The sequence below is a fragment of the Sorex fumeus genome, unplaced genomic scaffold, assembly GCF_029834395.1.
Source record: "Sorex fumeus unplaced genomic scaffold, SorFum_2.1 ptg000072l, whole genome shotgun sequence".
Lineage (NCBI taxonomy): Eukaryota > Metazoa > Chordata > Mammalia > Eulipotyphla > Soricidae > Sorex > Sorex fumeus.
The window spans coordinates 40,999,801-41,142,599 of record NW_026606129.1 but is presented as its reverse complement, the minus strand read 5'-3'; the positions used below and the strand labels follow the sequence as shown (position 1 = coordinate 41,142,599).

At 51.6% G+C, this 142,799-nt stretch overlaps 1 protein-coding gene across 2 annotated transcripts; it reads left to right on the top strand.

Moving 5' to 3' along the window:
• The first annotated feature begins 30,857 nt into the window (after positions 1 to 30,857).
• SCN5A (sodium voltage-gated channel alpha subunit 5) lies at positions 30,858 to 141,140 on the top strand. 2 transcript variants are annotated; one of them, XM_056129063.1, is made up of 28 exons: positions 30,858 to 30,990; positions 48,720 to 49,034; positions 51,395 to 51,513; positions 58,615 to 58,704; positions 59,907 to 60,035; positions 66,361 to 66,452; positions 69,872 to 70,102; positions 71,325 to 71,388; positions 72,671 to 72,812; positions 73,382 to 73,579; positions 74,738 to 74,917; positions 75,411 to 75,782; positions 79,304 to 79,436; positions 80,191 to 80,429; positions 97,059 to 97,232; positions 98,556 to 98,915; positions 102,228 to 102,668; positions 103,957 to 104,115; positions 106,892 to 107,012; positions 107,691 to 107,845; positions 118,468 to 118,641; positions 122,294 to 122,416; positions 124,387 to 124,668; positions 127,792 to 127,845; positions 128,676 to 128,817; positions 129,345 to 129,445; positions 130,606 to 130,876; positions 139,893 to 141,140. In XM_056129063.1, exons 2-28 carry the CDS (start codon positions 48,762 to 48,764, stop codon positions 141,131 to 141,133), a joined length of 6,060 nt encoding a protein of 2,019 aa, XP_055985038.1. In that variant the 5' UTR covers positions 30,858 to 30,990; positions 48,720 to 48,761; the 3' UTR covers positions 141,134 to 141,140. The 2 variants fall into 2 exon arrangements, with proteins under 2 accessions (XP_055985038.1, XP_055985037.1); XM_056129062.1 differs by lacking the exons at positions 30,858 to 30,990; positions 48,720 to 49,034; positions 51,395 to 51,513; ... (1 more) ...; positions 59,907 to 60,035; positions 66,361 to 66,452 and adding an exon at positions 66,068 to 66,214.
• The last annotated feature ends 1,659 nt before the right edge of the window (positions 141,141 to 142,799 follow it).

Sequence of the window (142,799 nt, the reverse complement as noted above, 5' to 3'; positions counted from 1 at the left end):
TTTTAAGGTCACTGTGGATTTGTCAAAAGCCAAGGAGGGTTTGAAGATGCTTGTTGGGGCTTACCAGCACCAACAGTGTAGGTTAATAAGACGACGACAGGTTAGCTAAGGACACTGGTTATCCCAGTACAAAGTAGATGCTTTCTAAAAGCCTGGTTCGTATCTAAAAGATGAGGTCAGCGAGATTCTTTTCATCCTAGTTTTAGGGAATTGAAAGCACAGATATTGATGGTGTCACTCCTTGAACATCTAAGTCCCTTGCAGTTAGAGAAATTGCTGAGAGGATGCCAGCCTGTTTGTTTTATAGAAAAACAGAGTAGACACAGAGTTTGGAGTCTAGTTTGCTTTCACAGTGTTATGCAAGAGATATTAATGTACTCAACTACCAGACTAATTCCATTAAGTAGATGATATTATCAAAGATAATCTTACCCTTTTTGCCCCATATTGGGAATTGGGTTTTTGCCCCTCCAAAATAAATGTTAAAGTCCAATTCCATGGCATCTGTGAATCTTACTGGCAAATTTAATGAAGACGTGGTACTGTTAAGATGAGCTCTAAACCCAGTGACTGAGGTCCTTGGTTGCAAGGAAAAGCTGATCATAGACACCTGAGAGAACTCTATGTGAAGATCTACATGTTCTCACACATGTGTGACAGCTGTGTGAAGGCAGAGAGAGGCATAAAGTAGAGTAATTCAAATACAAGCCAAAAAATGCCAAGAATTGCTCTAAACCATCAGAAACTAGAAGACAAGGTAGAATTCTCCTCTAGATTCATAAGGGAAAGCCCAGCCCTGCTGATATTGAGTTCAGAGCTGTGAGGATGTAAATATCTGTTTTAAGGGATCTCAAAGTAACTTCCAAGTACCAGCTAGGTTGTGGGACTTTGCTATTGCAGAACTAAATGACTAACAAACTCCACATTTTCTTTTTTTTAATAATGTAGGAGTACTGCTATTTGTTTACACCCCACATTTCCTTACATACAAAAGTACTTTATTGTGTATTCAAATATATTAAAATAAATACATATGTCCAGATTATCACTGGGACCATTGGAAAAGTGATATAATATATGAATACATAAAACACTGAGTTTTCAGAAATTTATCTGAGATTAAAAAGTATCCTTTGAAAATTTTACTAAGACCTAGTTTCAAAATTAACCCAAGTTTCAAAATTCTAGCACGAAGTTAAACTTGGTGTGGCACAAATCTGAGAGTCTCAGGACAGTTGAAGAATAAGAGTTACCTTCTCCACCTCACCCTCAGAATTTCTGGTCTCAAGTATGAGAGGATATCTTACTGCTAAGGGAAGCAAGAGACAGAACAGTGGTGTAGACTGAATGAATATCTGGAAGCAGCAGATGCTTGAAAATAGGCCTCCACCATAAACAATAGCCCAACTTTGCAATTGTTAAACTGCACAGACATATATGGCCAATAACATTCAGGAACATTCAGCCCACACAGATGGAAAGATATAGACAGAGCTTTAGTGTGCTAAAGCATTTGCCTTAAGACAAAGTTGAAGTGTCTTTCCTAAGTGCTGAGGATATAAAATTAATAAGACAGATCCTCAGCCTGGAGCAGAACACTGGCTGAAAGTATTTTTAAAATGCAGTTTCAAGATTTGCAGTAGAGACAGGCAAGGTTATTGCAATCATCCCTCCTATTGAAAACAATGAAACTGCTGGATAGATACTAGACAATAAATAACATGTAAGTTGGGAGGATGAAAGTAGAATAAGGGTTCTAAAGCTTAATCTTTATCCATAGGAAAGCAAATTATTTTATATTTATTAGTTTGAGGTAAGATAAGAGTGCATGGCTTAATTAGTAGGATTGCCTTGAACAGAAAAGGAACAGTATATGTATTTTTTAAAAATTAGGGGGAATATGTTTTAAAATGATTAATCATTCAAAAAGCAAGATAAGAGAGGGGATGAACCAGAAATATAGAACAAAAGAAGCAAGGAGAAAGGACAGTTATGTTGCATATTTGAACACAAACATTTTAGTAATTATATAAGTATAAACTAACTGAACAATCCAAAAATAAAGATTATCAGGGCAGAATTTTTAGAGTTCAGATAAATGATGTTTACAGAGAGACACCTCTACAATTTAAGATTACCAAACAAAAGTAAAAAATAGGAAAAAAAATATGTCATAGAAAAAGAAACCAAGCATCTGAAAAATACAAGTTCTTGTATTCTTTACTTATGAAACAGTAACAAAATAGTCCATAAAGATCCAAATGTTTTCACTGGCTAGTAATATGGCTCAAAGGGGTGGATTATATGACTAGCATGAGTGAGGCTCCGAGTCTGACCACTAGCCATTATAGGGTACCCCAAAACATCAGGGTTGTAGCCAGGGTGGCTCCCAGCATAGCCAAACTCTATCACTGAGCTGTTGCTGGTAATGGTCCCTATAACAAATGTTTTCGGAGGCTGGGGACATGACTCATGGTAGAGTCATGGGTACCATCCCAGCTGCAATTCTGTAACAGAAAGAAGCTTAGTGAAGCAGCCACAGACACTTCTTAGGTAACCTAGGTGCAGAGCAGAGCACTGGAAAGATGATATTACAAATAATACTAGGGGGGAATTGCATCTTTATAAGAAAAAGAAAATGGGACCGCCCTCCTCAACCATACTTTAAAATCAATTCCAGGCACAAAAGGCAATTCTAAATCTTAAAGACAAATCAATAAAGCTTTTAGAAGGCAATTGAGGAAACGATCTCCATGACCATAGCATGAACAAAGTACTGATAAATTTGACTATATAAAAATTCAGCACATCACTTCATTGAAACACATCATCAAAAGAATGAAGTGTCCAACTAGTGAATGAAAGCACATATCTAAAGCACTTGTAGCCAATAACCATCAAATATTCCATAGAGATATTTATAAATGTCTACAAATCAATACAAAACAGGCAACACAGTAGAAAAACGGTCAGTGATTTGAGATGCAATTTAGGAAAGGGGAAATGTGGTGCATAAACCTAACTAGTAATCAGGGAGACACGAATCAGCCTGAGTGAGAGGCCACCACACATCTAGCAAGTTTCAAAATTTTTTAAGTCTAACAAACATCAAATGCTGGCAAAGCAAAGAGCATCAGGAACTCTGCCTTGCTGGAGTGTTCAGATTGGCACAAACACTTTGGAAAATATTTGAAGTTGGCTTAAAAAGGTAAAGACATACACTCCCATAACTCAGATTTTTCCACTCTTACAAATAGTTTTTTGTTTTTTTTTTCTTTTTGGGTCACACCCAGTGATGTACAGGGGTTACTCCTGGCTTATGCACTCAGGAATTACTCCTGGCGGTGCTCAGGGGACCACATGTGATGACAGGAATTGAACCCGGGTCAGTCAAATGCAAGGCAAACTCCCTACCCGCTGTGCTATCACTCCAGACCCCAGATTTTCCACTCTTAGCTTTGAAACCCAGAGGCATCCATGGTAAGATGTCTTAGCAATTTTCTTAATAATGGATCAAAACTAGAGGCAACCTCCATAAAAATGGGGGATGGGGGGGAGAATAAGAGGCAAGCTAATGACCATCAGCAGAATAATGTAATAAATTGTGCTAACTCATTTTTTATTAAAAAAATTAATTGTGAGACATCATGAGGTACAGTTGCAGACTTACACATTTTCGTGCTTGGGTTTCAATTATACAATGATCAAATACCCATCCCTCCACCAGTGCCCATTTCCCACCGCCACGGATCCCAGTATCCCTCCCATCTCCCATTCCCCCCATCCCACCCTGCCTCTGTGGCAGGGCATTCCTTTTTGTTCTCTCTCTCTCTCTCTCTCTCTCTCTCTCTCTCTCTCTCTCTCTCTCTCTCTCTTATTGGGTGTTGTGGTTTGCAAAAGAGGCAATGGGTGACAATCATGTTTGGTCTATAGTCTACTTTCAGCATGCTTCTCCCATCCTGGGAGGATCCTCCCAACACCTTTATTTGGTGTTCCCTTTTTTATCTGAGCTCCCTTTTCCCCTAGTATGTGTGGCTGGCCTCCAAGCCATGGAGTAAAATTCCTGGTACTAATCTCGGTCATTCTTGGGTGTTAGTCTCCTATTTTGTTACTTTATGTTCCCCAGATGAATGCAATCTTTCTATGTCTATCCCTTTCTTTCTGAGTCATTTCGCTTAACATGGTACTTTCCATGTAGTACCACTTGTATGTAAATTTTGTGGCTTCGTCTTTTCTAACAGCTACATAGTACTCCATTGTGTAAATGTACCAAAGTTTCTTTAACCAGTCATCTGCTCTCGGGCACTCAGGTTTTTTCCAGATTCTGGCTATTGTAAAGAGTGCTGCAATGAACAGACAATTGCAGATGTCACTTCGACTATACTTTTTTAAGTCTTTTATTAGAGCGCCATAATTTGCAAAGATTATTCAGAGTTGTGTTTTAGGCACACAGGGTTCCACTGCCATTGCCAACTTCCCTCCATTGTTGTCTCCAGGTCCCCTTCCACCCTCCAGCCTTGACAGGCACAATTTCAAGTTTGGTTGTAGCTTGAATCTCCTGCTTTCAGTATTGTTGACTCTGAGGGTTATACATATACATGTACCACACCGCTACCCCACCAATGTGTCCAAATGCTGTATCTTAACATAACTGTATGCAGTAATGGGTATGAACAAGTTCATAAATGAAACTTAGAAGCATTATCTTTAGGAAAAAACTCAGATATTAAACGGTATATTTTTTTTAATTTTTATTAGTGAGACACCATGAGGTACAGTTGTAGACTTACAAATTTTTGTGCTTGGGTTTCAGTTATACAACATTTTAAGCAGGCAAAATTCAATTTATAGGTATATGTAAAGAAAGGTTTGCATTGTTTATGGTAAAATTTGAGTAGAAGTTGCTATTAGGAGAAAGGAGGACCTGTGGTGTCAAAGTCTATTGCTGTTTCTAATTTCTCCCATAAAGGTGCTATTTCTTGGAGTGGAGGAATACACCCAGCAGTGCTTGGGGGGCATCAGGGACACACCAAGGCAGCAATCTTTATGGGTGTTATCTTTATAACTATTTTTAATTATTTAAAAATTTAAAAATTAAATAATTAAATAATTATTCCCCTGACCCTGAAAGAGCCCCCAGTGTGCCACGGGGCTACACTAGTACTCAACAGGGACGAATGGAGTCGTTACTGGCTCCCGCTCAAGCAAATCGATGATCAACGGGATGATAAGTGACAATTAAATAACCATGACTGTGGAGTTCATGCACAATTTAATCAGCTAATCAGCGGCTGAATAAATAGTACTCCTACATAAAAAATAAATAAATAACCATGGTTTACAAAGTCTTTGATAGTTGAGTTTTAGGCATATAATATTTCAACACCAGTCCCACCCAACTTCCCTCCACCACTGTTCCCATACTCCATCCACTCTCCCCAGCCCCTTCCACCTTGACAGACACATTACAAAGTTCAGTGGCTATTAACTCTTCAGCTCAATATATGTATGAAATTTACTTTCTGTGTATTTTATCTCAGAATATTGGGGGTATTTTGATGGGGGTGCATCTACACCCAACAGTGCTCAGGGCTTATTCGTGGCTCTGCACTCGGGAATCACTGCTCGCAGGCTCAGAGATTATATGTGATGCCAGGGATTAACCCATGTTGGTAGCTTGCAAGGTAAACGCCCTACCCACTGTACTATAGTTCTGGCCCCTCACAACATTTTTTAAGGGCTTATCTTTGACTCTCCACAGAAATGATTATTGTCTGTGACTCTAAATTGTGACATTTATAAGTTGGATTTAGATTATCTGAGCTGAGTTGTAAAAGGAAGAGTGGGAGTCCAATGAGGGGTAATTGAAAAAGAAATTCTAAAGAAAGGAAACAGCAATTGTAGAAGACAATGAGATAGATAAGTAGGTGAAGAGTTTTGCAGAAGAACCAAACAATTGTGAATGGAGCCTGACAGAGAATGTGGGAATGAAAATATGGGAATTAAAACATGATGGCAAAGGAGACAATGTTTGCTTACTGCCTTGAGTTCTTTGGGAAGGAACTTTGGGGTATATTGAAACACTGAACAAAATGATTGAAACTGACTCCAAACAGGATTGCCATGTTATAAAATCAGGCTTCTGGAAGCATCCCTATGCCAGGTACTAATCTTTCAGTTATTGGCTCATGGAGAAATCTAGAGGGAGATCCCAAGAGAGAGAGACCAGGACAGGGGTGCACATAAAGCGGTTATTTACTAGTGAGTACAAATATATTTCATTATTCCGTGGATTCGGTCCCCATTACTGCATGGTTCTTGAATACCTTATATTGAACTGCCCAATAGAAAACTACTAGTGAAGGTCTGAGTCCTCCTAAGCAGTTCTTGGAAGACACCAGAAAGCAAAACAAAAGAAAAATAAGAATAAAACTGCTGGGGTGGGAGAGATAGTACAGCAGGTAGAGTACTCATCTCGCATGCATCCAACCTGGGTTCAATCCCTGGTAACCAATACGGTCCTCTGAGTCCACCAAGAGTGATACTCAAGCCCACCTCAGTGTAAAGCCAGGAGTAACCCATGAGCTTTACTGTGTATGATCCCCAAATAAATGAACAGCAACAGCAAAATACTTTTCCTTCAGGAGGCAGTTGGTCTGAGTTTCAAGATATAATAATCTACAACTAAAAGCGTAAAAGAAATTTCAGATTCCAATCTGGGACGAAAGAATCACAGTGTCCGACCCCACCTCAACTTGACCAGTGCCATACCTCAGGGTCTATTTATAGTAACAGCCATCACTTGATATCAATTTCCATGTTTCTATGCCAATGAGAGTTATTTGGTTACAAGCAACAGAAACCAATTCCAGCATAAAAAGAGAATTTACTGGAAGGCTCTGGGGAAGTTCAAAATGAAAGTAAATGCTGAGTAATCTCAGAAACCAGCAGCAATGTCAGATAGATTCCTTCTGAGCGTCTCTTCAAGATCCAAATTCCTAGAAGAGAGCATTTGACAGAACCAATTCCAACAAAATAAAATAAGGGGATAGAGGGGGATTTAATTTATAGTTCCAACAAAATTCCCATCAGTTTCCTCTATCCACCCCTTACACACAGACACACACACACACACACACACGCACGCACACACATACGCATGCACACACACACGCATGCATGCACGCATGCACACAAGTGCACACGCGCACACACACCTCAGTTAAAACACACTTACCAGAAAGAAGGAAGCTAGGTGAGTGAAAATGCCAAATGAGTGATATAAGTTATATGTACTGTTTCTGGCCCAGTGACAAATTATAGATATGTTCAAGTTTTTTTTGTTTTGGTTTGGTTTGATTTTTGGCTTTTGGGGTCACACCCAGCGATGTTCAGGGATTACTCCTGGATCTGCACTCAGAAATTACTCCTAGTGGTACTTGGGGGACCATATGGAATGCTGGGAATTAAACCTGGGTCAGTCATGTGCAAGGTAAATGCTTTACCCACTGAGATGCTCAAGTTTGGAACAGAAAGATTAAGGAGTAGGTTGCATCAAATGGGGACCTGAAGTGTGGATTTTTAAGTCTGTCAAGCAACTGACTATAAATCTTCTCAGAAAGAACCCTCAGAATGTAGAATGGGGTGCCAGCTTTCATCTGCTCTTCAGTTTCACAGCCAAGTCCTTTTTCTCCTGAGAAATGCTCTTTTGGACTCAAATATCTGCTATGTATTCCCGGAGGTAGAAATACATTTGAAGAGTGTTCTTTTCAGAAGCCCCAGATGAATCATCACCCAAGTGAGTCCAGGCAGAGAAAGGCAGGATTTGCCTGTGGGCATTGAGTCTCTATTAAGAAAGTTCATGTCTGCTGTTGACCCCTTTAAAACAACAATTCTTACAGTGAAAACCAACCATGCCATCAAAACTTGGTTGTTATGATTCATTGCACAAAGAGAAACAATGCTAAGAGGTATGCATGAAGATGATAAATTTATTTTTCCTGATGAGAATGAAACTAATTGACTAGTAGAAATGTGGGTTGCCTCCTGCTTACAGGTTTCATCATATTATAAAACAACATAAAGGCATGTCCATGTGTGCCTGTTGAACAATGAGGCATCTTGTAGTTAGAAGAGAGAGCCCCAGATTTCCTTGGAAACTGAACATGTCTGAAAATGACCCGCACAGAAATACTCAACAATCTGACTAAGCTATATGATGTGCTGAATCACAGAGCTCTGGATCTAGGGCAGAAGTGTTCAGTCAGATCCACAACTTCTCTGAACAATTTTCTTCATCTGCACAAAGGAAGCACAGAATTCCCTGCCAAACCCACTATAGAGGGTCACTGAAGATTTAAAAACAAACAAACAGACAAACAAACAACCTTTGTTAAGATTAAATAAGAAAAGGAGATTTGTGAGTAATTATATATTGGGATTACTATAAATTTTACTGCAGATTTGGGATGGGTGAATGGCTGCTCACCTCCCAGAGCTTCCTCCTAATGGAGATCAAAAGCAGAACCTCTGGAACACCAGACACTCCCTGCAGGACAGGCAGAAAGGAGAGAGCTCCTCTTTACAATGCTCTGAAAACACTGCTTTCTATATGTCCTTTCCTTCTCTTTCTCTGAGCATTTCCTTCTCTGGCGAGTGCTTCTTTAGAGTTCAAAGTTACCCTCACTGAGAGAGAACAAAAGGGAATGCCCTGCCACAGAGGTGGGGTGGAATGGGAGGATGGGGGTGGGAGGGATACTGGGGGCATTGGAGGTGGAGAATGAGCACTGGTGGAGGGATGGGTACTCCATCATTGTATAACTGAAACCCAAGCACAAAAATTTATAAATCTACAACTCATGGTGTTTCACTAATAAATTTGTAAATCTACAACCTCATGGTGTTTCACTAATAATTTTGTTTAAAGTTACCCTCACTAATCAAATCTGAATACATCTTCCCGGATACCCCCAAGTCAGTCTTGATTTCCCTTTACTTTACCCATGTTCCAGTACTTCCTGCTCCTATTCAGATTTTTTTATTCTCCTTGCAGTCCACCCTGTTTGTATACCCGAAGTCACCCTTAAGCACTGCCTTTCTACTTATAAAATCCATTGCTAGGCTTTGTGAATTATTTTTGTTCAGTTTTGTTGAGGTTTAATTAATATACACCCAAAATACACATTTAGTATATGTGTATATGTGATTTTTTCTTACATGGTAGCATAGTATGTATGTCTTGATGAGTTTAGACCTATGCATGCACCTGTAACACTGTTGCTGCATCTCAGATTTGAGGCTGCAGAGAATCCAGGCGAATTCCTACTTAACATGGGATTTACTCTGACAGTACCTGAAAGTTTCTCTCAGACCATACTGAGGTGAGCTTGATTTCCGCAACCTGGGAATGAATCCCTGCCACTATAGTCTCAGAGACCTACAGAACCTAGGCTAGGATAAGATTTAACTCCTTCAGGTCCAAAAGAGAAAAGTAAGAGTGACCTTAAGCTAAATGCTATATTCTTATCTTCATCCATCATCATCATCTTCATCATCATCATCATCATCATCATTCATCATCATCCAAAGACAAGAAAGAGTATAGATAAAAACAGAAGGATTCAAGCAAAGCACACACCTGAGGAATGAGTGCAAGCACTCTTGAGGCACAGTTTAGGTTTTGAATGTTAAAAGAGTTTACCAAAACATACATTTTTAATTCTTTTGATTAAATATTGAGCACCATGACTGGACCATGACAAAGTAAAAGTATGTTTAGTTTACCACCAAACTATCTTCAACGTGGTGGTACCGTTTCTTTTTTCTTTTTTTTTTAATTACCATTGAATAATATGGCGTTCGCCTTACAAGCGGCCAACATGGCCGACCCGAGTTCGATTCCCCCGCCCCTCTCGGAGAGCCCGGCAAGCTACCGAGAGTATTCGATATGCCAGACACAGTAACAACAAAGTCTCCAATGGAGACGTTACTGGGCCCGCTCGAGCAAATCGACGATCAACGGGAGGGCCTTTACCTTTACCTTTTTACCTTTTATTATTGAGACACCATGAGGTACAGTTTCTTTTTTCCATCAGCAATTAATGAGAGTTCCTGCTTCTCCACCTCTGTTGATGTGTCATTTGGTTTTCCAGTAGTACATATTTCTGTCATTTAAAGAGTATATCAGCATCTCAATGCTATTCTTATTTTCTTTTTAACTATTCCCAGAGGCACTTCGGGCTTACTCCTAGCTCGATGCTCAAGGATAACTTCTGGCGGTGCTTGGGGGATCATATGGGGTGCCAGGTCATATGTGTACAAGGAAAGTGCTCTGCCTGTTTACTATCTTCCAGCCCTCTCAATGATTTTTCAATGATTTTTAAATGGTGCCTTAGAAAGTGTTTATGCAATTACTTGCTATCTAATTTTTTGGGTGAGGTGTCATAATCTTTGAACTAACTTTCAATTGGGTTGCCTGTTTTCTTATTGTTGAATTTTAAGACTTATTCCTATATTTTGAAGAGTTTTCCTTTATCACACATGCCTTTGGCAAATATTTTCCCCCAGTCTGTCATTTCACTTCCATTCTCTTGACATTATCTTTTATAAAGGAAAAAAATCACTTTAGTGAAGTCCAACTAATCAATTATTTATCACATGAATCATGCCTTTAATATCGAATCTAAAATGTAATAACCATGTCCAAGGTATTATTTAGGTTTTCGCCTACGCTATCTTCTAAGTATCTTAAAATTTTGTGTTTTACCCTTAGATCTATTGTGCATCTTGAATTAAATTTTGTAAAAAGGGTGAGTTCTGTATTTAGATGTTTTTTTGCATATGTTCCAACATCATTTATTAAAATTTTGTTGTTTCAGCATCACTTATTAGAAAACTACTTTACTCAAGTGTGTTACCCATTCTCCTTTGTCAAGATCAAGTTACAATATTTATATGGGTTATTTTCTGCACTTTCAATCTAGTCCATTCATCTGTCTATTCTTTTCCTGGTAAAACTATTGCAATATTACTTAATTCATTGATTATTTCCAAGAACTTGATGTTTGTTCATTGACTGTTGTAGGTTTTGTTGGATTTTCTACTAGGTAATTCTTATCTACAAATTCTTGCGTACAAATAAAAAGTCTTGGGGCCAGAGCCATAGTACAACAGCTAGGGCGTTTGCCTTGCACAGAGCCAACCTAGATTCAATCCTTGGCATCACATATGGTCCACCCGAGCACTGCCAGGAGTGATTCCTGAGTGCAGAGCCAGGAGTAATCCCTGAGCATCACTGAATGTGACCCCAAAAGAAAAAAATAGAAAGTCTTATTTTTTCATCCTAATATTTATGCCTTAATTTCTTTTCTATTGTTTTATTATACTGGTTAGAACCTCCAGATTATGTTTAACAAGAGTAAGGAGAGTGAACATGTTGCCTTGTTCCAAACCTTGGATAAAATTAATTATTTCATCATTAAATATGATCATAGCCATTTATATTTTGTTGCTGCCTTTGAACAAGTTGATAAGGTTTCTGTCTATGCCTAACATGGTGAGTATTTTATCAAAAAGGTTTGAGATTTCATCAATTGCTGTTTTGATGAATTTTTCTTATTTCAACCTGTTGATATGCTTATCACAATCCATTGATATTTAAAGATATTCAAATTACTTACATACCAGCAATGACTATTTGGGATAAATAGCACTTGATCATGGTGCATAGTATTTTATACACTATTGTAATGTAGAATTTTTTATAATCTAAGGTCATAAGAGATATTGGTCTTGGGGACAGAGAAATAGTACAGCAGGAGGGAGTTTACCTTGTACGTGGTTGACTTGGTTTCGATGCCTGGCATCCCTCTTGTCCCCCAAGTGTCACCAGGAGTAATTCCTGAGTACAGAGCCACTGAGCACCACTTGGTGTAATCCAAAAAGCAGAGAGAGAGAAAGAGAGAGAGAGATGTTGGTCTTTTTTTCATTTTTATACTGCCTTTAGTCACTGTCACTGACTATGGACAGGAGCGATAGCACATTGGGTAGGGTGTTTGCCTTGCACGCGGCCGACCGGGGCTTGATTCCTCTGTCCCTCTCAGAGAGCCTGGCAAGCTACCAGAGTATCCCGCCCACATGGCAGAGCCTGACAAGCTCCCCGTGACGTATTGGATATGCCAAAAACAGTAACAAAAAGTCTCACAATGGAGACGTTACTGGTGCCTGCTCAAGCAGAATCGAAGAACAAAGGGAGGAGAGAGTACTACATACTGCCTATGATTCTGGAAGAAGGGCAATAATAGGTTCATAAAATGAGTTGTGAAGGAAAAGTTCTCTTCAATTTTCTAGAAGATAAGCATGGTTATTTTCTGGGAAAAAATGAGTTTCTTTCACGGGCTACTTTTGTACTTTCGTCCACTTGCCCATGGTACTGTTATCTTTAATTTTTTTTAAATTTTTGGTGCTGGAGTAATAGTTCTGCAGGTAGGTTATTTATATTGCTTGCAACCAACCCGGATTCAAATCCCCGGCACCCGATATAGTCCCCTGAGCACTGCCAGTTGTGAACCCTGAGTAAGAAATAAGTTCTGAGCACCACCAGGTGTGGTGCAAAATCATTACTTTTAATTTGTAATAGCACCTTACATATTCCATGAGTTCTTTATCTGCTATTTGAATTGGAAATGTCTTCTTCAGTCTGCATCCTCTCCCTTTTTGGTTCATTTAAAAGTCAATTAAGCCTCCTGTGTTTATATTTTGTTAATCGAAATAGGTTGCCTTCTACATTACATCCCATCCAATCTGGCATGCTGTCACTGTCACTGTCCTCCCGTTGTTCATCGATTTGCTCTAGCGGGCCCAGTAACATCTCCATCGTGAGACTTTTTGTTACTGTGTTTGGCATATTGAATACATCACAGGTAGCTTGCCAGGCTTTGTCGTGCGAGCGAGATACTCTCGGTAGCTTGCCAGGCTTTCCAAGAGGGGTGGAGTGTTGTAGAGTTTGGTATGTTACGCAGCTGCGAAAGCAGCCATTATCTCCAGGAAGTCCAAAATTTATAAGTGGGTGATACAGCTAGAGTTAAATTTTTAACTGGGTGATGACTTTGAAGGGGAGGAGGGGACTGCCAGGGCTTTCAAAAGTACAGGGAGATATCTCCACTCCTGACTCCATGAAAGCCTGGAGATTTCAGTCACGAAACTGCATACCTGACTTTTTCAACATATTACTTTCTGGATGAGGCTCATTCCGAGCAGCGGAATCCGACTGGGAGCGTAGTGGTTATTGTGAGTGTGGAGGTTTTCACCTGTCAGGGCTCTGTTTGGGTGGGTGCTGGGCTCACTCACCCTGTAACAACATCTTAGTACTCTCTTATACAAGGGTCTAATGGCTCCATGGTGAAATACAACACTCTTTACTAACTTTCTTCTAAGGAAACATTCCTTGGTCAGTCTTTTAGCAAATTATTTACAACAAGCAATTTAAAATAAATTATTGAGGGCATGCTATGGGAGCAGGTTTTCGGGGTGATTGGGAAAATTAGAAATAATACTAGTGAGAAGGTGCAATGGTGGTGAGATTGGTGTTGGAATATTGAAGATCTGTAACAAATTATCATAAATATCTTTGTAAACCACAGAGTTTATATAGTGTAAGGGGAAAATCAGACTGTCACTCTTCCCATTGTTCATCGATTTGCTCGAACATGCAACCAGTAACATCTCCATTGTGAGACTTGTTGTTACTGTTTTTGGCATATCAAATATGTCACAGGTAGCTTGCCAGGCTTTGCCATGCGGGCAGAATACTCTCGGTAGCTTGCACGGCTCTCTGAGAGGGGCAGAGGAATCAAACCTGGGTCAGTTGCATGCAAAACAAATGCCCTACCCGCTATAAGGGGAAAATAATTATTTTTAATTTTTTTTTTAATTAAGGGCCACATAGTATAGTGGTGTGTGGTCTCTAGCTCATGATGCCAAAATGCAAGGCTGACTTATACTTGATGCTAGGCCTGGGAAAATGACATAACCCCATCTATGTTTTCATTTCCTTCTTAGCAGAATGAAGATCATAATAGCACAGACCCCAAACCACTGATCTAACCATAAACATGCACTAACTGAAAAAAAAATTTTTAAATAGTCTCTTGCAAAGACTGGGCATATATGACTGTTTCTAATTCTTTATATTGCGTGATTTTTTTCTAAAAGTAGAGTTTTAAGCAAAATACAATTATATTTGTCTATCTTTTCTCCTTTTATGCTTGCTCTGAGGAAAAAAATCTTAGGTAATATAAAGGTATTCTTTCATATGAGCTTCAAAAGATTAAAAAAATTTTGTGCCTTTTGTTTTTCTTTTTAGCATAATTAGTTTTTCACATTAAGTTTTATACTTTTAGGTATAAGACCTAAGTCTGCTTTTGGGTGCTGTAAAAAGATCACAGATGCTTAACAAGATATTAGTTCACTGCTCCGTCATTACAGAGCTACTGCTGTCCAGATGAAAAGTCAAGGCAAGGGAGATAGCTCTAAGGTCTAGTGCACATGCTCTTCACGCTCAAACTTGGTCTCTATTCCTATATCCACATGGTCTTCAAGTACCACCAGGAGCAATTCCTGAGCAAGAAATCAGGAGTAGTCATGAATCAGAATGATTCAGCAATCCCTGAACAAGAGATCAGGAGTAGTCATGACAACATTATTATCATGAGGCCTCATCCAAAGGATCAATCCAAAGGCCTCATCCAAAGGACCAATAAAAAATCCAACCCTCCAGTTACAGCCACACTCAGCAAGTAGGAAAAAGGAAAGAGGAAGGCCCCTCTGGAAGCTACCTGCATTTCTTCTCTCAGAGTTTTCTCATTGTAAGGCGTTGTCCCAAGCTCTAGTAGGATCATATTCCCTTCTACAGTCCTTCATGATAACCATTCACCCCAGATATCAGCTCTGCCTGTGCCTCAGGTCGTAACACACCCCCCACAGTGGAAACCAGACCCCCAAACCAGGCCTGGGTGGGTGACTTCTAAAACAGCTCCAGGAGTCACACCCATGAACTACCTCCAGTACCACATAAGCTCATTAACCGGTCATGATCCAGGGACTCATAAATAAATCTCAAAAGAGATCAACAAGCTGCAAAGATGCCTCCAAACCCTGTTCCAGGCTGAGCCTCATATCTGGGGCACCCCGGAAGTGGGGCAGGAATGAGAGGCAGGTAAGCCCAGCACCTGCCCAAACAGAGACCCAGCAGCTGAAAACCTCCACACTCCAAATCCTGCCATTCTCACTGCCGGACTCCACAACCTCAGGACAAGCCTCATGCAGGAAAGAATCTGTTAAAAAATCTAAGGTACACAGGTTTTGTGACCAAAATCTCCAGGCTCTCATGAAGCCGGGGATGGGCTACCTCCCCACATCTCTCTGTTCTTCCAGAAGCCTGGCAGTCATACCTATGAACTGCCTCTGGCACCATATAAGGTTATGAACCAGTCATGATCTAGATACTCATATATAAATCTCAGAAAGAGATCAACAAGCTGCAGAGATGCTTCTGAACCCCAAAGTCACCATCCAGTTAAAAATTTAACTCCAGCTGTATCACCGCATTCAAAATTTTAGAATTCCTGGAATGACATCTCAAACTCTACACCACTAATATACTGGGAAGAGCACATCACATTGGATGGGATGTAAAGTAGAAGACAACCAATCTCAATTAATAAAATATTAACACAGACTTAACTTGTAATAACATGTCAGTAATCTCTTATACAAGGGCTTAATGGCTCCATGGTGAGATACAATGGTCTTACACACTTTCTCCTAAGGAAATTTTTTTGATCATTTTTAGGGAATTATTCATAACAAGCAATATAAAACAAATTATTTAGTTCTTGCTACTGGGGAAGACCTGGGTGGTGGTTGGGAATATTGGAAATAATGGTGGTGGAAAGGTGTAACGGTGGTGGGATTGGTGTTGGAATATTAAATGTAATAAATTATCATGAGCAACAAACAAACAACAACAATAACAAAAAAGCAGTTCTAGTCTACACTCAAAACAAATTTCTTCATGCCAGTAGGCAGGTTTTTACTCTCTCCATTAAACTAAGAGCTTAATAAATTAAATTAAAAAGCTTAACGCTTAACCGCTTTTCCTATTAAATTCTTTTAAAATAAGTGATTATAACGAAGGAATACCTCAAAAGAATGAGCATATGTTTTGCATGAAAAAGGGCCAAGGTTGATAGCCAGCCTCACGTGGCCCCCTGAGTACCACCAGCAGCAAATCTTGAGCAGAGAGCCAGGAACAGTCCCAGAGCATTGCCAGTTGTGACCTGAAAATGAATAAAATAAGTGGTGAGGCCTTCTAGCTTTAGCCTGGAGCTATAGTGAGATGGCAGGAACACAGCTCTCACTCTTAGAAGAAAAAACGCTGGAAATGAATTACTGTTCTTAAATCCATGAGAGAAGTGGGGTCATAGCACAACTAATACAGTATCTGGAAAAAGATAGGCCCCTTAGGAAAAAATAAATAAAACAACCTGAACATTTGCTTAACAGGAACAGATGTTTCAACATGCTGTATATGCCAATAAAAAGTTCCAACTCAGATGTTTAACAAACGATGAAGGACCAAGGGTAGGGTAGCAGGAGCAAAAAGCTCATGGGTTGGAGAGGATCCCAGAGCTAGAGAAGCTCACACCCTCTTTATCTTCTTACTTCAGGAATCCCTCAGAAGTTCACAGGGAAGATTGGGAGGAATCTTCCTCAATCTCCTTTCCAGTACTGGCTGGGGGAAGAGATCTGCAGCCAGCACTCACACTCCGCCTGGACTCACCTTGTTGCCAGTCCTCCCAAGCAGCCAAACCTTACCCTACGGGGGGAGAGGGGACACAACCATAGCCTGAGAGCACTGGTATAAACCCACTGCAACTGGGAGCCCCCCTCACCCAAAACCAAATTCTGTTCCCGGGAAAAGAACAAGAATATATGCCTGGCCCCGGATCCTCTAGAGAGGACAAAAACAGTTTTGGTGGAAATAATTTCAAGAGTCAGTTTCAGAGCACACATTTCTCCCTATCCCACTCCCACCAAGCTAAGAAGTCAGTATCTTAACAGTGCTTCCATCCCTCCTGCCCTCCCACCCACCATGCTAACAAGTTCTCAAATTGTCAGGAAACATCTGAGAGAATTAGTCTTGTGCAGGGCAGCACAAAGGAAGACCCACAGCCAAATTGAAACAAGCTTCAAACTCAGGCCAAATGCTGATTATCTTATTTATTTATTTGCAATATATATATATATTGCAAATAAATTATCAGCCTAGCCAAAACAGCTTGTGTAATCAGCTTGGATGCAACTTGCATTCCATGGTGGTTCCCATTTAATCAAGTTAAGCTGAGAGAATCTCCCCAGCATGATGTTGAGAAGTTTCCTAGTATGAGTGTTGGAGAGACTTCAACATATGCTTGGTATGCCAACTCCTTAGAGTCTATTCCTCAAGAGAGCCATTGGCAATCCCTTCTCAAATGCAGTCAGCATACATTTATGAGGAGGAGAACAACATCTGGGGAAAGAGCTGTAGTCACTGTCAATATGATATAAAGATAATATATGCATTAGACAACTCAGTAGTGTTAAAATATAATTCTCCCCTCCCCCAATCTATAGATTCAACACAAACTAAATAAAAATCCAACGAGGATTTTTTATAGAACTTAATTAGCCAATTCTTAATTTTATATGAAAATGGCAAAAAATAGACTTGTCAAAAGATACCTTCAAAAGAAAAGAAAACGTTTGAGAATTCACAGTGCCTGGTGTATTTACTATAAACCTTTAGTAATCAACAAGTGCTGAGTAGATAATGGTAGATACATGTGAATTCTTCACAGTAGGAACATAGAAGAATTCCATGGTTCTATTACAAAAATAGAACTACACATATACTGCAAATTTTTGACAAAGGCAAGTCAGTGAAGAACGGTTTTATCTATATATTCTTCGCCTATATGCATTTGATTGTTTCAGTAAGCAGTGCTTGAACAATTGGATGTGTATATGCAGAGAAAGACAACTTTGCTTATACTTTGCTTCATATAAAAAAAAAAACTAAAAATAAACTATCTAACTGTAAACCCAAGATTTATTAAACTCCTAGAAGAAAATATATGAAGGGAAAGGTTTCTCTTAGACTAGGCAAATATTTCTTATAAATACAGAAAGGAATTGCCATAAAAAGAAAAAAAAGTGGAACTGGAGTGATAGTATATCAGGTAAAGCACTTGTTTTGCACACAGTCAACCCAAGTTTGATCCCTGGCACCACATATGGTCCCCTGAGCATCTCCAGAAATGATCCCTGAGTACAGAGCCAGGAATAAACCCTGATCACTGAAGAGTGTAATATACACCCACACTCACAGGAAAAAAAATTTATTTCACTAATATGTAAAGCTTCTGTAGAAAGAAAAAAAGGAAGGAAAGAAAGATGGAAGAAGGAAGGAAGAGAGGGAAGGAGGGACGGAAAATTAAGAAAATAAAGAGATAAGTCACAGATTGAAATAAAATATTTGAAAAGCATATCTGATAAAATTTTTGGTTCCAGAATACAGACAGAATTCTCAAAACTCAATGTTAATGGTGGAAAAATGGCTCTAAGGGTTGCAGTACAAGCTTTGTCTGTGTGTATACCAACTGGGTGTGTGGCTTCAAAACAAAAAAGTCAATAGTAAGTAAATAATAACTGAGTCAATCCCTGGCACCACTCTAATCTCCTGCACTCTGCCAGGAGTGATCTCTGAGAATAGAGTCAGGAATAAGTCCTGAGAGCAGCTGGGCGTGACACCAAAATGAACATCTCGACACCTACCAGCCATCTACACTGTCCAGCCACTTAACTTCTACTTTCCTAAAAGAAAATATATGTTCATACAATGAGGTATGCACAAAGATTCATAGCAGCTTTATTATAAAAGCTAAAAACTAAAAACAAACTGAAGGTCCACAACAGGTAAGTGGACAAATAAACTGTAACACAACCAAAACACCCAAACAGCAGAACAAATACTCAGAAAAATAAAAACTATTGGTAAAAAAACCATGAATGACTCAAAATAAATCTACTTACCAAAATACAAAAGGATATGGCACGGTCCCTTGCATATAAATTACTAAAAACATACAAATTCAGTTGTAGTGACAGGAAACTGATCCGCAGTTGTTTGGCATTGGGCAGCTATCTGGACACACAAGGAGCACAAGAATTTCTTTTGGTAGTGGATATGTTCATTGTCATGATTGTAGTACTATCTTTATGGGTGCATACATTTGTCAAAATTTGATAAATTATCTACTTTAAGACTAGAGCTGTAGCTCAGCTGGCCTTGCTTGGGTGAGGTCCTGGGTTCAATCACTTTCAAAAGTACTCACTTTAAATTTTATATACATTGACTGGAGGGAGAGTAGAGGGGTTAAGGCACTTGCTTTGCATGAGACTAACAGATTCCATCCCCAGCACCGCATATGTTCCCCTAAGTATCATCAGGAGTGAGTCCTGAGCACAGAGCCAAGAAGGAGTAAGCCGATCATCGTATGACTGAAAACTAAATACAAAAACTCGTAAGGTCAACAACTGTACCACATGGTGTTTCACTAATAAAAAAAAAAAAGAAAAAAAAAAGAAGGACCAGGTGTGACTCCCAAGAATTAAAAAATAAATTTTATATAAATTTCATCTCCATTTAAAAAAAAGAATTCTGTGATTGAGGCCGGAGACATAGTACAGCAGGTAGGCGCTTGCCTTGCACACAGCAGTCCTGGGTTCAATCCCCTGCACTTCATATAATCCCTCAAGCCTGCCAGTGGTGCTCTCTGAGCACAGAACCAGGAGTAATCCCTGAGCACAGCCAGGTGTGACTAAAAAGCAAGCAAACAAACAAAAACATACTTCTGTGATCTAACGATCAAGGTGGTAGTTTTCTACCTCCTGAGATGTAACAACCTATTCCCAATCTTAATAGACTTAAAACCATTGCCATTTAATTTGCTCCTGAGTTAAAGGATCAGGAGTGTGGGAGTGGCTCAGCTGGATGGTTCAGAAGAACCATGTGCCATTGGATGGGGCCTTTATACAGTGGATGGTTAGGATGAAATGGGAGATTCAAAACACTTCTCACATGTTGTCATTGTTGTCATCTCAGGCACCTTCTCACAGACTATGTTGTCCTAAGTGGCAATTTTGGGTTTCTCATTGCCTGGTAGTCAGACTTTTTCATACGGTGTTTGGCTTCTGAGAACATTCAAAAATATAAAGACTGAAGGTAGGAGCTATGGACCTTGAAGGTGAATCCTGAGAAGTCACACAGCATCAGCCTAGGGATCCGAGCAAGACAGAGAGGAACCCAGATGTCAGAGAAAGGGAAACACAGGCCCGTCTCTTAAAGAACTACCTTTCTCTCTCTCTCTCTCACCTCTCTCCTTCTCTCTCCCTTTATCTCTCCCTCTCTTTCTCCCTCTCTCCCTTTCTCTCCCTCTCTCTTTCACTCTTCCTCTCTCCCTCTCTCCCTCCCTCTCTCCTCTCTCTCCTTCTCTCTCTCGCTCTCTCTCCCTCTTTCTCCCTCTCTCTTTCCCCCTCTCTTTCCCTCTCCCTTTCTCTTTCTCTCTCTCTCTCTCACACACACACACACATACACACAGAGGCAGAGCAATTGTTTTGAATCCATCTCAATCAGGAAACTATTTCCATGGCTGCGCACAGCCTCTTTATGCCCCAATACCCAGTCACAGGTCACTGAAGTACTGATACATAAAAGACCAACATCTTCTGCTAGCTGTGATTGCCAAAGCCAGGAAGATGACTTCTGCCCTCTCAATCTCCCACCAACACATCTCATTGGTGGCACCCAAATCAAACCCAAACAGATCTCTATCTGCAAAGGAGGCTGAAAATGTTGCAGCAAAGTTAGCTGAGTGCCTGACGCTCCATGTCCACCCGGCAGGGATTTGGACAGCATCACAAAGTTCCCTTGTGCAACTTGGTGTGATCCAGCAGCAGCGTGAAGCAGGCCTGTGAGCTGGGAGGCATAGAGTGGGCAGATCTCGGTTATCCTCTGCCAACGGCCTGGCTACAAGGACAGAAAGTGGCATTTCTGTTGGCTGTTGATCTACCTGGGAGGGACATCCAAGCTGGGGCCCTCACCAAAGGGATCACAGGTGTGCTCTGGAGGCTGGGGATGGCTGAGAGCTGTTGAGTAGGGGCTTCAGAAAGAAAGAAAGCCACACCAGGGTTCACCCTTATCTTCCTCCTAGAGAAGGTCCATGGATGAGTGTGGTCCTGGTGCGGGTCCAGCTGACCTGGTCTCAGAAGGGGGAGACCCAAGAATCCTGCTTCCTGCAGAACATGGCCAGGCTGTCTTCATTATTCAAGTCACCCCCCCTCAATCCCCCTAACACACTGGGGAATTCCAGGCAATGCCACTGGCCATTCAGGGCTGTCCTGAGCCTGTCCCCGCCGAGAGAGAAGTGAGGGGGGCTGGCAGCCCCCGGATGCTCCTTAGGTGGCGTGTGGGAGGCAGCTGCTCTGTGCTCCTGTCAGCGTTCACTTGAGAAGCCGCACTCCAGCCCCTGCCTCTTATCTCTCCAGAAGCTGATACACTTGCAGACAAGAGGCAGCTTTTGTCAGCTGCTGCCAGTTCCGAGCAGTTTCTGGCCCAAAGCACTGACTTCCAGTGGGGGGTGGGGGAAAGCTGGTTTCTTTACAAAGTCTTCTGAATTCTCTTGTCAGACTTGGCACCTTTGTTCTTCCCCCCCACCCCCGCCCCGCCGCCACCCCAGCCCCTCTCTCAGGGGGTGTAGGTGACAGGGACTTGGCAGTTTGCCAGCCCAGGCCACCGGGACTCAGTCAGCGTTTGGTCACAAAGAGAAAGGAGCAACTGCGAGGTGAGCTGCTTTCCTCCATGCTCTGGGCATTCTGGATGAACATTTGGGGTGGGGGTGGGGACATCCGCCAGGGATGTTCTCTGACCCACAGCCAGGGTTCTTTCTGCATATTTTTTTGTTTGGGGAAAGCTGGGAGGTCTAGGGAGAATACCTAAATGTGGGGCAGTGTCTCCTCGGGCTCCCTTGGCAATGGGGGCCAGGGGGCCAGCTCACCAGTACACGTCTCAACTCAACAGAACAGAAGCAAAGCCCAGTCCGCAATCTCATTTTCATGTCCTCGAGCTCTGCTTTGGTCACAACAAGCTCTGATTCCAGCCGCCTTGAGCACCAGAGTTCCTTAAGCCTGTGGCTTCCAGCTGGTGGGGGTCAGACAGCGCCCCTGATCTCACCCCCTTCCAGGACCATGCGTGTCTCTGGACCTCTGATATGCTCCCTCTCTCCCTCCGTCCCTCCCTTCCCCCTCACTCCTCCTCTTTCTCTCTCTCGCTCTCTCTCTACTTCTGAAAGAAGTATCACTTTTGTTCCAGAAAGGTAAATGTGCTTTCTTTATTGGTTTGGAAATTATTTCTCTATGTTTTAACATGCATTTACTCCAGCACATTTCTCCTTTGGGGTGTCAACATCCATGATCTTTGGAAAATGCAGCATCAGGAAGGCAAGCAGCACCATGGACAAGGGGTGGAACCATTCCCAGCCAGCAACACCTGCCCTCACCTCAGCTCTCTAGCCAGCCCTCACCATTAGCAACCACGAATCTGGTTCCTGTGCCTTTAATTGACTTCTCCAGAATGTCATGGAAATGCAATACTAGAGCATACAAAGCATATTGTGCCTGGGTTCTTTCACCTATCAACACACTGGAGATTCACTCAGATTTTATCAATCAAAATGTTCCGCGTAGGGTTTGTTTGTTTGTTTGTTTGTTTGTTTTGGAGTCTATACCTGGCCATGCTCAGGAATTATTCCTGGCTCTGTACCCAAGAATTACTCCTGGTCGTGTTCAATGGACCATATGGGATGCCAGAAATTGAACGCAGGTCAGCCGCTTGCAAGGCAAGCACACCACCTGGTGTACTCTGGCTCTTCAGTGAGATTTTTGGGAGGAATACCTCCGAAGCAGTGTTTAGTGGTCAGATGGGGAGAATTTCTGGAGCTACTCAGATGACAGGGACACACAGTTAAATACTTAGACCCTGAAGTGCCATGCTGATGGGGTCATGTGATTCTCAAAGGGCCATGTAGTGCCAGGCATAGAATTTGGGGTCTCTGGATCCTCAGCTAAATCCCTGATCCCGTTTTTTAAAATGTTCCTTGAGATATAAAAGCAAATACAAGGCAGCCACAAAGAAGGATGAAACCATGCAATTTGCTGCAACTAGGATGGAACTGGAGGATATCATATGAAGTGAAATAAATCAAGAAAGAGAAAGACAAATCCTGGACTTTCTCAGTCATCTGTGATAGACAGAATAACAAGACAAAGGAATGAATGGAATAAAAAGTGTGCGAACCTTAGGCCCTAGTTGCAGAGGAAGAGGAATGGAGGAGGGAAAGTTAAGAAGAGGTCTGCAGAGGGACAGAGGGACAAGGGCCAGGGTCTTTGGACATGGTGAAGAGCTAAGGCCTCTGTATACATCAAACCACTGGAGCTAACCCTACGGCAAGAAGGGAACCCAAACACCAATAACTAAACCTAAAAATGTGTCTATGCAGAAGGTGGGCTGTGAGGTGCAAGGGAACCTGGGAACCATGGAGGAGGGATGCTGACATTGGTGGTGGAGCTGATGCTAGAACATTCTCTACTTGAAATCCTATTATTGATAGTTTTGCAAACCATGACATCTAAATTAAATTTTTTTTTAATTTTCAAAAGTAGAACTTCAGTGGCAACTCAATGGCCATATGCAGGGACCTTCAGCGGGATGTGTAGTTCATTAGCACCTCTGCAACCAACATCACCTTCCCCTCCCACCTCGACTCAGCCCTACCCTCACCAGGCTGTTCATCACAACAGGCAGTCCCCAGAACCCAGAAGCCCCACTCCAACCCCTCCCACTGATGCCTGCCTCCTTCTGATTCTAGCTCAAGTGACCACCCTGCACATTCCAGAGTCTTCTTGGGACTGTGTGTCCTTAATCCAGGATAGAAAATCTCCAACACCTGGAGAGTCAGACAGGTAATCTGAATAAATGTAAAGCAACAAGAGATGGGGGCAACCAAAGTGAACTGGAGAGTGAAAATACAGTTCAAGATATTCATTGTAGATTAAACTGTGATATACATATATATATTATAAACTATGCCACTGTTTCTGCCCCCAGCACATGCCCAATCACACATGGTACAAGAACATTCATACACATACATACTCACACGCATGGATTCACACACACGCAAGTCACACACATGTATGCACACATTTACACATTCACGCACATACACACCCACACACGTGACTATACACCGCCACACACACACTCATGCACACAAACATGCATGCACATATACTCACACACAGGCATACACACATACTCACACAAACACACACACACACACACACACTCACATCTGTGAGCTGCCTTCAGGTGCCAGAACCCTAGCTGAAAGCCTCTGACTCTCACTCGGAAGATCTTTGACTCCACAATTGTGGTGATAAGAGCAGTACCGGGACACTGCACACCCACATCACCGTCACAAAGGTGGCAGAAATCAGGGTCTCCATGTGTCCCCCAGGGAATGCAGTGAGATGGAGGGAAGCAGGCCACCCTGCCTGGACTTGGAGACTTCTGTGGGAAATGCTTTGTGCAGCTAAAGTGGCCTGGAGTTGGGGTGGGGTGGCACGGAAAGAACCCTGCAGGGTGAGGGCCTGGCCTCAGCCAGTTGCCTTTGCTCCACTCAAGCCGAACCCAAGAAAGGTATTCTGGGACCAGGCCCTGGTGTGGCTCTTTTGATGCTGGCCTCTTTCCATCCACCAGGACTAACACAACCCTCCCCTGTGTACAACCCTAGGTCAGGGGGTGCTACAGGACCTGCCCACGAGACCCTTGAGGGTGAAGTGCTCTTGTCACAACAGCTGCCAAAAGAGAAGGGATGCTAGTAACTGGAGCTGTGCCCCTTTCTGGGTCATGGCCTTGGCCTCCAGGTCCCTCCACAGGGGCAGCAGAGGACCAGTGACTGGCTGGTGTGGCAGGGGAGACACGTGCTCATTCTCCTCTAGCTCCATGTGGAATGGATCCCACATCCACAGCGGGTCTTCGGTGGAGATCTGTGTCGCCCTCACAAAACAGAACAGCCACCCTCCCCTCCTCCTTAGCAAAGTTGTTCCTAGGCCACTCTCAGAAGCCCGCTGCCTACAAATCTCCATCTCAGAGTCTTTCTTTAAAAAGCCAAAACAACAACAACAACAACAACAAACAGTTGAAGGCTAAAGGCTGGCAAGCTTTGGTGAGTACAACTGCAACCTACTTATTCCATTTCTCAAACACATTTCCAACTGGATCCTCCCAACAATGCCCAGATGAGTGCTGGTTCTATTTTTAGATGAGGCGAGTCACATCTGAAAGGTTGTGTCTAAGAGCCAGAAGTGAGCTCAGGGTAGGCAGGGAGCAGACCTCTCATGTAGGAGGCCCGGGGTTTGCACCCCACAGTGCAGAAATACTTCTACGATGTAGAAAGATTGGATCTGCTCTGAATCACACAAACAAAAGTAAGGAAACCTATCTAAGCTTCTGCCCACCCCACGGGCTCTGACGGGTTCCTGCATGGCAAGAGCCAAGGGGTGAGGGATTGCATTTGGTAGCAAGGAGATGGGAGATGGGCAAAGAGAGAAGCAGCTGTCACTTCTTGGGGCCCAAAGCACAATCTCAGGATTAGATGGATGTTGATTTTCTCTTCGCTCTCCAGCAGATGGCAGTCAAGTGTCTTAAGGAAGGGGTACTTGGATTTATTTGCCTGCAGACCAGCAGTGTTTGGGCTAGTGGGGGCCAGGAGAAGCAAGCCTGCATGAAGGGTCTGACTAGACTTGGGGCATGCATTTAGAGACAGCAGATCCTACCTGGCAATGGCCACCTATAGTAAGAGAGGCCTGTCCACCATGTAGATATAAAGGGAAGAGGGGACCCCCACCACTGCCCCCTCTAAAAGCAGGTTGTGCCCTTGCTCTCACCCTTTCAACATTTACCTTTTTATCTACCCCTCCTAAGAAATAGGATCTTGGGTGTTGGAGCATTTCAAGTAAAGCAAGTCTCTTTGGAGAAAAATGCTGATAACTCACCAGAATAGCATCTTAAAATTGCCTGGCGCTCTTCAAAATACAGGTTAAAGGCTTCCTTGAAAGTTTGCCCAAATGACAGTGAAATGTTTCTAAAAGGTGTAAACAGGTAAGACAGAGGAAGCCACAGACGGTGGAAGGCAATCGTTGGCACATGGAGAGATGGCTGACTAAGCACACAGGGGAAGATTGGGTTCAGAGTGCCCAGGCAGAGTGGGATGCCAAGGAAGGCAAATGAGCCCCTCTTAAAGCTCTGGCAACTTTCTAAGGCTCAGGCACGCCAGCGCCTTTGAACATGGGGGGCAAGGGGTTTGGTTAGAAGCTATCTGCATGAAGAGCCCTGGCTCTCAGCCTCCTCCCCACCCAATGCTGTCGGGCTGCAGGAACAGAGACGCTTGCTCCTTCCTTCGCACACAGTAAGAGACGCTGGGAACGCAGCCCGGAGTTTTACTACCACTGGGATCAATAGCTGACAAATCTTCCGGCCTCGCTTTCATGGCTCTGACTTGGTCAGCTCCTAGTTCCCATCCTTGTTCAAGGGAGAGAGGGTCCAGGGTGCAGTGGGCTGTCCTCCCTCCCCAGGAGCGCAGGTGCTTTCCTGGAGAATGCTTTACTTGTGACTCCTGGTTGCTTGGGACCAATATTGCCACAGCAGCAAGGACAACCAGAGGCTCCCACTGGAGGCCGGAGTGGGGGGGGGGGAGGACTCCATGGTGACTGGTTATGTGGATGCTCAGGGTCAGAGATCTTATCCCATGGGCTAGTTACTTTCTCAGCATGGAATTCCCGATCCTTTGCCAGGGCTGTGGCATCCCCCAGAGGTGGGGGACCTGGAGTTTCACTAGATCACTTCCCTCACCCAAGGTCCCTCCCTCCTGCCATTGCTGAGCCAGATTACTGCTCCCAGGGTCAGGGGCAGGCGGTGGCCAAGGCTTTGGCTGGGAGGACTGGAGGACGTCCCTCTGGGTCTGCTTCCCACCAACCCTCCTGTTTCTAGACCAAAGCCCTAGTTTCACCTTCCTCGTCCTCAGGAATGGTGGGTTCTGAACCCTGAACAAGCTTATTCACCTGCCCCCACCGCTGGCAGAATGAAGAACACAGAAACTAAAGCCATGCATCCCTTGTCATTCCCTTCCTGTCTTTATCCTCCCTGCCACCCGCCTCTAGGGAATGGAACCACACGAGAGCCATCATCTGCACACACTGCAGTCATCATCGGTAAAGACTTCGCCCAGGCAACCAGCCTGGCTGCAGTTACAGGTGGAAGGAGAAGCCCAGGAAGTAAAGATCAAGAAGCAAATTTATCTACCTCACAAACAGGGCACGCACATAACTGGCTGGGAAACCAGGAAAAGGGGCTCCGTTTCATTAGTCATCAGAGACACGCCGATAGCAACCACAGTGCAAAACCTCTGGACACCCACTTGGGTAGCTGAGATGAAAAAGATAAAAAATACCAAGTGCCCAAGAGTGCTGAGAAGCCCAAAATCTCACACTTTTGCAGGTGTGGTGCCAATTGGTAGAACCACTGCCCTGTCTGTCAAGGTGAACCCAGCCCCTCTGAGGGTCTGACAAACCTACTCCCAGTTATAGCTCTGGCAGCGACACGTGCATATGTGGCCCCTGAGTTCATGAACGAGAATATTCATGGCTGCCCTATCGCTGGTACCCTCAGCCCCCAAAACTAGAAACTGCCTAATGCCTACCTAAGACAGACTGGATATATAACTGGGAGCCTACTCATACACGAAAATCCTATTTGTCAGTGAGGACAAACCAAAATCAAACTCTAAGCAGGAACAGGGGCCAATCTCATGACGTTGACTGGATCAGGAGGAAGTAGGCAAGGGAGTTCCTATTTTGTGTTCCCATGGACAAAGTTCTTGCAGCAGACAGCAGGTACAGGGGACCATCTAGAGTTTAGTGGATCAACTGGAGAAGAGTGTGACCGGGCACAGGGTCTACAGATGTGTTTAAACGATAGCAGTTCATGAATAGAAAGGGGTTGGTGTACCTTTCTGTATGTAAGGAAAAAAGAAGTTAAACAAGGAGAGCCTGAGGCAGTAACAAACAGGAAAATCACACAAATAATGCCACTAATTTTCTACACCGGCTACCCAGCATACCCATTAGAGAGGGAAAGTCAGAGAGAAGAGGTGTCATATGAATGGACATTGACAAGACCCTGAACCCCACTTTGAACCTGAGGTGGGGGAAGGCTAGAGGAAGCTGCTCATTCTCTGCAAGAATATCGCATCTCCTCCTCTGGTACAATAGGGTCTGGGGCAGGGCATCTAGGTTCCTTGTAGGCAGGAAGAGCCCCTTTTCCTGCCCCTTGACCTTTCTTATTCTCTGTGGATTCTCTCGGACCACCTGATGCTGTTGAGGCACGTGGTCAGCCTTCTCCTGGGCACCTCAACCCTCTTTCGAATCCAGGACTTATTCTCACCTCTCCCACGGTCAGTATCCAACTTCCTAGTCCTCAGGAGGAAGGTGGAACCCCCGGCTCTGAAGAGCTTACATACACCAGGTGGGGTGCTCTTCCAGAGCCGTCTTCTGCTGTCCCAGTGCTCCTTTGCAAGTTGGCATCTTCACTCTGAGTCCCAGAAGCTCGGGTGGAAGACCCGAGGGAGAACCCCACTCTACTGTCCTCTGGACCTCCTCTTCACGAGGTGAATGGTCAGGGAAGATTGGTCCAGATGCCAGCGGCACTCTGGGGCGAATTGACATTACCTGCACTTCCCTCTCTGACCACTAGTGGGAGATGCTGGACAACCAGAGGCCTCTCCCTTGCAGAGGGGTACTGTGGTTCCACCAACAACTTACCCAGGTCCTGAAATTTCCTGGAGCTTGACTTTCCTATAGATTCCCCAGCGGGGCTCTTCCTTCTGCACATCTTCTTCCGGGAGCTCTCCTTTCTGGTCCTACCAAAGGGACTGTGGCCCCCTGGTGACTTCACCGAGACCCCAATAAAGGACAGGAGACTCAGAGGCTCTGAGCTCCTAAGGCCACAAAAGCCCCAGCACCTCATTATCCTCCAGGCACATTTCTTGCTCCTAAGGAGTCTTGAAAACAGCTAGGAAGGAAAGTAAAAAAAGAAGCTGGGGAAGAAAGAAGACAGTGCGTGTGCCCCTGTGTGTGTGAGTACTCTGAGCATACCTGTGTGGGTGTCCTGAGTGAATAGACCCTGTGTATGTGTGCATGCTATGTGGCTATCCCTCTGTGTGTGTATTCTGTGAATATACTCATGTATATTGTGTGAATACAGTTGTGTGTGCACATGTGTTATGTGTGCATTATACCTATGTGTGCATGCATGCGTCCTGTGTAATTATACATTTGCGCAAATGTGTGCTGTGTGATTACACCTGTGTGCATGTGTACTGTGTGACAATGCCTGTGTGCTGTATGACTCTGTGTGTGTGCATGTGTGCTGTTTGGCTATACCTGTGTGTGCATGTATGCTGTGTGACTATACCTGTGTGCTATGTGACTATACCTGTGTGTGTGCATGCGTGCAATGTGACTGTGATTGTGTGTGTGATGTGTGACTGTGCTTGTGTGTGACTTGATCTGTGTGTATGCGTGCTGTGTGCCATACCTCTGGGTGCTCTGTGTGTATGGGTGCTATGAGCGGTGCACAAGAGCTGTGGTTTGTCTAGTTTAAATAAAAAAATGTCTTCCTGGGTGGTTTTTGGGTTGCATCTGTCACGTGCAGATCTGCATTCTATCGGGTGTGAGGCAGTGTCCAGACCTATGACTGGGTCAGCGTGTTGCTGTGCAGAGGTGGAGGCTGGGTAGCTCCATGGGGTGCCGGGTCGGCTCCCATCTGGGGGCACCTCCTGGTTTCCCGGTCTCTGTGGCTCCCGCGACCTATTGTCAAGGCAGGTGCGCATCATGGTGCAACCTAGGTGCTCCCGTGCGCGCCCCTGGAATATGTGTGTTTCTGTGTGAGCGCGTGTCTCTGTGTCACTGTGTCAGTGAAAGTGTGCCTCTGGATCATGTGGGTGTCACCGAGTTCGTCGGTGTGCCTATGACGATGTGTCTGCCTGTGTCCATGTGAGCGCGCGCGGGTGCCGGTGCGCCGGGGTGCCTGTACCCGCCGCCTCCCCACCCCGGAGGACCCTGGAGGGGTCTGCGAGAATGGGAGTCCAGTCTCAGGTCTCCAAATCGGAGAGGCGGGGTGCGTGTTCTGTGTGAGGGTGCGCGGCTGTCCGTGTCCGCGTGGGTGGCTCTCGGTGTCGAGGCGTCCCCAAGTCGGAGTGTGTGTGCGTGTGTGCGTGTGTGTGCGCGCGTGTGTGAGCCCGTGTGTGTGTGTGTGTGTGTGTGTGTGTGTGTGTGTGGTGTGTGCGCGCGCGCGCCCCGGGGTGCGTGCGTGTCGAGTCCGTCCGTGTCCGCGTGGGCGGCAGTCTGCGGCGGGGCGCCCCGGGGTCAGCGTTGAGGGGGGTGCGCGCCGGCTGGGGGCCCCGGGGGCTCACCCAGCGGGCGGGCGGAGCGCCACGTGCCGAGCCGGGGCGCGCGGCTCTGGGGCGGAGCCAGCCCGGGGCCCCCGAGCCCCAGGCCGAGCCCAGGCGGGGCCCGCCCCCGACCCCGCCCCCAGCCCGAGCCTGAACCGCCCGAGGAGCCGCGGAGCCGAGACGGCCGCGGCGCCCCAGCGAAACGGGGATCGCGCCCCCGGGGCCGCTGAGCCTGCGCCGGTGCCCGAAGCCCCGCGCGCACAGCCGAGTCCGCGCCGCGCCGCAGACGCCCATCCCGGGGCCCGGGCTGGGGAACCCGCAGGTAAGCGAGCGCCCCCGTGACCCGGCGGTCCGCGCCCCGCCGGAGCCCCCTCCGCCCGCCGCCGCCCAACTTTCCTCTCCGAGGGTCCCCAACGCCGGCCCCTGTGCGCCCCCTCCCCAGCCCCGGGTCCGCCCGCGGCTCCCTCCCCCATCGCTGCCCCGAGGGTGGACGAAGGGGGGAAGGGGACACGGAGCTACCTGGCCGGAGGGTATCCCCTTAGTGTGTTTGGGGGGGAACGTCTGGTCGCCGCCCGCCCCCACCCCTCCCCTCTCCTTCCGGCTTCCCCGGTGCGCTGTCGAGGGCCGGGGGAGGGGAAGTCGCGGCCCCGGCTTCCCGGCCCCTCTGGCGCAGACTGGGCAGGGTCTGAGATGGGAACCCACGTTCCCGAGCCCGAGACCCCCAAGGTCAGAGCGGCTGCTGGGCGCGCGGTGAGCGAGGTTCCCGGGAGGGCCGGGGGCGCACGGGGCGGGGTGGGGGAGGGGGCCGAGCGGAGCCGTCCGCCGGGGCGTCCTCGCCGGGACGACACCCGCCGGCCCGAGCCGGGGACCGAGCTGTCCCCGCGCCGAGCAGAGATCGAGCTGCGCGTCCTGTCTCTGCGCGCCCGGCTCCCGGGGAGGTCTAGGTGCCCGCTGGCACCCCAGCCCGCCGTCCCGGGGCTCGTGCGCCCTGTTGGCGGGGGGGCGCGTGTGTGTCCCGCGCCCGGCCGCCGGGGCACCTCTGGGCGCTGGCACTGGAGGAGAGTTCGCTGCCCTGCCGGCGGGCCGGCCGGGGCCCCGGCGGTTGGCGTCCTCGGTGTTATTCGATCATCGTCTTTGGTGGCGCCCGCGGAGGAAGTAGAGGTGCTGAGCCTTGTGCGGGCCGGAGGTGTGGAGACTGGGAGTTGGGGGTGGGTGCTGGGCGCCAGGCCCTGGCCCTAGGCCCGCCTCACAGACACCTGTTGGAGGCCAGCTCACCGCCGACTCGCCGAGGTTGTGGATGGAGCCAGCTCTTCTTGGTGCCTTGAGGCCGCCGGACGGAGGTGGCGGCACCCAAAGCTTGTCCCGGGGTCCTGGGCTGGCATTCCCTTTCCGCAGCTGAGTCCTCACCTCACCTCCTGCAGGGCGCCCAGACAGCACTTCCAGACCCGCGTCCAGTGTACCCCACCCTACCAGAGCACCTCTGGCCGCTCCTGGGTCCCCATCCTCCCCACTGGAGCTCAGGCTGTTGCTCTGTCCTGGCCTTGTCCCAGTTCCCCTGAGGATGGGGCAGGTGTGCCTGGAGCTAGCAGCTGTGTGAGGGGCCACCAGCTAGTAGCCAAAGCCACGCTGCAGTCCCGGGAACGGAGAGAGGACAGGCAGGGTGGGACACGGATTTCATGCTCCAGGGTACATCCCAGTGCTAAGATGAGCCCCTCTAAACTCTTAATCCGACCCCATGATCGCCACCCGCCTTGTCCAGGGGAAGCAGGCCAAGAGCCAGTCAAGGACTTGTCCAAGGTCACGTGGAGAATGGATTAGGGGCCACCACTCAGGATGGAGATCCCGGCAGTCTGCTTCCTGGGGGCCAGGCTGGTCTCATGCTGACCCAAGAGGATCTGAGCCAAAGAGCAGAAAGGGGACCTGGCCCTGGGGTGCCAGGATCCCGCCTTCATGCCAGCATGGCAGGGGCAACTGCTGGGCCTCCGGGTGCTGGGCTCTGCGTCTGTGTGGTGCTCAGAGCTCCTCTGGAAGAATTCCAGATTGACTCACGCCTCATGAAGACGAGACTCAGAGAGTGGTGAGACCAGAGACAGCTGGGAGATGGGCAGCCGGGGCAGGAGGAGGGGGAGGGTGCTGGTTACCGGGCAGGCCCAGGGGAAGGGTGTCATGGGGACAGCCTGGGACAGTGGTCTCTTCTGTCCACAGGAAGTTCCCTCTTGCTGTCCTGGGGGAGGCCAGTGAGAGGGTGAGCTGTGGGAGATAGCATCCCCATTGTCCGTAAAAGAGGAGGGTTCCCTTTGGCCAGGACAGTTGTGGTGGTGTGTGCTCTCTCTCTCTCTTTCTCTCTCTCATTCTCTCTTTCTCTCTCTTTCACTCTCTTTTGCTCTCTCTCACACACACACTTTCACTCTCTTTTGCTCTCTCCTCTCTCCTCTCTCTCTCTCTCTCACACACACACACACACACACACACACACACACACACACACACACAGTGACCTGGGTTTTGAAGATTGAATAGGAGTTTTCTAGGTGAAGCAGGTGCAAGCCGGCCACCAGGACTAGCGTGTGCATCAGCACAGAGAGGAGGAAGGGCAGTTCAGCGATCTGTTGCATCTTGTGGTAGGAGGGAGAGAGGAGCAGAAGCTGAAGCTGAAGCCAAAGTCAGGGGCACGGGCACCTCGTGCAGAAATTGGGACTATAGCCTCAGTAACGGCACTAAAAATAGCCCACATGCACGGAGGGCTGTGCGCCAGCCAGGCGCCACGCCGAGCACTTTATAAAGCCCATCTCGCTGGACATGGAGGCAGAGGTCAGAAGAAGGACCATTTCACAGATGGTGAAGGGAAGACCCCAAAAGGTCAATGATTTGCTCACGCAGCTGCTGCACAGTTGGACTCAGGGCTGAGCTGAGAGGCCTGTCCCTCTGTGCTGTGTCGGATGACTTTTCCAGGACAGGCCCCTAGTGTCATCTCAAGTCACCACAGTGAAGGAGAGGGACCAGGTGACATAGCCTGTGGCCCTCCATCCTCCTTGCCCCTGGAAGGGACCTGCCACTCTCTCGGTCACTGATTTCAGTTGCTCCTTAAACAGTGTCCCTTGTTACCGGGTAAACATGCTGGGGTTGTTGGAGGGAGCACAAGAACAGGCAAGTGACATTTGGGTCGGCAAGCTAGATAAAGAACAAAGGAGAAGCATTTGCTTTTCTTTCAGTCTTCTGGTTTGGACCTGGAGTACTTCCTGGGAGAGAGGTAGTGGGAGGGGAGGGTGCCCCCAGGGTCAAGGAGGAAATCTGAGCTGGCAGTCGATGGGTGGAATTGCTAGTGTGGTGGGCCAGCCTTGGAATTACATTGTCCAGCGGGAAGACAGACCAGTGGGTTCTCCACAGTGGCTGGCGGCACTGGCATCACTTGCAAAGCTTAAGAAAACAGGAGAAAAAAAAATCCTACTGTCCAGGCTTCTCTCTGAGAATCTAATTGATTCGACTCCATGGTGAGGCCCAGGCAGCCGTCCTCCTGCAAGTGCCCAGGTGAGACCAAGCTGGAGAAGAGGGTCAGAGAGAAGAGGATTGACTCTGGAGCTCGGAGCAGTCCTCCCTGCGGAGCGGAAGTCCGCAAAGCAGGCTGGGAAGGAGCAGTCAGGGGTGTGGGTGGAGAGCCGGGTGTGGGAGCTGTCACAGAAAGTGGGGAGGGGCAGATGGAAGGAAGGGGAGTCCCCAGCTTCCTCCCTCCAAGAGTGTTAGGAGAAGTTGATGGGGAGATTAAACAGCCTGCATAACTTAAAAACAGGGGCCATCAGATGGTGCACGCATCTGGGCATAGTGACCTTGACTATGGAAGCTTCTGGGAATGGCCCCTTTTGCTCCCAAGCACCTGGTGCCCCCGCATGGACAAACTAGGGGTGAATGGGAACGAGAACCAGTCTGATGTGAGTGGAGGAGTAAACTGGAGGTGAGGATATAGAGACAACAGGTGTAGACGGCATGTGGGCAGAGTTTTGATGATTTTTTTTTTGCTTTTTGGGTCACACCCGGTGATGCACAGGGGTTACTTCTGGCTCTGCACTCAGGAATAACCCCTGGTGGTGCTCAGGGGGCCATATGGGATGCTGGGAATCAAACCCAGGTTGGCTGCGTGCAAGGCAAATGCCCTACCTGTTGTGCTATCGCTTCAGCCCTACATTTTGATGATTTAAGAGGGAGAAAATAGAGGGGAGCAGTGAGGGGGGTTGAGTGGAGTTGGTAGGGAGAGTCCCGTGGTCACTTGGAGTCGTGCGGGTCATCTGCTGCACCCATGTGTGGAGGCTGACAGGAAGCACCTCCTGCCCTAAGAGGCCAGAGGCCCTGGTCTAAGAGAAAATGCGCTCGTGGTGTCTCAGCAGTGCCCATTAGTCCAGTGGGCTCGAGGCGGGTAAGGGGTGAGCTGGAACTCAGAGCTAATGAGTCTCAGAGCATCAGAGGATGAGGATGGTAGGAGCCATGGGTTCCCACTGGGGTCTGGGCAGGAAGGGAAGGAAGCTCCTGCTCTGAGAAGATAAAGTGTTCCAGAAGGCAGGATTTGGGCACAAAATAAGGTTATGTGGAAGAGTTATCCAGGAGTAGCAGAGCTGCAGTGAAAGTCCTATGGCTAAATGCCGAGGAAACAGGAGAAGGTGTACGCTCTGGCCAGAGGCAGAGGCCTCAGGGGGATGGTCAGAGGCTGTAGACAGCCTAGAACTGGAGGTCCCCTGTCTGCCCTCGGCCAGGCAAGGCCTGCCCCAGATGACCAGATTCAGAAGCATGAATAGATATTAAGTACCTTATTCCGGGCCGTGGAAAGTTCTAGAAAGTTCTAGAAAGTGTACAATTCTTGTATAACTCACATCTCTGATGAAATAGGGGGCAAGACAGACCAGCTACCACAAAGGCACAAGACAAATTCTGAGAGTGTGCTGCAAAGGAAACGAATGGGACGGGGGCAAGGAGCAGGTAGGAGTGACTAGACTTGGCTGGTCAGGAAAGGCCACTTGAAGGGAGGAGACTGAACTGAGGCCCAGAAGACAAGAGGAAATCTGGAAGAAGTGGCTTTGAAAGAGGGAACTGTATGTGCAAAGGCCCGGAGGCCTGGGGCTAACCCACCCCACCCTCAGGAGCTGCAGCAGAAGGGTTGGGGGCCGGGAAGCATGGAGAGGTTCCTTGCCTCCATTTGCAACCCCCCACTCCCTGAGCCGGCTGCCCTGTCCACTGTGAGGCTCACGCCACTCGCCTGGGCTGGCAACGGTTCCTGGGGATGAGCCTATTTTTAGATTCAACTCCTCTCCGTGGGCCTAGAACATACCGTGTCTTTTGAAGATGATCAATATGGAATGGGCGCTATTTATAGAGACCCCACATCAACCCCTGGGACCGGGGACCCTCCAAAGGAGGAGGGAATCCAGGACCAAGATTTTGAGGAGGGCAGGAGCCTTCTGACCCTTAAGACTCTTTGAAGCTTGTCTCCCCTCCCCTGGCCCCCCTGCCCGGTCCCCATCCCCTGTGTGGTCGCAGCCATGAGAGGGTGAGATGTCCACTGCCTCCCACTTCCTCTGCTGAGGACTGTTAGTCATTGTGCCCCAAGGCCAGCAGCAGAGAAGCATTGGATAAGTCTGATGGACCTCCCAGGTTCACTCCACAGACTACCCCATTGGCTCAGGTCTGGGAAAACTGACAGCTGGAGTTGGGAGCTGGTCCTCGCAGCTTCTCCTCATAGAAGATGAGTGTGGCCCTGAGCAGCCCCGGGAGACTGCCTGTAGGAGGAGGTGGGCCTGGAACCCAGCCACACACCAGCTGCAGAATTGGGAGAAGTGAAAGGAGTCAGAGCCGGATGTTGTCGGGAGGATGTTTCTGTGCGGTGACTGGAGTCCCTTCTCTTGCTCTGCTACTCGGTTCTTTCTCCTGATTAAATCTCCCAGGGAGGCAGTGCAAAGTCGAGTCCCCACAGGGGCATTCGCTGAGTGGAAGGACAGAGATGCTCTCCCGGCATCTGGAGATGGGGGGAAGGGGAGTGGTGGAAAGGCTTCCCCTCCTCTGGGAGATCACTCCACGGGCTCTCTGTCCCCCCCCCTTACAGTGCTGCAAAGCCAGTCACCCCGCAGGCTCAAGGTCACAGGGACACCGAGGCTGTGTCCTAGGAGTCTCCCATGGCCCCCTGGCCTCCTTCCTGCTGGCCCCCTGCAGCACATACTGAGAAGGGCTCTTGCACATTGGAAAGGCCCCTCCTGGCCTGACGAGCCCGGGCCATGTCTTTCTGGCGGGTATTGATTCCTCGAAGGCCTCTGCGAAGCAAGCGCTTGACTCAAGTCTTTTTTTTTTTTTTTTGGCTTTTTTTGGGTCACACCCGGCGATGCTCAGAGGTTACTTCTGGCTCTGCACTCAGGAATTACTCCTGGCACTGCTCAGGGGACCCTATGGGATGCCGGGGATTGAACCCAGATTTGGCCGCATTTCAAGGCAAATACCCTACCCCTGGACTATCGCTCTGGCCCTCACACCTTTTTAAAGGCTGCAGTTTCCCCTGGCTTCAGACACAAATCAGTTGTCAGACTCCATGAGCTGACCCCTCTCTGGGGTGGGCTGGAAGGTGCCGGGGACTTTCTTAAAGTGGGGGAGAAAAAAATCAGACCATGGGAGAGACTGGTCCAGCCCACTTCCTTGGGGCCATCAAAGCTTGGCCTCAGCAGACAGGGTCTAGAACCAGGAAGTCCAAAGAGCCCCCCTCAGAACCCCAGGGGCCAGCCCTACACTGCCTGCCCAGGAGCTGGTTCCTGGGAAATGCCCATTTCTCTGCCGGGACTCTGGCACCACCTTAGGGACGCCCTGCTAGTGTGGAGGCGCAGGAGGGCCAGGGGGCTGAGCCTGCCCCCCCACAGCCAAACTGGAACTGAAGACCTAGGAGTTCTGCATGCTACTTGCATCCTCACCTGTCAGTTAAATGGGCAACAGCCAGGGGCTCACAGTTCCCAACCAACTGGGCTGACCTGGGCAGCTAGTAGATGTCTAACTGTCGAGCTTTCGAGCTTCTGGTTTAGGACTGTCTGAGGGAAAGAGAGAAAACCAAAAAGCTCCTAGGGGTGTGTGGGGGGGAGGGGAGAAGGGGGATTGGAGCGATAGCACAGCCAGTAGGGTGTTTGCCTTGCATGCGGCCGACCCAGGCTCGATTCCAAGCATCCCATATGGTCCCCTGAGCACCACCAGGTGTAATTCCTGAGTGCAGAGCCAGGAGCAACCTCTGTGCACTGCCGGGTGTGACCCAAAAAGAAAAAAAAAAAAGAGCTCCTTGGGGCCCAGATGTGGCTGGACTGTGGGTACCTTCCAGCAATACTGGTGTTTGTGTATTGAACTGAGGACCTGGTCCCACGGGGTCCTTTGCGCAGAAATGGCTTTAATGGCACCCACCAGCAAAGCCAGGTCAGGGACTCCCCAGCCCAAGCCTCACCCGAGGCCTGAGCGGTTGAGGCAAAAGCAGCGCTGAGCCCAGGGAAGGGCAGGAAGACCCCGGATGGATCAGGTAGCTCCTGAGAGAAAAGTCAGGAACGGCAGCTGGGAAGCACAGAGGGCCTTTCCATGGAGATGAGAGCATTTAATGTTCCTGTGGGGTAGTGGTTAGACAGGGGGATGCATTTATTATGATTCCAAGCCAACTGGGAGCCTCCACTTGGTTCACTTTGCTTTGTATGTAAAACCTCAGCTCAAAGGAGTATTAGGAGCAGGGAATGCACATTTGGTTATCCCCAGGACTCTGGTGGCATGGGACTATTTTTAAATTTTTTTTATTTTCAAAATTTTTTACTTTATTATTTATTTATATTTGAATTTTAAATTTCCCCATGTAGGCTATATATATGTATATATACTTCTTTTTTATTGAATTACAGTGATAAACACATTTACAAAGTTGTTCGTGATTGGATTTCAGTCATCTAATGTTCCAACACCCATCAGGCAGTAGGCAACAAATCATATATATATCTCGGATAGCCCTGCAAGCTACTGAGAGTATCCCGCCCGCACAGCAGAGCCTGGCAAGCTACCCGTGGCATATTCAATATGCCAAAAACAGTAACAATAACGGGTCTCATTCCCCTGACCCTGAAAGAGTCTCCAATACGGCTACATTGGGAAAGACGAGTAAGGAGAGGCTGCTAAAATCTCAGGGCTGGGACGAATGGAGATGTTATTGGCACCCGCTCGAGTAAATCGATGAACAACGTGATGACAATGATATAGTGATACAGTGATCCCTTCACCTGTGTACTTTAGCCACCACCAGTGGTTCCTGTTTCTCTCGGCATGGGGATTATTTTTATGGGGACAATGGTCAGGGGTCACACCTGGAGGCTCACTTTTGGCTCTGTGCTCAGGTCACTCTGTGCCAAGGGACCGTAGGGGCTGCTGGCCACCTAACCTGGCTCAGCCACATGCAAGGCTAGTGCCTTACCCGCTGTACAATCCCTGGCATAGATTTTGAATGTTGGTGGATAGGTTTTTCTCCCCCGGTGGGGTGGGGGCTCTCAAGCCCCCAGCATTTGCAGAGCTTCTTAAGCTTTTTCCACTCATGCTGGAATGATAGCACAGCGGGTAGGGTGTTTGCCTTGCACGTGGCCAACCAGGCCAACCCGAGGGATTCTTCCATCCCTCTCGGAGAGCCCGGGAAGCTACCGAGAGTATCTCACCCACACTGCAAAGCCTGGCAAGCTTCCCGTGACGTGTTCAATATGCCAAACACAGTAACAACAAGTGTCACAATGGAGACGTTACTAGGCCCACTCAAGCAAATCAATGAACAACGGGAGGACAGGACAGGACAGGACAGACCTCTTTTCACTTGAGAATTGGTGTTTGGGCACGTGGGCATGGGAATGGGGTTTGGGCCACGCCTGGCAGTACTCAGGGCTTACCCCTTTACTCCTGTGTCTGTACCCAGGGGTCACCACTCCTGGTGGCGCTCCAGGAATCGAACTAGGGTGAGCCACATGCAAGGCAAGTGCCTCACTTCCTGTACTCTCTCTCTGACCTCAAGAAAGTTTTATGCCATCGTAGCTCTAGAGATGTATGAAACAGTCTACAAATCAGGAGTTTACTGATGATCATCAAGATACTAATTATTAAACAAATTTATTTAAAGTTTCACAGGGGCAGGAGCCAGAGCTCACTGGGCTGGAGCACATGTGCTTGGAGGCCCAGGTTTGATCCCCGGCCCCACCAGATGCTTCTAGCATCTCCAGGAGTAACCCCCTGATCACTGAACTGGAAGTAGCCCCCTAGCACCACTGCGTGTGGATCCCAAGCCCCAAACCCCCAAAATTAAAACCAAAAAATGTTGCATGACCTCGTGTGGGCCTGTGACCCTCAGCTTAAGGAATGAGACTGTTCTATGGTGAAGGCCTCGCTGTTTGTCGGATACTCTCTGGGCATATGTCTGTGACTCAGGGTACACAGTAGGTGCCCCATAAATGCCTCTGTTGCCATAGCGTCAGTGACAGTCCCCTGCAGTCTTGTTTCTGGCCAGCATGGATCAGAATGAGTGGGGAGAAACTAAGCTGGAGAGACTAAGGGTGCTGATTGCTGCCCCTTGGGTAGGTGGGGGGGGGGGGCATGAGGGGGTGGGGGAGAGCAGGGAATGACTTTCTGACTTCTCTGACTTGATTGTGTATCTGTGTGGCTGTTGAGGGTCCAGGTCTGGGACAGAAGTGCCCTGGGGTAAGCATGCTGGCTCTGGGGTCAGAGTTATTCTGGGGACCCAGGGCTTCATCTGGCAACTCAGCCCCCACCCTTCCCCCCCCACACACACATTAGAACTCCTCTATATGTGGGGCAGTAAAGGATGTGGCAGGAAAGACTCAGGTTTGGGGGATGAAGGAGTCATGTGCCCCGGTGGAGGCGACCCTAATGTCGCAGTCCCCAGGCCTGGCACCAAAATGCTGCTCACCCATTCCCTGGGTGAAGGAGCCAGTCCCGACTCTGGGGGCAGATGAGATGCAGAAGCTGGGCGGCGCTTGCGCTAAATCCAGGACTCTGGCCAAAGATGCCCCTTCACAGCTCTCCCCTCTTCTCCCACTCAGCCTACTTCCAGGGACCCCAGCATCCCTGTCTGAGGAATCACTACAGTCTAGCCAGTGATTGGGGGTGGGGGGAGGGTTTCCTATGATTAGAAGGGGAAGGGTTTCCTATCAGCTGAATCCTGAGTGTTGGAATAAATGAGATGCAAATACATGCAAATGAGGGCATCCCCGGCAGAGCTGGGGGCTAGGAGTGGGCGCCTTTGCCTCCTCTTCCGGAAGGAATGCGGATAATTCTGAAGGACTTCCCCAAATTGCTGGGGGCGGAGGTGCCCCAGCTCCCCCCAAGATCCACTCCCCTCCTCTGAGGCCAGGCTCTGATGGGATAGGGTTAAAGCCCCGCGCGCGCGGGGCAGCCTCTGAGGAGCGGAGCCGCAGGGAGCTGGTTCGCTGAGGCCCAGTGCAAGGACCTGCCTGTGCGCCTTTGATCTGGGAGCAAAGCCCTGAAAGCCCAGCCGCCACCGCACCAGCTGGTGCTCCCCACTGAGCCTTTGTCCAAGTGGTTACCCCGGGAGCGCCGGGCCTCTGCTGATAATTGCCGGGGCTGGAGGGCTGGCCCGAAACATGCCCTCAGCCCCTCCCTCTCCCCCCTTCCTCCCCGGCCTCCCAACCTGTGGCTATTGCCTCCACCGCGGCCACCCACAGCCGCTGCCAGAAACCCAGCTGGCCGCTCCCGGGTCCGCTGAGCACACCGCACCTTCCAGCCGGCCACACCCCCCTGCGCTCCGCCCCATTTCCTGCTCCCTACCCCACCCCCAGGCTCCCCTGAGGTCCAGCCCCAGAGCAGGTGGAGCTCTGTGATACATCCAAGAGAGGTAGAAGTCAGGCTACAAATGCAAGTCACATACGACGCTGTGAAGTTCCTCCTGGCCAGGTCTTTTTTAAATAAGCAAAAAAGGAAACTGGTGAAATTAATTCTGACATCTTTTATATAATCCCTGATAGCCCAAATATTGCATACTTAAATTGTGGTCAAGATTTTAGAAGTTTCGAGGGTGGGAGCAATATAGTACAGCAGGCAGGGCACTTGCCTTGCACAGGGCTGACCTGGGATCAATCCCTGGCACCCCACATTGCCCCCCTCCCCCAGACACGTACCTCTGGGAGTGATCCCTGAGCACAGAGCCAGGAGTAAGCACTGCAGGGTGTGACCCAAAAAAGCAAAAAATAACAACAACCAAAAAAGATTTTGGAAGTTCATGGTGAAATAGTTGATATTCACACACCAAGCCTTCAGAATCCATGCGGGTTTCACAACTGCCCGTCTGCATGTGGCACGAACCACATTGCAGGTATCGCTGGTCACGTGTGCAGGGTGGTTGCTCCACTGGACAGGGTACCTGCTTGCACAGAGGGAGGCCCAGCCTCAGAGAGGGAGGAGGAGGAGGAGGAAGAGGAGGAGGAGGAAGAGGAGGAGGAGGAAGAGGAGGAGGAGGAGGAGGAGGAGGAGGAGCAGCGGCAGCTAATAAGGCTGGCTCAGCTTCTGGGGGAGGGGGTGGGGGGGGTCCCAAGTGTGCATAAGACAAAGAGCCTTATATTGCAGTGCTTACACTCCTGGGTTCCAGAAAGCAGGAACTGTAACCTCTCCTCTTCCAGGATGACCACAGGGGTCCCACAGAGGGTGGCCTGGGCACGTGGGGTCACGGCTGGGAAGAGGCAGTTCTGTTCTTCATTGATCCCTCCTTGTACCAAGGAGACCACAGAAGCCCCTCTGCTGGGCTGGGCTGGACTTGGGGCATGACATGCCTGGGACATAGAGAAGGGAAGGGCCACCAACCAGGCAGGGCCAATGTGGGCTGCCAGGAAGGCCTCTCAGAGAAGGGGGCCTCTGAGCTGGAGCTGGGGGGCAAAAGCCACGGGCAGTGACCACCATGATCCCAGCCCCGGGCATCCTTTGATGCCTGTGAGGTGAGCACGCACATAGAGTAATGTAACATAAACTCCCTCCAAACAGCCCTGTAACCGCATGCGACAGATGAGGGGACGAAGGAAGAGAAGCGTCCAAACACAGTCTCTAATAAGGAGTCAGGCCCCAGCTTCCAATAGGTTGTCTCACTTCCAAGCTTCGGCTCACCCCTGCCCCCTGTCCTACAGGGAACTGGGCGGCCGTCCGGCCTGAAGGTGGGACAGGACGCGGGGTGTGCTCCTCTGGTCCAGGCCACTTTCTGTCCAGGCCCAGCTCAACGAGGTTGAGTGGGAGTGTCCTGGCCAACCATCTTGGAGTCTCTTGGCTGCTGACTTTTCCTCCCTCCAACCCCTCCCCCACCCTGGACCACCACTTCCCCCAGAGCACCCATCAGTTTGGGTTCCAGCATGGTGCTGGGAGGGAAAGACTCCTGGTTGGCTCTCAAACTGGTCAGACCTTTAATTTCTCCTGCAGAGATGGAAACTAGTTTTAATGGCTCCAGTAGAAGGAGGAATGGAGTTGCTCTCTGCCTGTGGGTTGGAGTCTCTGTGCCAAGGGTACCCACACCTGCCCCTCAGCCTCCTGCTTGAGGATGAAGGGACTGAGGAAAGGGATAGCAGAGGGCAGTGCCAGGCCTGAGGGCCCAGGCCAGGGGTTGCCCCAGCTGAGATCAGCAGACCTCCTGCAGGGAGAGGAAACTCACCTAGATTTTCTAGGAAGCCTGGGAACCACTTCCTCAGAGCACTTTGCATAAATTTACATGGCAAAGGATATTCTTTGCATGCTGAGTTTTTTTTTTTTTTTGCATGCCTTGATTCCTAGGCAACCAAAATGCTAGTCAGCCCTTGGCTTGGGCCTGCCTTGGGAGACCCAGAAGGGAATCCCCAGAGGGGCTGGGCTGGAGTGCAGGGTCCCTAGAACCCCCAGCGCTGTTCTCATGTGATGGAGCCTGAAGGGTCTTCCAGGAAGCACCAAACCCGAGTAACCAATCCTGGAGGCCTGGAGTGTCTCTCCCACCCTATCACTCAGAGGGGCTTCAGGCTGCTGGGGTCCATAGTCTGTGTCCAGGTGTGGCACCAAGCATTGATGGAATACCCGCTGTGTGCCCTGCAAGCTCAGGAGAACCTTCCAGAAAGGCCACGAAGGAGCTGGTGCAGGGAGGTTCAGTCTAAGTTCTCTCCCCACCACGTGGCAACTCCTCACTGGTGGGGCACCCAGTCCAGAGACTGGGGAGGTGAACCTGCCTTAGAAAGAGACTTTCCTATCATGCTAAGCGAAATGAGTCAGAAAGAGAGGGATAGACATAGAAAGATTGCATTCATCTGGGGGATATAAAGTAACAAAGTATGAGATTAATACCCAAGAATAGCTGAGATCAGCACCAGGAGGATTACTCCATAACTTAGAGGCCAGCCGGGTATCCTAGAGGAAAGGGCTATTCAGATAGAGAAGGGAGCACCAAATAAAGGATGTTTGGAGGATCCTCCCAGGAGGGGAGATGCATGTCGAAAGTAGACTATGGACTGAACATGTTTGCCACTCAATGCCTCTTTTGCAGACCACAACACCCAAAAGGAGAGAGAGAACACAGGGGATTGCCCTGCCACAGAGACGGGGGGATGGGGGGATGGGGGTGGGAGGGATATTATCCATGGTGGTGGAAAATGGGCACTGGTGGAGGGATGGGTATCTGATCATTGTATAATTGAAACCAAAGCACAAAAAATTGTAAATCTACAACTTTAAAAAAAATAAAATAAAATAAAGGGGAAAAAAAAAAAAAAAAAAAGAAAGAGACTTTCCTGCAGTATGGGGAGCTCAGATCCCACCCCTCACCCCACTACATCTCTCTACATGGACATCAGAACCACAGGGGGGATGGGTCGGGGGCAGGGGGGTGCTTAGTATCACAACCCAAGGAAGGGAAATTGTGGAGATTTCAGAGAAGGGGTCCTAGTAGGGGTGGGTGATTGAGGGAAGGCACTGTGGGGTGACTACTGAGGTGTACCAGGGACTGGGGGTGCACCCCATGGGGTGGAGAAAGGAGGAAGATGTCAGGAGGACCAGAGGGTCCCTGCAGAGCAAGGAGACCTGACCTGTGGTACCCATTAGGAAGTCTTGAGGCTCGGTAGGAATGCATCCCAGGTCACCGTGTCAGGAAGAACCATGTTGAAATAGAGCATTCATGGTTGACACCCACAAACTTTCATGGGCCAGCAGAACTCAGTGAGAGAAGCTCCTTGGGAACCAGGAGCTAAACTTAGAACCGGGTGGACTTGCAGGTCTCTAAGATGCCAGTGAAGTCCAACAGAACTGGGTACTGGCCTGAGGAGGGTATGCTGGAAGGAGAGCCCCCCCCACCCCATCACCTACCCTGGATGCAGCTGTAGGGGGCTTTGGCAGCGAGCTGTCCTGGGTGAGAGGAGAGAGAAGTGGAGCGCGGGCATCTAGCAGAGTTGTTATGGTCTTGGGACAAATTTGGTCCCCTTCTCAGCTCCCCTTACCCAGCCCCAGGCAGCAGCAGGTGGTCCCAGAGAAAGGTGGGGGTCTGATCTAGGGCTGAGCCAAATACTCCCTGGCACCACCAGAAACCAGGCAACCAGGGCTCACTCCGTGGGGCCTGGGCAGGGCGTGGGCCCTGAGCTGCCAAGGGCAGGGCAGGGCCAGGTGCTGAGAGCAGAACAAGGGTGAAGCCAGCCTGCACCTCCCCGGGAGCGCCCGCGGCACCCAGAGACAAAGGGCGCTGCTGGTGGGTTTACTTTGGAACCTGAGGCTGCCCGGCTCTGGGGAGCTAGGTGCTTCGCCTGCAGTCGGCCTCCTCAAACCAGCAAGCCTCGGGGTGCGGGGATTCTGCTGGGGCAACTCCCTCCCGGGCCTGCAAGACCCTTCAGCTAGGGCTTCTTTAATGACTGCATGGAATGAAATTTTCTAGCGCTGCATCTGGTATGTCCAGGGATTCTGAGCAGCCATGAGTTTTCGTGATGTTGCTGATACTGGCGATGCTTGCTGCTGTCCCGGGCCAGTGGCAGAACGGTCACAGTCCATGGCCGACGATTCCATCTCTGGCCTCACTGATAGCTGAAGGAAAGGTTTGCAGTGCTGCTCCAGCTCACGAGAATGAGGTGCCATTTGTCCCTTCCCCCACACCAGTTCTTTTACCATCGACTCAAGGGGTGTGCAAGGAGCATTGAAAACTAGCAGAGCTCATGGCTGCCGCCGCCATCAGGAACAGTTACCGTAGGAGACAGGGGACTCAAGGAACAGCCAAGCCAAAGGACCAGGGTATTTCTCCATCTGGGTGCTGTTTACCAGGCGTATTGAGTTTGTGGAAATCTGTCCACCAGGACTCTTAGCATATGTTCACCAATCTGTACACAGAGGGTTGATTTTTAGTACAGTGTTTTCTAAATACACCTTTAAGTGAGCAGATGTATATTCAGGTTGTGCACATGTGTGCATGAACATATGGATGCGTCTGCCCCCAAACTGGCGCCTGTGCACATGCACAGAGATGCATGTACACTGGCATGCCACACCCGCGCGCACACACACACACACACACATACATGCACACGTGCGTACACACACCCATGCACACGCACACATGGACACGCACACATGGACACGCACACACACACACGCTCACACACATACAAACACAGGTGCACCACGCAGCGATGCACACATGTACACAGATGCACACGCCTAGGTGCGCATGTGCACGCAGGCGCACGCATAGAGGTGTGCTTTACACTGGCTCTCGTGCCCATGCACACACCCACGCGTGCCCTCTCCCCATCCCTAGAGTCTCTACGGGGCCTCCAGCGTGCCCATATCTCTAGAACCCTCTCCGGAGCGCGGACACAGATAGAGATGGGATCTGTGTCTCAGTAGAGAACACTACTGTTAGGAAATAATTCCAAGCCAAAGACTTGGAAACTCAGCAATTGTCTCTCCGTGGAGAGGACCGCAGGAAAAGGGAGAACTGCCTGCCCAGAGCTGCTGTCACCCAGGCTGGGTTTTTATTTTCCTCTTAATCAAAAGAAGAATGACTTTATTCCTTTGTAAAAAATAAAAATAATAATAATAGACTATCACAGATAATTCAAACAATGGATAAAATCACAAAGAGGAAAGTTTAAAATGGCCCAGTTTCCCCCCTCACCCCCACCCCAGCGAAGGAAAGGAAATTCCCTGTTATCTGTTGGCGAGCAGCTCAGCAGACGTGTGTCTTTGTTCCAGTGCTAGACAGGGGACTGGCTCTTTCAAAGCAGGAACCTACTACCTCACCTGCTATTTTTAACAGAGTTGTTCCTTTCACTTCCCTTTGTGGGAGGGGGCGATAAAGACCCCCCCCACCACCCTGCTAGGAGGTGTTTCCCAAAGCCTGGATCCTGGGACCTCCCTCCGACGCTCCCTCCGACGCCTCTTCTCTGCATTCCGGGCTGCGCTTCCCCTGGGGACTCTTGCCCTTTGGGGGCCTGGTGGAGGTGTTGTGTTTGCACCATGTTTACCTGTCACTTGGCCAGGTGCCTGCTACAGAGCAGCCACACAGTGCTAGAGAAGGGGGCCTTCCGCTGGTCCTGTGTATACCAGGGGCTAGAGCTGCAGCCTTCAGTGGGGGGTGGGGGGGTCAGGGGTGACAGACTGCACAAGCATGAGAATCAGCCCTCACTGGCCTGCGGCTGACCGGAAAGGATTCGGCCCTGGCAGACAGCTCCAACAGGTGTTCCCTGCCCTCTTGAGCTGGTGCCAGTCGTTCCCAGTTTGATGTGGTCACTGGTGTCCCCACCTCCCGGGGCTGTCTCAGCCTCGAGCCATGCACCCCGCATCCTGTTTTTCGTGGCACATTCTTCAGCCTCCCTGTCATAGGCAGGTCAGGGATGGCTGGAGGCCGCTGGAAGGTCTCCTTGCTGGGCATCTCTTGCACATCCTGCCTGGACAGCCCAGCCACTGGGGGCGTCCCCATTTTTAGTTCTGCTGACGACTGAAATCAGCCGTGGTGTCTGGAAATTTGGATGGGAGAGAAGCGGCGTGAATGAGGCCTGGGGCATGTCTGTCTGTTGCTCATCCTGGGTGGTCGGGGGGAGGGTGTTCTCTGAGACCCTCTCTGCAAGCTCTGCTGCCAGTACTGGGGCTTCAATATCTAGATGGCAGCTCCTGAGGTATTCCCCAGCTGTTTCCAAACCCCCCCAGGATTTACCTATGTCTCTTTCACCCAGCACCCTGTGACTTGCCAAATGTTGGCACCTCTGTACCCTCAAATCTTATCTAGGTGCTTGTCCCTCATGCTGAGGGCAAACCAGATGGCGTGCTCACCAGCCTCGGGCAGAGTAACCCAGTTGTTTTTTTTTTTTTTTTGGCTTTTTGGGTCACACCCGGCCATGCTCAGGGGTTCCTCCTGGCTCTGCACTCAGGAATTACTCCTGGTGGTGCTCGGGGGACCATATGGAATGCTGGGAATAGAACTTGGGTCAGCCGCGTGCAAGGCAAACGCCCTATCCACTGTGCTCTCACTCCAGCCCCAGAGCAGCCCAGTTTGAGGGCTAACACGGGCAGTGCCCCAGTCTGGCCTGGGTGGGTACAGATGCACTTGGTGGAGAAGCAGTGGGAGCTTCAGGTGTCCACGGCCCCCATTTCCGTCATTGCCTTTTCTGTCCCCTCTTGTGGTTCTCAGGCACCAGCCCTGCTTAGGCTCTGGGCTGAAAGGTGATAGGCTAGATCCTGCCCCATGGCGAGGTCATTCAGCCCAGGGTGTTTGGCTGCTGGTCGAGGCATCTGTCTCCAGGGTTGCCAAGTGGGCAGAGGAACCTGCCCTGCAGGGGGCAGGGATGTGTGAACAGGCGGCAGTGCTGGATAGCCCCTTCCCTGCCTCCTCCCGTCCCTTCCTCATTGGGATGGGAAAGAGGAGTGAGCCCCGTAAGTACCCCCAAAACCTGCAGGCACTCGGTCTACCAGGCAGAAAAGCGGGGGTGGTCCTGGGGTCCACAAGCATCTTTGCAAACATCCCCTTCCCCTACCACTCGCCCTGGTCGGACCCCTGTTCCGACCTGCCCTTCTGCTCCCCTGCAGGCTGCGTGAGGCCAGCCCGTGCCCCGGAAGCAGGATGAGAAGATGGCGCACCTCCTGTTACCTCGGGGCACCAGCAGCTTCCGCAGGTTCACCCGGGAGTCCCTGGCGGCCATCGAGAAGCGCATGGCGGAGAAGCAGGCCCGCGGCTCGGCCACCCTGCAGGAGAGCCGCGATGTGCTGCCGGAGGAGGAGGCTCCCCGGCCCCAGCTGGACTTGCAGGCCTCCAAAAAGCTGCCAGATCTCTATGGCAACCCGCCCCGAGAGCTCATCGGGGAGCCCCTGGAGGACCTGGACCCCTTCTACAGCACCCAGAAGGTGACGGCCGCCCCCACCACCCACCCACGTGTCCAGGCGTCTTCCCATCGAATGAGTGGGCAGGAGAGGGCAGGGCCTCCATCGGGGGCTCCGTGTGGATTGGGGTGGCGGGGGGAGGGGGAGGTGAGTCACTGGTGATCTATATTCCAGTCACCTTCATTTTGGGAGTTCCAGAATAAAAGGCCTGGATGTGCCGCTGGAGATGGTTTGTGGGGAGGGAGGGAGAGCAGCTGTCTGCCTCAGAATCCTCGCCTACAGGAGGGGGAGCCCCTTCCTGGGGAGACTGGAATCACCCCTCCAGACTGCTCTCCACCCCGGCTGTCTGCATGCCCTGGAGTCAGGCATGAGTCCCATCCTGACAAGCCAGTAACCCCCCCGCCCCGCTCCCCACTCCCAACAGCTCCCTACCCACCCCCCAGGAACTTGCTGGGCATGTGGTAGTGCCTGGTGGTCTGGGCTGGGGGCTCTGCAGCACCTGGACGTGGGCAGTGGAACCGAGACAGCCTTTGGGGGCAACAGGTGGAGGAACTGATCTGCCCATTGGTCCGCCTCAAAGGGGAGTGGTGCTCAACTTCCTCCTGCCTCCTTCCCTAGGCGAGTGCTTCTCCCTGGGACTCAGGACCTGGTGCCTGGGCCACTCACGGGGGGCCCTTCCCAGAAGGTCTGCCTCCAGGGAGTGGGGAGGCTGCTGGCTTTGCCGCTGTCAGGGGCCAGGACGTGGGTGAGCGGTGTGCAGGAGCAGGTGTGGTGCCCGTGGTTCATGGGGCAGCCGTGTGTGCTCAGAGGTGCAGAGCCCGGAGCCCAGGGCTATGTGTGTGCATCTGCATGAGTGGGGGTGAGCGACAGCCCTTGGGCTCTGTGTCCAGGTGGAAGACAAGCACAGGGATGGGCCTAGCTCCCTGTAGTTGCTGGGACTCGGGAGTCCTGTTGAGGAAGTTGGGATCGGCCACGGGGTTGTACAAGTCTTAGTCTTAGCCGGTCAGAGGTGGACATAAGCATTGGGGTTGGAGGGGCTGGGGAGATGGCTCAGTGGCCAGGGCCCCTCCCCCCGCACCCCATGGTCCTGATACTTTTGAGAGTGGCACTCCCCACAAGAAGAATTAGGGTCGGATGATGGGGATTTAACTCAAAAAGGTGAAGCAGATACCTAGAGTGTGCAAGACCTCACAGTCGATCCCCCTCAACATTGGCTATAGCTCTGGTAATCCCCCTAGCACTGAACCCCTGGACCACACCTACAGGCTGAATATCACTAGGAATGACCCTAGGCGCCTCCCCCCAACACCAACACCCAATAAAATAAAAAGCACTGGGGCTGGCACTCAAGAGAAGTCGAGGGTTCAGGGATAATGGGGTTGGTGTTTGCTGGGGCAGAAAGTCAGGCAGAGTGGGTCAGGACTGCGCTGCCTTTGGGGACTGGTGAGTTTCCTGAGCATGAGTTAAGCCTACACAGAGTCATGGACACTCTTCTTTTGTCCCTATGTCCTACAACACATGACCTGTGGCTCAGGTAGGAGTCTGGCCTCTAAACGTCCATCTCTCTCACCGACCCCTAACCACACTGCCCACCTTCCCCTGGGGACACACATCCCCAATCACAGAGATTGTAGTCCTGATCTGATCAGCTCAACTCTGCAGCTGCCCAGGTTAAACAGAGGGTGGTCCTGCTGAGCCCCAGAGCCAGGCTTCTCGGCCATGCCTAGGCAGGTGGGTTGGCAGCGGTCGGCACGGGCTACGTCTGGCCCAAACTCAGACTGGCCTTATATGCAGCTCAACCTCCAGTACTCACCCCCCAGTCCCCCTATGCTGGGTGGACACTCTGTCCTGGAAACTCAGAGCCAGGGTCCCCCCCGGAGTGACTCATGACGCCACCACAAGAAGACAGTCGATCATCACTAAGGTGGACAGGTATGGGCTGCTAGGGTAGCTGCTGTCCAGGACTCCAGGGAACAGGACCCCAGTGAGGACCTCTCCCTTCCTGCTCCCATCACCATCCCCGCTCCTCAGCATGGCAAGGTCCTCACTCCCCGGGAGGACTTGGAGGGGCTGGCCAGGAAAGAAGGGGTCAGTCTTCAGGGTAGGCACCCACTGTGCCCTGACCTGTGCTGTCCCCACAGCTGGACTAAGACGAGAAAGGACCCCTTTCTAGAAAGACCCTTGGAACTAGAATTTTGAACCTCAGTGAAATTCCACCCAGCCTGTCATTGCCCTGAACTCGGCCCCATCCCACCCGACCTGGGTCCAGCCTCCCTTTCCCCCCCTCTCAGGCCCTCTCTTCTTCTGCCCAGGGTTCTAGGGCTCTGGGTCAGCAGCCCCTCCTGGGGGCTGTCACCCTACCTAAAGCAGCTCTCTGCCCACAGACCTTCATCGTGCTGAACAAAGGCAAGACCATCTTCCGCTTCAGTGCCACCAATGCCTTGTATGTGCTCAGCCCCTTCCACCCCATCCGGAGAGCGGCCGTGAAGATTCTGGTCCATTCATATCCTTTGTGGTCAGCCCCTGCTGTGTGGGCCCTACACGCTGGGGAGGGGGTGATGGACAGGGCAGACGGCTGAGCGATTGGATTCTGGGTTTGGGGTTCCCGCCGGTCCTTGGACATGTGGTGGGCATATCACCTGGAGGTTGTGGGGGAGATGGGTCAGAGGACAGTTGTGTGGACTTCGCTGGGTTCAGTCCCTTGCCCAGAACCTCCCTTCCTCCTCCCAAATAATGCTCTGTAGTGCTGTCTTCCCGTAGTTCGTCGATTTGCTCGAGTGGGCCCAGTAACATTGTGAGACTTGTTACTGTGTTTGGCATATCGAATATGTCACTGGTAGTTTGCCAGGCTTTGCCATGCGGGTGAGATACTCTCAGTAGCTCTCTGAGATGGGAGGAGGAATTGAACCTGGCTCAGCCAGCTCGGCCGCATGCAAGACAAATGCCCTACCCACTGTGCTATCGCTCCAGCCTCCCCCAAATAATAGACTCTTGAATTCTACCTCCAGAGCTTGCCGAATCAGCCTCATTTTAACAAGAGTTCGTATGATGGATTCATTCAAGAAATCTTTCTCTAGTGTGTCAAAGGAAAAGAAGGATGGACAATCAGTGGTCCTCGGCTCTGATCTTGCCTCCAAAAGTTCCCTGCCTCTGTGCCCCCTGCCCTGTCCTTCCCACCCATTTTCCTGCACCTTGAGCAGGGGAGATCGTGCTCCCCAGTAAAGAGGCTTTGGAGGTGTCTCCGGCCGCGTCTTTTCCAGGGAGGCACCGCCCGTCTGATGAGGTGTTGACAAAGTGCTGTCTCCAGTCACTCTGACTGGTGCAGTGACTTCAGGCTTTCATTGGGACTGTGAGGTGTCCTGGGGACCTCACACTTCTGGGGGGCAGGGGAGAAATTGGCATGAGGCAACTGACTCAGGCTGGCTTGGAGGCCGGCCTTTAGAAGAATGTGCCTTAGGTGGAGGGACAGGTGTATGTATCTGCAGCTTCTGTCAGGTGATGGCTCAGGAATGTGATGGTGACCTGGCTGGGGTGGGGACGATGGACTGGCTTGATGAAATGGATCAGGTCCCCCTCTCTTCCCTGCTCTGGATGGACCTATCCTGAGGCCAAAGCAAAGACCTCCCCACTACCCACCACACAGGCCCTGAGACTTCAGAGCTGCTCGGGGGCCTTTGCCTGTGTAGATGGTAGGAGGGGCCCCTGCCTGAGCCCCAATGCCTGTTGTTAGTTGGGGGAGGGTAGGGGAGAACCCCAGTGCCTGGTGTTAATTGGGGGCGTCTGGGGGGACTCAGTACTGAGTGTGCTGTCTGCAAGAGGATGCACCATGTGTCTGCATGCAGGTGGCCCAGCGCCTGCTGTCCCCAGCTACCCCCATCCATGTCCCTCAGGAGTGGACAGATAGATGCCATGGGCAGGGAAGTCTGCCATTCGCAGCTGCATGTTGCTTGGTAAGTGGTAGTAAGGGTCTCCGTTTCATTAGGAGCTGTTCTTTCTGCTCCTCTCTTCTTTTTCCTGTAGGTGCCGGCCACCTCGCCAGGCACCCTGAGATGGAGGCCGGAGAGATAGCACAGTAGGTAGGGCACTTGCCTTGCACACGGCCGACCTGTATTCAAGGTCTGCTAAGCCCCACCTGGAGCCAGGAGTGATCCCTGAGTGCAGAGCTAGGAGTAAGCACCACTGAGTGTGGCCCCCAGAACAAAACCGAAGAATACTTACAACAAGGGGACAGAGAGATGGCAGACCAGGGCGCTTGCCTTGCACACAGACAACCCGGGTTTGATTCCCAGTGTCCCATGTGGTCCCCTGAAGCTCTGCCAGGAGCGATTCCTGAGTGCAGAGCCAGGACTAAGTCCGGAGCATCCCTGGCTGTGGCCCCCAAAACCAAAACAAGAGGAAGAAAACAGCAGGCCCCCTGAGCCTGAGTGGAGCGAGGCTCTGTCCTCGGCCCCTGAGAAACAGCATTGTCCCCTGAGGCTGGTCAGTGGCTCTCTGGACCCCGCGCCCAGCTGACGGGTGCTGGGCTGAGCCTGCTTCCTCTCCCAGAGCCCGTCTCCCGGGGTGCACCCCAGGGCCTTTGCCTCCCTGAAAGCATGCACAGGCTCCCGCCTGGGGCTTCTGCTCCATGTTTCTAACCAACCCAGCACTGTTTGGCAGCCACCACAGCTCCCAGGGGACACACAGCAGCCCTGAAGGGTGAGGGAGGAGGGAGGGTGGAGGGGCGGGGCCTGGACTGGGCCTTGGGGCGGATGAGGCCAGGGAGGGAAGTTGGGAGAGGAAGGGAGGGCACAGGACACCCCAGGCTGGCTGGGGAGTCCCTGGAATGGCCGCTCTGGGGCTGTGAGGTGCTGGATCTGCAGCATGACCCATGCTGAGGGCTCTGAGATGCCGGTTCTGTGGCAGGAATTATGTTGAGAACTCTGGGGGCTGCGGGGAGGGGGCACTGTGTGCCCCAGGACGGAAGCATGTCTCTGCATCATTCAGCTTTGACACTCACTGCCTGGAGAGTCGTTGTTGACCCTGCTGCACTCCCTGTCCAGTGGGGGCTCTGTGCCCTGGAGCCCTGCCCTTCACAGCACGGGGCTCAGACGCTTGGAGTGGCACCTGTGGGTTCTTACGGGCATGGCTAACTCCCAGCTCCCCCGAAAGTAGCGAGTCAGCAGAGCCTCACCCTGGGTGCCTGTGCACCCCTCCCCGATGCCCTCAGGCCGCTGTTTCCAGTGTCCGACTTCGAGAGCAGATTTCTGGTCCTTTCCAGACTCGCATCGCCAGTTGGAGCCTTGGGGCTCTGTGAGTTCTCTGTGCATCTCCTTTCTGACTTGATGGATGCAGAATATGCATGCCGTACCACTCAGCATTTTCGATTATACATCTCTTGGGTGTATTTTTTCTCTTTGGCATATTCAGAAGGTCATATCACCATCATCCCTAATTTCAGAACATTTCCATCAGCCCCCCAAAAGAAAGCCTTTTCCCATGTAGCCAGGACTCCTCATATCTCATGCAGAGATTTCATATTTTGAATTTTCAACTTTCACTTGGCTTAGCTTTTCTTTAATGCGGTAAACAAAATTACATATGAACAAGGTTGATTATCTATCTTGATCGCTTGTGAGAGTGCTGTTAGCTTGCATTTCCACTGTCATGTAAATATCTCTAGGACTTTTTCATCTTGCAAAATCCAAACCCAGGGCCCATTATTGGCTTATATTTTTATATCCCTCAAACATCTGAGTTGACGCTAACCCATTGGGAAGGCCAAGGAGCGGCATAGACCAGCTTAGAGGGGGCTAGGCATGCAGCCCTTCCTCCCAAGTAAAATACAACTTGGAAAGGGGACATTTGGGGACCTTGCAAGGACCTTTGGTCATTCTGCTCAAGACTCAGTGCCCCGCACTCGTAATGTGGTCCTGGGAAATTGCCTAAAAATTAAATATGGGCATGTAGAAATACTTTTTCCTCTGTATTTTTGTTAAGGTTTTTAGAGTATGTTCCTGGCAGGATTAAATCAAAGAAACCAGCTGAACTCCAGATTCAAAGACAGAGGGACCTTACATTCCATAGAGAAAGCATTCTGCCTTCCTGGGTGCATGGAACCTGTTCACAAAGTCAGCCCTGGTTCTTGAACGGACTCAAATGGTCAGTCAGACCATCTGTGTGAGCGTACATGCTTTCGTTTAATAGCACACATCCTGGGACATTACCTGCCTGTGGCCGAGTCACTGCTCTGGGGCAGTTTTCCTGTCTGAAGGCTGGGCCGACAGGCTTTCCCTCACAGCAGCGCAGGCAGCGTTCACTGCCATTTTAATCAGGAGGCTGCGAGTGGGTGTTTCGGGATAATGACACCACAGGATTGAAGATGTTCAGCAGAGCTTCTGCCTGGAGAGCTGGCCTCTGCCGCTGCCCACACGATGGACCAGCTCAGTCATCAGCCTGCAGCCGGCACTGCGAACAGGTGTGCGCTGGCTGGCCGGAGCATGCTTGACTCATCCCTCTGGGATTGGCGGCATGCTGGGCTCGGCGGGGGACCTGAGCACGCTCTGGGGCAGCCTCAGACTGAGGGCTGAGCTGAAGTCAAAGAGACTATGTGTGTGCTCACACTCACACAAGTTCACGCACACACGCGCACCCCTGCACACACTGGCTCACACGTAGTCACACGCACACTCTCACGTGCTTGTACATGAATACACATAGACACACTCACAGTCTCACGTATACACACTTCCACATATTCACACTTTCACACACATATAAGCACTCCCTCACATAGACGGTTGTACATCCTCATGTGCATACTCTCACGCTCTCACATACACACAGGAATGATTGGCAGTGATAGAAAGATCATCCTCCAGGCCAGGAGTTTTTGATCCATCAAATGACATGAAGAGACCTAGAGTTGTTTCTATGTCTAGAAAAGACAAAACCTAGCCCGGCTAGTCCTACCATTTCCCAGCGAACCTAGCTGGCAGGAGTCTGGAGGGCAGTGACCTCGGGCTTGTCCCGGTCTTCAGAGTGGATTCAGCTCACCTGTCTGTTCAGCTCACCCAGGCTGGGCCTTGGGTCGGAGGCGGCCGGTCCACCGCGGCTATGGCGCCTCTGCCCAGCTGAGAGGGTGCTGTGTGTCCACAGAGCAGGGTCTGTCAGCCTTGATCCCCACTCGCTCTAAGGTGGCTGAACCGGCTTCACCCTGAGCAGCCTTTGGAGGGAGCCTCCTCAGTGCCTGTCTTAAGGTCCTCCAGGAAACCCAGCCCAGACGCGGGTTTGGTTTCTTGAGTGTCAAACCCCGAAAGCACCCCCACGGACCCCAGAGGACCAGATAGGGATGCTCAGTGGCAGACAGCCCTTTTCCTCCTCCTGGTGGCCATCTGCAACTCATGAAAGGCATGAACTGCTCCCTCACTGGTTCTCAAACCTCCCTGTGGGTGGCAGAGGTTGGAATACATCCTCCTTTGGCCAGGTGAGGGCCTGATGCCAATATGGTAGGGTATCCCTAGTGACCCATGGACTGTGGGGTGGCTGTGCAAATCTTCTTAGCAGCAGGACTCATAGCAGAGGCCTGCATCAGGGCTAGCCTACACTGACCAGCTCCATCCCTCCCCCCCCCCCGCACCTCCCAAACCTGCTTTCTCTCTGACCGTTGTCATGAATGATCACAGCTTCACACCATGTCCATATATTATCATATAGTTCTGGAGCTTAGAATTCCAAAATGTTCTGGGCACTCGGCAGGGCTGCGTTCTATTCTGGAGACATAGGGGGAGAAGAGAAGCTGTATTCTAGACTTTGGTTGTTTGTAGAATTGTGTGAATTCCTGGCTTGTGGCCCCCTTCCGTCCGTCAAGCTAGCCACAGCTGCTGGAGTGCTTCTCCTCTGCATTTCTCCTGCTTTCCTTTTCTCCTTCTAAGGACCTTATGGTGACGTGGGGTGCTCCCAGCTAATCCCCAATCCTCTCATCTCAGGATCCATCGTTGAATCTCATCTGGCCATACAATTTTTTTTTAATCTAGTTTTTAATGAATCACCATGGGATTACTACAGACTTACAGATTTTCGTGTCTACGTTTCAGTCAGACAATGATCGAGTACCCATCCTGGCCATACAAATTAGCATGCATGGTTTCCGGGGGCTAGGATGTGTCTGTCTTTGGGGAGCCATTATTCTACCAACGCTATCCCTCTGCTTAAACTCTTTGTGCCTTGGTCTCCACCACTGTTAAATAGAAACTCCCCAGCTCCTGGGACTAGTAGCAGAGGAGCTGGTTCATGAATATAGAAAGCACTGCTGGGTACCTGTTAGGAGCTCTACCAGTACTGGCTCAGGGCATCATCACTTTTGTACTTTCTGACATCAGTGGATGGTGGATGTGGCTGATGGGGTGGGTGAGAATGCGTTCACTGGCGGGGAGGGTGGGAGTATCAGCATGGAGCCAGGTGTGTGTAAGGGGAAAGTGATCCCAGATCCTGCCCTGGGGATCTGATGAGACAAACAGGCCTGGACCTAGAAGCGCTCAAACAGGCAGGGATGGGCAGACGCTATGCCAAGCTCCAACCTTTCGCTGGACAGAAATTCAGTCCCAAAGCCTGATCCCCTCATGCTCAGAGAAGCTGGAGGATCTGTTCTGAACTGAGTGCTGACTTCGCATTGCACTAATTCCTGACTTTCCCCAGGGAGCTGGGGGTGTGGAGAACATCTCACGGGAGTCCTCAAGAGGCCTCACCCTCTCCCCAGGACTTGGCACCCCAGGCAGGCCTGTCTCTAGTGCGTGTGTCTCTGGGTCCAGCCGTGGAGAGGGCAGTGGTGTGGCAGGGAGAAAAAGGCAATCCACTGCAGTAGGAGCTGGGGTCCCCCCTGGGACTGACTCTCAGCCTCTCCTCGGGGCTGGGTGGGCCTCTGTGAGGGCAGCGGAGTGTCCCTGCGTGGGAGCTGGCCCTCATTTTCCCAGTAGTTCTTGCCGAGGTGGGGAAGCCATTGGGAGCCCATTGGAGCTGCAGCCAGAGGGACTTAGCCCCGCTTCTGAACAACACGCAGCTATGCGGACACAAGCTGGGGTTCTCCGGGGGGTTGGGGGCAAGGGGCCCGATATCCTGGGCTGTAGAAGCTGTGGAGGCTGCAGAAATCAGGGAGCCTGGGCAGGTCACTGAGAGGGACTGTCCTGCTAGGGGTGCTCTACTGTGGGGATATTCCGCTGGGCAAAAATCCTAATGGGGTGGGGTGGCCCTTCTGCCACCCTCCTGGGGGTGCTGCGCTGATGGCTTTGAGGGGCAGAGGGAGGAGGATCAGCAGAGCAGAGGGCAGAGTGAAGCGCCCTCTCTCCCAGCACTGTCCTCACAAGGCCTAGGCACTGCTCGAGGCCCACCCTGGGTCAGGGGTCAGCTGGAGGGATGCAGAGGCCTGCCCCGGGACCCGGGCTGTGCCCGCAGAGCCACAAAGAGCCCAGGTCTCTCCACAGTGGGGCTGGGGCCGGGCTCCAGCTGTGGCTTTAAGACCTCTGGGATTGGCCCTGCAGCCAGCATCCATGTCCGGTGGATGGGCAGGGGGGGCGGGGGGGCAGGCGAGGGCCTGGCCGGCCCCTGTGCTCGTTCTCCTTGACGCGGCCACGCTCTTCAGCATGCTCATCATGTGCACCATCCTGACCAACTGCGTGTTCATGGCCCAGCACGACCCGCCGCCCTGGACCAAATACGTCGAGTGAGTAGCCGCTGGCCTCCCAGAGAACCCTGCTGCCTGCCTACCCCCTTCCACACTCATGCCCCGAGCCCCCCACCCCGAGAGAGGGGCCATGGCCAGCCTTAATCCTTGACCTTTGACCCATCCCCTGCCCCCACTACCAGCCTCACCGCCATCTGGTTGCTCCAAGATGTGCCTTTTGGGAGGGAAAGAGCTCCATGTCGGCAGAGTGGGGGGTGCTCCCCGCCTGCCCCTCGGGAGGGTGGCGAGCATTGGAGAAGGCTCTGAAGAGGCAGTGGTGTGATCACTTACCGACACTGCGTGCAAACGTCTCAGCAGGCGAGCGCTGTCGAGATCCGCAGCTTAGGGTCCCTTAACCCTCCCCGAGGTGGTCCCGCAGGGAAAGGGCAGGGCCATCCCTTCTTCAGTTCCTCTCTGCTCTCCCCACCTCCCCGTGGATGGGCATCAGGACCTGCTGCTCAGCCCTCACTCAGCCGTGGCTCCAGAGCCACCAGAGAGCACACCCCCCCCCACCCGCTCCTAGCTGTGTGTGGCTCCCGCTTTCAGAGGACCAAGATGGGATGCTGGCACAGTGGTTGCTACCAAGGTGGCTTGCAGGGCGACAGTCCATGTTCACACAGGCGCTGGGAGTGCTTTCAGAGCCAGGGCCTGTGTCCGGCTGCTGACCCTGGGGATGCAGCACAGGTGGACTTCTCCCATGGCAGCCCCGGGCAGCATCTGAGCACCTCGAGCAACTGCCAGCCAGGGTCAGGAGCTCGAACACTCACCTCTCTAAGGCCCCGACTGCCCACTCTCATTCGTCACTGCAGGGTGAAGTGTCGCAACATTGAGTGTCCTTCCTTCCCACAGGGCTGCCCAGTGCCTGAGCTGGGAAGCCAGAGGAAGGGTCTGCCTGGGGGAGAGTAGTGGACAGTGGGAAATCGGGAAGCCAGAGAGAGAGAGAGAGAGCCCAGGGGAGAAGGCACTCGCTTTGCAACATGGCAGGTTTTATCACAGCCCCCATATGTGGTTCCCCCCAGCCCTACCAGAAGTGACCCCTGAACGAATGTTATGGGGGGAGGGGTTGGCCCCTAAACAAAACACTGCCAAATAAACACCTGGGGACAGAGCCCGACCCCTGACCCCAGCACTGAGAGCCCTGGAGGGAGGATGCCCCACGTTGCTGAGAAGCCCCCCTCCCCCTGCCCCCTCTGCCTCCCCAGGTACACTTTCACTGCCATTTATACCTTCGAGTCTCTGGTCAAGATTCTCGCTCGAGGTTTCTGCCTGCATGCATTCACCTTCCTGCGAGACCCGTGGAACTGGCTGGACTTCAGTGTCATCGTCATGGCGTAAGTATCGCCGGCGCTGCCCTGCCGTGACAATGCCGCCCACGTGCACACCCTGAGCACCTCTCTCTGCACGGGCTCTGTGGAGCATAGCCCCTCGTAACTGCTGGTTCGGGGGGCTCTGACGGGCGTGGTGGGCTGGGCTGCTCCATCTCCTGGGGCTCTGCTTCAGCCCCAGGCTCCAGGAACCTCGTTGGGGTTGTGCTTTCGTGGCTGGAGAGAGAGCACCACGGCCAGGGACACTGGCCCGGCACACAGCCCGCCTGGGTTTCATCTCAGGCACCACGTATGGTTCCCCTGAGCGCTGCCGGTGATCCTGGAGCACTGAGCCAAGAGTAAGCCCTGAACACTCCCGAAACCCACTCTTGCCTCCCCCGCCCCCTCAAACAGGTGACTGGCTTAATCCCCTCTGCCTTGTGCACCCAGTACTTGGGCCTGAAATCTCTGGGTCACTGGGAACAGTAACTGGGATTCCAAAGCCATTAAGCGTGAAACTGCAAGTGACACCACTTCCCTTGGTGCTTAGCCAGCCCTGGCGGTTCCTACCCAGACAGTTCCTGTCTCACGCTTTACACAAAGGCACCTGCTCACTGACACGCCCCAGGCGGGATGGGGCCCTGGGGTATTTTTTTTATCCCCATTTCACAGATGAGCAGGTGGTTCTTCTGCATGGTCGAGCCTGTTCTCGGCCCCTGCTGTGCAGGCAGAGGCATGGTGGGGGAGGGGAGGAGGGGGAGGGCAGGTCTCAGGCAGTGAATACTCTGTTCTTGGGTGACGATGCATTGCCAGGGCATGTTCCCAAAAGCCTGGTGGGCATGGAGGGCTTGGCAGGGGCAGAGCTGGGCACTACTTGTAGGCCAGGAGCAGGGGTCAGCATGGCAGGGCCTGTCCCCCCAACCCCCAACAGTGGAAGAACAGTGCTGAGCCAGGGGGAGTCAGAGTCCTGCTTAACGCCTGCTGTCCAGGATTTTCAGGTTTCCTGAATGTACCTTGTCTGGGCAGAGCCTCTGCCTGTCCCCCCTGGAAGAGAGCAGGAAGAGGGGCAACTGCACCCTGCTGAGGGGCGCCTTCAGGGGAGGGTGGATCTGGTGGTCAGAAACTTCATCAAGGAGCAGGGAGAGGGTCCACATGGTGGAGCACTGGCCTCTGAGGTATGAACCCTTGTGTGGGCTCCCTGGAACCGCATGGCTCCTGGGGGCTGCGGGAGAGCCCTGGGGAACTCCAGGCGTGGCCCTGCTGGCTTTCATCACCTCCAGGGCCCAGCAGTGACACCCCCCCCCCCAGTCCCTCTGCAGGTGGCTCCCATTAAAAACAAAACAATGGCCAGGGAGATGCCCAAAGGGCAGTGCAAGTGCCTTACTTGGCACAGACCCTGGTGTCATGTGGTGCCCTGGGGCACTCCAGAGTGGCCCCCAGCACTTCCTGGTCGCCTGAACTTAGCTGTCAGGCCCAGCACTGATGGCCACAGTGCTGGGAGTGGCCACAAGGCTTCCAGCTGGAGATGGGGAGAGATTGACTCAGGCCCAGCAATTTACAGATATGGAAACTGAGGCTTAAGGAGCAACTACCCTGACCCCTCTCTGCTCCCTCCCCCCCAATCCAAAGGTGACTTAGGCCTGGGCAGAGCTGAGGGCATAAGAGGAAGAGGAGCAGGGGGTGAGGAAGCAGAGGGAACAGGGGAATAGGAAGGAGCCATGGCTAAAGGAGCCAGGGGGTGTCCAGGCCGGGAGCCACAGGCTCGACTTAGTTTTTGTGATGGCCAGCCCAGCTGTGGACAGACAGGAGGCTGCAGAGGGTGAGACGGCAGATAGCAGCAAGGAGGTCAGCTCAGGAGGTCCCAGAGAGGGGGTGGACGTTAGCGGGACAGGGGTGCCCGGGAGAAGGTGACCCGGTCGCTTTTAGGTAGACTAAGCATGGCTGGTGGCCAACTGGAGCTGGAGCTGCGAGGTGAACGGGGTCGCCCTCTGTGGAGAGGGAGGTCGGAGAGAAGCACGGGGCGGGCAGGCTGCACATCAGAGGTGCCGCATGGAATGGGCTTCGTGTGCCAGCACCCCAGGATGCGAGACCGAGCACGCAACTAGATATTCCCGTCTGGGGCTCAGGAACGAGGTCCGAGGTGGGGATGTAAATTTAGAAGCCGTCAGGATGCAGATGGCATTTAAGCCCGAAGACCGGATGAGGTCATGCAGGAATGAGAGTGGCCAGGGAAGGGATGGCGCCGGGGGAGGGGGGGGTCGTAGTCAGGGAGAGGAGGCCAGAGCACTGAAGGGGAGCTGGGAGAGAGGGGGTGGCGTCCTCAAAGCCACGAAGACTCTGATTCAATGTAGGAGAGACCACAAGGGAGCCAGGAAGTGAGGACCACGCACGGGCCCACTTCTAGAGTCAGAGTGGGTGTAGAGCTCAGGGATCTTCTGGACAGGAGGGCTCCTTGGAGCCCAGGGAGAGGGGAATTCGGGCGAGGATGGACATCAGCTATGCGAGGTTTGCAGTAAGGCACAGCAGAAAGGCTGGGGAGTGAGCTCAAAGGGCTGGAGCTCTTGCCTTGCATGCGCGAGACCCCAAGCCCCATCCCTGTTGCCGCATGTGTCCTCCCAGCACTGCTGGGTATCACCCCAGTGACCCCTGAGTATCTCTTCGCTGGCTCCTGTGGCCCCCGGCATCACTGGGCTGAGTATTGCTGTCACTAGCCCCCATATCCCCAAGCATCACTGTTAAGCCATCGCCCCCCCCCCAAAAAAAAAAAACTAAAAACAAAAAGTTGAGGGTCTGGAGCAATAGTACAACAGGTAGAGCTGCCTTGCATGCTGCCAAACCTGGGTTCTATCCCTGGCACCCTATATAGTCCCTTGAGCCCTGCCAGGAGTGATCTCTGAGTGCAGAAGCAAGAGTATTGCCCTGAGCAGTTCTGAGTGTGGCCCGCAATTTTTTTTTTAATTAAAAAATAAAAAACAAAGTCATGGCTACCTGGAAAACAGGATCAAGGAGGATGTTGGATAAGAAGAGGTATGTGGTGGACTTAGAGGAACCCTCAGCGGAGAGGGGAGTTTATAGCAGGAGGCGGGGGGAAGGAGTGACACCCTCGGTCTGGCTTGAGGGGTGGAATCCAGGCCCCCCGCACTGGTCAGAGAAAGGAAGGCAGAATTGCAGATGGCCGGGGTGGAGTTCTGCTCGGGTAGGTAGAGTCAGTGAGGAGAGAAGCAGGAATGTCTCACCTGATCACACTCCAGAGGACCCTGAGACTGGTCAGCGGAGAGCCCTGGGAGGGAGGCAGGTCAGAGCAGGACTGTGTCACGGCATCTGTCCCGTTGTCCATACTCCCAGGCAAAGGCCTGGCCCCAGCCACTTGTCTGACTTTAAGAAACAGCCCAGTGCTCTGGGGGCCGCGCTGTGTCCTTGGGTCCTGGCAGGCCTACGTGAGACCTCCCCCCCACCCACTGCCCATCCCTACTCCCATGGGATCTCCCAACACACTAACTGCTGGGGCTCCCCTCTGTGCCGAACCTCAGAGGACAAAGCAGACAGAAACGGGGGTCACAGGCCACCAGACCATTTCCTCTCCTGAGCTTTGCAGGAATGACACACTCCGTTCTCCTAGTAACTCCAGGGCCCCCTTGAGAAGTCCCATGTGTGCCAGGGCCAGATTTGGCCAGCAGCTGTGACTGACGGTGGTTCCGCCTAATGAAACCTGTGCACGCGTGCTAGGGTTAATGCAGCCCAGTGCTGTTCTGCCTGTCGCCAGGGAGGTGTGGTAACTCAAAGGGCTCCTGGGATCGTCCCAGAGTCCCCAGGGGCAGAAAAGTCCCATCTCCTGAAACGCCCTGGCCCTGTCCTTCATTCTCCAGATGAGGAAACTGAGACTCGAAGCTCTTACCACCGACCCCCGTTAAAGGATGGGACTAGAACCAAGTCTCCCAGTGGACAGCCACAGGAGGCCACCCCCAAGCGTGCTGTCTCCAGGCTCGCCACCCATGTGGGGGTTGCGGGGTCGGGGGAGGGATGCCGGGAACCTGCCAGGCAGCCCCTCCAACCAGCTCTTCCTCCGGCCCCCTCCCAGCTGGGCATTACCTGCTACTTAGCACAGCCTCCCACCTTCTGGGGTTGTTATGGAAACCAAACCTGCAGGGAAGGGAGGGAGGGCAGAGAGGAGAGGGTGGCAGGCAAGGCACAGCGAGTGGTGCTGGCGGTCCCCTCTGCCTGGCAGCCCTTCCAGAGGGGTGCGGCGGGGAGAAGGGAATGGGGAGGGGGGAAGGTTTGGCCTCCCTCAGCCTCCAAAAGGGCTCCCCAGGGTGTGAGGGGGAGGACTCTCACCCTGAGCCCTCAGACCCCCATGCCAGGCCAGTGGTGCCCGACGGCCGCCCACTGCTTATCTGTACTTGTCTGTCCCCAGCAAACTGGTAAGGAGGTGGGTAGGGCCAGCCTGGGGTCACCGCTGAGGCTGGCTCTTTGCCAGACACAGGAGCTCCCTCTCCCCCACCCCCAAACCCCCTGGCTTTGCCACCATCCAGGCTCCAGCTCTGGGAGGTGGCAGCCCCCCAGGTCCCCAGCACAGTTCCAGACATTCCAGCCCCACACCCCCACAAGCCAGGCTTAACCCGCGCCGCCCCCCCCCCCCGCAAGATTCGCTCTCCCACGCGTGTCCTCACTGTGCAGACGTGCAGCCTCCAGCCTCACTCGTGTGCAACCGTGCGGCCCCAGCCCACCACCTGCCCCAAACTCTCTCCTGGCTGTGACCTCCACACCCAGCACCCGCCGCCGAGCGGGGGAGGGCCCTGGAGGTCCAGGGTGCATGAGTCCAGCTGCCTCTTCCACCCACACCGTCCATCCAGTCTCATCAAGCTGATGTCACTGGGCAGCCCATCTGAGTTCCCCGACTCCTTCAGGAGGCGTCAGCGGCTCGGATAAACGTCAGGCGCCCAGGAACAAGGCCTTGGGTGAAACACCATGAGTCAACTTGCCACTGTCCACTGGTGCTGGTCACACAGCCCCCCTGCCTCTCTGATGTGGCCTCACATGGCCCATCCTTGCGTGTCCTTATGCTCCACTCAGCCGGTCCCCATTCCTTCCTCTCAGGCCTGTGACACTGTCCACATTCTAGGTGGGACCCCCAGGGCCACTCAGACCACTGAGGGCCAGTCCTCTGGGCACATAGGGTGCACCCGGAGGAGGTGGATGACCACTGCCAAGTCCTTACTCCTGCAGGGACACAGGCCATCCTCGGGGCCATGTTTCAGGATGCCTAGGACAGGGGTGCCCTGGTGTCTCTATCGGCTACTGGGAGTGGTGGCGGCCATGTGCGCTGTGTTCTCAGGCTCCTTCTCTCCCCAAAGCGTCATCTCTTGGGCACGACTGGCACCTTCACCTTAGGACGTGAGGGACTGGGGCTGGAGCAATAGCGCCGCGGTAGGGCGTTTGCCTTGCACGCCAACCCGGGTTTGATTCCCAGTATCCCAACATCCTGAGCACTGCCAGGAGTAATTCCTAAGTGTATGAGCCAGGAGTAACCCCTGTGCAAGAGGCCCGGTGTGACCCAAAAACCAAAGAAAGAAAGAAAGAAAGAAAGAGAGAGAGAGAGAGAGAGAGAGAGAAAAGAAAGAAAGAAAGAAAGAAAGAAAGAAAGAAAGAAAGAAAGAAAGAAAAGTGAGGGACTCCTGCCAGGGATTTGTGGATGACAGGAACTCCTGGGCTGTCCTTGGGCCTCAGTGGCTCGGCCTGAAACAGCCTGATCTTGGACTAGGGGAGGTGTGGAGCAAAATGAGGAGCAGAGCCCCCTCCCCTTGGCACCTGGCCTAGGAAATGCACCTTACCTGGGTACTCCTCACCTCGCCCTGTCTCCTCACCTCAGACCCCCACCTCCACCGGGTGTCTTGTCACCTTCCCCAAGTGGTCTGGATTTGCTGGGGCCTGAGCGTCCATACTGTCCCCAGGCTGAGGTCCCCGCATCCGGAGGGTTGAGATCCGAAGGAGAAAGCAGGGAGAAGGCCGTTGGCCGACCCGTCCAGCCTGCGGGAGGCGGCGAGGGAGCGGTGTGGTGTGGGGGGCGGGCGCAGGTGCTGCTTTGTAATCTGCGGTAACTGTGGTTTGATTCTGCAGGTATGTATCAGAAAATATAAAGCTAGGCAATTTGTCGGCTCTTCGAACTTTCAGAGTCCTGAGAGCTCTAAAAACTATTTCAGTTATCCCAGGTAAGATGCCCAGGTGGGCCTGGCTGATCTCAGCTACAAGTGACTCTCTCTCTGTGTGTCCCCCCCCACCCCCACCCCCCTCTGACCGTTGTGTCCCCTCCTCGGCGTGTCGTCACTGTGTCGTGTGTGCATTTCCCTTGTTACAGATACACCACTGAGTTTGTGGACCTGGGCAATGTCTCAGCCTTACGCACCTTCCGAGTCCTCCGGGCCCTGAAAACAATATCAGTCATTTCAGGTGAAAACCAGGTTAAACGCCAAGGCTGCAGGGACACGCTCCGGCCTCTCCCGCCACCGCCGCCGCCGCTGCCCCTGCTGGGGAGGCCGAAGCAACCCTCAGGCCTGTCCCCAGAATGCGCTTCCCAGAGCTCGGGCGTGGGGGCCGCCGGCGCTGGACACTGCTCTCCCCTCCCCCAGCAGCGCCCACTCTCACCGACAGCAGGGGGGCGCGGCGCACCCCTGGCCCGTCCTGGAGGCGCTCCAAATTCTCCCCAACAGAAGGGTTCGGTTGCCACCAGCTCGTTACACAGCTCACAGCGCTGTGACTCACTTCTGCCGGAAGTGTTTCCTCCCAGGATAAGGAGACCCAAAGGAGGGGCGTGAGGGAGATCACAGTCATGGCCAGCAGGGACAAAAAAAAAAAAAAAAAAGAAAAGAAAAGAACAAAAAAAGAAAAGAAAATCCCAGGGCGATGCCTTTGCTGGCCGAGTGCCATCCTGGCTCAGCCAGAGCCCCAGCCCACCGGGTAAAAGGAAGCGACTCTGTGGACAGGTGTCCGCGGGCCTTGGCGTCTAACAGCCCTCGCTGCATGGTGCGGTAGAGGTTTAGCAAGCGTGCATGGTAGACTGGAGAAATTCTCCCCGACAGATGTTGGCAACTGTCCCTGGCAAAGCTGGGGAGCCCGGATGGCCTCTGTAGAATGCCAGCCTGCACCCACTCCCAGAGCTCGGTGGTTTCAGAGCTATGAGGGCAGGGCCCAGAAGCCCTTCCCAAACCCATCTGGGATGGCAGCCCACGCAGGGCTGGAGGAGATGCATCTCTAGGGACAGCCAGTGTGCCCTGGGTCTGGCTGGGCAGGAGAAAGGGGTGAGCCAGGTGGTCACACCCCCTCTGTAAACGGTGGATCCTGATTTTTTTTTTAAGCTCCCTGGAAGGCTGGAGAGAGAGTCCAAGGGTGAAGGGACTACCTTTGTGTACAGCTGGGTCCATCCCTGGTACCATGTGATTCCCTGAACACCAGCTAGAGTGATCCCTAAGCACAGAGAAGGGAGTAACCCCTGAGAACTGCCCACCCCCCCAAAAAAAAAACTATATCTCTTCGGAGTTTAGATTCCCCCTGGCAAGATTGACTGTCTTACTAGACAGATTCCCTGGGGGCCAGAATGTCTCTCTCCTGGCATCTGAACCCACCAGAGGGATGTGCCCTAGGGCTGTTCCCAAAAAAACAGTGGCCCCAACTTCTGCAAGTAGTAAGTGGGGCTGTTGGGGCTGGAGCAATAGCATAGCGGGTAGGCATTTGCCTTGCACGCGGCCGACCCGGGTTCAATTCCTAGCATCCCATATGGTCCCCCAAGCACCACCAGGAGTAATTCCTGAGTGCATTCATGAGCGAAGAGTAACCCCTGAGCATCGCCAGTGTGACCCAAAAAAGCAAAAAAACAAAAGTAAGTGGGGCCGTCTGCTTCCAGTCCCTCCATGTAGCCCCCCATGGAGACACTTCAGATGCCTGGGGGGTCTGCCTCTGGGGTCAAAGGACAACCTCCAGGCCCAGAAGCATAATACAGACTCCAGATAAGAAACTCCATGTTTCTTTCTGTCTGTCTCTTTCCTTGTGCAAAAGGTACATATTTCTCTGTTCTGGGCGGGGAAAGGAGTCCGCCAGGCTGGCCCCAGACCCTGTGGAACTCTACAAGCTGCCAACAGCCCAGAAGTGGAGGACCAAAAACTGCTGTGGTCTGCATCTTGGAAGTTTTTCTGGAGGAGGTGTCCCCCATGCTGGATCTGAAAGGGCCTTTGGTCTCTCTGGGCGGCGGATAGCTTTCCCCATGGAATGAAGTCGGAACGGTCGGTTTCCATGGCCAGCCTGGTAGAACACTTCTCCTGGCCTGGGTCTTTCAGAAAGAACCCATTCCTTTTCCCGACTCGTTCTCCCCAGAAGATACTGTCCAGCATCCTAGGAAATGCCTTGACTGGGCCTTGAGCTGGACACTCCAAGCAGACAGGAGCCTGACAAGTGAGGTTAAGTCCAGACTCTGCAGCTACTCAAACTGCAGGCCACCGCCCACCCCCTGGCCTGTTCCCTCCAGCCCCGGCCCCTCGCTTCAGTAGGCAGAATCCAAGTGTGCCCACTGAGTCATCTTAGAACCCCCAGAAAGGAGGAATTCTGGCCCTCAGAAGGTTAATGAATGGTACCAGCACCCCACCCCACCCTCTCCCCCTGTCCTCTGCCGGGTCCCCTGTGCCAGGCAGTTGCCAACACCTGCCAGGATGATTTCCACAGATTGCTGCGTGCCCCTGAGCCCTGGCAGGCAGCAGCTTTGGTGACCTCTGCCCCCCATGTTGGCCTGCCGCTGCCCGGTTCCTGGGCCAGGGGCACACAGTCTCGGGCACATAGCCACAGGCGCTCCTCACACATTAACTGTCTGGACAGTGGATTGATTTAGCTTCATCTGAGATCTGGCCGCTTGGATGGATGCAGTGGAGGGCGGCGGAGGAGGGGGGCGGTTTCTTGGGCAGGGAGGGGGCCTGGGGCCAGCTGCTGACAGACAGAAGGCCCCCGGGGGCCCGCACTCTGTTCGGACTCGACACAGGGCTGCCGTGGGCCACGTGTCCCCTCCCCTCGCTGTGTGGGGCTTCTGCAGGGTGCAGCTGGGCTTCTAACAACTAGGAAGTGGGCCTCAGCGTTGGGAGGGCTGGATGGGTCTGGGATGCCAGGGCTGGAGCAAAGCAGAGAATGTCACGTGGGTCACTTCCACTCCTGCAGTGAGGCCTGAACCAGGGTAAGGTCCCTGAGGATACTGCCCACAGACCTTGTGAGACCCCATTTTCTGACCAGCTTCTTTCCTTGGGGGACCCTTTGTCAAAGGAGCAGACTTGACTAGATACCCCAAGGACTGGGTGCAGCCTTACAGGTGGGAAGCCTGAGTTCAATCCACAGCACTATGTGGTCCCACCAATCCATGAGTACCACCAGGAGCGACCCCTGAGGCTCCAGACTGCTGCTGGGTGTTGCCCCGCCCCCAAAATAAAATACCCAAACAAAAGGCATTCAAAGGGGCAGGCTTGGTGTCCCGGGCCCAGCCAGCCAGACACAGGCCCTACTTAATGTTTGCTTCCTGGCCAGTCATGGCCTCTTTGCACACATTCGTGCTAACAGTTCCCCTTGGGAGCCAAGAGAACCCCCAGAGAGGAAGAATTCTGGGAAGTCTCAGCCATGGGGTGCCCTCTCGGGGGGGTTGGGGGAAATCAGGACAACTGTGGAGGTGGAGGGAAGTCGGGGAGGGCTCTGACCTGAAGCACCCCAACCAGGGAGGTCTCCCTTACTCAGCACCCCCATGTCATGGCCCACCTGGACCCGGGGCCACCACGGCCTCCCCATCCCCAGGAAGGGGGCAGCCGGAGCCTGAGGTGACTCCGCCGCCTCCTGCCCTCCCCCAGGCCTGAAGACCATCGTGGGGGCGCTGATCCAGTCCGTGAAGAAGCTGGCCGACGTCATGGTCCTCACCGTCTTCTGCCTCAGCGTCTTTGCCCTCATCGGCCTGCAGCTCTTCATGGGGAACCTCCGGCACAAATGCGTGCGCAACTTCACGCTGCTCAATGACACCAACGGCTCCGTGGAGGCCGACGGCCGCGTCTGGGAGTCGCTGGACCTCTACCTCAACAGCAAAGGTGCCCACTCACACTGCAACCCAGGACGGGGCGCTGGGCAGGCTCTGGGGATAGAGCAGTTCCCACCCACCCCAGGACCCCTCGTCCCCTCAGAGGCCCTGCTGCTCGCTCCTGCCCCAGGGAGGATGGGGTGAGATGTGGGGGTCAGAGCTGTGACTCATGGAGGCAGAACTGAGCCAGAAGGGCCAGGTGACGAGGACTCGGCCGCTGGTGGGGAGAGTTAAGTGGGAGGGTTGGGGGGGGCAGCTCTAAAGAGGCTCCAGGCCTCAACAGTTTAGTTTAGGGGCTTCTTGGGTGACTCCACATTCCCTGCCAGGAAAGGGGGTAGGTAGAACGAACTCCATGTCTGGATGAGGTCAGGGGCGCCCCTCTTTGTCCTGTCCCTGCTTTTTTTTTTGACTCTCCCATCTCTGAATATGTCCATCACCCTGAGTACGAAGCAACTCTCCCATCTCTGAATATGTCCATCACCCCGAGTACCAAGGCCAGGTTTGGGGCCCCGGGACCCGATGGGCCGTGCAGAGTGCGGGTAGCTGATGTAGACCAGCTGTGGCCACAGAGGCATGGTCAGTCCGTCTGTGCATGGTTTGACTTGCTTGTGGTTTGACTGTGTTCCGACGCCACACCATGTGCTGAGCCTCCCGGGAAGGCTCTGGAGCCTACCCTGTGAGTAGGAGGCAGCACCCGGGGGTCCTCTCCGCACCTGGTCAGTGCTTGGCATGGTAGGTTTATGCCTGGAAGCATAAGCCAGGAAGAGGGGACTGGCACATGATCAGAGATATGGCACTGGGGACAGGGGGATTGCAGTCTCCTCTGACGCAGCCCCCCCCCCCCCCCACACACACACACACCTGAATTTGGAGCCTGTGTGAGGACATGGGCCCCAAGCCAGGCAAGGGCCACACAGAGACTCAGCAGTTAAGTGACCCTCCCCTCCACCCGCCCACCTAGGCCCCGCCACCTCACCTCGGGCAGGGCCCCAGAGGCCTTGATGGGCAGGTGCAGCAAAGCTTCCCCTGAGAGTGTCTCGTGTCTCCTGGCCACGGGGCCTGCAGCTGCACCTCTGAGGGAGAGCAGGAGAAAGCCTTGGGGATATCTGAGGCTGCGTGGGCAGAGGCCAGTGGCCAGTGCAGGGTCAGCAATGAGGAGGGAATCCCAAGGGCTTCTACTAGGTGGGAGCCCCAGGTGTCTGGGCCGCTCACCTGGGCCATTTCTCTCCCAGAGAACTACATTCTGAAGGAAGGAACCTTGGACGTGCTACTGTGTGGGAACAGCTCGGACGCCGGGTACGTGGCACCCATGCCCAGGACCATCTGCCCAGCTAGGGCAGCCCCTGTACTGATGCACCCCTGCCACGCTGCCCCTGGCCCCAGAACTGCCAGGCCTTCCTCTGCCAGACCCTGACAGCCTGCCCACCCCCAGGGAGCCAGAGGGGGTCCTGCAGGCCCCTCCCCCTCCCATCCCAGGGTGAGCCCCCTTCCACAGACTTCCATCCGGCTCACCCCACTCAGGGCCACGAGTCGGGTGAGAACCATCTCCCCCGCAGCCAGGCTGCCTCCAAAGCCAGTGAGCAAGCAAAACCTGGGCCAACTGCTAGCCTGGTTCCAGATGCCCTGGCATACACGAGCTCCAGGTCAGGGTTCCAATGCCACAAGCCTCACCCTCCTTGGCCTCTCCAGAGCCCTTTCTGTGGCTGGAGAGATTGTCCCCAGTCATCCCATGGCCCTATTTCTCTTCCCCATCTCTCCTCCTCTCCCCCCCCCATCTACTCTCTCCCTCTCTGCCTCTTTTCCTCCCTCTTCTCCTCACACCCCTCACCTCGCTTGCGCGCACACACATACACACGCACACATGCATGCACACACGCACAACACACAGACACTCACACATACAAGCACACACACACTCAAAACACACATGCACACACATACACACACAAACACATACATACACATGCACACACACGCACACAAACACACATACACGTACACACGCATGCACACATACATACACACTCAAACACATACATACACGTACACACATGCACACACACGCACACACTCAAACATACACACATGCACACACACACACACACACACGAATACGCACACACTTTCCTGTGCAGGCTGGATCTCCCCCGTGTGCCATGCATGCACTCCTGTGACTGGGCGCGTTCTTCACAGGGGGCCAGACCCCTGCCTTCACCCCACAGCCGTCCTGCAACCCGTGGCCCAGTCTCCGCCCTGAATCCTGGGCTTCATTCATCCTGCTGAGCTCAGCCCAGACCCTGCTGCCCGCACCCTCACCCCAGCTCAGCTCCTCATGGGGGTGGCCAGGCTTCCTCTGGGTGAGGGCGACTCCAGTAGCCGCTGGGATGGTGCCCTATGGGTCGGGGTACAAGGAGGACAATGCAGGCACCTGAGGAGTTGCAGAGGACCCATGTGTAGCACTGGGTTTGTGTTATACGACCTCATGCGCCTGCACTGGGCTGCCCACATCAGGCCCAGGGGTGTCCCAGGGGCAGACAACCCCTTGCACAGGGGACAGAGCATGTATCTCTGACCGCAGGACATGTCCTGTGGGCTCTCGCTGCCTGAAGGCAGGCCAGAACCCCGACCATGGCTACACCAGCTTCGACTCCTTTGCCTGGGCCTTCCTCGCGCTCTTCCGCCTGATGACGCAGGACTGCTGGGAACGCCTCTACCAACAGGTGTGTGGGTGCACCCAGGGGCTCGGGTGGTGCAAGTGACCAGCTGGAAGTGGCCTCTGTAGTTTCTCCACTAGCCAGGGCTGAGAGGGAGGGAACAGGACCCTGCAGCTGGCGAACAGGACACTCAGTCAGCTCAGCCCAGTCCCTGCTGCCCGCACCCTCGCCCCAGGTCAGCTTCCCCTGGGGGTGGTCAGCCTACCTGGGTGAGGGGAGCTCCAGTAGCCGCTGGGATTGTGCCCCGTGGGTCAGGGTACAAGGAGGACAACGTAGGGGCTTTCCTGTGGACCCAGTAGCCATCACTGTTTCTAGGACACCCTCTGCTCTGGGGGGCTCCTGAAGCCCCTGGGAAGGACTCGTCTCCTCTGTGGCTGCACCATTTCCCCTGACCCCTATCAGTGAGGCAGTCTCTGCTGTGTCGAGGCTTGAACACTTCCCTCAGGAGGTGGACATGCTCTCCCATCCCTTCGCTGTGCCCCTGTCCCGGCCAGACTGTGGACACTCACAAATGCCTGACTCTGAGGCAGCCAGGGGGCCCCAATGACGATGACTTCTTCTCCCTGCTCTCCTAGACACTGAGGTCTGCAGGGAAGATCTACATGATCTTCTTCATGCTTGTCATCTTCCTGGGCTCTTTCTACCTGGTGAACCTCATCCTGGCCGTGGTCGCCATGGCCTACGAGGAGCAAAACCAAGCCACCATCGCAGAGACCGAGGAGAAGGAAAAGCGCTTCCAGGAAGCCATGGAGATGCTCAAGAAGGAACACGAGGTGGGTGAGCACTGCACCAAGGAGCCTCCAGATGGAGCCTTCACCTGATTGTGGGTGCCTGTGAGCAGGGTGCATGCTAGATAAGGCTGATACCTGCAAGCAGGGTGCATGCTGGGAAAAGCTAGTGCCTTTGAGTAGGGTGCATGCTGGGTAAAGCTGGTGCCTGTGAACAGGGTGCATGCTGGGAAGGCTGGTGTCTGTGAGCAGGGTGCATGCTGGGTAAAGCTGGAGCCTGTGAGCGGGGTGCATGCTGGGAAGACTGGTGCCTGTGAGCAGGGTGCATGCTGGGTCAAGCTGGTGCCTGTGAGCAGGGTGCATGCTGGGTCAAGCTGGTGCCTGTGAGCAGGGTGCATGCTGGGTCAAGCTGGTGCCTGTGAGCAGGGTGCATGCTGGGTCAAGCTGGTGTGTGCTGGGTAAGGCTGGTGTCTGTGAGTATGGTATCTATGGTATAGATAAAAACGAACTCCCTGCCGGGTGAAGACAATGCCTGTAGTGGGTTCCTGCTGGGCAAAATTGGCCAAGGTGGACCCTGTGAGTGTGGGTGTGGTGACTGGGAGACCCTCATGTCATGGACCCAGCTTCGCCTGCTCCAGGGATGCCTTTGGGACTAGTGAGGAAGTCCCAAGGTTGGAGCCTGGAGCAGCCCAGAATGTCAGTCCCGCGGCTGGAGCAACGGTGCAGGGGTTGAGGCGCTTGCCTTGCATACAGCAACTCGCCCCAATTCGATTCTCAGTGCTCCATCTGGTCCCCTGAGCACAGAGCCAGGAGTGAGCCCTGAGCTCATCCAGGTGTTTCCCCCAAACAAATAAACAGGAAGTCCTGCTGCCGCTGCCCGTACCCCACAGCCCCACACACTAGGGATCAGAGTGAGCCCTGGAAGACAGCACCTTTGGCATTCACTTCCTTCTCCCTGCCCAGGGCACCTTCCCTGGCACTGGGTTTCAGCAGAACCTTCTAGAAGAACACTTGCCTTCTAGTTGCCACCCCCTCTTCTCTCCCATGGCTCCTCCCCATTGTAGGCTTCCCTCTCCCCTACCCCGCCCTCCTCAGTCTGAGCTCCTCAGCAGCCTGCACCCCCCTCCCCCGGCTCTCGGGAAACGAGATCCTCAGCCTTGCCTCCACACACTCAGTGACACCCCATCCTTCCTCCCTCTCCAGGCCCTCACCATCCGGGGTGTGGACACCGTGTCTCGCAGCTCCTTGGAGATGTCCCCATTGGCCCCGGTGATCACGCACGAGAGAAGGAGCAAGAGGAGAAAACGAATGTCTTCTGGCACGGAGGAGGGAGGGGATGACAGGTTCCCCAAATCCGACTCGGAAGATGGCCCCAGAGCACTGGTAATGCCCAGGGTTGTTCTATCCCTGTCACCTGGGCCTGGCAGCAGAGGGGCCGGGCACAACAGCAGCCCCAGAGCTGTGCCCCAGGGAGAACTTGCATGAGCCCCCTCCTAGCTGGCCTGCTCCCCGAGGCCCTTCTAGAAGTGGAGGGGCCCAGGGCCCAGGGCTGGGGTAGGCTCGAATGTCAGGCTACCCTCAACCTGCACGGGGACAGGGGGACACCTTGGTAGAGATAGCTGGGACCTCCCAGATGAATAAGGGGCTTAACTGGCCCTCCCTGATCCTGCCCGAGCCCCTTCTTCCGGTTCCGAGAATGGACTTTAGGGGTGCGGAGACCCCAAAGGTGCAGGATAGCCTCTAGTCCTTCTCCTCTTCCCTGATCAGCCCCCAGCTCCACCCACCCCTTCCCATGGGGCCCGTCTAAAGCCCTCCCTGCACCAAGAAGCCAGAGGGGCACTCACTGAGCTCCCACCCTGGTCCTTTACCCCTCCAGAATCGACTCAGCCTCACCCACGGCCTCAGCAGAACCTCGATGAAGCCACGCTCCAGCCGCGGGAGCATCTTCACCTTCCGCCGGCGAGACCTGGGTTCCGAGACCGATTTCGCTGACGATGAAAACAGCACAGCCGGGGAGAGCGAGAGCCACCGCATGTCCCTCCCAGTGCCCTGGCCCCTGCGCCGGCCCAGTGCTCAGGGACAGCCAAGTCCTGGGGCCTCAACTCCCGGCCACGTCCTCAATGGCAAAAGAAACAGCACCGTGGATTGCAACGGGGTGGTCTCCTTGCTGGGGGCCGGCGATGGTGACGCCACCTCCCTGGGGAGTCGCCTCCTCCGCCCCATGATGCTGGAGCGTCCCCCAGACACGGTGAGCCAGCCCACGCTGCACCAGGTCCCTCCAACCCTCGACAGCTATTTACTGAGCACCTACTGCGGGTTGTCCTCTGCCAGCGTGTGCCGGCCCCAGGGCGGGTGCACAGGCCCAAATCAGAACAAGAAGGAAATGGAACGGTGATAGACTGTGAGCACAGTTGGATTGTTAGGGCCAGGGAGAGCGCGCAGAGGGATGGATTACACACTCCGCATGTGCCTGGGCCCCAATTTCCATCCCCAGCATCACACAGATCACTGAGCTGCCCTAGGTATAACCCTGGAGAGGCCCTGGAGTGTTTCCGGATATAGTTCGGTGGCCCCCAAGTACTGCCAGCATGGCCCTGGCCGCCCCCAGCACTGCTTGACCCAAGCAAGATCGCATCACTGAGCCCAGGCATTAAGCTGTCAGGTCCGGGTGACTGAGTAGCTCTGCAGGTGTCCCGCCAGCTTCCTGAACATTGCTTGGGAGCCCCACGCCCTCCCCCCCAAAAAAAAAGAATATCCAGCAATTGGCCAGGCCAGGCCATGGAGATTCCATGGTGGAGTCCCTGTGTGTGCCACGGTTTCTCCTGTCGAGCTGCTGGAACCTGGGCATGTTGGGGGGCTTGGGGGAGATTTCCTGAGAAAAAGCCTAAATACAAAAAGAAGCAGCAATCTTTCACCAAGTCTGGATTATCCCAGTACTTTACAATGCCAGTAATCAACTAGGTCTGAAGTGGTGTAGGAGAAGAAAGGCAGGAAAGGGGACCAGGGAACTCCCATTCGGGAAGAGCTAAGTGCCTTCAGGAACACAGAGGTGTGTGGGGAAGAGCGCTCAGCTCCTAAGATGCAGGTAAAAACTGACTGAATCCCAGGGCGTAGCTCCCCAGCTGGGTGGTCATGAACACGCAACAAGAAAACTTTTATTGCTCTGTGCCTCAGTGAAATAAAAACACTCCTTTGGGGATGATCACAAGGATCCATGAGCATGTCTGGGCGAAGCAGCCATGCTCAGTGTGCCAGCATTCAGGAGTGTGATAGTACCCTAATAACGCATTATTGTGGGCCAAGTGTGTGCTAGGCTGGGGGTGCAAGTGCAAAGGCCCTGGGGCAGAAGATCATCCTGCCTCTTAGAGGAGAAGTGTGGTAGAGAAGAATGCAGTTGCAACTCACTGTCCATAGAGACAGGCCACATCACAAAAGGCCAGCAGCAGCCTCAGCACTCAGTGAGACAGACCAGTGGCCAGCCACCGAGAGCTCACCAGCCCAACCTCCCAGCAGATTGCCCGGAGCTGCTCACAGGGGGAAAGGGTGACCTGCGGCTCAGACTGCAAGGCCTACAGGGAGCCAGGAGAGGCCCCCAAGGCCTGTGGTAGAATGGGGACACGGTCAGGAGGACAAAGGTGGGCTTCATGGCAAAGTAGACTGTCCTGCTCCCGCTCAGACACTCACACTGTGGGTCCAAGAGATGTTTATTTCTCCATACCTCGACTTACCCCTCTGTAAAGTGGGAATAAGATAAATATCCATGAGGCAGGGGCGACAGGCCAAGGGAAAGATCACATGCCTGGCGTATGCAGGACCCTGAGCTTGATCCCTGGCACCACATGCATCCCACCCGCCGTGGGGCCTGAGCACCAAATTGCCAGGCCTATACACCATTACCAGGCTGAGCCTGGAGGCCACTGCTATGGGTCACCTCTGGACCTGGCCCCTATTTAAAAGCATCAAATATTCATGCCAGCAGGCTGCAGTGAGGACTGCAAAAGAGTTCTCTGACCTGCCCAGGTCAGACCAGTACTCAGACCAGTACTGCCCGTGCCTAGTAACTATTATTATGATCCATTATAGCTATCACCGAACAGGAAATGGTAGAGGTTTCAGCAGTGCATTGCAGGGTCTCTGGGGCCTTTATCCTCCCCTGGAGTGGGGAGTCTGAAAGACGGTCCTGGAAACACGTGGTGGACAAAATACAGCTTCAGGGTCGTCTGGGAGCTCCCTCTAGTCCGCACCTGGGGGTGGGTGCCTGGCTTCCCGCGGGTACTGAGACCCAGAGACCACAGCAGCCCTGCAGGCCCAGCCCTGGAGTGCGGCCTTGTGGAATCAGGTCGGCCGCCTGGAAAGCTAATAGAATTTCCTAATCTCATTAGAGAGAAAATCATCTCCTTGCACAGCATATGTCGGGAGGAATCCAAGTTCAAACACCTCATTACGGGAACTCTGACTTCACCCATTCTCACTGCTTTGGGGCCCATTTGTAACCCTTAAAGGGATTAACAGGCCAAGGGGGTCATTTGCAAAGTTAAGGGAATTAGCAGAGCAAGATGGAGACATTCTCCAAAAAAAAAAAAAAAGTTAAAGAGATTAGCAGGCCCTGAGCTCCTGGGAATGCCTTCGCTGCTTCCGCCGGGCCCTCCCGAAGCACGACTTGCTTAGGTCTAGTCTGGAAACAGAGGCTGGCTCATAGTCGGGACTTAGCCAGCCGGTGGCAGAGCTGCCTCCGAGGACACTCAGTTTCATTTAGCCCCGTGTGAGAGTGGTAGGAAAGAGAGTGGTATGTCCACTTTGCCCTTTGTCAGAGAAAGCCCAGCTGCAGAGGGGTGGATGCTGATCAGCCATCCTTCTTCCAGTGCTAGACGTTCACCTTCGTTTTCTATGTCCAGCTAGCAAGTGAGGCACAGAGCCAGTCTGAGCACAAGCCTCCTGCTTCCCAGAGATGCCTTCAGCCAACCAAGATCCGTCTAATTACTTTGAGTGCCAGGCCGTGTTTTTAATCAGAGAGATCGTGTTCCAGTAGCACCCAGGGTTCTATGCTGGGGTGGGGGAGATGCTTGGGACTCCTGCGTTGAGGGGTCCAAGACCTAGTACAGGAGATATGTGACTCGCCTTGGACGTGGCTCACCTCGATTCAATCCCCAACACCACATTATGGTCTCCTAGGCATTGCCAGGAGTGTTCCCTGAGCCCAGGGCCAGGAGTAAGCATTCTGATTTATACTTCTCTTCCTGTCACTTAGACCATGAAGATTTTTCAGCTTCTTTACACTCTTGGCTCCAGGGAGTTTGGGGTCCCTGAAAACTCCCAGACTGTCTTTGCATGTTCTATCTGATGCATAGGGCAGCATTTGGTGCTTGGAACTTCCTCTCCTCCCTCCCCACTGATGCGAGGTGGGAAGCCAGAAAAGGGCGATTTGTGAGAGGATCGGAGAGGGTTAGCTGGGAGGGAGTTGGAGTAGAGGAACCCAGAAGCAGTGTCTCTTTGAGGGCTGGAGCAATAACACAGCACGTAGGGCATTTGCCTTGCATGCGGCCAACTCTGGTTGGATTCCCAGTATCCCATATGGTCCCCTGAGCACTGCCAGGGGTAATTCCTGAGTGCAGAGCTAGGAGTGACCCCTGTACATGACTGGGTATTACCCCAAAAAGAAAAAAAAAGCAGTGTCCCTTTGAGACTTCTGTCCCCTGTAGCCCCGGGGTCTGACTCGGGGCCAGCAGGAGCCCTGTCTCAGACTGACCTGTCTCTCTTGGTTGCCCCCAGACGACGCCTTCGGAGGAGCCGGGCAGGCCGCAGATGCTCACCCCTCAGGTTCCACTCATGGATGGCTTCGAGGGGCCAGCAGAGCGGCAGCGGGCCCTGAGCGCGGTCAGCGTCCTCACCAGTGCACTGGAAGGTCAGTACCACCCCCCCACACACACCTCCCCAGAACCACCCAGAGCTCCCACTTCCAGTCTAGACTTATCTCAATATCCCCAGCTGATCCACCTGCCTTGAACATCCACAGCCACCAGAACCTTCCGTCTAAATGTCCACGTTCCTTTGCAATAGTGGCTTCCTAGGCACCCACAGGGGCCGTGCCAGTGTCCCTTCCCCACCTTCCGCTTCTGTCCTGGCCATCCTTGTGTTTATGTGTCTCATCCTGTCCTCTCGCAGGCCTCTCCTGTCCACCAGGACAAGCCTGCCTCACACCTGCCTGGGCTAGCCTATTCCTGACCCTTCCCTTACGTACCATTCCAGCATCCGATTCCTGTCCCAGCCAAGTTGGGACAGGAAATACCACATCCGTCTTAGTCTGACCATGGCACTATGACCTCCATCTTATTCCCTCTCGTCCCACGTGTGTCCACATCTCTTCTGGCCTGTCTCAGTCACCTCCCTACCCCAACCCCTCATATCTGTTCTAACACGTCCACATCTGTCCTGCCTCTGGTTTTCTCCCACATCCTTTCTGCCTTCCACCCCTGTGAGCTGCTCTTACATTTCCACAGTCAGAAGCCAGGACAGAGGTCACCTGTTAACTTTGCTTTTCCCGTCCCTTCTCTCTGTCCCCGTGTCCTTCACTAACAGCCTTGCCATTTCCCTAGGTGAGTCCCACACTCTTACCAGGAGCCAGTGAGTCAGACCTTCTCTCCTACTTCTCCCCCCAGAGTTGGAGGAGTCTCACCGCAAATGTCCACCATGTTGGAACCGCTTTGCCCAGCGCTACCTGATCTGGGATTGCTGCCCATTCTGGCTATCCATCAAGCAGAAAGTGAAGTTCATGGTCATGGACCCATTTGCCGACCTCACCATCACCATGTGCATCGTGCTCAACACTCTTTTCATGGCACTCGAGCACTATAACATGACGACCGAGTTTGAGGAGATGCTGCAAGTCGGAAATCTGGTAAGGGCCATTTGAACAGCTTGGTGCAAATGGGTCTCAGCCACCTGGCACTGCCTTCCTGGGTAAGGAAGGAGGAAGTGGGTGCACAAAAAGATCTTCTGAAGGTGAGACTCATCATAGAACACATCACAGAGGGGGCTGGAGCGATAGCACGGCGGGTAGGGAATTTGCATTGCACACGGCCAACCCAGGTTCGATTCCCAACATCCCATATAGTCCCCCAAGCACTGCCAGGAGTAATTCCTGAGTGCATGAACCAGGAGTAATTCCTAAGTGTATGAGCCGGGAGTAACCCCTGTGCATCGCCAGTGTGACCCAAAAAGGAAAAGAAAAAAAAAAGTCTGCCATGTGCAGAACAACTGTTTTTAAAAAAAAAAAAATTAAAGGGGCTGGAGCAATAGCCCGGCAGATAGGGTGTTTGCTTTGCTCGTGGCTGACCCAGGTTCGATTCCCAGCATCCCATAGGGTCCCCTGAGCACCGCCAGGAGTAATTCCTGAGTGCATGAGCCAGGATTAATTCCTGAGTGTATGAGCCAGAAGTAATTCCTGAGTGTATGAGTCAGGAGTAACCCCTGTGCATCGCCGGGTGTGACCCAAAAAGGAAAAGAAAAAAAAAGTCTGCAGAACAACTGTTTAAAAAAAATTTTAAGGGGCTGGAGCGATGGCACGACAGATAGGATGTTTGCCTTGCTCTTGGCTTACCCGGGTTCGATTCCCAGCATCCCATAGGGTCCCCCGAGCACCACCAGGAGTAACTCCTGAGTGCATGAGCCAGGAGTAACTCCTGTTAGGTATGACCCAGAAAGAAAAAAAAAGAAGAAGAAGACATCATGGAGAAGGGAGTCTCAGGATCAGCAAGTCTTAAGGAGCTGAGAGATACAGTTGGGAGTGAGATATAAGGGATAAAGTTAGTGAAAAGGTACAGAGGTTACAAAAACCAGTGTGTGTCGTGAGCCTTAAAAATGTAGGGATGTGAGATTTAGCAGTTAGATGGAGGAGGAGAGAGTGTGCAGAAAGATACATGATTCTCTTACAAACTTGCTTGCATAGCTGAGCATTCCTGTTTATTGGGTAGGGAACAGGATGAATGGTTAGATGAAGAAGAGGAGGAAGAGGATAGAGAGATGTATGGGTGGGGTGGGTTGGAAAGATGGATAATGGGTGGATATATGAATAAATGAGTGAATGGTGGATGGATGGATGGATGGATGGATGGATGGATGGATGGATGATGGATGGTTAGCTGAGTGTAGTGAGTAAATCATACAGAGCAGATTTGAATTCTGACTCATCTCTTACTATGTGACCTCAAACAAATTACTTAGTCTCAGTAATTGGCACAATAAGTATTTGTTGAATTTAATAAACATAAAATTAGTATGACAGTACCAACCTCATAGGAAGCTAATGAGGACTGAATAAGATAATGTGTGTAATATGCTTGGCTTAGTTTGATAAGCAAAAGACATTCAAAATGAATGATAGCTATGGTTATTATTATTGTTCTTGAAGAGACTATCCTTGGAAGTCAAATGTCGGGTTCTGATTTTTATTCTTGGTCAAATTGAAGCCTACTTCTTCTCTATAAAGATGGGAAACTGAGGCCTGAAGGTGTCATTTGTCCAGGCAAAGCTGGACATACAGCTTCTGTCTCCTGTCTCTGAGTGACAGGGCCCTACTGGTTCTGTCCAGGTAAATGCAGAGGGTCCCAGGGCTGGACTGGAAAGAGGTAGACGGGTCTCCAAAAGGTGTTTTCAAGTTTAGGTGGAGAGAGAGGTCATTTGATCCACACTTTTTCTTCCTGCAGACCCAGCCCTGTTTGGGGCCCAGACACACAGTTGACCCACCTCCACACCCTGGCCAGTAGATCTCTCAGACCACACCATGAGTACTCCTCATGCAGCTTTCCATAGATAGAGCTCTATATGGCTTAATAGTTCTTTACAGGATTTATCCTGACTTTTTTCTTTCTTTCCTAACTATGGGACTGGAGCCATAGCACAGCAGGTAGGGCATTTGCCTTGCACACGGCTGACCCGGGTTCGATTCCTCCTCCCTCCTCTCAGAGAGCCCGGCAAGCTACCGAGAGTATCCCGCCCGCACGGCAAAACCTGGCAAGCTCCCCCTGCCATAGTCAATATGCCAAAAACAGTAACACCAAGTCTCAGAATGGAGACGTTACTGGCGCCCACTTGAACAAATCCATAAACAACGGGAGGACAGTGCTACAGTGCTTCCTAACTATGAGTCAGTTTTGCTGTAATTCTATTTTCTGTATTGTCCTGTGTTTGCTAACAGAAGGGGTGACTGGCTCAGTCTGTCTGTGTCTCACCACTGTCGGGGCTGCCTTGCTGTCAGGTCTCTAGACAGTGGCTATACAGCTTCTGGGAGAATGTGATTTTATTGGAATGTGCCGTTGGGTTGGATGAGCAGCAAATCAAGGTGACCAAACACTGGGGGTGTCACTGGGTCATTAAGAGGAGATTGAATCGCAGTGGCATACAGTAGAGGTTTGGTTGTTAGGAATAGGCCTTACAAGTGGATGTTAGTCGTATTTTTTTCTGTTTGGATAGCTTTAGTGCTATAATGGAAGATGTCAGTTGTCTTATAATTAATGCTTCTATATACTTCATCTATATGATTTAAATATTAAATGTGAAGAAACATGACCAAAAAGAGAAGTGTGCATAAATAATATTGGACTCTGGAATGAAATCTTGGAGCTCTGAGCGAGGCAGTCACCTTCTCTGGAAGCTTTTTCTTTCTTTCCTAACTATGGGACTGGAGGGACCAAATTTCTTTCCTAATTTCTTTCCTTTTCTATCCAAGGTGAACTGGATCCCCCAAATTAACAATTAGGAAAAGCCCTTTTTCCTTTTTTTTCTTTCTTTCCTTTTTTTTTTTTTTTGAGGGGGTCCACACCAGCATTGCTTAGGAGTTGCTCCTGGCTCTATGTTCGGGGGTTACTCTTTGTAGTACTTGGGGAAGCCCGTGGTGTCGGAGATCGGAGCTGGGCCACCCACGTGCCAAGCATGTATGCCCCTGTTGATCTCTCTCTCTAGCCCAGGACAAACCATTTTTTTCTAAGCAGGTCGCTAAGACACACCCATAAAGCTCAGTAGATTTAATGAACGCTTTGCTCATCTTATTATCAAGGGAAATAGGCAAATGAAACTTCTGTTCTTAGCAATATTACAGAGAAAAAAAACCCTGAAAAGTCTACAATTAGGAAACATTTTAAAATAGGGCACATTCTTTGGACATTTGTCGCAAAGTTCATGAGAAAGTCACAGGCATCCCCAACTTCCAACTTTAAAAGAGAAGGGACAGGGAGAGAGATAGCTTAGTGATCAGGGATGCGTGCTTTGCTGGCCTTGGGACCTGAGTGTCAACCCCAACACCAGGTGGCCTCTCACACAGCAGCTGGGTGTGGCTCTGGAGGCCCCTCCGGGCACTTCCGGGCTGGCTGTCCTGGTGAGCCTCAGCACTGCAGGACCTGAACGGCTCTGCATCCTTGGCACCTATCACTGAACTGCCGGCCCAGTTGGCAGAACATCCCTGGGAGTGGCCTCGGGTTTTCTAGGCACTGCTTGAAATGCTGCCTCTCTCTCCACCCCCCACAAAAACACAGAGCAGTATAAATATATGACCAGCTTCTGCAGTGCCCTGAGGTCCTGATGCTGCTGACAGTCATCTGAGTCTTGGATCTCAGTGACCCAATAAAAAACCAAGACACAGTTGTAAGACATTGTGAGCATGACTTGGAACACGAATCTGACCCTCCATTCAGGGAAACGGGGTGAACCAGAGGGAAGGCCATGCTGGGACCCGGTCAGGAACCATGTAGCTTTGGCTAAGGAGGAAAGGAGGAAACATCCGAAAAACCTGGGAACTTGGTCTTACACAGAGTCGGGGCTCAGGCTTATACTTGAGTTTTTCTAGAACCTATGCCCAGTAAATTAACTCATAGAGTGACTCTGTAATGAAATCTTGGAGCTCTGAGCAAGGCAGTCACCTTCTCTGGAAGTTTTTAACCAAGGTGAACTGGATCCCCCAAATTACAAAACATACAAGGAAATACTCCACCAGGAGCAAGATCAGTGCATACATCTGTACACTCACACAGCCACAAATACATGTACACACAGTTACTCCCACACAATCACACACACTCACACAAGTCACTCATACATATACATACACACACACAGTCACTCCTACACATACATTCACACACACATGCACTCAGTCACTCACACATAGACATACACAGTCACTCCCAGACATACATTAACACACACACGTACACACAGTCACTCACACATATACACACAGAATCACTCCCACACATACACACACACACGCTCATTCGCTTAAGAATGCCACAGAACCGTTTGATAGAGATGATAAAATAAGAATGTATATAATAACTTAAGACATAAAAGAATGAATTGAAGAATAAGATATGCAAAGGAATTAAATAAAATCTTTAGAAATGAAAACTAGAACCACTGAGTTTAAAACTTCAATGTACACATCAAATAGCATGCTAAACCAAATAGCATGTACTAGGAGAAAATTTAATTAAGTTTAACTCTAAGAAAGTAGCCCAGAATGTAATATAGAAAGTCAGAAAGATGAAAAGGCAGAAAATATAAACTAAAGGCTAAAAGATGTGGAGGAAGAATTGGGTCATGCATATGCTTTCAGCTGCTCAGAGTTCCAGAAAGAAAAACAATAAGGCCAAAAAGAAATAATGCTTGTGAATTTTAAGAGAAATATTAGCCATTGGAAACCAGAATTACAATATATCCTGTGTGGGAGAAATAAAAGTAAATATTTCTGGTCCTTTCATGATAAAATGTGTGAACTTTAAAATGAAAGACATTATCAAACAATCACAAAAAGAAAGATTGCAGGCCAGAACAATAGTACAGCTGGAAGGGCATTTGCTTTGCATACGACTGACCAAGTTCAATACTTGGCATCCCATATGGTCCCTTGATCACCGCCAGGAGTAATTTCTAAGTGCAGAGCCAGGAGCAACCCCTGAGCATCACCAGGTGTGGCCCAAGACCAAAAATTTTTTTAAAAATTTAAACAGGGGCCAGGAAGATGGGACAGCAGGTTGGGCACTGGCCTTGCATACAGGCCAGCTAGGGTCAATCCCCATCATCTTATGTAGGCCCCTGACTATCACCAGATGTGATTCCTGAGCATTACTGGGTTTACCCTTTGAAAAACAAAACAAAACAAAAGCAATTGCCTGCTAAAGAACCTCAGTTAGTGATGGCAAGGTCCACAAGAACGTTCACAAGATACCAGCAGTGTCAGACCGGGGTCTACCCCTAAAAGAAACAAACCAAAGCACTACCCATGTGTCCCTATGGCCTCCAGCATCACTGGGCACCAGCAGTGAATTATCCGGTCCAGTTGGCTGCGTATCATGGGCTGTGATCCCCAAACTCCCTGAGCACAGCTGGAGGCACCAAATTAACCAACAAGAAACCTTAAGAGTTTAAAACTCAGGGACTAAGCAATAGTACAGGGGATGGGACATTTGCCTTACATACAGCCAACCCGGGTTTGATCCCCGGCATCCCATATGGTCCCCTGAGCACAGAGCCAGGAGTAACCACTGAGCATTGCCAGGTGTGACCTCCTCAAAAAATAAACAAGTAAGCAAATAAATAAGTTTTTTTATTTTTATTTATTTATTTTTGCTTTTGGGGTCACACCCAGCGATGCACAGGGGTTACTCCTGGCTTTGCACTAAGGAATTACTCCTGGTGGTACTCAGGGGACCATATGGGATGCTGGGAACCGAACCCCAGTCGGCCGTGTGCAAGACAAATGCCCTACCTATCATTCCAGCCCCAGAGCAATGATTCTTTTTTGTTGTGGGCGTTTGCCTTGCATGCAGCCACCATGGCCGACCCGAGTTCGGTTCCTCCGCCCCTCTCGGAGAGCCCGGCAAGCTACCGAGAGTATCTCGCCCACACAGCAGAGCCTGGCAAGCTCCCCGTGACGTATTCAATATGCCAGACACAGTAACAACAAAGTCTCCAATGGAGACGTTACTGGGCCCGCTCGAGCAAATCGATGATCAACGGGAGGGCCTTTACTTTACTTACTTTATTTATAGATTTTTAAAAAAATTTTTATTAGTGAAACACCATAAAGAGTTTTAAAACTCAGATTGTCACTCTGAAACAACAACAAACATTTGTAGTTTCAGAAAGAAGTAAAATGGTTCCAGAAGTTAGGCCTGGAAAGATCCAGAAAAGGAATAGTAGGCTATAGAATGGCTAAGAATGTGATAAAGACTCAGCAGGTATTAAATGTTTAAAACAATAATAGCAACAATGACTGATTTGAAGGTACAAAAAAGAAGGCACTAAAATACTGGACAGCAGTGTCATATAAGGTAGGCACGGGATAGGAGTTGGAAATCTAAAGTGTATTTAGAACTTTAACACTATGTGATAGTAATTAACTCAGCCTTCATTAGCTCAAGCCTGGTGTTAAAACCTTTTGGTAACAACTGACAGAATAGGAATGGAATGTCTTATTTTCAAACCAGGAGAGAGGAAGGTAGAGGATTTAAAAAAAATTCAATCCAGTAGAAGAGAAAGGAGAAAGTAAAAGAAACAATTAAAGAAAGACACAAATTAAGATCTAGACATAAATCCAAATGAATTGGAAATCATAATAAGTACATGGATTGAATTCACTGATAAAAAGACAGGTGGTCAGTTTCATAAAGAAATAAAACTCAGTAATATGTCTTTTGTAAGAGATATTCTAAACGTAGGGATCCGGATTCCCAAAAGGGATTGAAGAAAAAAGAAACAGAACAGTTATACCAGGCAAATGTTATTTTAAAAAATTGATGGAATAATGTTAATATCAATCAACATAAACTTTAAAGCCAAACATATTACCGAGGAACAAAGACATTTAAAACATATAGCTAAGAGGACCAATTTACAGGAATATATAATAAGTCTAAGATTATACACACCAAATTACATAGTTTCTAAATATGTGCAGCAAACAATAAGATAAATTTAACGAGGCCACAGTCTAAGAAAGAAATCACCCTCAATAATGGATGGGTCACGCTAACAAAAGATTAGCAAGGACATAGACAATCTGAATAACAAGAAACAAGTAGCTGGAGTTAATGACTGTGCAGAGCCTAGCACCCGGCAATTAAGGAAAACACAGAGGGAACACTTAGAAAGTCCCCGCGTCTCCTGTCTCAGAGCCAGCGCAGCGAGGGCAGCGTGGCACGGAGACTTCATCTCTGACCATCTTCTGGGAAATTAGAAAATTTTGGGCCACACCCAGCAGTGTTGGGGGTACGGGAGGGTGACAGCTCCATTCCCGGCTGTATCAGGGGGTGCAGCTGAGGATGCCTTGCATTTATGAGATCTGGGTTTGATCCCAGGCCCTTCAAAAAAAAATTTTTTTTTTTAACTTTTTTTGTTTGTTTTAGATGATGCTCAGGGATTATTCCTGGCTCTGTGCATGGGATGCCAGGGGTGAACCTGGTTGACTGGGTTGGCAAGGCAAACTCTCTATCCTCTGTACTATCACTCTGTTCCCTTTCAAAAAAATTATTTTTTAATCCTTCACTCATCTTGGCATGACAGTACTCAGGATCCGGTGCTGGGGCCCACTAGGGCAGTAGCCAGAAGTGCTCAGGGGGTCCGTGTGGTGCTGGGTCAGACTCAGGGCCCTGCCCATTCCTAGCATGCCAGATCTTGTCCCCAGAATTGTTTCTGTAACAATATAATTCAAATGTTAGAAATATACGTCGGGTTACATAGTTGATGAAGTGTCATAGAAAAATCATAAAGACTCTAAATAGAAATTTGAATTGCAGTAAATGCAATACTGGAAGGGAAAGCCTGCAGTGTCATTATTAGAGAAGTTGAGAATGAATGAGTCATGCATTTAATGCAAGTAGTTAGAAGGAGATTAAGCATGAACCCAAAGGAAAATGAAGACTCCAGAAGATTCCATTGGAAAGGAATCTTTTTTTAAGGAAATTCTTTGAAAGATGAATAGGCAATTTTTAGCAATATTAAAATATAAAAGAGGCATATATAAACTATATTCAGAATGGAAATAAGGTCATAACTATGCAAACAGTAGAGATTATGATACTTAGAACATTATAAATAAACTAACATGAATAAATTGAGTAGACTAAATAAAAACTTCCTAGAAAAATGTGAATTACAAAAATAATATATAATGCCATAAAGAAGAGAGGAAAAACTAAAACCAAGCTAAATCTATCATTTTATGACTAAGGAAAATCAAAGTAAAAACTCCTAATGATCAACTTGGATTTATTCCACTTAAATATGGTCTTCCCTTAGATGTGAAAAAGTCATTCAATAAAATTAAATCTTTGTGATAAGAACTTTTAGAAAACTAGAATTAAAACATTGCATCAAGATAATATGATAGTTAGCTGTAGGATAACACTCTTTTGTCCTTCCTCAGGTAGCTTAGGTTTGTCAGCTCACACCCATCTAAGGACACTGGACTTGTATTGTAAGCAATGTCCTTTCTGTGTGGACACAGGAAGACAGTTAATATTATGCTTTGTAACTTGGGAGTTGATTCACTCCGAATAATATTTACTCCTGGGCATCTGATTTCTTGACTCAGTTGCCCTTAGTTCCTAGCACCCCAAAAGCAGGGTCCCGACGAGGGACTGAATGGACCCAGGGCAAGCAGTGAGCTACCCTGGCATCGAAATGGGCCAGGCCAAAGAGCCACGATACTCAACTATAAGTTGAGGGCATGATCATGGACAAATGCTGTCATGATCCAAAAGTAAGTAACGACGAGACTAGGACCCTGCTGGAGCTAGGAAGGTTAACCTGGCCTGAGGACTGCGGAATGTATAGTCAGATGTTCTCAGGAAGAACCAAACTAAATTTATATTTCTTACTGTGCTCATACAGAATGACATTGCTAGAAATATTAGAAGTAGATTTATTACAACTATTTAAGTAGATTACTAACTGAGGGAAGAACACACCCTTGTTGGGATCCCACCCTTGGGCGGATCTCCTAGTAATCTGAAGTAATCTCTGTAGATGAGATTTTATCCTTGAGTTAATCTCCTGGAGGAGTGGTCTTACCTCTCTTTGTTGATTCGACAGTATTCAACCCACCTTTATGTCACCGCCTTATGTGACTGCTATAAAAACTAAGACGTAAGCTTGGAGAGTCAGAAGCAAGAGAGCTAGGGCTCCAGAGATCCAGAGTCAGAGCCAGAAGGAGAGAGGTTGCAAGATTGGGGCCCAGGAGAGAAGGAGGCAAAGAAAGACTGGAGTGAAGAGGATTGGAATAAACTACTATTGATATAGACCGGCCTGGCCCTCGTTTCTTCTTCCGTCTGCCCTTGGCCAACAGCCGTTCCGATTCAGGCCACACACAGCGGCTCAAGAGCACTGAACGCAGGCGGTGAGACAGTGTCATCCAGTGAGCCAGTGAACACACAACCTTTGGCGTGATAAGATTTTACAGTTAACCATCAAAGCTTAGCAACTCCCCTATCCAAGAAAAAACAAAACAAAACTGATGAGTTTGGGGAAATAACTAAGCACCAGGAGCGCATCCCTTGGAGACTTAAGGACCTGAATTTGATCCTTGGTACTACATGCCAACCCCTCCCTTGCCAGTACCATTGGTTGCAACCCTGCTGGGCCTGAGCAGCACCGTATTATTGGGCCATAACACTGAACCTCTGACCCAGTTAGCCATCTATTAGTCAGAGTGGCCTCAGCCTCCCGGAACACTGCTCAGGACACCCTCTCCTAAAACAGAAGCAAACGCTGGTGAGCTAGTGGTAATCGGAGCTTACACTTGATGAATACCTAATTTTTTTTCTAGCAGCCACTGAAGGAGATGCTAGCATTGTCACCCCTATTTCACTGAAAGGGAAGAGAGGCGAAATTAGCCATGATAGAGAGTAAGCAGTGGCAGAGCCAGGCACTGTACCTAGGTCCTGTTCTCTTGCCCAAGAGCACTGGGTTGTCAGTTTCAATCCCTTTGCTTCTAGTCCAGTATAACGGAGGTTCTTTGTCAACCTGGTGAAAAAAAAAAAAGAGAGAGAGAGAGAGATAAAGAATATTTAGCTCTATCACTCCTTAACACCACCCGTTATCTGAGTCCCCTTGACCCCTGTCCCCGTCGCTTCTCATTTATCTCTTCTCCCCTTCCCCTTCCCTCTGTTTCTTTCCTTCTCCTTCCTAAATTGACACTGGTGGTGGGATTTGTGATGAAACACTGTATGTCAGAAAACCAACCATGAATGACTAACTCATGGTGCTTCATCAACATGAAATTTTGGAAAGAACAAAAAGAAAAGAGAAAGAAGAAGGTAGAAGAAATCTAAATTTATGCTTTCATAAATAACCCAAGAGAGACTATTCAGAGCTAGTAAGAGAGTGTAATACAATTCAAAAGTAATTGTGTTTCTAGTTCCCATTGATATCAGAGTGGGCCAGAGATACGTCTCAGCCTTAGAGCACTTACCTTGTGTGTGAGGCCCTGAATTTGATCCCTGACATTGAAAAAAACATAGTAATTTAAGTTAACATATGACAATATAAAACTAGGAATAAATTTAGTAAGGATTGATAAAACTATATATGAAAATTGTAAAAACTATTGAACAAAACAAGAAGACAGAGGCACGATGACACAATTCTCCTGAGTAGAAGTCTCCGAATTATAGGATATATCAGTTCTTCCCATATTAACCTCAAAATTTAGTGTCATTTGAATCATAGTTATACACTTTTGCTCTTTTTGGTTTTGAAGGCACACCCAATAGTGCTCAGGGCCTACTCCTGGCTCTGTGCTCAGAGATGACTCCTGTGGGGACTGGTGGGGGGGGGGGGGGACAATATGCAGATCTAGGAATTGAACCCGGGTCAGCCTCATACAGCCTTACCTGTACTGTCTCTTCAACCCCCTGAAATTGTATACATTTTTTATGTGTGTTGAAAAGATAATTCTAAAATGGATAAAGAGAAGTGGAGTCTATCAATAAGGTAGAGAACTTACCCTACTATATATTAAAGTATATTATAATGCCATAGTTATTAAAACATTATAGAAATAGGGCGATGATAACAAAATGGACCAGTATGGTGCAATTGAGAATTCAAGATAGAGGAAATGCACATTTGGAGACCCATTAAATGAGAGTGGTGTCCTTATAAGTCTGTAGAAAAAGGCTTGTCTATTCAGTAAATGATACTGGGGAAAATGGTTATCTGAAAATTAATTTAGAATCCTACCCCACACCATAGTCTTTAATTTAGTTGCTAGGAAAAATGGATTTAATGCCTAAATGGGGATAAGGCAAATATTTAAACATTTTAGAATGAAATGAGAAAAATATCTAAAGTCATGGATTGGTTGAACTTTCTTCAACAATGTAAAAAGTTAGTACAGAAAGGAAAACTTGCTAAATTTACCTATATTAAATTTCCGTTATCGGGGCTGGAGTGATAGCACAGCAGGTAGGGCGTTTGCCTTGCACGCAGCCAACATGGCCGACACGGTTTTGATTCCCAGCATCCCATATGGTCCCCCAAGCACCGCCAGGAGTAATTTCTGAGTGCATGAGCCAGGAGTAACCCCTGAGCATCGCTGGGTATGACCCAAAAAGCAAAAAATAAATAAATAAATTTCCGTTATCTTTCCAATAATAAATACTATAAGCAAACTGGAAACTGATGTCATGAAAAGTAATAAACTAGAAAGATAAGAATTCCATGATACATATTGGACACTTCTACTTCAGGAAGGAAAGGGGAACAGCTCAGTGACAAAAACACAACGACAACAACGGACAAAGGGAGTAAGAGGCAAATCAGAAAAGAGAAATTCAGGCGGTGATAAATGAAAAGAAACACAGATGAGTGCAAATTAAAGCAACATTCACTTGCTATGTCAGCCATAAGATATTCAAAGCTAACCTTGCATGTTGGCAAGGATGTGAAAAGTATGACTCACACTTATAAGATGGTGGGTTTGGTACAGCCCTTTCAGGAGCAATTGTTCAGTACCCAATAAACCCAAGGAACACATACCCTAGAAGATAGTTTCAGAGATTCATGTTTTCTTACGCAAGTCTCACTTGTCCACACAGGAAGCTGGGTTCAAGATCTCTGCCGTGTTAATCAGAGAAGGTTGGAATTAATGAAAATATCCATCCGTCCATTGAAAAATAGATAGGTGATATGTTGGTGTCTTCCCATAATCAAAACTACACGGTGAATTACATCTATCTATCAATATGGATAAATCTCATAAATTGCAAAGACGAACACAGGCAATATGACTCACTTATATAAAACTTACAACAATGTGAAATATGATAAATTATTATTATTTATGTTAAAACTGTAAAAACAGTATCAGAGAAGAAATACAGGAGATTGAACACTTGCCTTACATGCGGCCAGCTCGGGTTTAATCTCTGGCATCATGTATGATGCCAGAATCCTGCCAGGAGTGATTCCTGAGCATAGAACCAGGAGGAAACCCTTAGCACAGCCAGGTGTGGCCCAAAAACCAAAAATAAAACTGTAAAAATATTTATAAGAGATGATAGACTTCAGATCTGAGAGAGTGATTATCTTGGAGAGAATATAGAAATTTGGGTGATTTTGCTACCGGTGGCACATGGTCAGGCCTTCGAGAGAGAAGCTAAGTACTGAGGTTCAGAGTGACAATCTCTCCAGAGGGCCAGTGGCTGTCCTCTCTGCCTCAGTTTTCCTATCTGTAAGTGAGGATGATAACAATACATAACTCATCATATAAATAATGAGCTTGAAAATGATTAAATATGTGTAAAGAAACTGGTCAAGGGTCAAACATATAGAAAATTATGTCTTTGCAATAATTTTACAAGGGGCAATAAAACAAGATCTGAAAGAAATATGACAAATGTTAATATTTAGCAAAGTTTGGTGGTGCTTACAGAGGTACTCACTATCATGAGTAGCTAGATTTTTCTACATTGTATTTCTACATTCTACATTCTACACAGTATCTAGATTTTTCTACATTGGTAAAAACCGCTTATGGTTTTAAAATCACACACAATGGCAAAGGTAAATGACAAACTAGGAAAATGATTGCAATATACAGGGCAGGGTATAAGAAGTGATCGTTGATGTCAGGAGAGGGGTTCGGCACGGTGATACCATTTCACCAAAACTCTTCAGTACCACCCTCGAGAACATCATGCGATGACTGGAATGGGAAGGAATGGAGTGAAGATAGATGGTCGGCAATTACACCACCTCCACTTTGCTGATGACATTGTTTTAATAACACGAAACATCAGCCAAGCGGCACAAATGCTGGCCGACTTTGACCGTGAGTGTGGAAAGGTAGGACTACAGCTGAATCTTACGAAGACAATGTTTATGAGAAACAGCCTCTTTCCTGATGCCCCATTCGCTCTCAAAGGAACGACCATCTCCGAATGCAACAGCTATGTGTACCTAGGTCGAGAAGTCAACATTACAAATGACCTGGCACCCGAGCTGCGCAGGAGGAAGAGAGCGGCTTGGAACGCCTTCAAGAACGTCGAAGAAATAGCTAAGAGGACGAAGAACCTCCGGCTCCGGGCACATCTCTTTGATTCCACTGTTCTTGCTGCATTAACATATGCCTCAGAGACCTGGGCCCTACGCAAACAGGATGAGAATGCTATTCAGGTCTCCCAAAGAAGAATAGAAAGAGCTATGCTTGGAATATCACGTTTCACTCAAATGAGAGAAAAAATCCGGAGTTCCGACATCCGTCGACGATCAAGAATCAGGGACGCTGTCTCATTTGCCAAGGTGTCAAAAATCAGATGGGCTGGTCACGTAATGAGATTTAAAGACGACCGCTGGACTAGAGCTGTTACTGACTGGATTCCACGGGATGTCAAAAGACCACGTGGCCGCCCACCTACCAGATGGTCAGACTTCTTCGTGAAGATCATGAACGATCGGTTTGAGGCTCTTCATGATCCCAGAGCGAACAGATGCCATTGGGCTACACTAGCACGCGACAGGAACAAATGGAGACGTTACTGGTGCCCGCTCGAGCAAATCAACGACTAACGGGAAGTTAAGTGATTAAGTGATACAGGGCAGACCCCCCGAAGGTAGTAATACCCTAAGATTTGAAATGCATTTATGAATAACACAAAAATGGGACAAACATTTTAAGATAAAAATAAGCAAAGAATATTATCAGGAAATTTTTACAAAGGAAGAAATTAAAAAATCAAATAAATACCCAGTAATACAATAATGAAATGGGGCCTTGTTCTGGATTGGACAGTTGGTGGGAATGGTGAACCACTAATGGCTTGATTATCAGGACACAGTCGTATGCAGCTGATCAGTGAAACCTGGTTGCTTTATTTTTGGGGGGGTGCTTTTTTGGGTCACACCTGACAATGTACAGGTGTTAATCCTGGCTCTACACTCAGGAATTACTCCTGTTGGTGCTCTGGGGACCATATGGGATACCCGGGATCAAACCCATGTTGGTTGCGTGCAAGGCAAGTGATCTATCTGCTGTACTGTCACTCAAGCACAATGTAACCTGCTTTTAAAAGATCTTATGGCAATCTCTCAGAATCGCTAAAAATGTTCACTGGCTCTGCAATTCCATTTCCAGAAATTTATTGTAAGAATCAGAGACATGGAGCTAAAACATGTTTGGAAAAGATTATTTCTGATGGCAGTGTTTCAATGTGGGCAAAAGAATGCCCATCACAGGAAGTGGACTTCTTAGAAAGAGAAAAATGATACCATAGGTCACAGTTCATCAGCACAGAAGGATGTGTGGAAGATTTTCGGGGCTGAGTGTTTTCGCTTTGTGGTGTGGATGGTGGTGGTGCAGGGGCTCAAACCCAGGGCCCCTCACGTGGGAGACATACCCTCAGCTGGGCTACAACCCCAGCCCTGGGGATGAATGTAAAAGCAAATTTATAGCACGTACAGGATGAAACCACTACAGACACTTGCCAGCAGGCAGAGGTGGGCATACAGTAGAGGAGGGTCTTCAGCACATTGGTGGTGGTAAAGGTGCAGACACCCATGCAGCAAATCCATAAATGCTGACACTCTGGAAACCATGTTACCTAAACTATAGGTTTTAGTTTTTTAAAAAAATTGTTAAGATTCTTCCAAATCCCCGCGTGTCCTGACTGCTCTGTGCACCCCCAGCCAGTGGCTAGAGAGTGGGTTCCCCAGCGGCCAGAGAGTGGGGTCCCCAGCGACCAGAGAGCGGGGTCTACCGCGGCCAGAGAGTGGGGTCCCCAGTGGTCAGAGAGCGGGATCCACACTCTGAACCATGCAATGTATATCTGAAGGCAGCCCTGCCTGCCAGCCGAGAGCAGCGCCCTCAGCCCCTCTCATGGTGCCATCAGTGCTGGGGCGATGGGGACCACCTCTCACTCAGAGCATCCCCTTGTGCCTCAGTGCCAACTCCCAGACACCCTGTGTAGTTATTATTGGGGGCCCGGGGTTACAAGGAGGACACTCAAGGCTCAGAAAGAAACCGGCCCAAAGTGGCGGAAACTGCTTAGCACCTGGGTCAGGCCGCTGTTCTCTGCAGACCTGTACTCCCCTGCCAGCACCCTGAGGGGCCAGATGGCTCCTCCTGCCGCTGATGCCTCAGCTGTGCCCCTGTCTCAGACCTCCCCAGCTCACCCACACCCTGTAGCTGCTGCGGGCCTGGCACTGCCCTGGGCTCACTGCCCTCTCAACTCAGACCTTATTTACCTGAGTTCACAGGCCTCAGCCTGGCTTTCAGGATAAGCCCCACCCTTGCCCATGCCTGCATGGGGCTCTGGTCCTCAGAACCCTGGCACTCGGCACACCACAGGGTGTTTGGCTATGGTCCTGGCTGTCTGACCCACTGCACCCAGGGCTCCTTGACACGGGGACTCTGCCAGTCTGAGTTGGGTGTCTTTCTGAGTCCATGATGTAGATGAAGTCCCCACCTAGGAAGGTTCCCAGAAGGGACAGTTGGCTGCCACCAGCCTCAATTTGTGGCTCTGACTTCACCTCCATGACCCCAGACCTGGGTCTCTGGGTGCCTCGGTATCCTGCCCAATGGGATGGGGGAATAAGGTCGGTGAGGCCTCTGACCCCCTCTCAGTCCTCAACCATGCCCTTCAGAGTTGGTGCCAGTGAGGGTCACAGCGGAAAGCTTGGTCCCGGGGAGGGGCAGGACGGACACAGCAGAGGCCCAGGCATGCCCAAGTGTGGGCTGCTGTGCGTGCATGTGTGTGGTGAGTGTGGAGTGCAAGCACACCTGGGGCAGCCCACACACTCAGTGTCCCCTGGACCCCGTGGTTCTACAGTGCCCATCATGGGCCAGGCTGGGGCCAGGCTGAAGGAGATAACTGACCGAGACTCCCACCAGGGACAGGCTCATGGCCAAGCAAGGTCTGGGTGCTGGGAGGGCAGGAGGGAGACCCTGGGAGAGAGGGAGGCAGGACACTGGGTCCCTGACGGCCAGAGGGTCTTCTGCAGAACCAGTCAGTCATTCCTCCCTGCTCCCTCCCAGGTCTTCACCGGCATCTTCACAGCAGAGATGACCTTCAAGATCATCGCCCTTGACCCCTACTACTACTTCCAGCAGGGCTGGAACATCTTCGACAGCATCATCGTCACGCTGAGTCTCATGGAACTGGGCTTGTCCCGCATGGGCAACCTGTCGGTTCTGCGCTCCTTCCGCCTGGTACCCGCGGGGCCCTCAGCGGGGTTGGGGCATATGCTCAGGCCACCCCTCAGTCACCGGTCCATGAGACCTTCACCCCGCTGCCCTTTTCTGAGTGCTCCTGGGAGTCAGAAACAGCGAAGAGGGTGATGTCAGGGGCACGGGGATGGCAGGATAGGAGGCAACCCCCTACCACCCCACAAAGAAGTAGTGGGGTACCTGTCCTATGCTCTGCAGAGTACCCTGGGGCTCACGGTGAGACTGTTAGTGCTCACAGGATCCCAGAGTGGGTCCTGCTCTTAATCCACTTCCCAGTGGAGGAGACCAGGACCCAGAAGAAACCATTTCCTAAAACCAGGCTTGCTCTCACCTCCTGGCAGGAAGGGGGGGACCTTGCCTGCTGGTTTCCCCCAGGGCATTTGGGCGCACCCACAAACATAGCGGAGGGATCAGTGCTCAAGTACAGGTGTATCTGTGAGGCCACAGCGGCTGGTCTGTGTAGCTGCTTTGAATTCAGAAAGTCCGATAGGACCAGAGCTAGTCCAGTGGGTAGGATGCTTGCTTTGCATGTGGCCAACCCCAGCACTACCTATGGTCCCCCGAGCCCACCAGGAGTGATTCCTGAATGCAGAGCCAGGAGTAAGCCCTGAGCATCACCAAGTATACCCTTCCTTCCCCACAAACAAAAATGAATAAATTCAGAATGTCTGAGAGCTCCAGGCAGCATGCTAGAGGCAAGGCAGAACCCATGTGCTGCAGGCCAGCATGGAGGCAGCAGAGAAAACCTGGGGTGTGGGTTCCAAGCCTGAGCCGCAGTCCTGAACCAAGGCTCCTTTGGCAAGTTAGTGTCCCTTAAAGGGCAGGTTTTCTGCATGTGTAAAAAAAAAAAAAAAAAAAAGCTTGTAAGTGTGGCAGCCACGTGCAGTGTGGGTGTTCTAAGTAAGTTAATCCCTCCTGAGTATCAGGCCTTCACAGAGTAGGTGCTCCATGCATGTGAAGTAGCAGTGCTCCCTTTCTCTGTGATGATCAAGCAGAGAGAAAGATGCCCGGGACAAGTTTGAGGTGGCCCCAAGGATCAGTGGGAAGGAAAGCCCTGGCAAAGAATGTGGTGCATCAGGGCCATGGCTGGCTGTGAGAGTAGAGAGGGTAAGGAGGGTCAGAGAACAGAACTGAGTCACCCCCCGAAGCTACCCTCAGGTGTGTTCTCTTGGGGAAACCAGTGTTGGTGCCCTCTTCATCCAGGGAGCTGGGGTGCAGAGGGAGGATGTGAAAGGGCAGGGGGATCTGGGCAATGAATGCCAACCAACAGCCTTCAACAGACCCTTCCTCTCCCTCCCTGCCCAGCTGCGGGTCTTTAAGCTGGCCAAGTCCTGGCCCACCTTGAACACCCTCATCAAGATCATCGGGAACTCAGTGGGGGCTCTGGGGAACCTGACCCTGGTGCTGGCCATCATCGTGTTCATCTTCGCTGTGGTGGGGATGCAGCTCTTTGGCAAGAACTACTCGGATCTGAGCTACCGCATCAGCAGCAACACAGACCTGCCGCCCCGGTGGCACATGATCGATTTCTTCCATGCTTTTCTCATCATCTTCCGTATCCTCTGTGGCGAGTGGATAGAGACCATGTGGGACTGCATGGAGGTATCCGGGCAGTCCCTCTGCCTGCTGGTCTTCTTACTGGTTATGGTCATCGGCAACCTTGTGGTGAGTTGGCCCTAAGCTTCACAGGCTCGTGTGCGCACACACATACACCTACCCACTAATTTATTCACCCAGTTACTCACCCACCCAGTTATTCATCTGTCCACTTACTTATCTGTCTACCCATTAACTCAGCCAAACATCCATACACCATCCATTTGCTCATCCATTTACTTTCTGTTCACCCATTCATTTATTCCCCTACCTCTGCAATCCTTACTCATCCACCTGACATTTATCATCAAGATTTACCATCTTACCGATCCTTTCTTCCATATCTCTACTCAAGCATAAATCTACCTCCTCAAGCCTTCCACACATTCCCACACCCACACTCTCCCAAGCCCCATCTGACCACCTCTGCATCAGCATCTCTACAAAGTTACCAGCTTCTATCCATGTGTCTGCTTACTCACCCAGACATCCATCAGCCCTATCTACTAATTCACTTGCCTATTTATTCATTCACCCATCCATTCATCTGTTCATCCACCCACACGTCAACTCATTCTTTCATACACAGGCACTGCTTTTCATCCATCCATTTGCCTGTCTTATCTGTCCTTTCATCCATTCATCTCTCACTGATAATTCCACCCATCTGCCCTGCCACTCTTTCATCCACCCCCACATCCATCTTTCAACCCATTCATCCCTTCCATCTATCATTCCCTTCCCTCCATTCCCAGTAATGGATGGAAAAGTAATTTACTTATTACTTTGCTTGTTCATGGACCCATCCATTCAGTCACATCATTTTCCATTTGCTGCATACATTTGCCTGTTTGCCCACGATTCACTCATTTTATATTCACAGCCTATGTATTCATTTACCTATTATTTCGTGAGTCATTCACTGTCAGTGTTTTATCATGTCTTTATCAATTCAGCTTCACACATGTTCTTCTGGGTTCTCTATTGCATGTAAAACCTTGTGTCAGGGCATAGAGAGATAGTGAGATAGTACAAAGGGTAGGGTACTTGCCTGGCATGTAGCCAACCCAGGCTCAATCTCTGGTACCGCATATGATTGCCCAGCACCACCAGGAGTGATCCCCGAATACAGTACCAGGAGTAAGCCCTGAGCACAGGTCAATGTGGCCGCATAACAGAACAAAACAAAAATGTTGTACCAGATGTAGCTGGGCAGACAGCAGTGACTGTGACCCTCACTTTGCTCACCAGCTTGAGAGAACAGGACGGTGGGGAGTTCATAGAGGCCTGAAATGAGGCTCAGTCAGGTGGGAGTGGTCAGGCTCATTAAGGAGAAGTCGAGGAAGGCTTCCTGGAGGAGGGTTTGGAGCTGATCTGACGGATGGGTGATGGGAAAGAGGAAAGAAGTAGGATGAGCAGAGCATAAGGGGAAGAAGCCTGGGTGGTCCCGCTGAGCACCATGGAGCCCATCGCCACTGGCCCCTGTGTGCTGCAGGGAGGAAGCAGGTATGCCAGCTCCCTGCTCCCCGCTCTCCTCTCTCAGCCCAGGGCCAGCTGAGCTGCCCTCCTGCATACAGCCCTGCCGTTTTCCCTGCGGATCTATCTGGGGATGAGAAGATTAGAGGCTGCTGGAGGAGGGAAGGCGAAGGCAGCCCACACGGCCCCCCTCCCTGGCCTCTACAGGAGTTGGGCCTCTGCCGGGGTGTGGGTGGAACAAGATTGCCATTAGAATGGGAAGTGATGATCAGGCAGGAGCTGCTGAGCAGCCGCGTGATTGACGGGGAAGGAGCCAAATTTCTGAAGCCGAGGTGCCGAGGGAGGTCCCGTGCGGGCGGGCAGGGCTTCCCAGGCGCCCTCCTTCCTTGCCCTCTGCTGGGCCCCAGATACCTGCAGGTCAGGGGCAGTGGGGCCAGGCATGAGCGAGGGCGACAGGGAGGATCTTGGGTGGGCGTCCAGGAAGAGAAGTGGACAGGGAGCAGGGCCAGGTCAGAGGTCTGCGTGCACAGCAGCTGAGCATCACATGGGTGCCCCACCCCCCGCACCAGTGATGACCACAGAAGGTGGCCGGCTCGGGCAGCGACCCTCATTCACAGGAGAGTCCAGGAGACCACCTACTCCTCCACCTCCCTGACCTGGCCCGCACATCTGGGGAACTCCTGCTCAGCCTTCAATCTTGGGATGGTGAGAAGCCCAAACAGGGGCTCCAAGTGGATTTCCAATAAAAGATGCACCCCCACCTTCAGGCACCAGCTAACCATCAGGGCCCCACCCAGCTCAATTCCATTCTGAGAGTGTTGAATGAGAGCGACCCACATCCCAGGACTGGTGAGGTCAGAAGTCTGGCCTGTTGACTGGGGGAGCTTACACAGGCAGCCTAGGCCATGGGGGCTCTGTCCTGGCTCTCCTTACCCCCTCCCATGGGGCCAGGGTCCCTGCTGCTGTCTTCATCACTCAGCACAAGTTCTCCTGTGCAGAAGCTGGAACTTTACTCGTGCGGGACGGCTTCACGGGAAGCACCTGTAAGGGACCGAGCAAAGCCGCCTTTGTGGGGTTTCCATCCTGACCCTCCAGACAATAGCTGTAGGCAGTCCCGAGACCTGTGCCATCTGGGTCTGGCCTGGTCCCTGCAGCATCACGGGCCAGCCCTGGTACCCCAACCGTGCCCCCCAGTCCCTCTTCTCCAGCCATTTGTCTGGGCCTTCTGTGCCCTCACGGGGTCACCCGGCTGTCCCCTATCCTCGATGACCCTGCTGTCCATTCGCAGGCTGTCTGTGCTCGCTCCGCTGGCCTCGTCTCCTGCCATTCCCCCCTTCTTTGCTGAGGTGCCCGTGTCTCTTGGCAGCAAAGCAGAGTCAGAGCCTGAGTCCTGGGAGCTGGTGTCAGAACTGGTGTCACCTGCCTCCTTCCCCAGCAGAGCTGGGGTCCCAGGAGAGCCCCTAAGAGCTGGAGTCAAAGCTCTGTCTTGTACCCCCAGGAACCGGCACAAACCAGGGGCTGCCCTGTGCTCAGCCACACACACCTGCCAGGCCCCCTGCCCCGCAAGGCAGCAAGGCGCCACCTGGGAGCGTTTGGCTTCCAGGGGATCCTGCCTCTCTCCCTGAACTTGGCTAAGCTGCAGGAGAGCTGCATGTAACACCCTCAGCTCAGACCGTCTCAGAGTTCCTGGAAGCAGAGCTTAGAATTTGTTTTTCAGTCGACAAAGTTCATATTCAAGAAAAGGGAGTGTGCGGGGGGGAGGGGCGGAGGCAGGGTTCAGGATGAAGGTTCAGGGCTTGGGTTTATGCCTCGAGATACTTGCTGGTGATGGCACTGGGGGCCCCCAGGTGGGCCTCTGATATCCCCGCACCCTGCCCTGCTGAGACTGAGCTGGTGTCCCTGCAGGTCCTGAACCTCTTCCTGGCCTTGCTGCTCAGCTCGTTCAGCGCAGACAACCTCACGGCTCCCGATGAGGACGGGGAGATGAACAACCTCCAGCTGGCCCTGGCCCGCATCCAGCGGGGCCTGCGATTTGTCAAGCAGACCACCAGGGACTTCTGCTGCCGGCTCCTCCATCGCAGGCCCCCCAAGCCCGCGGCCCTTGCCCCCCGCGGCCGGCTGCCCAGCTGCATGGCCGCCGCCGGCTCACCCCCACCCCCAGAGCCAGAGAAGCCCCCTCCAGCCCGCAAGGAGACGCGTTTCGAGGAAGGAAAGCGGCCCGGTCAGGGCACCCCGGGGGACTCAGAGCCCGTGTGTGTGCCCATTGCTGTGGCCGAGTCGGACACAGACGACCAGGAGGAGGACGACGAGAACAGCCTGGGCACGGAGGAGGAGACCAGCAAGCAGGTGACTGCCCCACTCGGCCTCAGGTGGTCAGGGCCTCCCCCGCCCCTCCCCCCCACTCTCAGGGAATTCAGCCATCCCAGCCACTGCCCCTGCCCCACCGCACTGGTTTGGAGGGAGAAGGCAGGTGCCCCAACATCCACTCACACCCCCTTTCTGCAGCCAGACCAGGGGGCCTGTAGGGAGACCCTCCTCATGTGCCCATTTAGCCCTGAGCTCTGCAGAAAGGGAAGTAGAGGCCTGACTACAGTACTTCTGGATTTGAGGCCGGGCTGGAACCTCAGGGTCTCGACCCCACCCTGCCTGAGGAAACTGAAGGTCTGGGTGAGGATGGAGGCGTGTCACAGTGAGAAACAGAAAAGCAGCGCCTTCCCCCCACCTCCCAGACCAGGGCTGGATTGGAGATTTAAAAATAAGCAGCCCTAAGATGGCAGGTGTCAAGGACGGGGCTATCTTATCTCCCAACCTGTTATTTTTAACACTTGGGATCAGTCTGGACAAAGGAGACAGCCCCCCCCCCCCACCTACCTCCCGGCACCCCTCTCCATCCCCCACTCCCCCACGCATCCCCCAGTGCCCATGTCCTGCGGCCAAAGACAGTTCAGATGATTTCTACTGGGGTCTTTGGGGTCTTCTCACGTGCAGGGGGACCATCCTGGCCACTTCCTCTGGGCCAGCATGGGGCAAGGTTGGCCACGGCGCTCAGAGTCCCAGCCCGCTTTCTCCACGGTCTCCTCCATCTTCTGCTCCCCGAGGTTAGCTCTGGGCCGTGGGCAGCCCAGTTGCCAGGACCACGGCTTCCAATTAGCTCCCGGATGCTCCCAGTCGGAAATGGAATTCCAGCCACCCTGCCTTGTCTTTCTCCAGAGGCTGCTGGTTCTGGCTCCCTGGGGCCGTGGTGGGTGCATGCCTGTGTGTGTGTGTGTGTGTGTGTGTGTGTGTGTGTGTGTGTGTAGAGAGAGAGAGAGAGAGAGAGAGATCTAGGGTGCCATGGGAGCTCTCAAAGTGGAGTGGTCAGTATTTGGGAGCTGGGCATTGTGGCCAGCTGCACTCTGGGGACTGGGGAAAGCAGAAGATGGTGCCAAACTGGCAGGGGCCTTTGTCTGGCTCTAGACCCTTTGCTTGGACCTCCCAGGAACTTCCTAGCCTCAGGGCGGCTGAAGGAGGGGCCTCCCGGGAGTCCAGCTCAGTGCCAGGGACAGGGGGACAGTGTCCCAGAAACCTGGGCGGTGGCGCCTGAACATAGAGCGCCCATGGCCAGGTTGTTCACGAGCTTGGGGGGTCTCTTCAGCAGGAATCCCAGCCTGTGTCCGACGGCCCCGAGGCCCTCCCGGAGCCCAGGGCCTGGAGCCAGGCGTCCGAGACGGCCACCTCGGAGGCCGAAGCCTGTGTGGCTCCGGCAGACTGGCAGCAGCGGGCGGCGGAGCCCCCGGCCTCAGGGTGCAGTGAGGTAAACCCAGCCCCAGGCCTGCTTCTGGCGGGGCCCAAGGGGGGCCCCCCAGCACGTGTCCACGCCGCTCACTGGGCTACTTGCTTCCTTTCCATTTGGTCCATGTCTGTCTTGTGAATGGCTCCATCCTGGGGAACTTCTGGGAGCTCTGAGAAGAGGTTGTTGGCCCCGGCCCTGGCCGCTGCTTCAAAGCATGGGTCTTAAAAAGGCTTTCGTCAGAGTTCGCCTCCGACGTCTAAAGCCCGGGAGCACTTATGTGAAGAGCAAGTCAACAGCCTGCCCCGCCCACTGGCTTCCGAAGGAGGCCGGTGGACTCCACCTCTGTGACCAGCCTGAGCTCCTGAGGTGCCCCTGACCCTCCCTCCCTGCCTGCCTGATGCCAGCCTCGTGTTTGCAAGCCAAGCCCTCCCACCTCTGTGCCCACCCCCCTCACGCTGCCCCCTGCCCTGGTGGAGGCCGGGCCGCCGGACAGCCTCGAGATCTGGTGCCCTCCTTAGGGACCATTCTCTGTCACCTCATGCCCTTCCCCAGATGGGACTGCAGGATGGTTTGGGGTGTGATCAGCTGGGCACAGGGGGCAGGGATTCCCTAGTCCTGGCAGGGTGGGTCTCACTGCCCCGATGGTCTGACAAGTGACTCAGGGCAGGGAAGAAGCCACAAGAGGAGGGCCTGGGAAGGAGCCTTGCCCTCCAAAGGGACAGTGAAGGAACCCCGGCTCTTCCTAGGCATGGGTGCACGGTGGCACCGGTCCCAGGAATGCAGGGGCCCAGGGCTTTCCTGGAAGGAGGACCCCCTCACTTTACCTGCAGTGGGACCCTGACTAGGGTCCTCCCACTGGGCAGCAACTCCAGTATGGGAAAGGCAGCCATGGGGGTAAGCAGTTGTTCCTCTCTCTTCTCAGTGAGTCAAAAGCAGCCCCCACAAAGGCAAAGCAGCTCCTAGGACCCCCCCCCCCACCAGCCTCATGTGAACCCAGGAGGGAGCAAGGGTCCATCCTCTGCCCCGAAGCCCTGGAGAGATGGTGTGAGGAGGAGGAGCAGGTGGAGGGAGGCACCTGGGCAGCCGAGCTTAGCGGCTCACAGCAGCTGCCCAGAAGAAGCCAGCAGCACTCCCGGGCCCACTGAACCAGAGGGGTCAGCAGGGCCTGACGCTGCAAGGCCCCTGCTCCATTTCCCCTCCTGTCGGGGTCCAGGCCAGTCGACCCCGGCAAACTGGAGTATGAACCCTGAAGTCGCCAGACTTACTCCCTAAAGGGGACGGAGTAGTTTGGGGAGAAGCCTCTGCCCTGGCCCTCCGCACACAGTGGGATTCCTGGATTCGAGGGGGGGGAGTCTGGTGGTCAAGCAGTTCTCCGTTTATAAGAACCCAGTGGTTCTTATACACACACTCTGGGGTGGGGGTGGGGGGGGCAATCCCACACTGAGGGGGGCCGGTAATCCTATGTATAGCACAGTTCCCTAGTAGGGCTCGTACAGATGTCAGTCAATGATTTACTTATCCTGCTCTCAGGACCAAGTTATCAATATGGGTAGGTAGGCACAGTCATGTTCCTCATTCTCAACCAGAGTGCCTGCATGTGGGGAGTGCTGGAGCAGGCCCCCTGGGTCTTTATAAACAGGGCCAGCTCTTGCTTTCAGGGGCAGGGGATTTGGTCAGAGTCTCAGGCTAGCTGCTGAGACCCCAACACCCTTTCAGAGCCCACTGTGGTGGGGGGAGTTCCCCAAGGCTCTGTGGATGGCGGGTTCCCAGAGAGTGAACAGAGCAGAGTGAGCAGGGCATGCTGCCCCCCACCCCCAACACCCCGCCACCCAGCCAGGGTCTGCCCTCAGCTCGGAAGCATGGAGGGGTCCCATGTCAGTACACTGGGTGGCAGCCGCCCTAGCCTGGTTGAGTGGACATGGAGAGATCTTCCCGGGGACAGCAGCTCCCTGGTGTGTGTGTGGGGGGGGTGCTGGTGTCACCCAGAGGAAGGCCTCTTACTCCCTGGCACCCAGAGCAGCATACCCACCAGGGGCACACTGCAACAGGCTGCTCTCTGTGACCGAGTCAGGTGAGGAGAACCCCTGCATGGGTCGGATGGAGAAGCTTCCAGCACTCTGTCTCGTGCACCAGGCTTCCTGCGTCTCACACCAGCGTCCATCTGATCTGAGCCAGAAGAGGGGGCCGACTTGCTGGCCGGCTCTCTGCATGTGTGGCCTGTGCCTCTGTGTGCCTCTTTGGTTCCGACTGTCCCGACTGTCCCCGTCTGTCTGCATGTCCCTGAACTGGTGTGCGTCCTTGTGGCCGCGTCTGCTTTGTTCCCAGGGGAGGTGGTTCCCCCTTCCCACAGCAGCATCCCCGCCCCCAGCCCCCAAGATTTCACTAGACTGGAACTACAGACCCAGGGGCTCACGGCAGGGGCTGGAGCAATAGCACAGCGGGTAGGGTGTTTGCCCTGCACGCGACCGACCCAGGTTTGATTCCAGCATCCCATAGGTCCCCCGAGTACCACCAGGAGTAATTCCTGAGTGCAGAGCCAGGAGTAACCCCTGAGCATCGCCGGGTGTGACCCAAAAAGCAAAAAAAAAAAAAAAATCAAAAACAAAACAAAATGGGCTCATGGCAGCAGTACCCATCACCCCACCCCTGGGGCCCCCACCCACAGGCTCTCACCACCTGGGGTGCAGTGGAGGACGCTCAGTCATGACCCTTCACTGCCCCCACAACTCTGTGTGGAGGCTGGAGGGCCCCCGTGGCCCACACTCACGGCTCCTCTCCCCACACACTCTTCCCACAGACGCACGAGGACAGTTTCTCTGAGGGCAGCACCGCGGACATGACCAACACCGCCGACCTGCTAGAGCAGATCCCCGACCTGGGCGAGGATGTGAAGGACCCCGAGGACTGCTTCACGGAAGGTACCCTGGGGATGGCCCTGGAGTCATGTCACAACCCCACCCTCACCTGGAGGCCTGGACCCTCCGCCCTGCCTCTATCCCAAGGCTCTGCCCTCTGCCTGTAACCTGAGGCTTGGTTGCCCGCAGTCCAGATGACACTTGTACTTGAAGGGCACTCCATGGTCTGCTCCCCAGAAGCAGGGGCCAGCCCTCACTGCCCCCATCCCCTGGCCTCCAACCTAGTGGACCCTTGGGAAACACTCCAGGCTTCCAGAAGTTGGCGGTACATTTGTAGAGCAGCTCGAGAGGGAAGGGAATTGGCCCTCCCCTCCCCATGGTACTGTCAGCTTGGAGTTGCTGCTCTGGGGTCCACCCACCCTCCTCTCAAGAAACTTTAGACAGCTCTACAGGAGGTTCTGGAACATTCCCTCAAACTAAAGTTTACAAAGACAAGCCAGAGCCTTCCCAGCGCCAGCCTTAGCCCTGGCCGGACCTGCAGGCCCTTCTTTGCTTCACTGGATGTGCACGTGGCCGCTCTCTGGAGAATCTGCTAAGTGGGGTTGCACACACAATTCTCCCCCGTCCACCCCGCCACAGTTCCACCCACCACCTACACACGACCTTCAGCCATCTGAATGCGTCCATGGATGAGCATTCACAGACCTTGGACCAGGCCTGACCCTTTGTCCTGCCCCCTAGGCTGTGTCCGGCGTTGTCCCTGCTGTGCCGTGGACATCACCCAGTCCCCAGGGAAGGTCTGGTGGCGCATGCGCAAGACCTGCTACCGCATCGTGGAGCACAGCTGGTTCGAGACATTCATCATCTTCATGATCCTGCTCAGCAGTGGCGCGCTGGTACCCTCCTGGGGATGCAGGGCTGGGCGGGGAGGGAGGGGGAAGGAGGGGAGGGCAGGAAAGGAGGAGAGGTCTCCAGCGGGAGAGCCTGCTCAGAAACTAGGGCAGAGCCTCTGCTGAACGGGCACTCCTCCAGAACCCAGGGTGAGACTCTTAGCACCCAGGGCACGGGCAGAGGTGAGTGCAGGAAGGATCTGCCCAGGCTCCCTGTCCAGCCCTCCTTGTTATACTAAAGGGAATCCATCACCCCCGATCCCAGCTGGCAGAGATGACAAGTCCCACACTCAACCTCTGCGCACACACCTACCTCTACACGGTCTCCAAACAGAGGCTACCCCAGGTGCCCGAGTTTGCAACTGTTGCTCCCCTGAGTCCCGGCAGGGCTAGAGGTCAAACTCTGCTGTTCGCACATCTGTCACTTTTTATTTTAATTGAATGTTGAGAAAAGTGGCAACTGTTGATACAATTCTAGGATTAAATTTGATTAGGTAACCAAGTTGTAGTATTAAAAATCAATAGCTCTAGAAAACACAGGTATGTGAACATCGTTTTATCTGGTTACAGGGTTGGGACGTCCTTGTCTAAGAATTTGTTAAGCATTTTGTTGACACTTCCAGATCTCTGGTCTGGCCCAAAGAGTTGACAGACAGCAGACATAGATGGTGTGTGGGGCTGCTGGGGCTTCCAGAAGTAAGGGGGAAGAGCAGGGAGAGATTCTGAAAAAAAAAAAAAAAAAGTTCTCAATCCAGGCGCCGGGGTACCTGAAATTATTCAGAAATTGGTGTCTCTCTGCAAAGAATATTTTTGAGGTGGTGGAGTTGTGCCCTTGGTGTAGCTGTAGTGGCGAGGAGTGGGTGCTGGGCCAAAGCCTTGACTTGGTGGGTATTTGTTCCACCTGCCGTCCATGGGCGCTCTGTGTTTTCAGTGCCGGGCAGCAATTCCATAAGGTTTAGCCACTTGGCTTGCATCTCCTGGGAGATTTAATCTGGATTTGGTGAAGCAGGACCAGTAAGTGAGTCGACACAGCGGAGGATATGGGTCCATGTTCACACTTAATCCCACTGTAACCCTTTGTGGACACATGAAGCCAGGTACCTAAGGTTCCCACACCTGCTCACACACACAGATGTGGCATTTACACCTGGCCATTGGATTCCATGATCCTCTGTCTTGACCTCCCGTTTGTTCTGTGGCTCTATTTGTTTTAGGCTCTTTGTGATCCACAGGAAGAAGAAGCCCAGTCTCAGTCTCAGGCACTCCCAACAGTTAGGATTGGACTCTCTTATTAGACTTAAAGCCTTAGGCTTTCTTTATGGTTCAATCAATTTTTCTCAATAATCCCTTTATGGAGCAATAGCACAGCGGATAGGGCATTTGTTTTGCACGTGGTCGACCCGGGTTCGATTCCCAGCATCCCATATGGTTCCCTGAGCACCGCCAGGGGTAATTCCTGAGCGCAGAGCCAGGAGTAACTCCTGTGCATTGCCAGGTGTGACCCAAAAAGCAAAAAAAAAAGTTACTAAATGTTGAAAGTTGGGGAGCTCTCTGAAAGGACAGGGGTGATGCACCTCATCATCAGGCCAGGTGGGCATTCCATCCTGAGTAAGGGTCAGGGTCAGGGAAGGGAGTCACTTATTTTATTATTATTATTTTGCTTTTTGGGTCACACCCAGCGAGGCACATGGGTTACTCCTGGTTCTGCACTCAGGAATTACTCCTGGCAGTGCTCGGGGAAGCTTTTGGGATGCTGGGAATCGAACCCGGATCGGCCATATGCAAGGCAAACACCCTACCCGCTGTACTATCACTCCAGCCCCTCAATATTCCCTTTAAATCTCAACACAAATGTCATATTTATTGGGTGAATTGATCTATACTAACTAGATGTAGCAGGTTTGAGTGAGCTGGGGATCAGGTGAGAGAGGGGTGGAGGGGAACAAAAATGGAGTAGATGCTCAGGTGATTGGCAGTCAGCATGAACCAGAGACTCTGGAGGTACCCCATGGAGCGACCTGCAGAAGACAGAGAGGTTTATGGAGGCCAGCCCAGGCAATGAGGCTTTCTCGGGATGCCCATCTGACTCCCAAGCCCCTGACTCGGATCCTTTCTGAAGGAGATGGAACAGCCCAGAAGAGGGTTCTGGGAGGGGCAGATAAGCAGGGAGAGGGGAAATGAAGATGAAAGAAACAGAAATTTGACTGGCCTAGGGAGAGAACACACCGAATATTATTGGGAAAGCAGGTGGATGAGCAGCTCCCCAGGAGTGCCTGGAAGCATGGGGCTGGAGAGAGGGAAAAATTTTTTTTTATATATTTATTAGTGAAACACCATGAGGTACAGTTGTAGACTTACAAATTTTTGTGCTTGGGTTTCAGATATACAATGATCAAGTACCCATCCCTCCACCAGTGCCCATTCTCCACCACCACTGATCCCAGTATCCCTCCCATCCCCCACCCCCCCATCCTGCCTCTGTTGTCAGGATAATTCCCTTTTGTTCTGAGAGAGGGAAATTTGAGGAGAATCTCCGATCCACTCTCCTGAGAAGACAGGCCTTGGGGAGGTGTCACTTCAAAACCGCGGGCCTGCCTCCCTCTTTCCCTGTTCTAGAGCAGGCCTGGAGCCATCACTTGCAGACTGCACACTGTTTTACCATTGGCAGCTAGAACTCAATCTCTGGAGGCTTCAGAGAAGGATGATTTGACAATATGTTAACGAGTTTTGTTTTTAAACAGCCACAAACAAGGGCAGCCAGAGCCATTTCGTCTGGGGCTGAGGAGGAATAGCTCAGCCTGGCATAAGTGAGGAGGAGTTTTGGCAAGCGAATGGTAACTCTAATCAGAGTAGTCAGCCAAGCAGTGTTTAAAAAAAAAAGTCTAAGTGTGTTATTTAAAGTTAAAGCTTTTTACACAGAAAGCAGACTATAGATCCCTTCCAAATTGCTGAAGGTATTTTTTTTTTTTTCGGATAAAACATCTAAGAGCAACAGATAGGAGAGAAAAGATACACCAAGGAAGCACTGAATCAGGAAACAGAAAATAATATGGCAGAGGCAGCCTCAGACAAACCTGTCATTAATAATAAATGTAATTGGACAAAATTCATGTTTTAAAAGGAAAAAAATCTGGATTTTTATTTAAAAACAAAGCCGTAGGTTTGCAGATGACAAATCTAAAGCATTGTGACTCAGAAATATTAAAAGTGAATTATATATACATAGGAGACTAATGCAAACAGTGACAACAGGAAGCAGAGGTTTTGTTTGCTAATATTAAACAGGGTTGAGCTCAAATTAAAAATCTTGACATAAAACTAAGAGATACATACAACACACGGTCACACAGTCATAGTCCTCCCGTTGTTCATCGATTTGCTCAAGCGGGCCCAGTAACGTCTCCATTGGAGACTTTGTTGTTACTGTGTTTGGCATATCCAATACGTCACGGGGAGCTTGCCAGGCTCTGCCGTGTGGGCGAGATACTCTCGGTAGCTTGTTGGGCTCTCCGAGAGGGGTGGAGGAATCGAACTCAGGTCGGCCATGTTGGCTGCGCGCAAGGCAAACGCCCTACTGCCTTGCTATCACTCCAGCCCAAGAGATACATACAACATAAATAAAAAAATTTAACATGTATTCCTAAGTAGATTATGAAATTATAAGATTATATAGTTCTTATTTAAACAAAAATCTCTAAGGGAAAAGTGGTAAGGAATGAAATATCTCAGGTATGTGTTTTTAAAAATTTTTATTTTAGGGGACCAGAGCGATAGTACAGTGGTAGGATGTTTGCCTTGTATTTCGACCGACCCACATTCAATCCCCAGCATCCCGTATGGTTCCTCCGAGCACTGCCAGAAGTGATTCCTGAGAATAGAGACAGGAGCAACCTCTGAGCATTGCCAGATATGATCCCACACACATGCACCAAAAAAAAAAAAAAAGTCACAAAAAGTTTATTTAGGCACTGTGTGGTTTACAAAACTATTATTGGAATGTTTTCATCCATAAAACATTCCAATCCCACAGCCTCCACAATCTACTTCCTCTACTACTGTCCCCCTCGCCATCCCCCGTTTTGATCAGCTTCCTACTGAAGACCAGGTCTCAGTTTCTGTTATCTTTGTGCGTTTGTTATTCTCCTACTGTTTCCTTATACCCCACAAATGCATCTGTCCCTCTCCTTCTGACTAACTTCAATATGATACTCTCCACATCCATACACATAGCAGCAAATTGCATGATTTCATCTTATCTTATAGCTGAGTAGTATTCCAGTGTGTATATCTACCCCAGTTTCCTTATCCGATCATCTGTTCTTGGACACTTGGGTTGTTTCCAGATTTGGGCTATTGTGAATAGTGCTGCAATGAACATAGAAGTGCTGGTGTCTTTTCTGAAAAGTTTTGTGACCTCTGAGGTTGATGCCAAGAAGAATTGTTGGGTTATATGAAAGCTCACTTTCTAGGGTTTTTTTTTGAGAAGTGTTTTTTTTTTTCCCAAAAAGTCTACATCAGGTGACATTCCCACTAACTATAAATGAGGGTCTCCTTTATCCCACATCCATGCCAACACTGGTTGTTTTGTTTTTGTGATGCATTTAAGTCTTAACTGGTATGAGATGATATCTTATTGTTGCTTTGATTTGCATTTCCCTAATGGTAAGTGATTCAGAGCATTTTTTTCATGTACTATTTGGTCATCGATATGTCTTCTTTGAGAAAGTTTCTCTTCATCTCTTTCCCCCATTTTTTTTAATGGGGTTATTTTTTTTCTTGTACCAGACCTTTATATTCTCTTGGATATTAATCCTTTGTCAGATAAGTTGTGGGCAAATATTCTCTCCCAGTTTGTGGGGGGTCTTTTTATTCTAATCATTTTTTTTCTTTGTGGTACAGTAGCTTTTTTGTTTGATATAGTCCAATTTGTTTATCTTTGCTTTTATTTTCTTGACCAGTGGTATTGAATCATTGAAGATATCTATAGCTTCAATAGCTCACAAAAATGCTAATGAGATATGTATGCTAATTAAGCCTATCTTATAAAACAGATAATAGAAACAGCGAAAACAACAAAAAGTATAAAGATTGAAAGCAAACACTTAGAAATATAAAAGTCATCTTTTTTTTAATTGAATCACAGTGAGATGCAATTATAAAGCTTTCATGTTTGCATTTCAGTCATACAATGATCAAACACCCATCCCTCCACCAATGTACATTTTCCACCACCATATCCCCAGTAGCCCCTCCACCCCATCCAAACCCTCCCCCTGCCTCTATGGCAGACAATTTATGAAAGTCATCTTTAAATAAACTTGAACTAAACAGAACAGTTTGGTGATGGGTTCATGGGTAGCCAGAATATTAATAAAGACATCATTCATAGGCCAGAGATCATGTGTGTTCTAATCAGAGATTGCTATTAAAACAATTCTGTCCACCTGACAGCTAGAAAAATAAGGAGAAAAATAGAGGGAGAGAAAGCAGTTGTGAAAGAGTGGGGGAAAGTAACAACATTGAAAATATGCATCGCGAGGTAACCAAATCTGAAAGAAGAGGAAGAGTTATAAACTTAGATGCTTTTATTTTTATTTCAAAGGAATTTAAACAAATTACTATTGAGCTCAAATTACAAGTGACATAACCTCAAGTGGTTAATAAAGAAGAGGGCTGGAGAGACAGTACATGCATGCAGCCCACCCCTGAGTGATCACCAGCACCAAGTATGGTCCCCTGAGCACAGAGCCAGGACGAGCTCCTGAGCACCACTCGGTATGACCCCATCACCTCCAAAATTAATTTATTAATTAGATAAGAACACTCAAGGGAAATACGTAAAACAGAATTAGTCAGAAGGAAGAACAAGGGACCGGAGCGATGGTTCAGCAGGTAGAGTGTACGCCTTGCATGCAGTCTATTGAGGTTCGATCCCTGGCACTACATATGATTCTCCCAAGCCCCACCAGGAGTGATCGCAGAGCACAGAGCCAGGGGTTAGCTCTGAGTACATCCTGGTGTGGCTCAAAAACCAAAAACCAAAAACAAAACAAAAAAAAAAACAAAAACAAAACAAAAAGGAAGAGCAACTATATTAGATGATTGCACCTTCTGTGTGTGTAATCTAAGGATACATAACATTGATGAACAGACAAAATGTAAAAGGCCAGGGGAGGACAAAGGTCATTTGAGATGGAGTTGGGGGAAGGCGATGAAGGGGAAATAAATATTATTTTATTCAAGTAAATTAAAAACGATGAATGAAGAAATAAATAGTAAAACTGATAATTCTTTAAAACCCTCCATACTAAAAGGAAAACCGTAGGCCAGTTTTCATACTTCTTTTTTGTGAATAGTAAATGTAAAATCTTAAAATCCATGTGAGAAGGATCCAGCAAAACATTTAAAAAAATTAAATGTCATGGCGGGAAAGATACTAGGGACATGGGTGGTGGAAAATGTACACTGGTGGAGGAATGGTGTTCCATCATTTTATGACTGAAACTCAGTCTTGAAATTCAATCTTATAACTATCTCATGGTGATTCAGTAAAAACAAGAAAGAAAATTAAATGTCATAGTTAGGTAAATGTAAAAATGTCAGAATGGCGTCATATTTGGAACTTTTTACATAAATAGAACAAGGCTGACAAAAACATACAGTTTATTCACTGTAGGCTAATTTCAATACTCTGATAAGACCAGAAATAATCATAATTTCCTTGGTTTGATGAAAAAAAACCTACTCTCAAATTAACTTTTTCTATTGCCATTGACAGGTACCTGAAACATTTTTATTAAAGTCAAGAACAAAAAAAGGATGATTCTTATTCTTCTGATAGTAGATTGTAAATGATTCAATTACTTTTTAGCTTTTGTTTATTATTTAATAATAGTCTTGAAGTGTACCAGCCAGAGCAATCAAGAGAAAAATACAATATAAAACTTTGAAAATTGGGGCCAAAGCAATAGTAGGGCACTTGCCTTGTACATAGCCAACTGGGGTTCAATCCCTGGCACCACAAGTAGTTCCCTGAAACCAACAGGAATGATCCCTGAATGCAGAGCTAGGAGTAAATTCTAAGCATTTCTGGATATGAACCAAACACAAACAAACAAAAAAACTAGAAAGTAGAACTTTAGTATAGTCTGAAATAAAATGAGTTTAAAACATATAAATAGACATATATCATTCTTTATAGATAATGATTATCTAGGAAATTTAAATCTTATTTTGAATGTTCCATGGTTACTTATATAAAATAAATACACAAAAAATTGCTGCTCTTACTATTCTTTTCATATTAATTCTATTTAACCCCAATTATTATTTTTTCATATTCCTAATTGCAGACTATGTCAGTCATTCAGCACAAAATAACTGAGAATAAATATAATATGAACTGTATAAAAGATACATGAAGAAAAGTATAAAACCTTGCTAAGGAGTGTAAGACAAATAGATGAAGATACTATGAGTGTACTCTGCTCTTAGGTGAGAAGAGTATTAATTTCTAAAAGTTAATAAAATAAGTAACAAAAAATTTACAACATTTTTAGGGGACTGGATCTGTTTTTTTTTTAATTACTTTTAAATTGCCAAGAAAATACATCCATCACTAATTCAGGAATAGACAAAGTGGTCAAACCACAAGAAAGGTCTGAAACTAATTTAAGCGTATATAGAAATGTTTGATATAATTGGTTTCTAGTTCATGGATTTGAAGTGGAAATTTCTTGGGTGGCACTACAGGGCCTCCTCCAAAGAACACTCCTGTGGTTCCTTGGTCCTCTGTCCTTCCAGAGAACCATACAGGGTTCTGAGAACCTGGGCTGGGATTCAAGCCCAGCACTACTGCCTGCACAGCCTGCATTCCAGCCCTCTGAGCTATCTCCCAACCCCTAAGTAGATTATTCACTGAAGTATTTGGACAGTTGATAAGCCACTCTGAAATAAGCATTAAGATGCGTAATTTGTTCTTTAGCAATGCTGTTAAGTTTTTGAAGCTGTAATATTAAACGGTAAAACCACGAATCATTTTGTGCTGCCAAGGATTGATTCCAGGCACTCACATATGTGAGATATGCATTCTACTACTGAGTCACATTCCGATCCCATACATTTTGTTTTTAAAGAAAGAAAAGATTTTTTCCCCTAACTTGGAATAGGCAAAGCCTATTTGAAGGGGAGAGGAGAGCGGAAATGGGGAGTATTCGGGCCACACCTGGAGATGCTTAGGGGTTACTCCTGGCTACTGGGAAAATCAAACCGAGGTTGGCCATGTGCACGGCAAATGCCCTTCCTGCTATATTACTGTTCTGGCTTGTAAGGCTTTTTATTAAATGAAATGCTTTTATTAAATGAAAATCAGAGGGCTGGAGCAATAGCACAGCGGGTAGGACATTTGCCTTGCATACGGCCAACCCAGGTTCGATTCCCAGCATCCCATATGGTCCTTTGAGCACCACCAGGAGTAATTCCTGAGTGCATGAGCCAGGAGGAACCCCTGTGTATCGCCGGGTGTGAGCCAAAAACCATAAATGAAAGTCAAACCAGATGAAATTATTAAATACCAGAATAAATGAGGATGCTGGGGAGATGGGTCAAAAATCTCGAGTATATGGAGTATCCATGTGTGTAGCCCAAAAACAAGAAAAAAAAATAAATGAAGATGTAGTGTAAAACCTGTGTAAGTAAACAAGATTTAAAGATACTCAACTAGAATAACGTATGTCAAACAGTCAATGTCCCCCACGAAACCACACACTCAGGTAGGGAACAAAAGCAAAGAAGAGGAAGAGGCCATTCTCCAGGGGACACAAAAACATTCCAGGAACCCAAGTGAGGAATAAATGGATTTTTCACCCAGGACAGTCTCTGAGAATGAGACTGGGCACAGTGACAAGGAGAAGGAGCCCCTTCTGGCCCGGTGGAGGGAGTACTCACTGTGTCCCTCCCTTCTGGAGGACATGTTCCCAGTCGGTGCCACGGGGACACGTCTGACCAGGTCCTCCAATCTCTGAAATTTGTCCTCTAGTCATCAGGCGTATTGCCTACTTCGGCCAGTGCTCCTTCTCCCGGGGACAAATTGGACACAAAAGGAATGTTCAGAGCGTTGGTGGGATAGACAGCAGCGGATGCAAGGGCTGCAACGTTTGTCAGCCTTTTTGTGATATAAATGACTTAGGATATAAAGAAAATAAGAAAGGGTGACATGCACATGATTTAAGTGATAGATGTTCGCATGAGATTATTGAGTGGAAAAAAACGCATCTACAGTCGAGTGTTTAGTGCACACCTACACATACCAGCAGCGTTGGGGATGTTCTCCTGAGGGGTGACCGTGGATACTTTAGTGCTGTGAATTCAGTGCGGCTTTATCTACCTTTTCTGTAAGGTTTAACCTTTAGATTTATAAGCAGATATTTTGGTAACTAGAGAAAAACATGCCTTCTTTTTCCTCCCAAAGAGCTGGGGCTGGGGTCTTCCCATGGCCTCCTTTGTCAGGTGCCACAGTTCCTGCCGGCAGCCCCCCTGGCACAGAGCATCGCTGCAGCTGCCAGGGGCCCAGTGAGCAGAGGGGAGGCCCAGAGCGGCTGAGGAGGCAGTCCCCTGGGCCCGAGGTGCCCTCAGTGACGTGCTCAGTTGCCTAGTCTGGGAGTCTCAGAGCATCTTCAGGGCACGGCCAGGAGCTGGGGAGGAGCAGGAACAGGTCCAAAGGCAGCATGAGGAGGAGGGGGGGGGGGAGAGGAGGAAGAGGAGGAGGAGGAGGAAGAAGAGGAGGAGGAGGAGGAGCAGGGCAGCTGAGAGCTCCAGCCCCTTTGCTGGCTCAGGAAGCGGGTCAGAGGCCAGAAAGAGGAGCTGGAGGAGGACTGTGAGCTGCTGCCCAACACTTTCAGAACTTGAACTCATCAGTTTAGTGGGGTTTCGAGAGGTTTGACTTGATCTCATTCTGTGCTTCCTGAATCTTGCCTCAGTGACACCCCATTCGGGGGTTAGCCACTGGCGGTTCACACTAGCATCAGCATGGTTATGTATGAACTTGTTATGTGGTTGGAATTAAAGCAAAACTTTCCTTTACAAGTATAACAGGAAAGCAATCCGAGAAGTAGGCGGCTGTCTAAAATAAATAGAGGCTGAATGGTAGAGTGCATCCCGTGTGTGTGTGTGTGTGTGTGTGTGTGTGTGTGGCCATTGGTTCGAATCCCAGCATCACACACACACACACACACACACACACCAACCTTTTTAATTAGATTTTTTTTTCAGAATCAATAGAATGAAAACCAAGAAAAGGTTTTGTGTTGTTTGCCAAGCCTGCTCAGCAATCTCTAGTTGAAGTAGGATGGAAGGTCCTAGAAGGGCTCAGAACAGGCACTGACTGACGCCCAGGAAGGGAGACCCATTCCCAGCAGCCATTCTGCCTCCCTGACCACGTGCCTTGCCAGCGCATTTTGAGCCCCCACCTAGGGGCTCCATGCACTCTTTGAAGACCATCCTCATCGGGCCAGCTCAGGTGGGTGGGGTCCCCTTCCCGACACCCTAGGCAGTTAGCATGACCCTTAGAGAGGAAGCTGCTGGCCTCTGGGAGCAGGACCACCTGGCCACCCTCATCCACCTCTCTGCAGGCCTTTGAGGACATCTACCTGGATGAGCGGAAGACCATCAAGGTCCTGCTAGAGTACGCCGACAAGATGTTCACCTACATCTTCGTGCTGGAGATGTTGCTCAAGTGGGTGGCATACGGCTTCAAGAAGTACTTCACCAACGCCTGGTGCTGGCTGGACTTCCTCATTGTGGACGTGAGTGTGGGACCTGAGTCGGGGCGAGGGGAGGGGGGTGGAGGGATGGGAGCACAGGAGGACGGCGGTTAGCAAGCTGGAGTGTGGGGGCCGGCCAAGGTGGAACCCAGGCAACACCCATTTGTGAGGAAGGGCACATGAGCCCACCCATTAGAGCCACCCCCCCATGTAGGGGGACAAAGAAGCAGAGAGAAACCCAAACCCTGTCCTCAGCCATGCATGTATCAATTCCTGGGCACCACTGAATTCACCAAGCGGGTCATGAAGAGCAGCAGGGACAGGGATGTGAGTCAGGGCCAGAGTGGACGGCCCAACTCAGGAGGCCAGAAGTGGGCACAGACCTGCCTGCACTGTGTACCCAGGGCTGCCTGTGCCCCCAACCACACAGGCCACAGTCCCTGCAGGACCCCACAGGAGGCAGAGGCAGACACAGTTCCCAGCAACAGGCTGGGGTGGGGTGCTGGCTGCTCCCTGGGGAGGACGGGGTGAGGTCACCCGCAAGAAGGGAGGAAACCACAGTCGCTGGCCGACGGTTCCGGTGGCTCCTGGGTCTGCCTGCCCTTGGCGTGTCCAGGGAGGCTGGGGCAGGAAGTTCGCAGGTCCCCTGAGCACCCAGCTGGCAGCTGGCCTGGGAAGCTTCTGTCCCAAGGCTGCCCAGTCCCAGGATATCACCGGGCACTGAGCAAGATGTGTGCCGGTCTCAGGAGGGTCCTGAGCGGAGCAGTGAGAGTCGGTGGGTGGGGTGGGGTGGGGTGGGGTGGGAGGGGATGGTGTTGCAGCTGCTGAGGACAGTGGGAGCATATGAAAGTGGTGGTTGGTCCCAGAGAACAGAGCAGAGCATGGAGCACGGTCAGGGTGGGGTCCCTGCAGAGGGGCCCCAGCACTGGCAGGTACTGTGCTCCCCGTGGTCACAGAGGAGCCCGGCCCATACTTAGGCCCCTCATCCCCTCACTCTTGGGGGACCTGAACAGACTAGGGGGCAATGACCCCTGGGGGCCAGGCAGGGAGGCACAGACACGCCAGACCCCACCCTTCCCAGTCCCCTCAAGAGGCTGAGCAGATACCTGTCCAGCGAAGGTCATGGGCAGAGCCTCCCTGTCCTTTCAGTCCAGAGAGCTTGGGGTCTCCCGAGAAGCAGGAGAGGGCTCGTAGAGAGCTGGGGGTGGGGGGTTGAGGGGGACTGAGGCCCCTCTCCCTGCAGCCGTCCAGCTCTAAGCCGGAGGGAGCTCCAGAAAGACTTCTGTGCTTCTGGGAGGAGCCCCCAAGCCCCCCATCATACCTGCAACTCAGGGAACTCAGAACTGAGGGAACAGAGGGGCCTCCCAGCCCTGAACTAGTCCAGAACTGACCAGAGCAGCAGCCCAAGCAAGACTCAGGGCGGAAGGAACCCAGCTCCCGCGGACATACGGGCTCCCTATGCCAGGCCTCCATGGACATACGGGCTCCCGGCCTCGGTCGGGATCTGGAGGAGAGGGAGGTTGGTGTCGGTTCATGCTTCCTCCCCTATAGAATAGGAGCAAACACCTCTGCACAAACACTGCTCTCCGTGCTGGAGGTCTCAGCAGGCCAGAAACAAAAGCCCCGTGTGCAGGGCAGACGGTGAGGCAGGCCGGAAATGGAAGGGTTCGGACAGCTTCCCATGGTGCCAGGAGAAAGGGGAAGTGAGGAGGGTGTGGGGAGGAGAGGGCAGCACTGTGGGTGGCAGGTGCTGGTCTCCAGGGGCCCCCTGGCATGCACAGGGCTCTGGGCTCCATCCCCCACACCCCATGACCCACCCCAGCTCATCAGGAATGACCCTGGTGGCCCCCAACACCACTGCACCTGAGCAGCATTGCACTGTGGGGGTGCCCAGTACCACCAGCCTCACTCTAAAAACAAACAAACAAAACACAGTAGTCTGGTCATGGTGTACCCAGGAGGTGACGTTGGAGCTGGTCTGAGAAAGCTGGGGTCAACCGGACACAGGCCTGAGAAAGCCCTGCTAGCACAGGCCAGGGGGTGGGGGGACCACGGTGAAATCCTGGGGTGTGAGTGGGAAGCTGGGCCCACTGGAAGAGCAGCCGGGAGGCCAGAGTGGCTAGGAGAGGAGTGGCGGCCAGAGGGTTCTACTGCAGGGGCAGAAGCAGGTGCACCCTCTGGGAACCATGGGCAGGATGAAGTGGGGAGGCAGAGAGGGCTTCTTGGAGGAGGAGGCCATCAACCGACTGGAGCAGCTACTAGAGCAATGGTTGGAACAATCCAGGGGTGCAGGGGGTGCCGTCATTGTCGTAGCCTCGGCTGCACTTGGGGCACTTCCTGTGTGTTCACTTAAAGAGGGTAAATGGGGGGTGGGGAGGGCACTGGGATCTTTCTGAAAAGGGGTTGTGGGTTTGGAAGGCTCTGAGGGAGGGAGGTGGGGCCCAGCGGGAGCAGGCCTGCAGTGGGGGCTGCTAGATTTCTGCAGTATGGGGAGCTGGATCAGGGGCAGGGGAGCACAGCCAGCAGCGGACGGGGCAACTGTGAGGGTGGGCTGCTGTTGGCCAGTGCTGGAGGGACTGGGGTGCAGACTGGACGGAGGGGACGGCAGGCCTGCCTTGCTGGTTCCTGCATGAGCACACGGGAGCCCTGTCACTAGCAGGTGACCCCCGAGAGCATCCCTGAGCCTCTCCAGGAGCTGGTGTCTTCACAGGGGCTGGGGTGGGTGGCAGCAGCGCCAGAAACAGCTCAGACCCCTGCACCACCCTGAGAATTCCAGCCTCAGGGAGGCATTGGGCATGTACCGTCAGGCCACCGGGCCGGGCCTCAAGGTGCCCACTGAAGCCTGTGACCCCTGCCCTCCACAGCCAACACTGAGATCAGGCGGGTTGGGGAGCTTCTGAGGGATCAAACCCTCAGGCCACGGGAGGGGCGGGGCAGAGTCTGGGTCTGTCCTGGCCCAGACTGGGGAATCTTCCTCTGCCCCCCACTCCACCTCCTTTGAAGGCTGTAACATGAGGCTTAGGGAAAGGCCCTGGGCATGTCTGTCTGTTCGTACTCAGCCCAGGTCACTCCTCTTACTCAAGAAATTCGGATTTGGGGAGAGGAGAGGGACAGGTCCCAAATTTTTCTTGCAGCACAAATGTTAAGGGAGGTCCAGAGAGAGAGAGAGTGAGAGACAGACAGACAGACAGAGACAGAGAAAGAGTGAGAGAAACAGACAGGGAGACAGAGAGAGACAGAGAGAGACAGAGAGACAGAGAGAGACGGGGAGAGAGAGAGAGAGAGAGAGGGAGGGAGGGAGGGAGAGAGAGAGAATAGGAGGTCAGCTGCATGAATGTCAGGACTGGTTCTCGTAGTACGGCCAGAGATCCCTCCTGAGCACAGAGCCAGGAGTAGTCCCTGAGCACCGCTAGGTGTAGCCCAACTGCTCCAAATGTCTGGGGAGCAGAAGTCCCAGCTTTGCATCCCTGTGCCCCCGACGGGTCTCGGGCTTGGGAACTCAGTTCTCGCCTTTGGGTGAGGGACCCCAGCCTGGGGGGCGTGCGTGAAGTATGGGCAGCAGGCTCTCCATGAGGAGCCAAAGGTGGACCCTACATGACCGCTTCCTCCAGGCAGGAATGAGGAGGGCTATACGCAGATCTGGCCAGGACTTGCCACTGGGTCCCAGGCCCCATGGCTGCCTTATCTCCCACAGGTCTCGCTTATCAGCCTGGTGGCCAACACCCTGGGCTTCGCCGAGATGGGACCCATCAAGTCTCTGCGGACGCTCCGAGCTCTCCGGCCACTGCGGGCTCTGTCCCGGTTTGAGGGCATGCGGGTAAGCAGTGGTCGCCTGTCCCAGGAAGGGGGAGGGACCGCACGGAGGCACTTGTGGGCCCCATCTCCGCTTCACACCATCTGTGCTGGCTGTGATTGGCTGGTGCTCCTCTTCCCCCGTAAGTTGTTGGTGCTTACAACCCTGGAGGCCGTTTTCTATGTGCAGGGCTCGACTAGGCGATTTTTAATATCCTCCAAAGAACTCGTTCCTGTTGGGGAAGTTTAAAAGGTCCCTAAAGGTCCCTCAAACTGGTAGTCTCCTGCCCCTGGGCTGGATCCCTGAGACAGCACCCCACCCCAAGTGCTGTCACCTCAAGTGAGGAAGTAAATAATAAAGGTACAAAAGAGTAAAAGTGAAAGGTCATTGAGGAAACATCATTCATCATTCATAATCCACAACAAAAAAAGCAGATTTTAGGGCCAGAGACATAGTGCAGTGGACAAAGCATTTGCTTTACACGTGGTTGACCCAGGTTCAATCCCTGGCACCACTGATGGTCCCCTGAGCCCAACCAAGGTTTATCCCTGGGTGCAGAGCCAGGAGTAAACCCTGAGCATCACTGGGTGCCCACCACCACCACCCCCTGCTGCCAAAAAAAAAAAAAAAAAGCAGACCTTTTCTTTGTGTTTTGGAGTCCTCACAAGGTTCATTTAGTGGTGGTGGTGGTGGTGGTGGTGGTGGTGGTGGTGGTGGTGGTGGTGTGTGTGTGTGTGTGTGTGTGTGTGTGTGTGTGCGCGCGCACTGAAGTTTGGTTAGTTGGTTGGTTGTTTGCATCAGACGGGTTTGGTTCTCTCCTGACTTCTGTAGAAGCATCTCTCTTCCCCTCGCTGACCCAGCAGGCACTGTCTTCCGCTCCTTCCACCCACCCCCCAACCCCACTGAGTTAAAGATTTTGAGCTTCAGTCCAACCCCCGATTCAGGGAGGAACAACTTGTTTATCCCCAGCGGGAAGTACGCAGATGTCAGTCATCCAGCTGTGCTTCAGGATCTCTAAAGCAGCAAGGACGACGGAAGGCAAACCCCACAGCCGTGCTTGTCACTCTGGGGCGAGCTAGAGACTTGGGGCCCCACTCTGTTTCCAGGTTCATCAAGGGAGCCCCCCACTATGTCCACGTGCTAGCCCCCCCACCATCATGCTAGCTGCCCTCCGGCCATGCCACACAGCCCCACACTCCTGTCTCAGGAACAGCCGGAAATGCTCACAGCACACTGGCACAGGCTTCGCTTCTGGACGCTGGCCTTTAGGTGGACCCTGTGTCACTTGCACCCAACCCTGGTTCCATCCCAGCCCCACATGGATCACTGAGTGCAGTCTTGCTCCCATGGGTTCCTGAGGGTCTGAGCAGCACTGCAGCTTTGAGCCTTCGCACTGAACCACTGACCCAGTTTGCTGAGAATCATCAGGAGGAATCCCTGGGCTCCCGGTACCACTTGGCAGCCCCCCCCCCCCAATAAATGAAGCCTGTGGGAGCAAGTCTCTGTGGAGCTGGACAGTTACTCCCTAGGGTAGAGAACAGGTAGAGCAGCAAAGCCCCTCACTCAGTCTGCTTTCTCTGGCTCCCAGCACATCCCCCACCCAAGATCCAGTCCAGGGACACCCATCCACCCCAACAGCTAGAGACAAGCCACCAGAGGTCCCCAGCCAGCAGAGACCAATTTGAAGGTCACAGTCTCAGGACCAGGCCAAGGAGGGAGAGGGTGCAAACTTCAGGGTGCAAAGAAAGGAGGAGGTATTCTCCCCCACCTCACCCCAGATTTCGCACCAGGGTTCCCAGTTATGAGTTGCCCTTCCCTTAGGGCCTGGAAGTTTCTGGAAGTTTCCTTTCGACCCAGGACCATAGGACAGTACCCGTTTCCCCACCCAAGCACCTGGGCCAGGAGAATCATGGGGTACAGGCTTCAGGCAAAAAGGCAAATGCTCTGGGAACCCCCAGGAACAAAGCCCCTTCTCTGGACTTTGTCCACCCAAGGTCGTGGTCAATGCCCTGGTGGGCGCCATCCCATCCATCATGAACGTCCTCCTCGTCTGCCTCATCTTCTGGCTCATCTTCAGCATCATGGGCGTGAACCTCTTCGCCGGCAAGTTTGGGCGGTGCATCAACCAGACCTTGGGCGACCTGCCCTTGAACTACACCTTTGTGAACAACAAGAGCGACTGTGAGTCCTTCAACGTGACAGGAGAGCTCTACTGGACCAAGGTGAAGGTCAACTTCGACAACGTGGGAGCCGGCTACCTGGCCCTCCTGCAGGTGGTAAGTCCTGGAAGCCTGGTCCTGCCTGCACCTCGCCAGCCTCGGGGCCATCCTCCTGGACCCCGAATAGCTGATACATCAGCTCACACTGGCTTCTCCAGGTCGCTTGGCTCCCTGGAGGCCCCCACACTCTCCTAGGTTTCTGTTCTGGAGCAGTTGTCTTGATTCCCCAGACACACAGCACCAACTAGAAATGATAAAACAGGGATGGGAATACGATGGGTAAGGTGCTTGTCTTGCGTGTACTGACTCATAGTTCCATCCCTGGGACCCCATATTGGTCCCCTGAGCACCACCAGGAATGGTACCTGAGTGCAGAGCCAGAGGTAAGCCCAGCACTGCCAGGGGTGGCCCAAAAAGGAAAAAAAATGAAAGAAAGAAAGAAAAAAGAAATGAAAAACTCAGCGCTGGGGACATGGCTCTGTGGTAGAACTCAAGATCTGGGTCTGAACCTTGACTCAGACCCAAAAAAAAAAAAAAAAAAAAGAAAGGAAAAGCAGCTACCCAGGAGCTGCATAATTAACAAACTTGTGAGTGCCCTCCCCGCAGAAACACTGGGACAGCTCTAATGCGATTTAAAATAATGCATTTACCTCCATCTCTGACGCACAAGCAGTGTGACGTTCGAGCATGCAGAGCTTCCTGGGTCCTGCCCAAGTCCCTGGAGATTTGCTAGGGCAGTAGCTGCAGCGTGGACAGCCCCGGTCACAGATTGGCCCCACGGGACCGCAGCAGACAGACAGACAGAACCCCCCTCTCTGACTTCTCTCTTGCTCCACCAGCCCCTGTCTCTAAAACCCTGGCCAATCCTTACTCCTTGTGCTAAAACTCTAAACCACCCTTACGTCCCAACTGTCACCGCCTCGATTGAGGCCTCCCAAAACCTCATGGGAAATAGTGAGAGGCCGCCAGAATGGGAAAGCCCCCTTTCCTAGGACCACCCAGCGAGTGGACAGCAGGGCCAGCTGCCCCAAATGGGCTGCAGTGATGGTAGTGGGGAGGGGATGGTGGGGAATTAGGTGTAGGATTTCCCAGCTTTGGGGGAGCCTAGCATCATTGAAAGAATTTCCAGGCCTTTTTTTTTTAAAGCCATTATAATTTGATATGTAACAGTCACTTACATAATGAGACATTTCTGAAACAATGACCATGTATAGGTCAGAAAGCAACATTAGAAATAAGATCTGTAACAATTTTTTACACATGAATGTAAAAAAATTGGAAATCAAAATGGGTAATCTCCATATATTTAGAAAGTTATTATTATTTTTTAATTTTATTGAATCACCGTGAGATAGTTATAAGCTTTCATGTTTGGGTTACAATCACACAATGATCAAATAGAAATTTGATCCCATCAATAGAAAGTTAAAAGGAAAATACAATTTATGATTTAAAGAGTCTAAGAGTATAGTTGAATAAAATCAATTGGAAAATTAATATAGACAAAAGATAAAGCAGGTTTACTGAGAGATCTAACAAAATAGACATCTCTCTTAGGATTCAAATTCTCTAGGATAGTTTCATAAAGGCAGAGATAACAATTGTGTTTTAAATTATTGATCATACTTTCACTCAACAGGAAATTCCTAGAATTACAGATCCTGTTCACCTTGTGTCTTGACAACGCTTGCTAGGAGATGTTTCTTTTGAGATAAAAAGCTACCATCCAAATTACTGGGTTTTAGGATGAGGTAAAACAACACTAATCATAGAGTCCAGGCCTTCTTCTGCAAGCAAGAACCTGCTGGCCCAGGCCATGGAGGTGGCTTGCCTTCTCTGAGCAGCCTCAGTTTCCCCACCTGCCCTCCCTGCCTCCCAAGAACTCCCAGGTATGGAAAGTCCCAAGTATCTGCCACAGTGCTGGGAAAGGGGCCTGGGGCAGGGTGAGAGCAGGGACACCCAGGCTGCTCCCAGCCTAATTCCTGGTCACTCTCTGAGTCTTTCACAGCGCTGGCCATCTGAACCAGGGCAGATGGGGTGCCGGCATCAGCTCTCTCTTTCCTTCAGCCTCTGCCCCAGGCCTGCTGTGGGGAGCGCAGGTGGCTGGTGTGGATGCTAAGAACCGCGTATCAGTGCCTGAGCGGATTGGCGCGCTGGACATCAAACCCAGCCGTTATGGAAAAGTACCTCTTACGAGCTTATAATGGAATAATGTGCGGGCTGAACAAATGAATATTCCAATGTCACTGCTGATGCTCGCTGCAGCCCCCCAAGCGTCGGCCAGACATCTGTGTTGGCCAGAAAAGACGCATCTTGCGGGGTATTGCACAACCTTGTGCAATCTCTCCTCGTCCCCCTCCCCAGACTGCGTCTGTGGATCAAAACAAAGTCACGGCAGGATTGTTGCGTTGTTTTTTTTTTCTTAGTTTGTTTTTGGACCACACCTGGCTGTGTTGATGGCTACTCCTGGCTCTGCACAGGGCTTACTCGTGACAGGCTCAGGGGACCACATGGGGTGCCAGGTATTGAGCCCCAGTCCATTGTGTGCAAAATAGGTACCCTACATGCTGTACTGTCGCTCCAGCCCATGGATCTGCAGGAAAAGCACTTGGGGATTTGTTTTCCTCTGGAAAGCCATTGCCTAGCCAATTCCCTATGCACCAGGAGCCAAAGAACAACCCCCCTCCCCTCCCTCTCCCTCCCCGCCCACACACACACTTTAGTAAGAGGGAAGGAGGAGACTGTTCAGAGTGTTCCTGGTTCTCTGAGTGCCAATGACCCATGAGCACCAGAACCAGAACCCCGGGCCAGCTCTGTCTCACCCCTCCTCCATGGGTCCATGTGTCCTTGAGAGGCACTTGGATCTGATGGGCAGTGCTCCTACTGGCCACAGCAACCTCGGGGCTGGGCTGGGACAGCTTAGCTCTCTATGGCATGGCCCTGGGGATGGGGCAACTGCCCAGCTGCCTTCTCTAGCCCTGTCCTAGCCCTGAACAAAAAGGCCTTCCCTTAATGGCCCAGCCATCTGAACACTACTAAAAGGATGGAGGGGGGATTCCGGGGGGGTGGGGAGTTTCCTTCTGGGGAGGCTACTTCCCGGCCTTACCTGTCCAGTTAGGAACTGAGGTCATGGATGCAGGCCTCAGAGCTAATGACTCTCCCATTGTTTCTCCCTTGCAGGCCACATTCAAAGGCTGGATGGACATCATGTATGCGGCTGTGGACTCCAGAGGGGTAAGTTACTCCCCGCCTCCAACCTGCCCCCCAATTACCATTCCCAACCCCACCCTGTGTCAGGTCCCAGGGCTCTGGGCGTCTGACCATCAGGGAATTGGTGCTTTTGGGATGAAGGGAGGATGTTTGGGGCCACATCCAGCAATGCTCAGGGGTTACTCATGGCTCTGTGTTCAGGCAGAATTTACTTCTGGTGGTGCTCAGAGGACCATATGGGATGCTGGGGATTGAACCTTGGTCGGCTACATGCAAGACAAGCGCCTTACCTGTTATACCAGCACTCTGGCCCGAGATCAATGTTCATGTGTCAGCTGGACCCTGTCCAGACTGGCCTCATCTCCTGAGGAATCCCCAGACCCTCCCATCTCTTCGATGAGCATGGCTGCCACACCCTGGGCATTCCAGGTCTGGCTGCCGGTGGCCGGGTAGCTGCCACAGGGCCGACAGCCACGTGCTTTTTTTTGTTTTGGTGTTTCTGCTACACCCGATGATGCTCAGGGATTACTCGTGGCTTTATACTCAGGAATGACTCCTGGTGGTGCTCTGGGAACCACAGGGGATGATGCAGGAATCGAACATGGGTCAACTATGTGCAAGGCAGACACCCTCTCACAGTAGTGCTGTGGTTCCACCCCACACACACTGCTTCTTGGCTCTTGGACATGTTCCTCTCTATCACACCAGGGCTCCAGAAGCATGAGCCTGTGCCAGCCTGCTGTGCCCTCACGCCCACCAGGCAGGGCCCTCCCTCTGCACCCAAGGACCCCCAGTCAGCACGCCTGTCCTCCTCCTACTCACTCATCACCCGTCGTCTCATTTCTCCCCCGCAGTACGAGGAGCAGCCGCAGTGGGAGTACAACCTCTACATGTACATCTACTTTGTCGTTTTCATCATCTTTGGCTCCTTCTTCACCCTGAACCTTTTCATCGGTGTCATCATCGACAACTTCAACCAACAGAAGAAAAAGATACGTAGAGCCTAGAATCCTCCCTGGGGAGGTGGTGGTGGAGGGTGCCCCCTTTGGCATTCTCTGCTGGGCATAGTCCCCTTCCCCCTGCTGGGAGAGGGCTGTGTCTGTGACCAAGCACACCTCGGAGCGTATCAGGGAATGGGTGGGAGAGGCCTCCCCAACTGTGCTCAGAGCCCGGGACCACTCTGGGGAGTCCCTGGGGTCGGGAGGTGCCAAGAGGCCTCGCCCAGGCCCCATACCCGGCCTAGGACACTTGAGACAGCCCCGGGAGCTGGGGTCCCCGCGCAGGAGAGCAGAGTCTTCCCAGTGTTTTTTCAGGAGGTCCTGGTTGGGTTGAGGGGAATGGGGGTCGTGATATGGACTTGCATGGAGGTCACGAGGTGGGAAATCTCCTAGAGAACAGGGCTGAGACAGGGTGACATGGGAGAGGAAGCAGGAGGATGCTGACCCGGGCATAGGTTGTGTGGCCCCACGATACGGTAGGCTCTGGGGCCCCCCCAAGTGAGGTTCCTGTCTCTCTGCACTTAGGGGGCCAGGACATCTTCATGACTGAGGAGCAGAAGAAGTATTACAACGCCATGAAGAAGCTGGGCTCCAAAAAGCCCCAGAAGCCCATCCCACGGCCCCTGGTGAGCCCCAAAGCTGCACCCAGGAGGGTCCAGCAAGGGGCCCCAAGAAGCCCTCACGGTGTGGTCAGCTCTCAGGGCCCTTTCATGATCTTTCAACACAGCCTGTCCAGGACGGAAGGAGCCCACTGTTTGAGGCTGTACTCGGCCTCAGACTTCGGGAGAGAGTGAGGAGGACCCACATGCCCCTCCTCAACCTCAGTTCTAACCTCATCCTTGCCACCCCCAAGCAATGGGGATTGCATTCGAGAGCCCCTTACATGGGGCTAGAAGGGTTGTGACTCCTAGGCCAAAGAGTGTGTGTATGTGTGTGTGTGTGTGTGTGTGTGTTAGAGAGACAGAGAGAGAGAGCAGGGGGGAGGGGAAGGGAGAGAGAGGGGGAGGGGAGGGGTTGGAAGCAGCACTCAAGGCAATTAGGTGATGGCACAACCCGAGTCTCTAATCCAATTCATCCACCTCATCCATTCTTTCCCATTCACCATGCTCTGTTCCATGTTGGTTGTGTGGTATATGTTTTCCTTTTATTTATAATCTTATCTCTTCCCCCAATAGAATGTGGGCTGGTTTACAATTAAAGACACTTATAAATTTAGCTCGTAGAATAAATACAATCAATTCATAAAAAGAGCGGGGGAAAATGTGTTTGTATGAGAGTGGATGTATTTCACTAGGATAGAAATTTAAATTCACTTAGTGGAGAGAGGAAAAAGCCCCGCACCATCGACTGGGTGCCGGGGAGGGGAGGGGGGGACCTCGGGAGGGACCCTCGCTCCATCATCCTCCTGAGGGCCTGGAGCCTAGAGAGCAGTTCCAGAGAGCCTGGGCCTGGCTCATACTCTGCTTCCTGGGAGAGCCAGGCTAACTCAGGCTCTACTTCCAGGGAGACCTGGGCAGATTCGGGCTTCACATCCTGTGAGAGCCAGGCCTGGCTCACTCCCTGCTTCTGGGGAGAGTCAGATCTGGTTCAGGCTCCATTTCTGAGGAGAATGGGGAAGGGGAAGGCTCTCGGCTCCCTCCTCTCTCTGAAACCACCTGGAGCAAGTGTGGGTCTCTGCAGAGGGTAGAGGGGGGAGAAGGAGGACGCAGGAACAGGAAGACCTCTCTGGGGGGTTTGTGCGCCTACCTGGGGTCTCCGCTGAGCCTGTCCCACCTCTCCTTTTCAGAACAAGTACCAGGGCTTTATATTCGACATCGTGACCAAGCAGGCCTTCGACGTCACCATCATGTTCCTCATCTGCTTGAACATGGTGACCATGATGGTGGAGACAGATGACCAGAGCCCCGAGAAGGTCAACATCTTGACCAAGATCAACCTGCTCTTCGTGGCCATCTTCACGGGCGAGTGCATCGTCAAGATGGCTGCCCTGCGCCACTACTACTTCACCAACAGCTGGAACATCTTCGACTTCGTGGTGGTCATCCTTTCCATTGTGGGTAGGTAGGCAGTGGGCCGGAGGTGGCAGCCGGCCCGCTGGTCAGTGGCTCCATCCCTTTGCTGGCTCCTTCCTCTCTCCCTCCCTGAGTTCTCCCTCCCCACATGCTCCCATCTCACCTCTGAGAGAGCGTGGCTCGGGTTGGGGGGGGGGGGTAGTTCCCTACTGCAGCCAGGCGGGGGGGGGGGGGGGTCAGCCGGAACACAGACTGCATGGAGCACTTCAAGGATGAGTCTGGGCGAGGCTGGAGTGATAGCACAGCGGATAGGGCATTTGCCTTGCACCTGGCCGAACCAGGTTCAATTCCCAGCATCCCATGTGGTCCTCCAAGCACCGCCAGGAGTAATTCCTGAGTGTGTAAGCCAGGAGTAACCCCTGTGCAATGCTGGGTGTGACCCCAAAAAGGAAAAAAAAAAGAATGAGTCTGGGAAAGGGCCAGGGAAAGCAACAGCTCAGGATGGGAGAAAACACTTGGAATCACGTCTCGGATGGGGGATGGGTGGAGGGAGGGGATGGAGTCCAGACTTACTTCCTGGTAGGGAGCACGGACAAGCACCCACCCAAGGGTGAGTGTCTCCAGGAAACGGGGATCTACTACGTTTGAAGTCATCTCTGGAAATGGAAAATTCTAGAACCTTGCCACTCAAGGGTATGTGCCCAACTCCTAATATCCCCGCCCCATGAAGTAGGCTCATGCCCTCAGCCTAAGCAGCAAGACAGGGAGGCCCAGCCGCCAGCCGTGTGTGGGATAGAATCCCATGCACACACAGCTTCTCACGCCAGCATGCTGAGAGCCCTCCGCCACCCTCCTGAGCAGAGGCACAAAAACACGCTCCAACTCTTCTGTTGAACCCCTTCTGCCATGGGGGGGGGTCCATCCTCCCAACTTTAGCACCTCCCAGAGTTCTCACCTCTTAGAACCATCATCTTTGCAGGTGAAGATTTCAATCCAAATTTTCTTTTGCTTCCTTTCTTCTTATTATTTTTTTTGGTGGGAGGAGGTAAATGGTATATCCAGACCTTCACACACAGCCATGTCTATTTGACCTCCAGGCCTCCAAATTTTATAGCAATTATATTGAGAATTCTATTTCTTCTGTAAATGTTTGTATGTGATTGAGATATAATTATATTTCTTCTCTATGCACTATCCTCCCGTTATTCATCGATTTGCTCGAGCGGGCACCAGTAATGTTTCCATTATGAGACTTGTTGTTGTTGTTGGCATATCAAATACACCATGGGGAGCTTGCCAGGCTCTGCCGTGCAGGTGGAATACTCTCGGTAGCTTGCTGGGATCTCCGAGAGGTACAAAGGAATCGAACCCAGGTCGGCCGCGTGCAAGGCAAACACCCTACCCGCTGTGCCCAGCTGGAGGCAGCATCCCTTATGCATCCCTGAGCACCACCAGGTGTAATTCCTGAATGCAGAGCCAGGAGGAAACCCTGTGCATCCCGGAATATGACCCATTTCTTTTCTATATAAGTATAATTTTCAGGGCATATGATTTATTCCAAGGGCTGGAATGATAGCACAGCAGGTAGGGCATTTGCCTTGCACACGGGCCAACTTGAGTTCGGTTCTTCTGCCCCTTTTGGAGAGCCCAGCAAACTACTGAGAGTATCTTGCTCACACGGCAAAGCCTGGCAAACTACCCGTGACGTATTCGGTATGCCAAACACAGTAACAAGTCTCACAGTGTTACTGGGCCCGCTCAAGCAAATCAATTAACAACGGGAGGACAGTGACAGTGACAGTGACGTGATTTATTCCATCAAGTACAATTCCATCATTTTTAGTATATTCACAGATTTGTACTACCTTTACCACTACCACTATTAAATTTTAGAATAGTGCCCCCACTCTGTCCCCACCCCTCAGAAGATCCTGTGTCTGTTTTCCCTATCTCCCCGGCCCCTGGCAATCACGGGGTAAAGCAGAAAGGGCCTGGCAAGCTCCTTGCAGCCAGCTGTGTCATTTTACATTCCAACTCCGGCGTCGGCTTGTCCCAGTTACCCTGTACCCTTACCCGCACCTGTCATTTGGTTTGTGGTTCTTGTGGTGGTTCTTGTCGCCACCGTAAAGGGCATAAAATGCCTCATTGCGGTTTGGAGTGGCATGTCCCTGCTGACTAAGCTGCTGGGCTGAGATGGAGCAGAGACCCTCCACATGCAAAGTGGTCGCCTGTTGTCAGCCAGTGTCTGCGCCTGAACATCTCGCCATGTGCTTCTTGGTTGTCTTCCTTGGTCTAGAGTCCAGACATTGACAGGTTTACTGAGCCCATGATCTCCTTTTCAGAAAAAAATTCACTCAGGTCATCCCCACTCTAGAAAGCGACTCTCCTTAAGACAGAAAACACCCCCCAACTGTATCTGTTTATTTTTGTTTGTTTGTTTGTTTTATTTCATATTTTTTAGGAATTTTTGTAGGGCATTTGTCTATTTATTTATTTATTTATTTATTAGTGAAACACCATGAGATACGGCTGTAGACCCACAAGTCTTTGTGCTTGGGTTTCAGTTATAACTGTGATCGAGCACCCATCCCACCACCAGTGCCCATTCTCCACCCCCACCAATCCCAGTATCCCTCCCACCCCACCATCCCCCATCCCACCCTACCTCTGTGGCAGGGCACTCCCTCCTGTTCTCTCCCTTTGGGTGCTGTGGTTTGCAGAAGAGGCATTGGGTGGCAATTGTTTGTTTGTTTTAATTTTATTGAATCACTGTGAGATAGTTACAAGCTTTCATGTTTGGGTTACAATCACACAATGATCAAACACCCTCCACCAGTGCGCATTTCCCACCAACAGTCTCCTTGGTATATACCTCCTTTCCCACCCTCCCTCTGCCTCCATGGCAGACATTATTCTCCATATTTTCTCTCTACTTTTGGGTATTATGGTTTGCAATACAGACCCTGAGATGCCATCATGTTTGGTCCTTTGTCTACTTTCTCCACACATCTCCCATCCCAACGGATTCCTCCAGCCATCTTTTTCTTAGTGATTCCTTCTTTACTCCAGCTGCCTTCTCCCTGTTGCTCATGAGGCAGGCTTCCAGCCATAGAGCAATCTGTCTGTCCTGTGTATCTGCTGTCCTTAGATGTCAGCCTCACATTATGTTGTTTTGTGCTCCACAAGTGAGTGTAGTCCTTCTATGTCTGTCCCTCTCTTTCTGACTCATTTCACTTAGCATGATACTCTCCATGTCTATCCACTTATAAGCAAAGTTCATGACTTCATCTCTCCTGACAGCTACATAGTATTCCATTGTGTAGATGTACCAAAGTTTCTTTTTTTTTTTTTATTTCTTTATTGAATCACCGTGGGAAAGGTTACAAAGCTTTCAGGTTTAGGTCTCAGTCATGCAAATATCAAACACATTTCCCTTTACCAAAACTTATTTTTTACCATGAAGAACCCCAATAAAACCCCACCCCCCACCCCTCCCAGTCCCTGTGGGGCAGATGAATTCTAGTTAACACTCTATCTGCTTTGATTAGATTCATTGTTTCAATAAAAGATTCACCACTATTATTTAGAGTTTACCCCCCCCCCCAAATCAGACATGCTGAAAAAGCATTGTGAAGTGATTTGCTTTCTACAGCTGGGTTCAAGAATTAAATGTTGGTTTTGGATTTCTGCTATTTTACTTATTGAACCTGGAAGTATTTCTACTGAAAGTCAGATAGTTAAGAAATTGGTTTCTGTGCACTGGAGACGTGGCCGTGCTGGAGAGCCGCTAGTGGGGGGCAACTGGTGGCCTCGGTAGGGCGTGAAGGGCGGACCGAAACGCCCCCCTTCCCATGAGGTTTTAGTCGCCCCCACTACCCCAGCTCATACCTGCTGTCCACAAGGCTCCCATGCGGCTGCCATCTTTCTTTCCAGAGAGGAGAAGGCGACTGGGGCAACACCCTTTCCCCTCTGGACAGACCTGATGGCCTGGATTAACGCATAGTCCATTCACTTTTCTGCTCCAAGCTTCCGGGTTCTGCATTAAGTCCTTGTGCTTCTGGGGCCGTGGCCGTGTGGGAGAGCCGCTCGCGGGGGGCAACTGGTGACCTTGGTAGGGCGTGAAGGACGGACCGGAATGCCCCCCTTCCCATGAGGTTTTAGTTGCCCCCACATCCCCGGCTCATACCTGCTGTCCACAAGGCTCCCATGTGGCCGCCATCTTTTTTCCAGAGGGAGGAGGGCGGAAGGGACCAACACCCTTTCCCCTCTGGGCAGACATGATGGCCTGGATCAACGCATAGTCCGTTCACTTTTCTGCTCCAAGCTGCCGGGTTCTGCATTAAGTCCTTGTGCTTATGGGGCTGTGGCCATGCTGGAGAGCTGCTCGCGGGGGGCAACTGGTGACCTCAGTAGGACGTGAAGGACGGACCGGAACGTCCCCCTTCCCATGAGGTTTTAGTCGCCCCCTCTCCCCCGGCTCATGCCTGCTGTCCACAAGGCTCCCATGTGGCCGCCATCTTTCTTTCCAGAGAGGAGAGGGCGACTGGGGCAACACCCTTTCCCCTCCGGACAGACCTGATGGCCTGGATCAACGCATAGTCCGTTCACTTTTCTGCTCCAAGCTGTCGGGTTCTGCATTAAGTCCTTGTGTTTCTGGGGCCGTGGCCGTGCTGGAGTGCCGTTCGCGGGGGGCAACTGGTGACCTCAGTAGGACGTGAAGGACGGACCGGAACGTCCCCCTTCCCATGAGGTTTTAGTCGCCCTCACTCCCCCGGCTCATACCTGCTGTCCACAAGGCTCCCATGCAGCCGCCATCTTTCTTTCCAGAGAAGAGAGGGCGAATGGGGCAACCCTTTCCCCTCCGACAGACTTGATGGCCTGGATTAATGCATAGTCCGTTCACTTTTCTGCTCCAAGCTGCCGGGTTCTGCATTAAGTCCTTGTGCTTCTGGGGCTGTGGCCGTGCTGGAGAACCGCTCTTGGGGGGCAACTGGTGACCTTGGTAGGGCGTGAAGGACGGACCGGAACGCCCCCCTTCCCATGAGGTTTTAGTTGCCCCCACAGCCCCGGCTCATACCTGCTGTCCACAAGGCTCCCATGTGGCCGCCATCTTTCTTTCCAGAGGGAGGAGGGTGGAAGGGACCAACACCCTTTCCCCTCCGGGCAGCCATGATGGCCTGGATTAACGCATAGTCCTTTCACTTTTCTGCTCCAAGCTGCTGGGTTCTGCATTAAGTCCTTGTGCTTCTGGGGCTGTGGCCGTGCTGGAGAACCGCTCGCGGGGGGCAACTGGTGACCTCGGTAGGGTGTGAAGGACGGACCGGAACGCCCCCCTTCCCATGAGGTTTTAGTCGCCCCCACACCCCCGGTTCATACCTGCTGTCCACAAGGCTCCCATGCGGCTGCCATCCTTCTTTCCAGAGAAGAGAGGGCGAATGGGGCAACCCCCTTTCCCCTCTGGCAGACTTGATGGCCTGGATTAACGCATAGTCCTTTCACTTTTCTGCTCCAAGCTGCTGGGTTTTGCATTAAGTCCTTGTGCTTCTGGGGCTGTGGCCGTGCTGGAGAGCCGCTCGTGGGGGGCAACTGGTGACCTCGGTAGGGTGTGAAGGACGGACCGGAAGGCCCCCCTTCCCATGAGGTTTTAGTCGCCCCCACTCCCCCAGCTCATGCCTGCTGTCCACAAGGCTCCCATGTGGCCGCCATCTTTCTTTCCAGAGAGGAGAGGGCGAATGGGGCAACACCCTTTCCCCTCTGGACAGTCATGATGGCCTGGATTAATGCATAGCCCATTCACTTTTCTGCTCCAAGCTGCTGGGTTATGCATTAAGTCCTTGTGTTTCTGGGGCTGTGGCCGTGCTCCAAACTTAACTATGATTTTCAGAGAGAAACGTTGGGTGGTTTACTTTGTATATATGGATCACTTTGTATGTAAGGAGATGTTGCGCGGCCGCTTGCGCGGCCGCGCGGTTTTGAGGAAAAGTCCTAGTTCCTGCATACTCGAGCTGTGGTTGTAGAGGCTTCTGGTCACCGGGGTTCCATCTGGGGGAGGCGGGATGCGAAACCTACCCCATCTGGGGCTTCCCGATGATCTCGGCTCTTTTTGGAACCTGTTTTTTTTTTTTTCCTTCGGGATCTGCGGGTCCCGCCCTCCATGTTGTCCTTCTCTTTGGCTGAATCTACCAAAGTTTCTTTAACCAGTCATCTGTTCTAGGGCACTTGGGTTGTTACCAGATTTTGGGTATTGTGAACAGTGCAGCAATGAACATATACTGTGATTTTTGCATCCTCGGGCTATATTCCCAGAAGTGGTATTGCAGATGTACCTGGTTATTACCACCCCTTGACCCTGGATCACTCCAACTCCTTAGAGGCATCACTGTTGCCCACTTTGGAAACCCTCCTCTATACCAAGAGAAAGGCCTGAAAATCTATTGCTCTTTTTTTTTTCTTTTTGTGTCACACCTGGTGATGCACAGGGGTTACTACTGGCTCTGCACTCAGGAATTACTCCTGGTGGTGCTCGAGGGACCATATGGGATGCCGGGAATTGAACCTGGGTCGGCTGCGTGCGTTTAGAAGGTAAACGCCCTACCCGCTGTACTATCACTGCATCCCCTCTATTGCTCTTTAGAAAAAAGAATTTCTGAGGGCTAAAGGAATAGTACAGCAGATAGCCCATAGAGCATTTGCCTTGCACATGACTGACCCAGCTTTCACCCAGCATCCCATATGGTCCCCAAGCCCTGCCAGGAGTGATTCCTGAGTGCAAAACTATGAGTGACCCTTGAGCATCACTGGGTGTGGCTAAAAATTCCAAAGAATTTTTTTTAAATGTTTTAAGTTTCTGGTGACTGTGGATCTCAAGTTAGATTTTATTTTATTTGGATGTAATCTGTTCTTCTGTATTTCGCCTTGACAGTATAGAAGAAAGTATCATTTACCATCTTCATATGTAGGAATGTTGGGCATTAACTGTTCATGTCCAGACCTTGTTTGACGGGTTATCAATGGATACATCCTCCCATGCTGTTTATGCTGTCATTGTTGAAGAGTAACAGTGCTTTGGTTCCTTTGCGGTGGCAACGCAGGGGATGCAGGGAACACCTTGGCAGTGATCAGAGGCCACAGAGAGAACTCAGACCCTCACACATGCAGGGCGTGTGGTCTGGAGATGCAGCATATGTCTGGAACAGTGTTCCTATCCTGAGGATTCTTAGTGGATTTGGGGTACCATCCCCTTAGCCTGTTAAGGCATTTCACAGATATCTCAGACACTCTCCCATTCCATGGGTTGTCTTTTGCCTTTCTATTTTTGTTGTTGTTGTTGTTTGATTGGTTGTTTTCTGGGGTGGGGGGTCACAATTGGTGGTGCTCAGTGCTCAGGGCTTACTCCTGGATTTGTGATTAGGCATCACTTCTGGTGGGCCTCTGGGGGACTATCCTGAAAATCTGCCAAGGATGGGAGCCAGGTTGGCCACATGCAAGGCAAGCGTCCTACCCACTGTGCTTTCACTCAGGGCCCTGTCGTTTTTACTTTGTTTGGTGGCTGTTTCTGAAACACCAGTTTTTTCATTTGGATGAAATGCAGCTTGCCATGTTCTTGTCACTTGTGCCAAACTCCCAGCCTTGCCCACTCCCTGGTCTCTACCTGGGGGTAACTGCCATTCTCTGTAGTAACCCTCCCTCTGAAAGACTCAGGGGCAAGACAGAGCTGCTAGAGCCGAAATGAGGGCAGTGGGGAAAAGCAGGAAGTGGGGTCTGGAAGGAAATGCTTTGGGTGGTCCAGGCAGGGTGAGGTGAGAGCAGGCCTTGAGGGCCTGAGAAGAAGCTTCGGGGGATGCAGGCTGCCAATAGTGGGGTCAGGGCCACTGAGGGACAATCCCAAAGGCCTCAGAGGTGCAGCCTGTGTCTGGGACACATGCAGGGATGACTGGTCAGCAGGCAGCCTGGAGCCCAGAGTTGGAGTCCAGCCCCAGCTTCTCACTGACTCGCTGCCAGCTTGGCCCTGTTGCCTGATGTCTCAGTTTCCTCTTCTGGAAATGGTGGGCAATTTTCTCAGCAGCCACCGAGAGTGACAAGCGGGGCGAGGCCAGGTGGATTTCAAATGACCCACCCAGGGCCCTACTGAGGTCAACGCAAGACGCACGTCAGCCCGTGACAGCGTCACCCTGGGAGAGTCCGGGAGAGTCACTGCGCCCATTTCACTCTGGCCTTTCGCCCATATTCCTGCTCTTTCTAAATCCAAGACCCAGTTTTAAAGTCTGGAGTCGGGGGCTGGAGTGATAGCACGGCGGGTAGGGCCATTTGCCTTGCACGCGGCCAACCCGGGTTCGATTCCCATACCCCATGTGGTCCCCCGAGCACTGCCAGGAGTAACCCCTGTGCATCGTGATGGTGCCATCTGGGGAGGGGGCCCTGCACTAGCCAGGACCCAGAGGCTGATGGAAGACTGAGGGGGCAGAGGAGAGGTTGGCCTCTGAGTGCAGAGCCAGGAGTAACCCATGTGCATTACCAGGTATGACCCAAAAAGCAAAATAAGTAAATAAATAAAGTCTGGAGTCAGAGGGGTCTGGGAGCTGGGAGCAGGCAGAGCTGAGAGGCTGATGGGAACCATCTTTGCAAGGCAGGCACGGCGTCAGGACAGCGCTGGTTTTGGGGCTTGGCCCCCACTCCTACCCCCGCTTGAATCGTCTGGGTGACTGCAGCTGCAGTTCTGGGAAGCGCCTGGAGTTCCAGGCTGCAAGGCCCTGGCACATTCCTTGAGGAGTGAGGGGCTCCAAGGCTGAGTCCTGCTCCCAGCTGGGGACCCCCCCAAGATGCTGTGTGTGGCTTGTCAGTCCAGAGAACCCACCGTCCAGAAAAGGGGCTGATGGAAGACTGAGGGGGCAGAGGAGGGGTTGACCAAGAATGCACCAGCTTCTGATGGGAGAGCCAAGATGGAGAGCCCCCTTGCATGACCCCGGGGGGCCGGCCTTCAGCCCTCTGGGTCCTGGCTAGTGCAGGGCCCCCTCCCCGGATGGCGCCACCACAGTCCCTTGTCCCCCGTTGTGTCCTGCAGGTACCGTGCTCTCGGACATCATCCAGAAGTACTTCTTCTCGCCCACCCTCTTCCGCGTCATCCGCCTGGCCCGCATCGGCCGCATCCTCAGGCTGATCCGCGGGGCCAAGGGCATCCGCACGCTGCTCTTCGCCCTCATGATGTCCCTGCCCGCCCTCTTCAACATTGGGCTGCTGCTCTTCCTCGTCATGTTCATCTACTCCATCTTCGGTATGGCCAACTTCGCCTACGTCAAGTGGGAGGCAGGCATCGACGACATGTTCAACTTCCAGACCTTCGCCAACAGCATGCTGTGCCTCTTCCAGATCACCACGTCGGCGGGTTGGGACGGGCTCCTGAGCCCCATCCTCAACACGGGGCCCCCGTCCTGCGACCCCAACCTGCTCAACAGCAACGGCTCCCGGGGGAACTGCGGCAGCCCGGCTGTGGGCATCCTCTTCTTCACCACCTACATCATCATCTCCTTCCTCATTGTGGTCAACATGTACATCGCCATCATCCTGGAGAACTTCAGCGTGGCCACGGAGGAGAGCACGGAGCCCCTGAGCGAGGACGACTTCGACATGTTCTACGAGACCTGGGAGAAGTTCGACCCCGAGGCCACCCAGTTCATCGAGTATGCCGCCCTCTCCGACTTCGCCGACGCCCTCTCAGAGCCACTGCGCATCGCCAAGCCCAACCAGATCAGCCTCATCAACATGGACCTGCCCATGGTGAGCGGGGACCGCATCCACTGCATGGACATTCTCTTCGCCTTCACCAAGCGGGTGCTGGGCGAGTCGGGCGAGATGGACGCCCTCAAGATCCAGATGGAGGAGAAGTTCATGGCGGCCAACCCGTCCAAGATCTCCTACGAGCCCATCACCACCACGCTGCGGCGGAAGCACGAGGAGGTGTCCGCCACGATCATCCAGAGGGCCTTCCGCCGCCACCTGCTCCAGCGCTCCGTCAAGCACGCGTCCTTCCTCTACCGCCAGCAGACAGGCAGCAGCGGCCTCTCAGACGACGACGCCCCCGAGCGAGGGGGGCTCATTGCCTACATGATGAACGAGAACTACTCCCAGCGCCGGGGCCCCCCCTCCAGCTCCTCCATCTCCTCCACGTCCTTCCCACCGTCCTACGACAGCGTCACCAGGGCCACCAGTGACAACCTGCCCGTGCGGGTGTCAGACTACAGCCGCAGCGAGGACCTGGCCGATTTCCCCACATCCCCAGACAGGGACCGCGAGTCTATCGTGTGATCTGTGCGCCCCCCACCTCCCTCCCGAGACATCTCAATGAAAGGCAGCTTGTGGTGTGCTAGCCAACCCGGAGAGGGGACCCCCTTACCCACATCTTCGGTGTGTGTGTGTGGTGGGGGGTCCTGCCCTGCCTCCAGCTCTGGGACCGGGACGGGGGCCTCAGCCCCCGGGAAATCAACAAGACCGAGCTCTGTAACCTCCCCCCCCCCCCCCCCCCCGCCACCTCCCAGTTGGCCGCTGGAAGCAGTTCCGGGGAACCTGTCCTTGAGGCCCCTCACGTTCCGTGGCCTGGTCTTGACCAGCTCTTCCGTCCCCGAGATGGAGGCAGGAACCTTAAAACCGTCTGTGTTGTGAACGGGCTTTCTTAAATGCATTATATTTGATATTTTTTTACTTGAGCAAAGAACAGACGTTTTTCCACGGACACGCCTGCAGGAATCCACGGGCCGCCTTTGCTTCCTTCGCTCGGAGCGTGCGTCTGGGGGGAGCTGCTGGAGCTCTGGCCACCAAAGGGAAATCCAGTGTGGCTCCCGCAGACCGACAACCCATCTGTCCATCCGGACCCAGGGCAGAGCGCGGTCCCCTGTCTGCCTTGGGGGTGGGGGGGGGCATGAGCCTCTCCCTCGCACACATGCGTGCACACACACTTCACACTCACCATGGCCACGTGAGGCCTAGGCCGCTCGGGGTGGTGTGTGGCATTTCACTGCCGGCCCGCTCCCCCCTGCGGTGGGGCTCTTGTCTTTCTCTGTCTCTCTCTGACCTCCCCTGGTCCCCAAGGTCTGGTTTATCCCTGTGTTCTTTGTGGAGGCCAAACTAGGCTCAGTTCTGCAAGATGAGTTGGAAACACTTCCGAGAGTGGCCTGGGGATGCGGGTGGGGGCTGCTGGCACCTTTTTTGCCCTGAACTGCATCACCTTCTGGAGGAGTATCAACCTTGAACCTGAGAGAAGGGCCCGAGGGGACCAGCGTCCCCACCCCCAACAACAACCTGCTCCACTGTCCTTGTCTGAGGAACCTGGCAGGCCCTGCCCATGGGCAGGGGGTTGTGGGGAAGGAGCGTCACAGGATTTGGCCATGGCAGTTTGAAAGAAAGTCTGTGGTCACCTCCAGGGCTCTTCCTGAACATCTCTGCCTCAGAGCCTATGGAGAAGGGCTCCCATGGGCACCCCTGATGCCAGGGCTCAGGAGTGAGGAGGACAACTTGGGTGTCCCAGACAGGGGAAGGGCTTCAGAGGGTCAGGCCGAAAGGCATATGGTCCCCTCGGGAAGGGAACAGGGTGGCCCTGATCAGCCCCATCTAGCTTAACCTGGGCTCCTGGTGCCCCCCCCCCCCTTTCAACGCGGGACTTCCTGGGACAGGATCCAGGCTGTTTCACAGGTCTTGTGAGAAAGGCCTTTTCAGGGAAAAAAAAATCCTTTTTTTCTAGTCCAGTGACATCCCCACCCCCAGGGTCTCTTCAGCTGCTGACAATCCTGTTTTGCATATGCAAATCTTCTAGAGAACTGTACCCCCCCCCAGAGAGGGACTTCGTTGGCTGGTGTGAGCCCCCCTCCCCGGGGGTCTCTGCCACCCAGATCCAGCTCTCACGGGCCCCCCCTGGGCACCCTGGAAGGCCGGACACTGCTGCTCCTCACCTACCTCGCTGGGGGCTGGACATTCGTGA

What these genes read in the sequence shown, in the direction of transcription:
- SCN5A (XM_056129063.1), top strand. Translation starts at nt 48,762, where the DNA reads ATGGCGCACCTCCTGTTACCTCGGGGCACCAGCAGCTTCCGCAGGTTC. An exon ending in TTCAGTGTCATCGTCATGGC is followed by an intron (nt 60,036 to 66,360) that starts GTAAGTATCGCC and finishes CCCTTGTTACAG; the next exon opens with ATACACCACTGAGTTTGTGG. An exon ending in AAGATGGCCCCAGAGCACTG is followed by an intron (nt 74,918 to 75,410) that starts GTAATGCCCAGG and finishes TTACCCCTCCAG; the next exon opens with AATCGACTCAGCCTCACCCA.